The following is a 119,690-nucleotide window of genomic DNA, read 5'->3' on the forward strand; positions in this document are numbered from 1 at the left end:
ATTCATCTATGACATAATTATTTGGTGTTCTAATTAATCCACGCCCACTTGTATATTTCCTTCCCCCAACTAGGCGGGAGATGGGGGAGGGGGCGGAGTTAAATGCTAGTTCAAAATTACGCTTAACCTTCTACGACTTAAAAACTTGAAATTATGGACCTACGTGAGAAATTTCTCCTTAAATGTAACACAGGAAAAAAATTATTACCCAACTCGAGATATTCCGTTGCCTCTGACGACGCTTATTTCTTGAAAACTTTGAAACAATCAGAGGCGGATTTAGGCTTAGGTTCGTGAGACCTAAGCCTAGGGCGGCAACATTTGAGGGGGCGCTCAAAATTTATAAAGTTACTGATAATGGGGCCTAGAGTGATATCGAATCTACATCCGCCAATTAACAATGAGATGAATTCAGTTTTGGATGTTAACATTACGACTTTAAGGGTCTCCTTTAAAAATTCTTAACACAATTATGATATAAACATAATACTCGTGGATTTCTCGCCCCTGAATTTAGCGGCTCTTCAAAATCAAAATTAAATAAGTATTCGTAAGTAGAAAAACCTTAGATTTGAGTACCTAATTTTAACAAAGAAACAAAATTATTTTTAAGAGTATTATGTTTATATTTACGAGTTGCGGGGTAAAAGGTGTACAAGATGTACAAGATGTACAAGGCACCCAGAGTATCTCTGGTACAAGGCACTGTTAGAAAACAAAAAATGCTTAAAAACTAAATTTAACTACTTGCATTGGTAAATATATTATTATAATTATTATGAGACTCATAAATTCTTAAATGAGACTACTTTGTTACTTCGATTCGAAACTTGGTAAATATTTGGAAAATTTTATCACAGATTTAGAAAAAAACTTAATAAGAGTTCCAATAACAAAAAACATTCAATGAAAATCTACTAAATTTTTCATCACAAATATACAACCCTGGTTAGAATTAATATTTATATATAATTTTGGGAAGAATGGCCCGAATAAGGTATTTACCACTAGAGAAAAATTTTATTTAAATTATTTCAACGATTTTTAAGGCTTTGTTAATGGAAAATACCCTATTTGTTAAAACAAAAAGTAACAAAGTGTTTTCATGGTAAATATATGTAGGTAGTTTTTGAAACACTGTGTATTTGATTGGTTTTTTAAATACGCGGTACGATATTAAATTATAAAAATATATTATAAATATATTAAAAAATCTTTCTTAAAAAAAACAAATGTTGGTGTAGTTTTTACGGACGTTTTTCAAACGCACGTTGTTCTCATGATTTCTTCTAGTTGAGGCTGCACAAGTCCAAATAATGGCCGTTGTGCTGGATCTGCAGCCCAGCATTGTTCCATTAATCTCCAACAGGATTCATGGAAATATTGTAAATATTCTGGTCGTATTCCTAAACAAAAATACTATTTAAATGAATGGGTCTGGACTCTGGAATAACAGAGGGGGCCTTTCTCTTGTGAGGGGGTCAAAAAGTTGTATTACTGTCATTCTGTATTTGTTTACTTACCTTTTCGAACACTATTCCATAATTGTTCCTTGTTTTGGAACTGTTCAAATACATAAGGCAAACGAACATGACCAGCACAAATATACCAAAAAAGTATTCCAAAAGCATAAACATCCACACTGGAATCATAATGTCCAGATAAAAGTTCAGGAGCCATATGTACAGGTGTTCCAACAATACTTCCAGACATCATAGCTTCCGGAATACAAAATCCTAAATCAGTCAATTTGGCACGATTATCACAGTCTAACTGCAACCAAAAAAAATCGAATTAATTAAATTTATAATCTATGAATTCCTCGAGCAACTGAATCCACTGTAATTCAATTGAACGCCAAGTAAGGATTTGAACTCCTTAAGGATAGAATGGATACTTACAAGCACATTTTTTAATTTAATATCTCGATGGACTAATCCTTGCGAATGTAGATATCGAATTCCTTCCACAACATCAATGGCAATTTGTAAACGGACCTTCCATTCTAATCCAGATTTGAGTGCACAATACAAATCCCTGGTCATGCGTTCCATTAACAGCAGAACAGCCGGTGAACATCCCGCTCCATACGAGTAATCAATGATCGATCCACGTAAGCGTACAATTCGTGAATGATCGGGAATCGATCGTGTATAATAGAATTCCATTGCTAAATCATTCCAATGACGTTCATCTGGTGGAACGACAGATTTAATCGCACATGGATCGACGCCACCCCAGGGTTCACAAGCAAATACAACCCCAAATTGTCCACGTCCAATTTCTTTACCCTGTACAGGCATACCCCATCGAACCATGTCACACATGGATGTACTCTCCAAGGCGAGCCGAGCAAATCGTGGTGCATGATACTTTCGAATTGCAACACGATGTTCTTCAGTCTGTTCTAACTTCCCGGAATAATGATTTTCTAAGGAGCGCATAGCCGACTGGAACAAGTCATGGGATGCTTCAACACGTTCCTTAAACTGATTCGATATTGTTCGCGCTAAACGAACCGCTTTCAGTGAATCGATCACTTCGTACGCGACATGTTTACGCCATTGTGAGTTTAAATGGATTTGTGAATTATTATGCCATGGCAAAGAAAAACCATGGAAAATTTTTCGTACACGCTCAAAAAATGTATTGACAAATGAAAATGATGTGGAGGACTTTAAATCAACATTGTAGGCAGCATTCATAAATTGTTTGATGGCATCGCTGGCGGATAGATTTTCCTCTTGTTCTCGCCAACTTTTCTCCAAGTTTTCCAAACAACGTTGTAATGTTCCAATAAAACTCTCTTGTAGACAGTTCACGGATTTTACTAGTTTGGATGCCACAGATTCGCTCAATTTACGTAAAACTAATTGTTGAATCTCATCCGTCATTACTTTCACAGTTTGTTGCGTATTTTGAGCTGAAACTGAAAACAACCCGCATTATATTTACATAAACTCAGAATTCGGGGAGAAAAACAAATATTTATAAGAGAGCCGTCAGAATATTTCCACTTATTTCTTTGAATAGTCAGTCCTTCTTATTTGAAAAATCGGAAAATAAACAATTTAAAAGAAATTAGACAATTTTCCGCGACCTCAAGCATTTTGAAAAAAGTCATCTTTAGCATCTTCGACAATGGGAAAAACTATTTTCTAAAAGCTTTACGTGTTTTGTCCAAAACAAATATTCGAATTTAGTGGAAAAGTGTACATTTTTTAAAAGCCTATCCACAAAAACAAGAAAGTACCCTGGAAAATGTACCATTTTTATTAAAAGTATTTTCAGTTCAAACAAGTGCTCGCCTGAAAATCACGAGAATGAATGATAATACTTACGATTAGAATAATATTGATCCAAATCTTCGCCAATTTCAGCGCGTAACGTTTGAATTGCATTTTGTATAATTCCAACAATTTCCTCGTGTTTTTCATTCGCCAATGTTATTAACGATTGATAAAGTTCAGTCTCTTTTTTCTGTGCATAAATTAAGCGCCGTGGTGTTATTTGTATTTCACGTGCCATATCGAAAGCGTATAAAATAAATTTTCGTAAACAACCATTATGTAACTAGAAACAAAAAAGAAAGTAATCAACAAGCTTTCAAGTCAAAATTTTCAAACCAATCAGTGCCGGATTACACCATGTCGGAGTCGCCTACACAATGTAATTCTCCGGGGATCCTAGACAATGTAAAAATCAGACGACACCGTTGGCTTTTTTTTAAGTCTTCGTTAATCAACTTGGGGCCTCCCTTTTCATAAAAATTTCTTCTCTACTCTACCTAATGGTTAATCCGGTCCTGAATTCAATCAATAACATTTCGCTTTTTGATCGAAGGGGGCTCCGATCCTTCGGATAAAATATGAAGGTAATGAAGATGAAGAAACTAACCTTACTAAGTGTAGCTGACGCTTGAATAATATGAAATTGTAAACATTCCTTAATGTAAGTGTTTAAAATGTCTGGCGCTTGCGTACACGTAATCAGCATACTATTCGCATACTGATTAATACATGGCTTACGTACATCCAATTTATCCACTGAATGCGAATGACAAAATGTCTCATTTAATAAGCCTAAACTGGCCAATTGACGCCACAAGCCTTGCAAACGATAATCAATTTGATTCTGATTTTGATTTTGATAAATGCTGGATATGTTCGATGGATTTGTTGTGTGGAGCGATGTTTGCTGTAATTCATGTTGTTTACTTTCAGTCAGTTCAGCAGCACTGTGTGATTTAACAGTGTTGCCACTTATACGAATAAATAATATTGGCAGATCTTCATATACTTCACGATATTTCATTAATTCTAGAATATTCTAAATCAAAAACAATAACACATTATCATTAATAAAACACCCTGTTACTTTAAATACCCTGTTTAGTGATGGGACGAATGTTCTATTTTGTACATTCACGAATGCGAATTTTAACTTTCAAATGAAGCGCTAACAAATTGTAATATAGCGTCATTTTTGAGTTCATTATTTAATAATAGAATGCTACATTACTACCAAATAACATAGGCTGTATTTTATTTACAAAAAAATTAGGGTCCTGTACCAAAGATTTAAATCTATTTTTATTGTTATTAAGTTAAAATACTTTTTTTAAGATTGTTTAAACAATATAAATAACTAGCAATTCATTCACGTTAGAGCATTCAATTCCCTGACCTTCATTTAAGTTCCCTTTTGTTCACAAGCTAATGGATTTTAACTTTTAGTGTGGAACCCTAAAATACAATCCTTGTTACTTGCTGATAACATAGCATTTTATAGCTGAAAGAATTTTTAAAATCGGTTAAGTAGTGAACTCAAAAATGATGGTTTGTATATTTTGTAGCACAAACTTTCATCTCTAACTTCACCCTTTTAGGGGATGAATTTCAAAAAATCACTCCTTAAATGGCACCTACAATATAAAATTAATATTCTCTTGAAATTTCAATTTATCATTAGCCATTAAGGCTGGACGTTGATGTATCAGTCGAGACACTGCCCTTTCTCTGCGACTAGAAAGGCAAATTTCAGTTTTTTTTTTTTTTTATTTGAGGTTAGTTTGCTATAATTGCATTTGTCCAACATTCAAATTTAAAATGTGCTAATAGCGAATATTCGTCCCACTACTAGGTTAAATAGGTGGTAACTTACATCATCCGTAAGTATATCACTAGTCACAGAGTACAAGATCACAGGTAAAGTATCCAATCCCTTAACTAACATTCGTGGAATGTCATCAGAATCGTCCAAGTCTGGTGGTATCACAATTTGAACTTTATCACGTAACGCTTGATGTGGTATTTCAACTTCTAAAACTGTACTTAAATCCGGACAATCGCCATCCGATCGACATAGATCTACTTCTGGTACAACCATCCATGCTTGTTCGTGACTCTCCAAATTTTCAACTATTTCGAATTCGGATCCTATTGTTAATCGAACACGTTTGGTACGACCATATACTATTCTTACCTAAAAAAATCATAAAAATTAATTTTGGGACGAGCTAAAATCTTCTTCATCCAAATTTTACCAAATAATATGGCTAATAACTAAAGGCTAATATATTCATGTCTACTACAGTGCAACCTCTATAACTCGAACCTCGTTAAGTCGCAATCTTCAGTAAGTCGAAAAAAATGTCATTCTCGAATTATTAGATTAGGTATCTCGAATTATTTAGATCTTAAAATCCGGACAAAATCTTATTTCCTTGCGAGGTATCGATAGTACAAAAATCAGACTTCGTAAGTCGTAGTTAGTAAAATATAATCGCGTTACCGAGGTTCCACTGTAGTATAAAAGCTAGCAACTTCACGAAAAAGTTGCTTTCAAGACGGCTGGATTATCTATATTTAATTTCTGTATGAAATTAGGTTGAAATGAAGTATGTCTGGCATTTGAGAACGGTTGCAACTCTGTTTTAATTAGTACGAACTATTATCGCCAGTTGGCGGAATTTCATCCTCAATTATCTGGTAAATGGTAGATACAATGCCATCTGGTAGTCTTAATTGGAACCACTCAAAACGGGTCGACTTCCTGTTTTAAATAGTACGAATTATAATCGCCAGTAAGAAGGGTAGCACTTCCAGTTACCTGATAATTGGTAAGTACAAGTAATGCCATCTGATAGTCTTAATGGGAACTACTCAAAACGGATCATCTTTGTTTTAATTAGTACGAATTATTCTCGACAGTACTTCATCACTGCCTAATTTCAATAAAGAAAAAAATATCCGAAATTCAAACATCAAATAGAAAAATAGGGTAGTTCGATAACAAAATCACTTTTTGAAATTTCATTGGTTATCGAACCACCCTTAAGAGTTAGAATAAAAACAAATTATTTACCCAACGCCAATTGGAGCCATTTGACGGTAGAATAACTTGACCAAGAATATAATTGACTAACAACGCTTTTGCATTACAATTTTGACCCAATATCAAAATTGATGGATTCGAATCCAATACTTTACGTAATGAAATTAATAAATCCTTATTTAGAAATGCATCTTTAATATTTTCTAAAAATACAAAACAAAAATCACTATTTTGTTAGAGAAATGAATTCCTTATCATAAAAATTATTAATCGCAACAAATATTTCAAAATTTAAGGTTATGATATCCATTTTTAAGGCACCCTATAAATGTACATTATTAGTGACGGATTGGCCATGCCCTTACGTTAAGACAAAATCGCTTAAGTTCAAATTTAACTAATATTTTTTTAAATAAAAAACAAGGACTCAATACTCCAGTTTTCTTCATCTAAACGGCCAGGAGACAGTCCTCAGTCCAACTTCTAAGGTTGCCGGTTGATTTTAAGGAAGGTACAAAGAGCCTAAATCCTAAAATACTTAAACCTTTATTCCTAAATTTTAATTTGATACAATTAGCTCAAAAATTAGTTTTCAGTTCTTTAAAATTGGATTTTAAAGTCCTTTTGCTTGAGATAAAAATTATGATAAGGAATCCGTAAACTTAAAATATAAACTTACCGTCTGGAAAAAGACTAGACAATGAGATTTCTTCTAATAATCGTTGAGTTTCGGTTAGAACTTGTCGTAGATAATAACAATTTCGACCAAATTTACGAAATTCCACTGTCACTTTATTAAACATATTGAACTCAAAAAGAAAAACAACACACACACAAAACTCGAAAAAAAAAATTCACAAATATGAATCACTTTGCAAACATATTTGAAAATTCAAAATGATTTGAGATTCAAAAAATTTTCCAAAATTCACATTATTACAAACTATGAAGAAACTATAATTAAACACGCGATTTCAGATAAGCTTCAAAACATTTTTTTTTTTGTTTTGTAAAAAAAAAATTCAAAACTGAAAAGGTTAACATTTGAGTTCGACCTTTATTAAAAATAGAGATAAAATAAATGAACGAATAATCCTAACCACCTAATTCTATGGTTCAGATCAGATAAGAAGTTTCTTTTTAATTTAAATAGATAAAAAAAATAGTTTATGTCGAATTTTAAGTGTTGTGTAATATGGTCAATGGTGTCATTTCAAAAATTTTCTTATTTCAAAGACGAAAAAAAAAAAACAACAAAAACAATCTGTCAAAAATTTCACAATAACAACATATGGTCATAAAGACGATATAAGTTATCAAGTGTGATACAAATATCACAAAAACAAGGGTTCTATATCGTACATTGTACAGTGGAGTATTTATACCGAATAGGGTATTCCACTATTTTTGAAAAAGTTCTTCAAAATGTTGATTTTGCTAATAAAAAGCCACCAAAAATTTATTTCGGAAAAATACACAAACTTTCTTGCCAAAAACTTAAATTTTAAACCTTTTTTAAACTGTCAAAAACACGGGCATCCAATTTGATGACGTAATATCGGTATCATTATACGAAATAACACAAATAAGTTTGACAGATATATTCATAGACATCTGATTATAATAAATATAAATACTTATTATCTATGTATATATTATACCCAGCTGTCTACACTGAACTAACTGATAGTCTATGGCTCATACCCATATGACATCACAGCAGGGCTTACCCGCGTTTTAAGTCATGTGATATATTAATACAAACATTAAAATTAAATACTATTAAATAAAGCACAAAACATTCTGCTTTATCTCCCGATTTCCTGGAAGTTTGAGGTGGCAACTTTAAAAGAATCAACAATTTTGATTGGTAAATCTGTGTACCAGAGTTTTATTTAAAGTCACTGAAAATGATTTCTCATATAATTTGTTCGAGTTGCAAGTAATTCGAACTTAATTATAAAGGGTATCGATACGGAACCCTGATTGTATCATCACAAAAAATATATTTATGCATGCACACAAATTTTTCTTTCCAGTTTCAGATTCAAGAAGAAAATGTGTTTAAAATAAATTATTCATCAGAAATCAATCAAGGATTATGTCATACAGGAATTTAATTACGTAATGCAAAATTTACGAAAAAAAGGGGATTTTTTTTTATTCTTTTCATAAAATACAGTCAAAATTAGTTATAAGGATAATAAAGGAACCGTAAAATTATGGTCGTTATATCTGTGGGCGAGCTGGGACGGAGCAATCCGATTTTCTGGTGCTCTAGTTTTTCTTTCGACCGTTAAACTTTCATTTTTTCTGGATGATTTTCAGTGATAAGTAGTTTTAAGAGATGTCGGTATAACCAATTTTGACTATAAAAATGTACGCAATGAAAAAAATATTGTAACCAATTTTCAAGGACATTTTAGCTTATCAATTTTATTTTTAAACTTAATTGTTCTTTTTTTAATAAATAATTGCAAGAATGACTCACTGAACTCAACTCAGCTCAAGGCAATGCTTAAACTGATGCTAATTACTGTATTTAACGAATATACCATTGTCGTACTTAAGTATTTGCACTTACTGTACTTATTTTACGTAGCTGTAAGCAATCAAACTCGCAAAATAAGGAAAATATGAAAAATTATTGTACTCATACCTTAGACCATAAAGTTACATAAACTGAGCGTCAAACGATATTAAGTGTGCCAACATCTGAGGTAATTGCTTAGGTCTAATCTACCATAGCGTTGTGGAAATGTCAAAACAAAGTACTACCCAATTAAATCAATTATTGTTTTATGATAGTACCCTCTATATTCTTAAGTAACACCTCCTACGTTTAATAAGTCTGATAGGTCTGTGAATGCACATTTCTTTCCATTTTTCTCATAGTCACATTTCTCGAATTAGGCCACAGATCGAAATTTGGTAAAGAGTTTTCCCATTTGTCTCGATAAGCTTATTTTACTGGTATAATTTTCTGCAATCAACAACAGAACACCCTGTATACATGGTATATAAATGGCGAACGATCATACTCACATAAAAAGAGCCGTACGTAAACTGCACCTACAAAGGAGGTAGATATTGGAGGTAAATAAAAAACAGGAGACTTTTTTCAGGACACTTTATTTATGAAATGTTCACAAGTATAAAAGTGTTTATATTTTTAAAATTCAAGGATCCCACACCGCATCGCATCGTACACAATGTTACAATGTTCCTGTGACGTTGTGACGTGTCTCGTGAAGGATGATAATCATTTATTTAGTTAAGGTTGTTCTATAAGTAATTTTATTTAATATAATTATATATAATATATTTGTTTATTATGTATATAAACTATTATAAAATGATAACTCACCATTCAATTCGTAAAATTCGAACTTAAATTCTATTTTGAGAAAAATTCAGTACAAAAACATTTTCTTACAAACTTTTGTAAACAACTAGAAAAAACAGTACGGACCACACAAATACAATAAGTCTTACACATTCCATTTCATTTCCATTTATAAATTAATAGAAATTCCTTGTTTTAGAAATTTCTAATTAGAATTTTACGAATTAAACCGTTTTACATGATAATCAAAGAAGCTATAGAAAAACTTTCACAAATAAAAACTCTATAACAAAGTTATAATACTTGGTGCGCCATTATTTCCTCATTTGTATTTGCACTCGAATCTTGGAACACTCGAACGTCGATCGAGTGAGAAAAGTCTACTAGAAGAACTACTTTTTCGAATGAAACCACATTCGAGCCCTGCTTGCTGCATGGAAGCAAATTTCAAATACGAATAATTCCGCATCAAGTATTTTTTTTAATCAAATATTTCACATTCAAAAATTTTTTCATTGGCAAAAAAATTGGGTTGAAAATTTTTTAGTTTTTACTTTGAGATTGACCTTAAAATTTGATGAAACAGTTTCAGAATTAAATCTCAAATTATCTTCAATGAATCTGATAGCTAAGACACACCCGGAGGAGATTGGCAAAGTGACTGGGGAATGTTTGTAGGGGCCACACCGTCGCCTGATTACAAGGTGATACAAACTCACGACACAGCCATTCTTCTTCATTTCCGGTGTGGCCTTAACTTTAAACGTAAATTGAGTTAAAAGTGAAGAATTCAGTTCATTTGAGACTCATGTTTTTTGGGATCCAAATTCTAGAAAATATCGAGTCTTCCTCTTTGGTGTCCTCCTCTTTTTAAATGAAAAAAGACAAGGATACCAATAAATTCAATAAAAATTGAATTCAAATTTGCGCTAATTTGGGGTTCAGCTTCTTTTTTGACCACCGGATTAATATTTTCTTCTCAGATCAAAAATTATGGTCACCTCAAAAAAAAAACTTTGTATACTTCGTGTGAAAAAACGATTGTCATAAAGAAAACAGAAACATCACGTGGTCAGTTCTTGGCACGAATTTTACCGTTTTTCACAATACAAAAAAACGAATTTCCATGTAACAAAAAAATAAATAAAAAAACATTCTAACAAAATTTGATTTTCTTCTAACACTAAGAAAAATAATTAAAAACTTTTCATAAGTTTCCCTGAAAAACAAATAATTTTCCAACACTTGCAAGAAAATTACTGTCTCATATTATGCATTTTTTTCAGTACATTTCGCTTATACAAACTCTCCAGGAGGTTTTGTGAGGGAAAGGGGGGGTTGTTTATACATAAATATGTACTGGTGATTTGAAAACAGACCTCAAATCCAAGGTGAGCATTTTGATATGCTTACATTTAGAAAAGTTTCGAGAAATTTTCCCTCTTACTCTAATTGTAAGCACATATTTTCACAACAACCTTGCGCTGATCGATTTTTATTGAAGAAAATTGTGGATTTATAAACAGAACCGAATTTAGAAAGTGACACTTTTAGGTTAAAAGCCATGTTGACAAAATATTCCATATTTTAAATCAGAAGACCTATCTGCCCTCGGGTGATAGAATGTGCTAAAGGAGGCCACAGAAAATTTAACAAGCTAATTCAAGTGCTAAGACTCCAAATGCGCTATAGATCGAAAAATCTACGAGGGAGGTGTTTTGAAGGTCAAAACCCCATGAGACAATTCTCAATTTATGAGACAATGCGTCTCACTTTATGAGACGCATTTCCACTGACGAATCAGATAGCCATGCATATTTTGAGCTCGGTACATTTTTTGACGTCTTTGAGTCGAACTCCTCCCTTGTATAATTCTTGGGCACGGGTCTGACTCTTTAATTTGGCTTCGGATCCAGATCTGTTTATAAATATCACAATTGTACACCCAAAAAAGAATTGATCACATTTTTTAGTGAGTTTTTCTTGAGTAAAAACTTGATTTGTTGTTGTTTGTTTAATTAAACGTGATGCAAATTTGTTTAAATAAAATATTAATTAGTAATATTAATTAATTATTATGTATATCATTATAAAATATATAATATAGTTTTAATTATTATGAGCGTGCGCATTCAAAACAAAATACAGTACAAAGAAAATGATGAACAAAAAAGAAACAAAACAATTAGAAAATTCTAGGAAAATTATATATATATATAAATATATATAAATTTAAAATACGGACTGGGCCTGCTTTTTTTTAAATTAATTTGTAAACTGTTTTTTGAATTTCTGGACAATTTTTTCTTTATTGAACTTGTATTGTTGGCAAATAGAGACCACCACGTTTGCTCAACCATAACCTGAAAGTCAATGAATTCATTAAATTAGGGAACGATTTAAATCATGGTTCAATTCAAAACAGGTCAAACTTTGAAAATCTGAATATATTCGAATATACAGGTTGGGTCCTTTTATCAATGAAAAAATAATTTCAACAAAAAATGCTGAGTTTGATGGGGGACATCGTGCCTTGACATCAGATTTGACCCAGTTCTTCAGGAATCTTTAATAGCTCATTTAAATCCCAAACTACAAAACGAGCTATTAACCATTATAGATTAAAATGGCCCACTCTGGATAAAAAGTCTGAAATAGTCCATTGAAATAAATATCACGTTCAATTCATTCAATCAAAATATAGTCAAAATCAGTTACAAAGACACTGTCTTCCAGAGAAAAATATCACTAGGAACCTAAGTTGACGACTCTTCAAAAAAACAAGCTGGAACACCAAAAGGTTTATTTAGGGCGTTCTAAATGACCATACATTCGTTTTTCCTCGGATAAGGATAATTTTAGAGAAAGATTTATCAAATGCGTCGCCCCTTTTTCCTGGTAACTAATTCATACTGATGTTGAATACATCGTAGATACAAACAGACTTACATTTCGCAAAATATCGATATTTCAATGGTAACGCAATCATCGTCAGTAGCTAAATTTATTCTAAAAGCATTCTTCTACGACCTATTTTTCTTGTTACCATGTATACCAAGAATTGTCCCGTGATAAATGAGCCATGTTTTAAGGAAAATTGAAAAACTTACCCAACACCTGTTCCCAAAAGTAATGATAACATATTTGTAATAAACAGTGCGCAAAGTCCTTTTTTCGAAAATAAGCTCGTTTCACCGACTCGTGCGTATCGAATACTTAAATGTTTTGAAGTCTTGTATGGATGATTAAAATGCCAAGCTCTAAAATAAATTAAAATTATTATTACTTTGTGTGTAAAAGTGGCTATCTTTTTTTACTTTCATGACGTAAAAAAACAATATTGTCTATACAGGGGATTTCAATAATTAACTCAGTTAATTATTTGTTTTGACTTGTTTTATTGAAAAAAGGGCTGAAGAGTTGTGAATCCCCTCCAAAAGTCTACTTATTGAATTTTAACAACGTGGGACGTAACGAGTATCAAATTTGGATTTGGGAAAAACAAAACTTACTTGGGTGGAAGCTGATCGGGTCGACTACTCCAATCCCAAATCCAGTCTAAATTTTGTTCTGTACGTGGTTCTAATGTCTGCAATCAACAAAAATTTATAATAAACATAATCTCGAAAGATTTTCGAAAATTTTTTTGTGGAACTTACATCTTTTTCTGAATTCATGTAGTAAGAATTCCAATGTTCTTCACCAGTTGCAGTCTTTTCTTGGTTTGGACTGTTCGGTGGTGATTTTGGGCTACCACGCGGCGAATCTCTTCTAGAACTTGCTAGTGATACTTTTGCACTGCTACTATTCGATTCTCTTTGCGCTTCACGCAACAAACGCACATATTCATCGGCTAATGGTGGTGGTAACGGGGTTACACGTTCTGGACTGTTACTTTGCACTGATGCTAGATCAACCCATGAATCGCTACAAATATCACTCGTGTCTAATAAGCTCATCCCATTTTCTACAAACACAGAAATTTCGTTGTTTCAAAAAATTAAAAAAAAGTTAATAAATCGTACCTAGCGTTTGACTAGGTGGGAAGGGGGAACAAAACAGGCAATTTTGGCTTAAACACATACTTAGCCAACAAAGTCAATGGTAATATGGAGGCTAGAGATAAGAAGAATCATCTTAAAAAAGTGTCCATCTGTAAACAAAAAATAACAGTTCCAAAATTGACTAGAGTGGCGCTTGTGTAGCAAAAGGTGTTTGATGTAAACTTCTCTATCCTTCTCTTATAACTTGTTTAGAACTTTACCTTACTTTTATTATTTTGAGCACTTCTTTTAAAACTTACACTTTTACTACAGAAGCGCCATCCTTATTTGATGCTTTACGATGAACACCTTGTATATACAGAGATGGTCCTCCTTATTTCTACCATCCATAAATGATAAATTCAGATCAAAAGAGCTGCCCTCTCCTCAGCTTATGAGGTACTTAGACCTCAAGATGTCACTTGCAACCCTTATGATACTATTGGAGATAACGCAGATGATCCCGTTTGGAGATCCCGCAGATGATCCCATTTGGAGATCCCACAGACGATTCCGTGAGTAGGATTTGTTTGGAAAACGTCAAATGTACAATTAGGTTCGAAAGCAATTCGGGAGCAATCGCGACAGAAAAGTTTTGGGCTTTCTGCGCTGCCCCTGACCTTTACAGAATCATAAAGCCTTCATTTGCATAAAATAGCACATTCCAGCTGTTCTCAAAAGTCCCTTCTATATCTAAGTAACCACTGTATAAGCACATTGGCCAATTTTGGATCAATGTCAAATCGACACAAAAAAAAAATTTCCTAATTTATCAACCCGGGTACCTAAATAAGCGAATGAATTGTCACCCCGAATTTCAAACCGTTTTAAAAATATCAAAACTTGAAAAGATAGTTAAAACTAGAAAATCTAAAACAATTCCTAATAGGTTACAACGAAAAAAAACATTTTGTAATCGGTTAAAAAAAATTAGACGCAGAAAATCCCCCGCATAATAAAAAATAAATAATAATTAAAATATTGCGATTAAATTCTTAAAATATTCCGATCTTAAAATATTGCGATTAAATTAACGATTGTAAACAAAGTATATTTTAAAAACAAAAACAATGACGGTACACACGAGACACAATAAAATCGATACGTTTGTAAACATTCAGACATATGAAAAAAAATCAAAACAAAGCATTTACAAAAAAAAAAATAATTTCATAATTTCTAAAATAATTTTCAAAAAAATTGCATAAAAATATTTCAAGACATCTTTAAATTGCGTATTTGAATTAAAAACAATGAAATTTTTCGCAATATGACGCAAATACTTCTCGTATAAAGGCAATTAAAAACCTTGATAATATGAATTATTTTTGTCATAATCACGACGTAAAAAAAACACGATATTTTTAAAAAAAAGAAAAACATACCATCTAGAGTTTCCTCTTGAATTTTTAAATGTGCCAGATTTTCCATTTTGAGTTAATAATTTTCTTCTGCTAAGATTTTCCAACACAAAAAAACTTTTAAAAAAAATTGTTATTGAAGCAGCTCGCAGCAACAAAAACAGTAATGGATTTATTTACTACACAAAACAAAAACAAATGCGAATCGTATGCAACGCAAACAATATTTGATAATGAAAATTATGGAAAAACTATGAACACTCTCAAACTTGGACAATTGTTTTTCGTTTTGATATATATTTTTTTTTTTATTATGATATTATCCAGAATTGGATACGTGACACAGAGCTCGTTAAGCCTGCGTCACATTTGTTCCATGTTGAATCTATTTAACAAAAACAAGCTTTGTTCAAACGTCATAATATCACGTGACACGCGTTCAACCAATCGTATGGTGTGTTTTGTCTAATAACATATCATTTTGAAAAAGAATAGAACTATTTTGTTGGAGATTGGCGGGAGTGAAAACTAAACATGTAGTGCACTATGTCTGTAAATATTATGTCTCAATCTAATCTATTGACTTCTAAATATTTATCTACTAGAAACAACCATAGATAAAATATGGAAACTACTTTTACATTTTGTATGCAAACTTCAATTTTGGTGGTATTAATTTTCCCAGCCCTAAAATTTGCCACTATAGACATGGGCTTACTAATCCTACCGGTAAATCTAGCACTGAGTTTAACGTTTAAAAATTTTTGGATATCTGAAGTAATTTTCAAAATAACGAAAATTGAAAAGTTGAGAAAATTGAGAAATTCGTTTGTCTGTCTTTCTGTAAAGACGATAACTCAAAAACGAAAAATGATATCAAGCTGAAATTTTTACAGCGTGCTCAGGACATAAAAAGTGAGTTGTGAGAGAAAAAGTTGAGTTCGTAAATGGGCAACATAGGTCAAATGGGTCTTGGGTCCGTCGGACCCATTTCGTAAACCGTTAGAGATAGAACAAAAGTTTAAAAAATGTTCTTTTTAAAAAACATCGCGTCTATTTACATAACTTTCATATATCCGATTTTTTCGTATAAGAAATTCTATGAATTTAAATGATATGAATAACTTTACAATGAAGTTCAGTGACTGTTGACTAGGTTGCAGCACAGATCAATATTCATAGTTTAGTGGCAACTTGAAAAGTTCATTGCTACATACGTCGAACTTAAACGCGTCTACAGCGTCTACGATATGAAAATCCTTCTGTCTACAAGTTTCAGTGGCGTAGCGACTGGGAGGGTTTATCATGCCCCGGATCCCACTTACAAAGGGCGCCAAATAGTCTTCAAAACAAAAAAATTACTAGATAATTTTTATTGCAATTGATTTCTGGGAAATATATTTTAAATTAAGTGCCAATTTAATAAAATAAATGTTAATTCGTAATTAAAAAGGAACGCTAATAGTCTAAATCAAACTGTAATAATAGAAATGGGATATTGATATAACAATAAAAGCGCTAAAAAGGTATTGTGCCCCTGGTGCAAGTTAAGCTCGCTACGCCTATAGATAAAATATATGGCTACGCCATTGACAAGTTTACATGTCTACAAACCTCACACTCCATTTTCTAGTTGTTGTTTTTTTTTTTTGTATGTCTGTTTGGGGTTTTTACCTAACGATCGTTAACGACCGCTCACGACGTGTTGATTCATAGCTTTATCCTTAAATTCGATTCTTTTTAGATGAATTTTCATGAGTCCAGACGTTAGTACTTATTTTAATGTTCTATTGTTGGTTAATTATACAGTTAAAATCGATTATAGCGACATTTCTTATTTAACGACGAATTGATTGTTAAGACTAATTAACAACACTGCACAGTGGAGTACTTATCCCAAATTTCTGGACAGAAAGAACGTCCTAAATAAATCATTTGGTGTTCCAGCTTGTTTTTTGGAGAGTCATCAACTTAGGTTCCTAGCGACATTTTCTCTGGAAGACAGTGTCGTTGTAGCTGATTTTGACTATATTTTGAGTGAATGAATTCAACTTTGAACTTTCACAAATTAAACAATGGGTCTCCCCCTTACACCAATACCTAATTTCTAAATTGATTTATTCAAAAAATATTATTACAAAATTTATGTCAGTCAATTGAACTTTTTATACTCTGTGTATATGAAATATATACCAAGGTATACTAATTTTAGTCTCGAGTTTGTTACTAGATCTTACAAATATTGATGCTACAAAGAAAATTTTGGAATAGGTGTTCATAAAATCACCTAATTAGCCCATTTTCGGTTGTCCGTTCGTCCGTCCGTCCGTGAACACGATAACTCAAAAACAAAAAAAAGGTATCAAGCTGAAATTTTTACAGCGTACTCACGACGTAAAAAGTGAGGTAAATGAGCAACATAGGTCCATTGGGTCTTGGGTCCGTAGGACTCATCTTGTAAACCGTTAAAGATAGAACATTGTATTGGACTTTGAATTAAACCCTATTTTTAATCCGAGTTTAATATAGAACCTAGGATTATTAATAACTTGGAAAAAAGGAGGTGATATAGGATTCAGGTGAAAATTAAATGTAGCCGGAGTCGCTAAAATAATAAAGGCCATAAGTAATAAATTGTTTAAATTTATTTATTTCAATAATCAAATACATATTACATTTCTTTTTGTTTATAATAATGGTAATAGAAATATACAAAGTTTTGAGTAATTTGAGTAAGAATTCATTATTTCAAAAGCCACCACTGTTTTTAGAGAGAAAGAAACAAAGAGAGAGAGAGAGATTGAGAAAATTAAATACAACGAAGCCAAGAAAAAAAAAAACAAATAAGATAAAAATATCATTGATGATGATGGCTTATTTTTAAACAAATTGTATTTTTATCTAGACTAAAAAAAGCTGCCCTAGAATTGATATTGAGAACCGTTCCATATTTGTGCAAATCCATACAATTAAATTTCTCAAAATTACCTATTTTTGATTCAAAAATTACATGTTTCATGTTTGATTCTTCAGTAGACGAAACTCAAAATGGTCGCAAATTTGACGAATATAAAACATTTAATTTGAGGTGACAATCAAACAAGTTTACGTCTAATATTAATATTTCTTATTAAGTTTTTCATCACAATTCAACGAATCAGAATGAATAGGATTAAATTGGAAAAAATTTCCAATTTAATCCAATTCATTCTCATTAATACCAATTAAAATTTTGAATCGAAATTTAATTGAAACAAATCAGATTTAATTGGGTCATATATTCATTATAAAGATCTCTACATGATACGTTTTGCACAAAATGAACAAAAATTTCGGATCTCATTGTCAAAAAGAACACTAGAAACGAGTACGCTCGAACACAACTATTAACAAAAGTTTTTGGTTGCCATAAAAAAAAAACATCTAACTGTAGCAACCACACATATATATTTACACATAGAGGCCCAAAAAAAAAAAAAATAATAATAATAACTAAAGAAAAAAAAACATATTTTGTAAAATAATATATACACAGACGTAGTAATATCAGAATCAGAGACGTCAAGCATTATAGTACAGTAAAAATGTTTATTTTACTTGCAAAAATTACTTCACAATCAAATTAGATCATCTTGTCCTAAAAAAATAACTTAGGGTCACAAAATATATTGTTTCCTTCCACCCTCTGGGTGGAAAATGTCAACTTTCGTCCCGCTGTTCCATCTCCGCCGAGCAGAAAGATAGTATACATATAAATTTCAATGGTTGTAAAGACTACCCCTACCCTCTTTCACCACTTTCTGGATACCATTATGAGAGGTGACGCCCCTCATACGAGATTTAGAAAGCAATATATTTTGTGTGATTTTTTTTGCAAACATTTGGATGTATTTTTCGCAAGGATTACAATAATTTTTGCAAGAAAAAGGTACGTTTTAAATAATCTATTTTGACCATACTAATCAATAATAATTAATAATAATATAATCGCAAATAAAGTGCAATATCCCAGTCGAATGATTAATAAATGTTCTTTTCTGATTAAATTTTTATATACAACAAATTGCGCTGTGGTTTTTTCCCAGACTGAGAAAAATTGAGAAATAATAAATTTCACTATACAATATATTAATTAAAATACTATATATTTTCAATAACAAAACAGAATCGAGAGAAGTTTCTCGATTTTTGGCCACACAGTTTCATTTACTTATTTATTTAATTAAATTGGAAACGGACACAACAGTCGAGTCAAAAATCCATGCATTTCAAAAAAAATCTCTTTTTTTTTGTTATAAATTGTGTGTGTCGTCCAAGTACTTTGGAAATCACAGTAGTTTTCTTTATAAATTAGGCAATTCTCATAATTGTCTTCTTAGCTTTTTAATAATTCGGTTTATTCTAGGTTAATTCCATCAAAATTCTTAAGATTGTAAAGAGACGATCATTGAATATACCAACTTTTTAGATTTTCTAAAGTTATTTCGACTGAAAAGTCATGAAAATGTAGATCATTCCACTGTTAAGACAGAAATTTTCTAAACTCGACCTTCGTTTTCGGTTTTAATTAATATCTCAAAAACTATCCCTGATAAAAAAGACTGATTCAAATATCCAATTAATTCTGATTGAAATCCGATTCAATCCAATAGAACCCAATATGAAATTTCCAATTCGATCCCATTTATGAATTGGAACCAATTGGAAATTTCCGATTAGTTCTATTGGATTGAGCTTCACTCAATCCAATGAATATGGATATGACATCACTCAAACTTCTTTGAACAGAAGAAGAAATTTTCGAATCGAAAGTATAAACAAAATCGAAACTGTACAATCTTAAGAATATACCATTCTAGATAAGCTCAATTAATTTTCCGTTACTTCTTAATCTAAGAAGAAAACAAGAATTTCCTATTGTCTCAAAAAAATTTTATTTAAAGCTTTAAAAATAAGTACGATTTTCATCAGATCTAAGTAAAACATTTTTTTTTATAAACAGATCAAAAAATTTCCTTTTTTGTGTCCCAAACACAAAAAAAAAACGAAAAAAAACCAAATGCATTTTTTTGTAATAAGTTTGTACTTTTTTGCGTATTATTTATACGCATGCGTACGTATATTTTACAGCACATGCGTATAAATAATCGAAAGAAATAAAAGATATAAAAAAAAAACAAACTAATTAGTAAATGCGACCAAATAATTACTAAAATAATTAATAAATACACCGCAACATTTGAATTAAATTGTAAATAAATTGTTAAATTATACAAAAAAAAAAAAAATAATAATTGGGGAAGCCAAATTTGGGAGTAATTTGACTGGTACAATTAGAGTGCAATTATATGTACCCTAATACCTTTTACCGTCATTTTTTCCTTCAATTTTTAGTCATAAAATTTCTGGAAACATTAAACAAAATTTGAAATTGGTACGAAGCTATGGGTTATACTTTGCTCACATATCACACAAATTATTGGTGAGACAAATTGAAGTGTGTTTATTGGAGGGTAAAAAATGGCGGATAGTGGGTGATTAGTGGTACTTATAATGGCAGTAAAATAATTTAAATATTTGATAAAAAGTTTAAACACAACTAAACTTAACACCGTCATCACTGGAGTAACAATTGTGACAATGTAACTTATGGTTACGTACTCGAACATCGGTGCCCATTAAACCATCCCCTAATTGGACATGACATACACAACATTTAAAACAATCCATGTGATAAAATAAACATAAACTTTCAATGATCATTGCAGCTCCACGTCCTGAAACATAAATTTTTTATTTAAGACTAAAAAAAATGTATATGTATATCAAATATGGTGGAAGCGAAGGGAAAATCAGGACGCCACAACCTTACCATACATTGTAAGTCAAATCAATCGGGAAATGGGTCAAATTTGACTTGCAAGATTTGATTACAGACAGACAACGGGACAGGTGAAACTAAATAAAAAGTGTAATGAATTTATTTATACTTTGAAAACTGGTCACCCTTTAAGAATTGGCGCTGGGGTTTTCTTTTTTAAATCCGCCCCTGACTGAGGTAATGTATTAAATGAGTTTCTTACCTAATTCATCCCCACAATGGGAGCATTTCTTTTTACCGCTAACACTTAACATTTTATCATGTAAATCATAATCGGTTGCTTGTGGTGGTATTATTGGTGGGGGCATTGTGGATACCGGTGGTGGGGGTCGACTACGTTCATATGATATTGGTGGTGTTATGGGTGGTCCTCGAGAAATTGGTAAATCTTTTCTAAAACAAAAGAAAAAAGTTTGAAATTTGATAAAAATAAATTTTTAAGGTAGTTTTGACCCAAACAATTCAAAAATCGTGTTCATTTGACAATTGGACAAGTAATTTCGGAGAAAAACGATATCTCGTTTCGATTTTTGAGAATTTCACGCGTTTGGTGCTTGAACTACCTTAACTCTATAAAATCAGTCAAAATGATCTTTTGGATGAGTTATTAAACAATTAAAACCATAAATTGATTTCGTGGACCTCAATTGGCTACGAAAACGATTATACGGTTCGTAAGATCTAAGAAGTCAGATTAAGTTAGATTACCTATTTAGTAAATGAGTTCGTTCTCGAACAGTCGGTCGATTTTGAATACGTTGCGTTAAAGTTTGGACAACAGCATCTGGAATATGTTTCTCAGCGTTTCGATATTGATTGGCAGTGGAAAGACGACTAGATCGTTCACTTAAACGACGTTCCTCAGCCTCTTGGATCAACCAATGTTGATTATAGTTGTCACGATCTAGTGTTGAAGTCAACGTCATTGGTGACTTTTTAATTGGCTGAGATTGTATCCATGAATCCGTGTTCATTAATTTTGATTTGGGTGTTGCACTTAACGCGTGCAATGTATGCCGAGACATTGGTCCTGTTTGGCTCACATCTTGAATTGTTGACGTGGACGTTGATGTGGGTTTCACTGTATTTGGTAAAAGTATTTTACTGTAGGCAGTTGTTGCTGGCGGTGGTCTTGGTGGAGGGGATAAAGGTAAATTTGTTGATGCTTGATTTGCTGTGGGTGAAGTTTGTTGATAATAGTTTGGATAATTATTGTACACATGCTCAATGGGACGACTAGTATTGCGTAAATATACATCCGGTAAGCCAATTGAATGCTTCGATACCGAATTTAGAATATTTGCTTTACGATTTTGGTATAGTAAATCTTCTCGCTGTCTTTCTAATTCTTCTTGCTCTAATTCCAACAATTCACGCTCAACTCTGATCACATCCTAAAATCAAATATTCCAAATTAATTTTCTAAATCATGCAAGTCAAAAATTCACACTTTTCGTTGGAGAACTAACCAATCGGAATGAATAGGATTCAATTGGGAAAAATTTCCAATTTATTCCGATTCAATCCAATAGAACTAGTCGAAAATTTAAAATTAATTCTAATTCATGAATGAGATCGAAATGAAATGAAATTGAAATGAAATTCAATCAGAATATAATTGGAAATTTGAATCGGAATTGAATCGAACGAACGACTGGAGTGTTTTATGTGTGCTGTGTCCGTCAGATTATTGTTAGCTTCAAACAATAGATGCTTTATAGATACCACATAAGTATACAAGTTATAAATACGTATGACTAAAAAGGAGAAGGTGCGCACGATAGGCTGCGCACACAAACGTAATGACGTTCGATTCTAAAACTCCAAAAAACTTGATTCTTCGGCTATTTTACATAAATAAAATGAGGAAGGACCTTATAATTTAAAAATAGGAAATGATTGCTACTTTGTTGCACTCACAAGTGTACTGAGGGTCATCAGATCCAAGCACCTGGAATATTGGTGCTTGGTCCATCTTCTAATTTATTATGATTATATGAAGAACAGGATTTACTTGAACTCACCTCATCGTCCCCATATCGAGAATCATCTTTTTCATCTCCAGAATTTGAACTCTAAAAAAACGGAAACAAATCAAAATTAAAGTTCGTCCAAATTCGTTCAAAATTGACCTCATTCTTATTACTGACCTGGATTGAAAAGTGATTATTGGTATTATTATTATTATTATAAAGTGATGATCTAGAAGTCGATGTCGAATCTTTATTATTAAAGCTATTATGACGCCATTGTTCCTCCTTTTCCAAATTTTCAATAATTTCCCGTTCCTTTTTTGATATTTCATCTTCTTCGTGATTATGATTGTGGGTAATGTGCGTTGTTTTTGTATTCTCTGTAGGATCGACTTCCGATGAACTTTGAAATTGATGTTCTGATATTGAACGATTCGATTCTAGTTCGACACCCGAATCACGACTTTCGATTTCCGCATGCGTATTAATGAAATCATTATTATTAAAATTTTGTGATTGTCTATACATTTGTTTTTCCAGTTGAAGTTCCTCTTGGAGAATAGTCGCAGCATCCGGAGGTTTGGACACTGTTAATTCCAGGTCATTGATGTCTGTTAGACCTTCAATTCCAAGGAAACTTGATCGTTTATTACGTATCTCATTCTTAATACGTTTTGTTGAGTTCAATCGTTTCAATTCGTAATCAGTTGAATTCGAATATTCATCGTCACTGGGTTCATCGTCAATCGGTGGTGGTGGCGGTTTTTCTTTTGGTGGTTCCACACTTTTTGGAGGAGCTAATGGATCTGCTATTGGTTCATCAAACACAATTTTATTACGTAAATCCAGATTGTTAATTGTGCATGTGATCAATTCCTCGACAACGGATGACTCCGATTTAGTTGTGGTCGTACTTGCCACGTCAGTTATTTCTGGTGATGTGGGAGGTGTCTGATGCTGATGATGCATTGGTGGAAGCTCAATACTTGATAAATATTTCTTAAGCGGATTCTCATTCAAGTGTGTGTCAACGCACACAGTGTTAATAGCTGCCATTGTGTCTGAGTCATCATCCGGATCATCCGCTTGACTTACTGAGCAAGACACATCTGCGGTTTGTATACCACTATCTTCTCGATCCGTATCTCCACATTGGGATAACGCAAGTAATTCCGTGGATGATCCAGATGGAGGATAATTACTTCTCTCACAATAATCTAATCCATCCAAACTTTGGACATGTTCCAATGTACAACCAGATTCTTGATTCGAGTCGCTTCCACGAATATCTAAACTATCCAAGGAACAATGGAACATTCGTCCTTTATCCATGTGACACAATGAACGCGTTTGTTGTTCCATTTCCGCTTTTCTCAAAGCCTTGCCATTGTTGTCAATTAATTGACTTGTGGAAGACCAGACTGATAGAATATTGTTATTTTTTTCGACGTTAGTGTGCGAAACAAGACTGGATAATCGATCTCGAACCGTCATTATATCGCCAGCCAATAATTTGGTTGCTTTTTTAATGTTTAAAGATTCTTCTGTACATTTTTCTAAATGTTTTAAACGTTCTTTGATACTTTTCGAATGTGATAATTCGTCTGGTAAATTTGTGGACGGTTGTTGATTTGTGGACGTGATTTTACTTTTTGTCTCGAATAATTGTTTTCGTTCAGATATATCAATTTTTGGTAGGTCTGGTTTTGTGGAACTGTGATGAACATCGTTCGATGATTGCGAGTTTAACGATTGTAATGTGTACAATGAAAATCGTCGATCTTCGTTCTTCTCGTCGTCAAAATCAAAATGAAAAATCATAAAAATAAAGAAAATCAAAATAAATAAAAATCAAACCCGAAATCATTAAAATAACTTAAAATTAAAGTTAAAGTAAAATTGAAAAAAAAAATTAAAGAAGATTGTCTTAGTAAAGTCGTAAGATTGACTGCCATTTTTCTTCAATTTTGTGGAAGAAAACTGTATTCTGTAAATTTAAAATACGGTGATGACGTCATAAAGTTCAAAAAATCGATTTTATTCATAAAATATTCAAATTTTATCCGATTTGAATGGAATTTTTTTTTGAAACCTACTAATTTTGGGTTAAACTTTTCATTTTTCATGTTATTTTTTTGTTAACTTTCACCTTTCGGTGAAATATTGACACCAGGACCCCACGATAACCAATACTTTTATAGGTAGGTTAAATTTGTCCACAAATTTGAAAAGTACGACCCAAATTTAGTATAATTCCATACTTGGTTTATTAAAATTGGATAAAATTTGGATGTGATAGAGCAAAATTAAAATTTTTGGATTTTGATGACGTCATAAAGTTCAAAAAATCGATTTTATTCATAAAATATTCAAATTTTATCCGATTTCAATGGAATTTTTTTTGAAACCTACTAATTTTGGGTCAAACTTTTCATTTTTAATGTTACTTTTTAGCTAGCATTAACTTATTGGCGGAATATCGACACCAGGACCCAACTATCTTCAAAACTTTTATAGGAAGCTTAAATTTATCCACAAATTTGAAAAGTACGACCCAAATTTAGTATAATTTCATACTTCGTTGATTAAAATTGGACATCATTTGGATATGATAGAACAAAATTCAATTTTTGGATTTTGATGACGTCATAAAGTTCAAAAAATCGATTTTTTCATAATATACCCAAATTTTATCCGATTTGAATGGAATTTTTTTTGAAACCTACTAATTTTGGGTCAAACTTTTCATTTTTGATGTTATTTTTTAGCTAACATTAACTTTGTTTGTGCGAAATATCGGGACCCCACTTTCTTCAAAAGTTTTATAGCTAGCTTAAATTTGAAGTCAAATTTGAAAAGTATGACCCAAATTTAGTATAATGTGACGTCACAATAGTTTAAAAATGTACCTTAGTGCTATTTATATTGGATGTTGATTGACTCAAATGTTCGGTTTGGTAGTCGGACGTATGATGAAAACTTCGACGTTTGACTCGTGACTTGTAGCCTTGTATAGCACTTTCGTATGTATATTCTTCGGTTTGTTCTTGAGCCTTCTCATTACTATTTTCATTGGCCATTAAACCATTTGTTTTACAATCATCAATTGTATTCGAATTAGCTGTCGATTCGTTCTGGTTTTGCTCTGATGAGGGACTCATTAACATATTATCATCACTAGCTGCTGAATCAGTTCGCTACAAAATTCAATATTCATATTTTAGAAAACACTATTAAAATCAGATGAAGCTATAGGATTCTGTCAAGGCCAGATGCCAAGCAGAAATCCGACAGTTTCCTCACCGGGATCTCTCCCAGGATTGATGGATCCGATCCTAGGTTTCTCTGCAGATTTTTGCAAGTGCAAATAACATGTGTGGAGGTTTCTTCGTCCTCCAAGTAGGTCAATAAGTGGGATCGTCAGAGATCCTCATTTTATGAAAGTGCCGCCCATAGCAGTTATACAATCTGCTTGTTCGGTAAATTTAAAAATAACTTTGACATTCTGTGTCCGCGGAATCAATCTTGAAATACTTACTATATTATGTGTATCATCTGTCGTATTTGATTCTTCACTAATACTCCCCTTTCGACTTGGAGTTGAAATACCTAAATCTGCTAAGTCATTTCCATCATCTTCTGAATATAATGCCAGATTACTTAATTTTCTACGTCTACTATTCCTAAAATTTAAAGAAAAACTGTTAAGAAACAAACATCAAGAAATATGAGAAGTGTCCTTAAAAAAAGGGGTAAAAATTTCACGTACCGATCTTCCAACATTTCACTAAATGTTTTGCTACGTCGTCTCGATTTATCACTCTCTTGTTCCATATTCCTAATTTCAACGACTCGTTCGATGATATGTTCTTGACGCTTTCGTCGACTGCTTTTCCAATTATCCAAGTTCTAAAAATTACAAAATAAATAAAACTTAGTCAGAAATCTAATCACAAGACTTAGACATATTACTAATTACTAATTAGTAATTAGATAAACAACTGAAATAAATTTGACAAAAAATGGAGAAAACTAAATTTATTGTTTACTTAAGTAGATAAACAAGTCAAACAATTACAATTGTAATCAGTGGCGGATTTGAGGAAAAAATCAAAATTCATAAAAGGCACTCCCCTTGATATTCAGGCTTACACAGTTACACCTTTATTTATCACAATGGGTTCTATTGTGAAAGTGTTTCCTTCGTGGACAGCTAATATAACCTAACCTACACTTTTATTCTCGTGATGAGAAAAATTCTCACAACGACTTTAAAAAAATTTAGAATTTTCTGACACTATACTCATAGCTTAGTGGTAGAAAACAAAATACATACGGCTTGCCAATCTTCACCATCTTCTTTAAATTCCTGTTTAATTTTCTTAATAACTTCAACTTTTTTGAGTTGCTCCTGTGCCGATCGATACAAATCACATGGTCCAACTTTAACAAATTGTAATGGATTTTGTGCTGGTTTCGGTGGATTTGGTTTTGTTATCCGACATCGTGCAGGAATATATTCAGTGCCCTCCTATAAACAAACACACAAACATAAAATACAGGGTGTTCAAAATGTAAGTAAAATATACAGAATGATTCAGTTGCATACCTTGTTACCATTGATACCAGTTGTGTTGTTATTTTTACTATTCAAATCCAATGTACTTGAACGTCTCTCCATATTTTTCTCGTGGTTTTATTTACATTTTTCTGGAAAGAAAAATTTAATAATAAATAAATTTTTCCGTACAAAAAACAATGTAAAAGTATTATTTACAATCGATGTATGTGAAAATGAAACAAAGTCCCCACAAAGTTCTAACTGATATCAAATATTTATCAAGGTAACCTTGATTACACTTCGAAATTGTAAAAATTTTTTAAATTGTTGGAAAGATCAAATTTCAAAATTTTGTGTCTAATAAACAAAGAAAATTTTTGTTTTTCATGCAAATTTGTATGTATTTTGATTTATTGGTGTGTTTATCTTATCTCGTTGCTTTTATCTACCGCTACAAGTTCAATTTGGGTGGGAGGTTTTGTTAAAATTTTTTTTAATTTCCTTGTTTTTCTATGGAAAATATTTTGATGACATTCTTTAAGAGATAAAATTGATTCATGACAAAAATATTTTTGATGTTAAAAAATAATGAAAACACCATGACACAACTGTCTTAACGTCTTAAGTCAAGTTGCAGTGCGCTGCGCACTTTAGATTGCACATCAATAATTCAAAATGAACATTACTAAGAAGTCAGTCTCAGTAAGTCAGTAACAGTAACAGTAAACAGATGAATATCTTAAATACGCAAGTTATACGCGTTTTTTTATTTCAAAGGTACAATGATAGATGGCAAATTATAAAAAAAAACAAAATAATTGTAATAATATGTATGCAATACAGAACTCAGTATATACAGTATACACAGACAATTAATTGTGTTAGTTGTTTGTGTTCCTTGTTTGTTTTGAATCTCAATTACAGACAGACAGACTGACGGAACAAACAATAAACATAGGGTATGAAAAAAAAAACGAACAAAATGAGAGAAGTGAGAAGACAGCTGAGTGATGTTTTTCTTAAAACGTATCTACATGGAATTAAAAACTTGTGAGCAGCCAAGCTCCACCACTAAGGTCATATTTTCCCATGATATCTTTGTTATTATACCCTGTATATATGTAATATATATCAAGGTACAAAGTTTAGTCCCAAGTTTGTAACGCTTAAAAATATTGATGCTACGAACAAACTTATGCTATAGGTGTTCATAAAATCACCTCTGTTTATCTGTCATCACGATAACTCAAAAAAGAATAAAGATATCAAGCTGAAATTTTTATAGCGTGCTAAGAACGTAAATAGTGAGATCAAGTTCGTTCTATGAGCAACATAGCTCAATTGGGTCTTGAGTCCGTTAAAGCGTTCTTTATAAAAAATAAACAACTTTTGTTTGAAACATTTTTTCATAAACATCATTGTTTACCCTTGAGAGCGCAAATCAGATGCAAGTTATCTAATACTAGCTTGATACCCACCCGCTTCACTGGGCTTAAAAGTAAAAACCAACGCCTCTCTTGATCTCACTTATCCCCCTTACATAACACTCGAAGGGATTGTTTTACACAGTCATAATATATGCACAGTTTTATAGTTTACAATAATATCTCCGTTTTCTGTAATAGTGTCCCATTTTTGCACGCAAGGACTAAAAACTTCAAAACCCAACCAAGTCCTCTATAAGGTTATAAGAAGGAGAACGATCGCTATAGAAAATATTGTCCCCGAAATATGGATAAAATAAGTGAGGCGCTGCGACCGCTAAGTAGTATCAATAAAAGCGGGCTGTTGTGCGCTAATTTGAAATGATATATCAATTAGTACATCATGCAACTAACTTCATCTACTTGTACTCATAAACAGCTAACTTCGCAGATACTACTTCTTGATGACAGCGCGGCTGGTGGCTGAAAAATGAACTATAAATTCTACAAATTTTCAGGGACAGGCGCGCTAATGCTTTAACACGTAGCGATCGTTCTCCTTCTTTATAACCTTCATGATCCTAACCGTCACATAATGCCTAGCTATACAATTTTAAGTATTGAGTTGCGGTGTAAGTTCAGAGCACCTAATTTTAGAAGTCCGATTTTTGAACTTTGCGTCGCTGGTGTAATAGAGCCATCTCTTATCTTTATTATTACAATACATTCTCAGCCTTTTCCGTTGACCTTCGGTATAGTTTTATAAGTCTACATTTTCGTGGAAAATACGACTAAAAATAGTTGTTGTTAGTTATGGAATAGATCGGCATTATCGACATCATGACTGTGGCTGTGGCTCAGAGTGCCAGTGCCAGTGGATGTGTAAGACTGTAAGTGTAATGTAAATGTAATATTTATAAGATGAAACAAGCGCATGTCCGTGCGTCTAACATAACGGTAGAAAGGCCATCACACACATAATAATCATAATCATAATAATAGGACGCTGCTCTGCCTCTACAGTCTACGCTACACTACCTATATACTAGTCACTCGTACCTAGTCACTAGTGTACGAAATTTAACACATACCTACCAAGTGTATGCAAAAAAAAGTTGTATGCACGCCACATAACCTCTATATACATATTAAACATCTGTCAACAAAGCAAGTTGATGTATTTACCTCTTCTTGACTTTCAAGAAAGTCGCCATCTACCTGGCATATCTGAAAATGTCAGGGAATTTTAGACTTGATTCTTCACCGATATCGTTGAAGAATTTTTATTCTAATATTAAATTTGCACTACCAAAAACAATCGGGAAATGTTTTCTATAGTCCAGAAATTTTGGAGGCATAAACTTGAGAATGTCTTCTTTGCTATTGGAGTAATTATTCTCTCCAGCGAGAAATATTATTAGAAACAACTGTGGTGACTTTTTCACTAAAAGTTATCGTAGAAAGCGCATTCGTTAAGAAAGTTGATTGTCGCCCTATTAACTCATTTGGTTAAGGCGTAACCAATTCCCTCCGCGGTATGCTTTGGGTAGCGGATTCGATTCCCGCCGGCACAACAAAATTAATATAATTAATAGTTGTAATGGGCTGGTGTAGTTCATGGTATATGCATGAAGGAGGTGCACTCAGCCTCTGAAATTGAGGAGCTGATAAATGAAATTACCAGCGGAAAGGTGGTAAAACACATATATGGTATCACAAAGGTTCTCTATAGCCTAAGTGTGTCTTTCGTAGACAGCCAATATAACCTAACCTAAACTAAGAAGGTTGATTTAAAAAATTTCCACTTATTTAGATATGTTAATCAACAAAATTTCTACAAATAGGGCTTGGAAAATCTTTTAGGTTATTTAACAAATGAATTGAATCTTACTTTTTTTTTTATTTCGTGAAAAGTTCACAAATGTGTTGAAAATTATTCCATTATTCAATAATTTTTTATTTATTTATACAATGACATATCTTCAACACATATACAACGTTGCCAAACATAATATATAATTTTTATTAATTATCTCAAAAACAGAAATATTTGTCAGTATATAATATTTTTACAACCTTCGATTAATACAAAATAATCGGAATACTTCATATCTTTTGGAAGAGTAAATTGAATCACGTATTATTTATTATATAGAGGTATAAAAAGTATAGGTATGGTATATAAAAATGTTTTAAATAATTCTCCCGTCAACCGCGAATGTTTCTTTTTACTGTTTACAAAAACCATATTGGTACAGTTACATTCAAATTAATCGGTACATATTATTATTTATTTACAATAAAAATCGGTCAAATCGCGTACACATTTATTTATTATTTGTTTACTTCAAATCAATGGTTCTGTATTCAAATTATTTCAATAGAGTATTCTACTATTTTTGAAAAAGTACTTCAAAATGTTGATTTTGCTAATAAAAAGCCATCAAAAATTTATTTCTTTTTTCAACTGTCAAAAACGCGGACATCCAATTTGATGACGTAATATGGGTATCATTACACGAAATAACACAAATAACTTTGATAGATATATTCATAGACATCTGATTATAATAAATATAAATACTTATTATCTATGGATATATTATACCTAGCTGTCTACACTGAACTAACTGATGGTCTATGACTCATACCGATATGACATCACAGCAAGGCTTACCCGCGTTTTAGGTCACGTGATATACAGTTTAAAAATTACGATTTTTAATTTTAATATTTTTAAAGAAAGTGAAAAAAATTACACAAAAGTCGGAACTCAAATCAGGTTCTTCTAGAAATCCGGTCTAGGACGTGTAAACTTCGTCAATTTTGTAAACTAACAGAAGATAATCTGGTTTTTGTGTAATTTTTTCGTTTTGTTTCAATTTGTTTAACAAGGACCATTAAATAATTCAAATACTATGGAACGGAATGCTAAAAATTAAATATAATGATAAATAAAATAAGACACACCCACAAAATATAAATAGTAATTACATTGAAATCAAATTTATCAACAACAACAACAAAACACACCAAAATTTTATATGCATGGCCTTTAAAAAAATTTACACAAAAATAAAAATGATTAACTGAATTTATGTGAAAACGTGTTTGATATAAAAATTTATTTTTACTGAAAAATTTTAAATTAAAACTTAGATATCAAATTCGATTTTTACGATTATTTTTTCTCGAACAATCAATCCCATAGTTTTTAAATATCCATTATTGTTCGACTCAATTTTCACATGCAGACCTTGAATGCACGACACACAATCGTACAATTGATTTATTTTGGATTCGCTTTAATTCGGATTATATTTTTGTAGCCTGCTTAGGACGTAAAAATGAGGTTAGGAGTTCGTTAATGAGCAACATAAGTCAAGTTTTTGGATCCGTAGGACCCGTCTTGTAAACCGTTAGAGATAGAACAAAAGTTTAAGTGTAAAAAATGTTCCTTATAAAAAAATAAACAACTTTTGTAGGAAACATTTTTACGTAAATATCATTGATTACTCGTGAGGGCGCAAATTAGGAGACAGTTACATGTGTGTGGCTGTTACAAATGTAACAGCCTTTAGGATACCTTTCTTTTTTTATATGACATAAAAATAAAAACGATTGGGTCATCAACACTGTCTATACATGGTATTCCAACATTTAACTCAGTCAATTATTTGTTTTCACTTATTTATTGTCTTTTTTTTTTGTTAATATGGACTACAAGGATTGCGCTCCGCAAATTTGATTACGCACGTAGTAAAATATCAAATAAAAACAATTGTAGAATTTTAAATATGCGCTAGTACCACGTGTTCAAGTGAAGTTTTTTTTTTCATGTAAATTTGTAAGTGAGTGCGTGATTATTTTTACAATGAATATCGGATCGAGTTCTTGTATAAGCATTATGAGTTTGTACAGTTCAGTTCACTAAACAATTCACTTCGTTTTTGTTTGTAGTAGAGGTTATTCATACTAGATGTTAATCATCATATATAGATTTTTAACATGTTTTTTTGATTGACCTTCGTGCGTCGTTTGGGATTCTCTGTAAAACACCGCAACGCACTAAAGCCACATTCCATTTAATCTTATACATTATTACTTTAGCAAGTTTTATTCTGTCCTACCCTTATCTTCGTTATTTCTTTATCAAATTCCATATTGGATTGATGAAAATCAACCCAAAGACTAGAAAGGCAAATTTCATTTCTCTGCGACTAAAAAGGCAAATTTCATTTTTTTTTTTTATTCGAGGTTAGTTTGAAATTGCATTTGTCCAACAGTGAATTTAAAAGTGAAATAAAAATATGAGTAAAGTACCTTAATAGTTAAGTTTGGGCTTATTTTGCAATTTATGATACAAAATTTTGATGATTTTTTGTCAAAAACATTCGCATAGTTTTTGCGAATGCGTTAAAAAAAGTGTGAATATTCACGAATGCGTATACTCGTTCCATCACTAATAATTATGATCAACACCAGTAGTAAATAACGTATAATTTTTTTTTCAATAAAAGTACTGTTAAAAAATTCTTTAGCGAGTTAAAAATTTCACAATCGTGATTTGATTATGAAAAATATAGTGTAGCTTAGCGTACGACCATTATAATAAATAATATGATCATGTACGTACGACGTAATACGTCACCGTCACCGTCATTCAAGTTCACTTTACAATTCACTTAAGTCGTATGTCGTATGTCGCAAGTCGCACTAAAGATGCAATCATCTTTATCAATCTTTACTTTTAAACCCAGCAAAGCGGGTGGGTATCACTCTAGTATATAATAATTCTAAAATTCATTGATACAAAATCACTAAAGTTAAATAAACAAAATCATTACTTCTATGAAAGAGATTGATTTTAAGTTTAAAGTCATGCATTTTATTGATGGGAAATCAAATTGTACTTAGTTAGGAATATATAATCGTGTAAATAAATCGAATCGATGAATTAAAAGAAAATTTCTTTGTGTTTGCTTTAAATATAGGATTTGGTTATTACAAACACATACCTATCATGTCTAGTCTATATGTGATTGTGTCAACTACATGAAGATTATTGTTACTAACTTATAGAAAGTTTGAAATAAACTTATTGATCAGTTTTATAATATATAGCATATTTTTGTACATATATAAGAACCATTCATAGCGCAGTTGGACTTAAGACATTTAAATCAGTATTAGCAGGTATAAACCTTCTTTTTTTTTTACCTGCTCATGAAGTTGTGACAATCACATCACTATTATGTTATAATATTTATAAGTAATATTATAAATTTTGTAATTAATGATACAAAATGATGATGATTTTTTTGTAAATACGCGAAGATTCGTGCCATCACTAATTTGTATTAGAGAAGCTATGTAATAAAATCAATATATGAACAGCACATAATTAAATAGCATGCGTTCATACGAAGTTGATTTGCATTGCATTGCATGTACACTCAACTTCACAAATAGTGAAATTTTTTAGAAACATTATACTTTGTATGCATTTTTTAACCGCAATTAATGATATTTAACACGATTTTCCTATTTTTTACCTTGGTTTTCTTTTTTTTTCTCTTCTTATTAATTACATCAACATGTCGATATACTCATAACGAGTCATGGACATTTTAATAGATGAACTACACTGGAAAAAAAATTCTTAATATCAACTGATATGAGGTTGTCTCAATCTTGGGAATGGAGCCCTGAATGTGATATAACTACCTACAGGGTTGAGTGGTGAAGTTGACACAAACGCATGAGGTGTTTGTATGAAAGTAATATACTGTCTAACAAATGATTTTGTTTATTTAACTTCAATGATTTTGTATCAATGAATTCATATTTTAAATTCAATACTTTTCTATTGTAAATACAAACATTAAGCTGTACTTGTTTCAATCGTTAGGCAATTGTTTGAAAGTATCTTTACTTTATTTCAATATGAAACGGCCAACTTCGGGATGAGTATGTCATTATTTTATTTATTTTTTTTTTACAGTGTAGGTCCGTGTAAAAGATCTATTTAAATGCAACAAGCATGGTGGTTTTAGGCTATAGAAACTAATAAATGGACTCTAATCATCAATTTTTAACATTTCCAAACGCATTTAAGAAAAAAATAACAGCAAAAACTTCAGGCTTTTCGGTTTATTTTTTCCAAAAAATTTTCAATTCACTGAGCTAATCAATTTCTGCATAGCAAGGAATCGTAAAATAAGCTTTTAGTGACTTTTCTCTGGAAGTTTCTCCGAACTATCGAATAGAGCGACCGTAATTATAGACAACTTTACTGCCGTGTTAAACTCACTTTTGTTTGTGTCTAGAAATCGGGTTAAAAAAGTTTTGTAAGTAGTTAATTCAAAATTGGGACAGTTTAAAAGCCAGATTTATAAGCAATCAAAAACAAAAAATCAAGAGAAGGGAAGCGGGGGCGACAGGAGAAGATGAGACTGGTGGGGGGGTTGAATACGAATGTATTGTATGTAGTAATAATATGGCATCATGAATATTTGATATTACATTAATATAAGCGAACAATACAAGTGATTTCCTAGTGGACAAGTTTCCATTTATGGATTCGATCCATTAGATTTACAATAAAATTCACATAAAATTACAAAGTTAAATACCAAATTTGTAAAAAAATATTTTTTTACTTTGATTGAAAGAAAGCTAATAGTTTTCACCTCGAAAAATTGACTCTAAGATAGCCACACATTCATAACTGATATTCCCATAAAACACATAATATAAAATACATAATTTGCGCCCTCGCAGGTGAACAGTGATGTTTAGGAAAAAAAAATTCAAACAAAAGTTGTTTATTTTTTTATAAAGAACATTTTTTACATTTAAACTTTTGTTCTATCTCTAACGGTTTACAAGATGGGTCCTACGGATCCAAGACTCAATTGACCTATGTTGCTCATTTACGAACTGAGCCTCACTTTTTACGTCTTGATAAAAATTCCCGCTTGATATCTCATTTCGTTTTTGTGTTATCGTATCCACAGACAGTACTGGGACTAAATTTAATATACTATCATATATTTCATATATGCATGCTATAAAACATGAATTTACTTAATCAATTGTTGATTTAGCCTTTAAAGGTCATACCCACCTACCATGGGGCTTGTTATATATTGTTTGTGAGAGTATACGCAAAGAAAATCTAAAACGCTGTCTTGTTTTTCATAAACAGGTTCGAATCGATTCAAATTCACTTAATCGGTCGGCGGCGGCGTCGGCTTCTTGTGGCCGTCTTTCTTTCAAACAGTTTCTTTTTTTTAAACTTCTAAATTATGCCTTAAAATGGTCTTATAAATAAGAGAACCGATTCGTTATGTCATCACATCGTGTATAGCATGCTCATATTATTTGCGGCACATCATCGATTACTCGATCAGTGTCAGTTAGTCCAAGTAATCATTTTTTTTTCTACTCTGCATGTAGGAGATAAAAAAACTCGAATTTTAATTACCTTAGAACTTTTTACTTTTTAAGGGACAAGCTTTTATAGTACTAAAAAGTAGAAAATAATTTTATCACTTATACCCGACTATTTGTAAAAGCTTTAGGAGCTTAATGTCAAGCATGCATCGAAACGTTTCATCTACTCTACATGCCTAATTATTTTCGATTCATTCTTGACACCCGGTTCTTGTTTGACACCCTGTTAACACATAAATATAATGAAATTATTGATTTGAATTTTCTAACAGATTTTGTTCACCGGAAACCTGCTAATTACCAAAATAGTTTATTTATTTAAAGATGCCATACATGTTTGTATATTTTGAAGGGGGATGATTATGTCTGATACACAACACATATACAATAAATAACAAACAATAAGGGTTGTTTGCAATCCCTTAAGTAGAACACTCAACTAAAAACTTGTTTTTTTTTTTTATGTGAAACAATTCATGAACTGAATCACACAAAAATATTACTTGCGATACGGTAACGATTATAACGACTTTGAAGGGATCCACAATTTTGATCGGTAGATGGATTATATGTTTTCAAAGATTTCTCCAAGTCCGTAAAAATTTAAAAAACCATTTAAATTAAAGTTCAAATATTAAGGATGTATGAACACGGTAGTGGGAAATAATCTGGTAAAATACTGTTGAAAATAGGAGAAAAATCATACAGTTAGTTCATTCCACGTTACATATGTATATCATTCATTCTCTCGGTAAGATCTAACACAAATTGAACCAACTCTACAACAAATTAGTATTTGTAAAATTATTCTAACCTATAGCTTTATTTATTTATACTTGGAGCAGAATCTGAATAAAGAAAAAATGTTTCGATATAAAAAAAGTGTCTGAAAAAGTAGTTCATCAAAGAAGAAAAAATAGATGAAGTTTGCAAGGAACGAGTGCATTACCAAAAATGTTAATCTTTGTCATTTTTTTTTTTCATTTTCTTATCGTAACAATTTAAGGGCATGGACCAGCTACGAGGGAGGGCGAATCGCCAAAAGCCTGTTGGGTGAAGGAAACTCGCTCGGTAACAGAGCCGAGGAGATCTTGAAACTAAACACAACTGATATTAGAGTCATCGTAGAGTTCCTCACAATGCATGATAACCTGAACAAGTTCCAACATCAGATTGGAAAAAGACAATCTCCCGCGTGTGACAGATGCGGAGAAAATTCAGAAGAAACATCGATCCACTTTCTCCATTACTACCCGGCGCTCATACAGCAGCGAAGGAAATGGTTTGGTCCGGTCATAGTCGAACCAGAAGAAATTAGGAAACTCAGCGCTAGGCAAATCCTGGGTTTCAGTACATCAGTTGGTTATAATAGCCACTGAAAAGTGTAGCGGGGATAGAGTACAAGGGTCTATTTGGCTAAGTGCTCTGAACCATTGCTTTGAGGCCCGATGCTCGAGCATGGCCCGCTAACCTCCATACCCATATCGTAAAAAAAACGTCCTTACTCCCTTAAGTGGAACACAAAACACAAGTGTTTTGTGTGAAAAATTCTTGGCTAGAAAAAAATTGACGACTTTATGATGTAGTACCTAGTATTTGTCTTACAATTATAAAATTGACTACACCGATTTGCTTCTCATGAAGCCAAAACAATAAAAACAATTGTTAATATATCATTTTATACTGAGTACCATTTTTTTTTTTAGAAAATTGTACGCGAAACAAAGGAAAAATTATAAAATTGTTGACACTGTTCTCACAATTGTACAATTTAAAATACATACATGAAGTGAAGCAGAAGCAAACTCACCCACTCCCCTTCACTTCGTCTCGCCTGCCACTAATCGACTATCACCTCCATGACATATATGTTCTTAATCGTCACCAGAATGTTTAGGTATAGACAACTCAATACTCAACAGTCAACTCTCAAGCCACATTAAAAAGATATTTTTCAAAATTATTATGTAATCAACTGAATACTAAATAACTTTTGTGTGTGTAATTTTATTTTTACCAACAAAAACAATTTTTATAGGATTCTGTAGCGATTTTATTAAAAAATTAGGGTCCTTATTCTTTAACATTCAAACATGAAAAAGATTACATGAAGCGACATCAATTTTGACACAGAAATATGAGTGTACTTTTCACCAGTTAAAATTCCAATAAAATCGGATCAAATTTGCCTCTGTTATCAAAAAAATTGAATTTTTTAACTTCATGACGTCATCAAAATCCAAAAAATTTAATTTTGCTCTATCTTTCCCAAATTTTACCCAATTTTGATAAACCAAATATGGAATCCTACTAAATTTGGGTCATATTTTTCAAATTTGTTGTCAAAATTAACCTAGCTATAATAGATTTCAAGAATTTGGAGTCCTGGTCCCGAAATTAAGACCATAAATGATAGCTAGCAAAAAACTGACATCAAAGCTGAAAAGTTCGGGCCAAAATTAGTGGGTTTCAAAAAAAATTCCAATAAAATCGGATCAAATATGCGTCTGTTATCAAAAAAATTGAATTTTTTAACTTCGTGACGTCATCAAAATCCAAAAAATTTAATTTTGCTCTATCTTTCCCAAATTTTACTCAATTTTGATAAACCAAATATGGAATCCTACTAAATTTGGGTCATACTTTTCAAATTTGTGGTCAAAATTAACACCGGAAAGAAGTTTTATCTCACATGGCAGAGCAGGATTGGAGGCTGTAACCTCATTTGTCGAAACAACGAAAGATCTATCCAATTTTTCATCCTACCGTTCAGGACTATACGCAAATAAGTAAATAAGTTCTGGAGTTCTGGTAAATAAGAATAAAGACGCCTCTCTGGTTCTCTCGGCAGTATCTTGTGACGGATTATCTCAAAGAGGACACAAAGGCCTAGGTGTCAGGAACCCGATGTGGTGCTGCCCTCCATTATATATTGTTATTGGATATTTTGAATGAGAGAGAGGGTGGAAGGAGACACAACTTGTAACTTGTACTGGTAACATAAATTTGCATGGTATACAAGAATGAACATCATATCTGAATATATTTTTGACCATATTTGGGTAGATTGAAATAAATAATCATGTAACATTGGCCCACTAATAATAAAATTAAAAAACTTTTTTTTTGATGGATTTCAACATAACTGCACTGGTTCGTTACTTTATTGGTATGATGGTAACTGATACACTACAACTGGACTGCATGGGCGCTCCCAGCAATTTTTTCAAGACAAGGCAAGCAAATTGTCCCATTGTTTGTCTGTAATTAAATCTTGTAAGTCATAATTGATCCACTTCCCGGTTTCCGATTGAGTTGAAATTTTGCATGCACATTTAGTTTCGATGACAATGCCTGGTAAGGTTGAGACGTCCTGATTTTCCCATCGCTTCCACAATATTTGATATATATACATTTTTTTACTCATAATTTAAAAATTTTAATAAAAAATACCTTTTTAAGGGACAAGCTTTTATTGTACTAAAAAGTAGAAAAAAAGTTTTTTCTACGAATCACTAATACCCGGACTATTTGTAAAAGCTTGAGGCGCTTAATATCAAGAATAAATCGAAAAATAATTAGGCATGTGGAGGAGATGATTCGTTCCGATTCATTTTTGATATTTTAAATTGAGCGCTTCAAGCTTTTACAAATAGTCAGGTATGAGTGACTCATAGATAAAATTATTTTCTACTTTTTAATACAATAAAAGCTTGTCCCTAAAAAAGTATCGGCGATCGGGATTTCATTTTTCCACAGAGAAGAGTGTTTTTTATACGCAAAGAATCACAAAATTAGCTCCAAATAATATTTCTCGGCGGAGGGTAAATTACTCTGGTTGTAAAAATGAATGAACGATGTTCGCACCTCTTGTTAGTATCTTTTAGGGGGCGCCTATGCTGAACTGATATTGTATGGTGTAGTTTGTAGTATATCATAATATCAAAGAGAGTTTAACATAACTCATTTCATAAATAATTACTAAAATTACCTAAATTTCAATTTTACAATTTTACAAATTATTCAATTAAGTATTCGAGCAAAGCCAAGCCATTAATTACATTTACTATTTATACTATTTCATATATTATTTACTTATTCAGCTCATTTATATTCCAATTTCATTTCAACAGTGTTCGTTTTTGTGTTGCTTATATTTACAAAAGTTCGAATATTGAGCTTTTATTTAACCCCTCAACTCCCGTTTATGCTTTTATTTTCACACAAAATGCCCATTTTACATTCTAGATATCGTAATGCTTAACTGGTTTTTCCCGCTATGATTTTTGGCGCGTTTATCAATAACTAAAATAAATTTCGATGGAAGAATAGAAAAATAATCATGTGTAGTCGCTCACGTTATCGAAAATGATCATAAAATTGACAAATCAAAGTTAAAATTCCTAAAATCAGTACCCAATCTTAGCGAATTACACACTTACGAAAGCATCTACATTCAAAAACTGGGTAATGAAACAATAAACTTGGACAAAGGACCTATTTCCAAATTCGGATTGAATAAAAATTGCTAAATCAAGGTTGAATTTCTAGAATTGGTAATGGATTGTGAAAATAAAAGATTATTTACTTTCATGATTTATATATAGTTTGATTTTGTAATTTATTATTTTAAACGTCAAAAAATACTCGAAGCACTAGTCACCTGATTGAAACTGATTCGCTGACGTCACTGACATTATAATTTGACAGAACAGTGTAAATTGTAGGTACACGAATATACCAATGCGCAGTCCGCCACCAAATTAACAACGAGGAACATACACAATTAGAGTAATTACGATTTTCAGAATTGATTTAGATTTAGTCTAACTTCATATTAAAAAAAATCGAGCCTGTTATCCAAAATTGTCCAGGCGCTCATACATCCTTAATAATGAATTCCTATATTTAGAAATATGCAATAAATGCAGTGAATGTTTACACCGATTACATTAACATTACTTGTAATTTGAAAATGATTACATTTAAAGGAAATGATAAAATAAAAATAAGTAGTTAATGGCTCACAATCATACTCACATTTACTTTACTTACACTTACACAGTCTCAGTCACCTAAGTCAGATAAAAAACAAGTGACATTTTGATTACAAAATCGATGACTATTATCGTTTTAATTAACATACTATAATCCTAGTCTATGCGCTAAAATTTAATCGTATTCTTCAGACAAAGTCAAACATTCAAATATTTGTGAAATCTCATCTCCGAGAAAAAGAAAAAATTGAGTCAAAAAAACAGGAATCTGGGAAAAAAACACTTGAAAAAAGTAACTGACAAGAATGCATTCGATAGTAAGGATTGTTAAAATATTAATAAAAACCTTCGTCTTCAATATAAACAAAAATCTTTACTTAATTGAATGACACGGTAAATCGAGAGCAACAATAATAATAACATGCATCTGTAAGAGCAGGTAGATTGCGGTTTACAAAATGGGCGGAGTGTGAGGTTAAGATAACTCAAGTGACCTGTTTGTGATGGAATAGTTATCTAACTCAAGCCTGGGCGAGATACTTAAAGTCGAAGTCATAAATTGTTATAACTTTATTGTTTGTCATAAACTTTATTGTGTGTCTCTTTATCCAAGTCCGCATTGCTCAAAGAGGAGGAAGCAAGACGGATATACGACTCTTCTACCTATTTCAGTTTTTCTAAGTATTGAGATAGGTAGAAAAAAAATGTTGTCTCTCTGTCTTACTCGTATTTTAGGTAAGAAGTTTAGGTAAGATTTCTGTAAGTCCCGTTTGCCCATGCCTGAATTCTAATTACACCAAAAAACAACTTTCAAGGCAAAACAAAAGAGTTAATGTAATAATAATAATAATACTGGAGTTTAACCTCCGTTTCTCTGACATATACGCCTATAACAGATGCCACCCACATCATTATTTGTTAATCTTTATTTATTTAATTACAAACATATTTACAATCACATTTTGATGTGGGTGGAGTCGGTTACTTCGTTCTTATCCAAGCGACAACAATGTGATCAATTCTGCACTCTCATTAATTATAAATTGTTCACACTGCTGCTGCCTGGATTCGAACCCGCAACCTAAGTCTAAATGGATAAACAGAAAAGGCAAACGCCTTAGACTGCTCGACCATTTAGGCTCTTAAAACAAAAGTGTTACATAAATACTCCAGCGTGCAGCGCCTAGACTAAACATATGAATGCAACACAATTCAATAAAATCAACAAAAAACGACTTCTGAAACCAAATATAGCAAATAAAATGAATAAAAAATTTACAAAACAGATAATAAATATAAGAATTAATTGAAAATTCAGTTATGATTAGTTATGTTTCTCTAGTTAGTCATATTGTCTGTCTTTGTTTCAATCATACACTGATTGTATTGCGTTGAACAAGAATAGATGAAACAAGGAACAACAACCAACACTGTCTAAATGTCTAATGCAACAAAATTTATTGATTTCTCTTAAAATAGTCAATCATTTATCAAATCAAAATATGTGATTCGCAATATTCAATTCTTATTTAAAGCCTCCTATACACGATTCAATAAATTGTGCAACAACCTTGGCGGCGAAAACAGCTCTTGGAAAACTTCCCGTTGCGTTGATGTATGAGCGAATATGATCAAGTAATTTCAGGTAAACAAATTTAAAAAAACTAGGTCGACCCGTAAAGAATTACGCTCCCGTAGTTATCGTAACCTGTGGATAAGATTGGTGGTGAAAGTTTGTCTAACGTGTTTTTTCCTAAGCGGTAAATTTTTAGACCGTGAGTATATTTTTCGTCAAACCTAGACGTAATAAGCTTAAAAATAAGGTTTGAATCATGGAATTTCATACAACAAAGAAAATATGGCTAAACTGGTTCAGTGGTCGAGCGGTCTAAAGCGTTAGTTTTTGACAGTTTGGCTACTGACTAGGAGGTTGCGTGTTCGAATCCAGACAGCGGCAGTGTGAACAATTTTATAATTAATAGGAGTGCAGAATTGATCACATTGTCGTCGCTTGGATAAAAACGAAGTAACCGAATCCACCCACATCAAAATGTAATTGTAAATATGTATGTAGTTAAATAAATAATGATGTGGGTGGCCTCTGTTAAAAGGCGTAATAATATACAAGATTATTTTTTCAATTTTGAAAGTCTATTAAAAGTTTTCGTTCATTTTGATTTGTTTCAAGTTAAAATTATCAAAAATTTTCTAAATATTTTCAATTTATTTTAAACCGATTTTCAATGATTTTTTTCGTAAAAATTTGCATGGATACCTAAACTGAAATTTTAACCACATATTCTTTGAGTAAAAGTCTACCTCGAAAAAAATTTTGAGTCTTTAATTTGCTTGATGTTTGCAAATAATTGTAATCGTGTTTGGGATGCTTTATACTTGCTTACTGTTGTTTTAACATAAAGAAAACTTGTTTGAAATTTTCAATTGTTTTTATTTCAATTACGTAAATTTCTATTATTAAACAAAAATAAACCTTTTTTGATATAATCTTTTCTTATTGATCAGTTTGATTGATATCGATTATGTAATTATATTATTCGATTTTTAATCTCAAGGTTCTTGCAAAAAAAATTAAAAAAATTCATTATTTTATTTTTTTAACTCTTTTAATCACATCGTAATATTTACCGTCGTTTTTAGAAATTAATTTATTGAAATAATAGGATATTCTACTATATTTGAGAAAGTACTTCAAAATGTTGATTTTGCTAATAAAAACCCACCAAAAATTTATTTCGGAAAAATACACAAACTTTCTTGCCGAAAACTTAAATTTTAAACCTTTTTTAAACTGTCAAAACCGTGGGCATACAATTTGATGACGTAATATGGGTTTCATTATACGAAATAACACAAATAAGTTTGACAGATATATTCATAGACATCTGATTATAATAAATATAAATACTTATTATCTATGGATATATTATACCCAGCTATCTACACTGAACTAACTGATGGACTCATACCGATATGACATCACAGCAGGGCTTGCCCGCGTTTTAGGTCACGTGATATACAGTTTAAAAATTACGATTTTTAATTTTAATATATTAAAAGAAAAATGTGTTTTTATGACTCGAAATCAGAATATTTAAATATACTTTTACATAAATTTTAACAATTTTTTACAAATTTCATGATTTATTTTTGACTAACAATAATAGCCAATTCATTATTGCGTGACTTTACGGTGTAATTGAAAGGTTAAATTTTATTAATATTTACATGTAAATTGTTTTAATTTACAAACATACTTTAAAAATGGCAATAAAATTCTAATGAAATAAAACTTCCGTCGAATTCTTCTACAACTTTTTATACCATTTACGTTCATCTATCCTTAATGTTTCTATTATTTTTGTTACAACTTAAATTTCTTAGTAAAATTTTACTAAACTATTTTAGACGCATGTCCTTAGAAATACCTTCAGAACGTAACAGAGACATAACAAGGGAGGATAGACTTGAACAATGTGCGAGTTAGGGTTTAAATTCTAAATATAAATCGTTTTCAATTTACAAACATATGTTAAAAATGACAATAAAATCGTAATGGAATAGAAGCGTTTAAATGTACACACACCTAGTGATGGGACGAATGTTTGTACATTCACTATTTAGTTGAGATTGTCTTTTTCCAATCTGATGTTGGAACTTGTTCAGGTTATCATGCCTTGTGAGTAACTCTACGATGACTCTAATATCAGCTCTGTTTAGTTTCAAGATCTCCTCGACTCTGTTACCGAGCGAGTTTCCTTCACCCAACAGGCTTTTGGCGATTCGCCCTCCCTCGTAGCTGGTCCATGCCTTTAATTGTTGGTTTTTCAGATTATCTCCTAATCTGTTAAGACCTTCTTGGCATGACATCCGCGCAAGCTTTTCTTGAGTGGGAGCCACGGTGGTTCCCAGTTTGGCCAGCTTGTCTGCTCTCTCATTACCGTTCCAACCAGAGTGTTCGGGGATCCAGGTAATATTGACTTTATTGTGCCTCGCCAGGTTGTTTGGACTGTTTCTAGTCTCCTTAACAAGTCGCGATGACACTGTACAGTTTGATAGCGCTTTGAGTGCTGCTTGACTGTCTGTGCAGATACTAATCTCATCATCCTTCAAATTGGCCAATTGGAGGTGGTCAGCACATCTCATGATGGCTACCAGCTCTGCCTGGAATACAGTATTGAAACTGTCCAACTTGATGGATTTTTATTTGAGGTTAGTTTGCTATAATTACATTTGTTCAACAGTCAAATTTAAAAGTGATCGAAAAATATGAGTAAAGTACCTATTAGGCTTATTTCGAAATTTATGATGAAAAATTTTGTCAAAGACTGGCGTCGTTTTTTTGCGAATGTTAAAAAATGTGCGAATATTCGTCCCATCACTACTAAACACAGTAAATATTATTGTATTTATTTCATCCGGTGCGGTGTTTGCAGTGCAACGGACAAGACAAACAGACAGACAGACAGACAGACAGACAAAATAGAATAGTCGAATACTCTAATCGTAATAATGATATTATTACATGAACATATAACAATTTGTTTGGTAATGGTAAGGCATGATTGTATGATTGTATGATGTAGAGTTATGGACTGTAAGTAAGACTAAGTGGTAAGTGGTAAGTGGTTCTTGGTAAGGGACAAACTTAACTTACAAGTGAAAGTCAATTCTGTACAGTTCTTTCAGTTCTTTTTTTTGTTCTGTTCCATTTACATTTTACAAACATTCAATTTGCAATTACATACGTTTTTGTAACAATCATAATATGCATGTAATTGTCTTCAATGTCCTCTGTTTCATAATACAATGTCCTAAGAGGGACTCAACTTTCAAAATTACTTTTTTCATTATTTAAATGGAATATTGGCCGGAGATGGGCAAACCATTTTTCGGTATCACAACGGACCCTATGGTCTAAGTGTGTCCCACCCCAAGAAAGCGACTTTAACCTAACCTAGTTGGGTTGGGAAATGATCAAAAAAATTTTTATGTTTCAGAATTCGATAAAACTTAGTTTATAAGGTAATTTTGACCCAAAAAATTCAAAAATCGGGTTTATTTGCCGATTGAGATAGTAGTTTCTGAGAAAAACGATATTTCGGATCGGTTTTTGTCGATATCTCAAAAATTACCCGTCCAATCGTTAAATGAACCCGATTTTTGAATTTTTTGGGTCAAAATAACCTTATAAAATGAGTTTGAACCAAATCGGAAACTAACAATTTTTTTCGATTTTATCGATTTTTTTCAAAGGGGTACCCCTTAAAAAAATTGCAAAAAACCGAAAAAAATTTTCCGTTTCCGATTTGAATAAAACTCAGTTTATAAGGTAATTTTGACCCAAAAAATTCAAATATCGGGTTTATTTGGCGATATAGATAGTAGTTTCTGAGAAAAACGATATTTCGGATCGGTTTTTGTCGATATCTCAAAAATTACCCGTCCAATCGTTAAATGAACCCGATTTTTGAATTTTTTGGGTCAAAATTACCTTATATTATAAGTTTGAACCAAATCGGAAACGGAAAATTTTTTTCGATTTTTTGCAATTTTTTTAAGGGGTACCCCTTTGAAAAAAATCGATAAAATCGAAAAAAATTGTTAGTTTCCGATTTGGTTCAAACTCAAATTATAAGGTAATTTTGACCCAAAAAATTCAAAAATCGGGTTTATTTGGCGATTGAGATAGTAGTTTCTGAGAAAAACGATATTTCGGATCGATTTTGTTTATTATCTCGAAAAGTATTGGTCTAAATGTTGAATAAACCCGATTTTTGAATTTTTTGGGTCAAAATTACCTTATAAACTGAGTTTTATTCAAATCGGAAACGGAAAATTTTTTTCGGATTTTTGAAATTTTTTTAAGGGGTACCCCTTTGAAAAAAATCGATAAAATCGAAAAAAATTGTTAGTTTCCGATTTGGTTCAAACTCATATTATAAGGTAATTTTGACCCAAAAAATTCAAAAATCTTGTTCATTTAACGATTGAGAGAAGTTTCTAAGATAAAACCCAAAATTATATACGAAAAATGACATTTCAGAGCCATTTCATACAACATCTTAAAAACAATTAATCCAATCATTAAATGAACTGATTAAATTAAAAAATATTGATCAAAAAGTTGAATATGATTACTTTTTCAACAGGTTTTCAAGCAAGTATTATAATTAGTACTATTTACTATGTTTATGTATCTAAATATGGGCGGTACCTATGCGCATGTGCAATAACAATAGCAATTGTTATGTATATATATTTATTTGCTATTGTGGGTACATTCATTTTAATTTAGCAAAAATAAAAATAAATAAAAAAATTATATAAATTAAATAATTATCTCATTTAAAAAATATTTTTAAATCATGACTCGATTTTATTTACTGGGAAATTTTTTTATTGTACAGTTAAACCTCGTCCATTCGTTCCCAACGTTCACAATCACATAATTTCATCAGTTTTTGATCTATCTACCCTTTCCAGTCATACTAGAGTGATATCAGCCCACTTCGTTGGGTTTAAAAGTAAAAATTGATAAAGATTGCTATCGCTTATCCCTTTTCTTTAACACTCGAAATAATGGTAAGGATTGTTTTACACATGTTAAATATATGTATGGTTTTTTATTTTTTTAAATGTATAATAGTAATTATTCATTGAGTCTATCAGGAAAGATGGCCGTGAAATATTTTAAATTGACTATTTTTACAGAAATCTGTAATTTATGGTAATGTCAAATTAAATTAATTTTTTATATTTTTTTATTAATATATCTTTATAAATTATATCTCATGTGTTATTCTGATACATCAGCTATATTACTGTACAATTTCATTAAAAACCATTCGCTAGTTTAAGCATGAAAGCGTAACAAACAAACAAACATGCTTACTTTGGCATTTATAATATATAGAGATAGAGATATTTAACGAGGTTTTACTATAGTTTCAATCCATGCAGGATTAGTCAAAATTGTTTTGAGATCAGTCATAACATTGTTTTTAAATATACACATAAACAATGTTATTGTTCGGGCCGAGACTTTTATTTGCTTAAAAAATTCACGACACAGTTCAAATTTTTTGTTAATTGGACCGGATTTTTATCCCAATTTGTACTGTAATGAATCAGTTCTAACTTTGTACCAAGCCACTCAACAGGACTCGGTTTCCGACTGAGCTCTGAAATTTTTCATGCACATTTAGTTTCGATGACAATGCCTCGGTAAGGTTGAGACGTCCTGATTTTCCCATCGTTTCCACTATATTTGATATATATACATATTTTTTTTTAGTCATAAATTAAAAATTTTAATAAAAAATACTTTCTAAAGGACAAGCTTTTATTGTACTAAAAAGTAGAAAAAAAGTTTTAACTATGAATCACTAATACCCGACTATTGGTAAAAGCATGAGTCGCTGAATTTCAAGAATGATTCGGAAAATAATTAGGCATGTGGAACGCCTCAAGTTTTTACAAATAGCCGGGTATAAGTGACTCATAGATAAAATTATTTTCTACTTTTTAGTACAGTAAAAGTTTGTCCCTTAAAAAGTATTTTTTTTACATTTTATTGATGAAAAACTTTGGTGAAGACTCCTAGGTTATATTTACCAAATTCTAAATAAACTTTATTTGAGAATAATGGGCCTAAAACAGCCCTAAAAGCATTTCCTAATTTGGTAAAGGTACTAAATTTGTAAATCAATATTCTTGATCGGCCTTAAATTAAAAATAATGGTATCTCAAGGATGAGACGTTCCGATTCATTTTTGATATTTTAAATTAAGCACCTCAAGCTTTTACTAATAGTCGGGTATGAGTGATTCATAAATAAAACTTTTTTTCTACTTTTTAGTACAATAAAAGCTTGTCCCTTAAAAAGTATTTTTTATTAAAATTTGATTACCTTTAAACATATAAATGTGATGAATTTATTTACTTAAGTTACTCGGGAAGTTATTCGTGTGGATCTCAGGGTCGCACCAGACTCACCCCACGGCTAGTTGAGTTTGCAATGGCTAATAAACAGATCTCAAACAAATCCTCGTAGTATCTAAGTAAAAACAGTAAGTTGTCTTAAAAAACTAGTCTTGTATATTCCGGGACATAAAGGTCACATCTCAGACGCGAGTACTTGTGTAAACTTTTTAAAAATTCTAGTCATTCTTTAAAAAATTATTTCATAGAATTATTTTGAAATAAAAATTACAAAAAAAAAAAAAGAAACAGTGTATTGAGAAGTGAGTAGTGAGTTAGTGAGTGGTGAGGTCCCGTTTGTTGTTGGTACTGCTCGTTACTCGTTTCATGAAAAATAATTCCTAACTGTGTGTTTGTTGGAGAGAAAATTACTTGATAAATATTTCCGTGTATACAATTACTTAGAACATATTACACACAAAATTCAATTACAGATGATGCAGTTTGCAGTGCGACTGTGGCTGTGTAGCTGTGTAGTGTATATGATGTGCGTTGTTGCAAGAGCATTATTATTAGACCAATCATGTTAGACGAAAAAATTGTAAACGGAAGAATTTTTTGTACCTCGACCCATGGGCCCAAGTTCAGGAAGGTCTATATATCAAAATCTATATCTAACTTCGTGAGAGCCTAAACGGCCGAGCGGTCTTAGGCGTGTGTATTAGATTGTTTGTCCATTTAGACTTAGGTTGCGGGTGCGAATCCAGGCAGCGGCAGTGTAAACGTATACTTTTTTCGGGAAAATTTTCAAAATTTCGATATATTCCCTCCCTCCTGAAGTAATTTACGCCGCTAATTCAAAATAAAAATATTCTATAAATATTTAACAAAATGGATCAAAAAAGTATACTCGGAGGTTTTTGGGATCACTGATCACGATGTCGAGCGTGGCCAGTTACCCCAAGAGAGAAGGAGTATATCGAAATTGACTTCAGAATAGTGTCAGAACAGTTTTCAGCGTCCCTGAAAACCCCCGTGTGTACGTTTTTGCTGTATTAGGGTACGAAGGATGAATTATGATAGGAAGAGGGGATTATATCCACATTTTAATTACGGAATTATGATCAGCTACTCCAAAAATCCCCAAGTATACTTTTTTGGTTCAATTTTGGACCAGCGGGATAGTGACTTCGGAATAGTGATCACCCAAAAACCCCCGTGTATACGTTTCTAGCCCATTTTGTGAAATATTTTCAACTGAGAAATGGATTCTAATAATTAGCCTATTTGGTCCATAGCAATGGCGAAATATTCTAACGGCACCCAGTTGGATGTAGATTTTCATATATGGACCTTCCTGTAAACTTTTTAAAAGAAAATTGGCCAAATAGGTCGAGGTACAAAAAAATTCTTTTTGAAATGCTAAAATGATTCGTCTATGTGATGTATATAATGTGATGTGATGATAATGATATGTACCCCACTGAATCACTGTATCACTGATACAGTACGCAATAATAAGCGCTCTTTTTGATTGGCATTCAAAATAACGGTACGACTTTTCAACTCAATCGTTTTTAAATCTCCACACATAACCAACCTCCAACAAGAATTATTGTAAACTAGAATAATACAGTCTATGCTCTGCATTGAGTATGTACAAATTACTGAGAGCTGAGAGGCTTAAGATGTCCGAGCACCACGGCAATTTTGGACAAGAGGTTTGATTTTATTTAAAATATGAAATTGAACTAAGTCAACATCAATTCTGAAAATTTTAGAAAATTTTTATACATTTAGAAAATTTTTATTTAAATTCATTATTTAAATAAATAAATGACTTCAAAAGTAGGCATATTTAACTTTGGTCTTATGGGAAAACGGTAGATGGATCATATGTTTTCATTCGTAAGACCATGTCACAGTCAGTACACAGGTTCGCGTCCGATCACCGAAGTTAAGCAACATTGAGCACAGTCAGTACTTGGATGGGTGACCGTTTGCCTTTTATTAAAAATATAATTTTTTTTTTTTTTTTTTAATGAAATTTTCTTTAACGGCATTGTACACTTTTTTGTAATGGATAACAAATGTTCGTTCATGAAATTGTCATGTTTGTGTACGATAGCCCAATAAATGAATATTGTATTCTACCACATAAATGATAGTACTTTTATACTGATAATTAAAGCAATTCGTGCAAAATTATTCCCTGGCCATTCCAAAATATCAAAAATGCACAACGTTAATATTCAAGTTTTCACTTCTGCCGGCACTCCCGGAATGCAACACGTCGTTTTTTTTTTATAAGGGATTTTTTTTACTTTTAAACTTTTGTTCTATCTCTAACGGTTTACAAGATTGGTCCTACGGACCCTAGACCTTGCCCTATGTTGCTAATTTACGAACTCGACTTCACTCTTTACTATCTGAGCACGCTTAAAAAAATTTCAGCTTGATATCTCTTATTTTTTTTGAGTTATCGTGTTGACAGGCGGACGGACCGACAGCCGAAAATGAACTAATTACTTGATTTTATGATCACCTATAACAAAATTTCTTGGAACTAAACTTAATATACCCTGATATATTTCATTTATACATGGTATAACAAGTGAAAACAAACAATTGACAATTATTGACTCGAAAAATGTTACGTAATCAGGTCCGATGAGAGTCAGTGATAAATAGTCACTGTCAGATAGAGTTCTGTAGCAATCAACACATAATCAAGTCACTTATAAAACACTGGATCAACAACATATTTGTATGTAGGATTCAAGTCGAGTCGTAGCCGAGTAAGCTGCAGCCGTTGTTGTACCTACTAGAGACAGGAGAGACTGAAGACTGTAGACTGTAGACTATACGACAATAGTCAATATTTAAAAAAACAAATGTAATTATGTAATCACTTATTATATAAAAAAAACGTAATATCGACTAACTTATACTCGCTTACCCGCAAAACGTAAGCTTTTACAAATAGTCAGGTATGAGTGACTCATAGATAAAATTATTTTCTACTTTTTAGTACAATAGAAGCTTGTCCCTTAAAAAGTATTTTTTATTAAATTTTTTTTTTCATATTCATCACTTTTTCAAAAAAAATAAATAAATGAATGAAAATGATTTATTGAGGCTGTTTAGATCTAGTGCATACTTCCGTAAAAATCATCACAGAAATAAATCATTTTGTTGAGTGTCCAATGTCATCTATCCTCTATTCAAAAATATCCTAAATAGTGTACTATAAATGTCTATCAATACAATAATTCAAAAACGAAACGAGACGTCGAGCTGAAATTTGTTTAGGATATTCCACTATTTTTGAAAAAGTACTTCAAATTGTTGATTTTGCTAATAAAAATCCACCAAAAATTTATTTCGGAAAAATACACAAACTTTCTTGTCAAAAACATAAATTTTAAACCTTTTTTAAACTGTCAAAAACTCGGGCATCCAATTTGATGACGTAATATCGGTATCATTATACAAAATAACACAAATAACTTTGATAGATATATTCATAGACATCTGATTATAATAAATATAAATACTTATTATCTACGGTTATATTATAGCCAGCTGTCTATACTGAACTAATTGATGGTCTATGACTTATACCGTTATGACATCACAGCATAGCTTACTCGCGTTTTAGATTCACGTGATATACAGTTTAAAAATTACGATTTTTAATTTTAATATTTTAAAAGAAAAATGTGCTTGACTCGAAATCAGAATATTTAAGTTTAACTTTTTATGATTTATTTTTGACTAACGATAATACCCTATTGAGGACGTTACTTTTTTTAAAAAATTCGGAAGTGATTATTTCAACGTGTTTCCGTTAAATGTTTTTTTTAAACTAATTAAAATACAATTAAATATAATTCAGCAATAATTAATAAAAACATAAACACACTTATTATAATAAGGTTTCCCCCCGCAGTACCGCTTTGCATAATACGTAGGTGGACAACTTGATTGCATAAATTGTTAATTATGATTACTTTAAAAAAAAATAATAATAATAAAAATATGATGTAACATGAGATCAGGGTTGTTGATTGTAACGGGGAAGTGAAGTAAACGGCCACATTCAACAAGAACACACCATTAAGGCGGAGGGAGGGGTGGGACACGAGGGGGGGCGTACCATTTAATTTTGATTGTTATATGTGTGAGAGATGAGGTGTTTGTTGGTCGATTCAAGTGAATCTGATTAGGCGCCTAAGACATTCATTTTTTTGTTTTGTTGCAATCATAATATTTTTGTTGCTAAAACTTCACTTTCTAATTTTTTTTTTTCAACATTTTGTTTTTGTAAATATTGTTTTTTAACAATAAAGTTGACGAGACTGGTTCTGATACGTTATTTAGGGATTTTGAAAAAATTTTAATTTTATTAACCATTACATAACAACTATTCGAATGAGATAGAGAATTATTTTGTAATAGAGTCGTCACAAGTACAGTGGAGCCTCGATAAATCGACCCTCGTTAAGTCAAAACAAAAATGCTAATTCTTTTCGCTGAACTCCGAAGTACGCGATATCTCGAATAGGGTATTATCGTTAAAATTTATGTAAAAATATACTTAAATATTCTGATTTCGAGTCATAAAAGCACATTTTTCTTTTAAAATATTAAAATTAAAAATCGTAATTTTTAAACTGTATATCACGTGACCTTAAACGTGGGTAAGTCTTGCTGTGATGTCATATCGGTATGAACCATAGACCTTCAATTAGTTCAGTGTAGACAGTTGGGTATAATATATCCATAGATAATATGTATTTATATTTATTATAATCAGATGTCTATGAATATATCTGTCAAACTTATTTGTGTTATTTCGTATAATGATACCCATATTACGTCATCAAATTGAATACTAGTGTTGACAGTTTAAAAAAGGTTTAAAATTTAAGTTTTTGACAAGAAAGTTTGTGTATTTTTCTGAAAAAAATTTTTGGTGGCTTTTTATTAGCAAAATAAACATTTTGAAGTACTTTTTCAAAAATAGTAGAATACCCTAGGACAGAAAACAACTTGCTGAAGTAATAATATATAAGATGAAAAATAAATGAAGTATAAATACAGACACGAACAATTTTGTATGCGGGTTAATGATGCACATCTAACGCATATCAACTCCATCATACATCATATACCTCAATAAATGAAATTGTTTTTGAAATTAGAAGAAATTTTTAAGAGAAAATCGTTAAGTATTTTTATTTTTCAAATACCAAAACAATTCATGATATGAATTTTTATTAAGAATTATAATTATTAATTAAAAAAAAAAAAAAGAATATTTTAATAAAATTTTAAAAATGAAATTGTGTCCAATTTTAAAGTGAAATTTTTTTTTGTTCAAATAATAAATAAATAGTAATAATAATTAAAAAATATTATAAAATATACACATTTCAAATTCCTTTCTCTTATACTTGCATAGTTATCCAAATCACAAAAATACCGGTTGGTCTAAATAGTACGGAATACAATAGGTTAGGTTATATTGGCTGTCCACGAAGGACACACTTATGCTATAGAGAACCTTTGTGATACCATGTAAGTGTTTTACCACCTATCATTTATCAGCTCCTCAATTTCAGAGGCTGAGTGCACCTCCTTCATGCATATACCATGCACTACACTAGCTCATTACAACTGCGACGGCGGGAATCGAACCCGCTACCCTAAGCATACCGCGGACGGAATTGGTTACGCTTTAACCAACTAAGCTAAGTGTAATATTATATTCGAGAAATCAGATTTTCTAAAAAAAAAATCAAAAGAATCCTTTAACTGATGAAAAAGTTTCATACAAAAGTTGTAGCTGACATTTTTTATTCGACTTTCTAGCATCAAAATTGCCTCTGGGATATGCCACATTTTACGATGAATTTTTTTTTATTTTATAATAAGTTTAGTCCCAAGTTTGTAACGCTTAGAAATATTAATGATACCAACAAAATTTTGGTATAAGTGTTTATAAAATCAATCTAATTAGTCATCATTAGGTTGCCCGTCTGTCTGAAATTCTTATAGCGTGCTTAGAAGGTGAAAAATAAGGTCAAGTTCGTAAATGAGCGACATAAATCAATTGGATCTTGAGTCCGTAGGACCCATTTTGTAAACCGTTAAAGATAGAACAAAAGTTTAAATGTAAAAAATGTTCCTTATAAAAAAATAAACAACTTTTATTTGAAACATTTTTTCATAAACATCACTGTTTACCCATGAGGGCGCAAATTAGGTTAGAAACATTATTAAGTATTATTATATGGGAATATTAGTTATTTGTGTGTGACACCACATTCGTGTTAGATAGTAAGTAGTTTTGAAAGAGGGCCACCCTGTAATATACATAACAGTTTATATAAAAGTATTTAAACAGTAAGTGAGTGTAATGCAAAGTGAATTAGTATTCTGATTTGATTTAAATTTAACATAAAGAACAGATACAGAAGTGAGTGTCACTACTGATACTAATACTGATTACTGATACTGATACTGAATAATTATTACATTAAATATTATTGTTTGTAATATATGTTTATTTTTTCAATTATTTGTACCTGATGAATTTTAACAACATATCGATTTTTAATTTTTTAAGTAAGCGAAATCAAATACAAATTCTTATGTTGTAATCTAACAAAAAAATAAATAAAATATCATGATTAAAGAGAAAAAATTAATGCATCTTTGAAATTTTATTTATTAGTTGTTTATTAGTTTGTAAAAACTTTGTTAAAAGAAGTCCACTTCTCAGAAACGTACCTAACCCCCATTTTTTGAGGAGTAGTTAAAGTTTTAATCATTTTTTAACAAATTACAAAAAATTTCGGAAAAATACACACGCTTTCTTGCCAAAAACTTAAATTTTAAACCTTTTTTAAACTGTCAAAAACGTGGGCATCCAATTTGATGATGTAATATTTGTATCACTATACAAAATAACACAAATAAGTTTGACAGATATATTCATAGACATCTGATTATAATAAATATAAATACTTATTATCTATGTATATATTATATCCATTTTTCTACACTGAACTAACTTATGGTCTATGATTCATACCGCTATGACATCACAGCAGGGCTTACAATTATATTCTAAGACATGTACATAAAAAGAGTGTTCCATGTCCCGTGTCCCGGTTTCTGGGATCCAATTGACCAAATATAGTGAATTTGATTGTAGTGTTATAATTGTAATATCCTAGGTCATGGCTGTGATTTTATTTTCTGATCGTGTTTATTCAAAGTATGAATCACTTTCTCATATAAAACATTTTTGGGCACGTTGTCAAAAATGTCACCAATCTGAGTCATATACAATTAATAAATATATCATTGACTTCTGGTTCAAACATAATCAAACATTTCAATTCATTGTCCGTTCAACGTTGAACGCGTTGAACGTTGTTGCAGTTGGAGAAACTAATATTCATTTCCTTGTCCAATTTACAAGCCACGCCACACGTCTTGTCGACTGTCGTTAGCTTGGCCTAATTCTATTTAGATCAATACTTAATATTGATCCAATACAACCAGGCGACAAATTCATTTAAATAACACCGCAGTAATTTTCTTTTAAAGATTTTCAATCACTTGGGAATTGATAAAATTATTACATTAAGTAAAATTAATTTTCTTTGGAAAACATCACTAAGGACATATTTTTCCTTCATTGTTTATTGAAATGAGATTTTTCCAGGTTTTTTGCAAACATGAAATATTTTCAAAAAATGCTGGAACAGGGGTTGCAAAGTTAATATTGGCAAAAGGTATTTTCGCAAATTAATTTTCAACCTGCTTAATTAATCTGGAGAGGCAGATGATGAGGTTATAACCTTAAAACAAGTACAAAATTGGAAATTTCATAAAACAGGAACAAAGGGCTTCGATGTTAACATCATCCACAATTGTCGGGATACTAACTCAACCTACATAAGAAGAAAGACTTTAAAAATTGGAAGAAGAAAAAATTCGTAGCGCAGGAGCTGCGATAGCTAACCGAATTCCTTCAGAAATTGAAAAATAACATATTTTTCTTAAAAAAATGGTTAAGTTGGTATGCCAAAAAAAAAACAACAGCAAAATTGTTGTCAATCCTGATAAAAATGAAATTGCCAAAGGACATGGCGCCGAGCCGCGCTATGGCAGGCTAACAGCGGCTACTTAACACACAACGAGTATTGAGTACTGAGTACTGAGTACTGAGTTGTCTAAACTCAATACTCACTACACAGAACATTATTTTGTATTAATAGAAGACCATATATCAGCGCATCCGTTCATCAACAATTTCGGATTCGAAATTGTTTGCATATTTCCGTTCGAAATACATCCCGTAATAAGGTTCAAGATTTTTCAAGGTAAAAATCTGGTCCAACACGGTACATCCATCGAAGTAAGGAGTTATTTTTAGCTTTACAATACCACGCAACTACAAAAATATATAATATATTGTGTGTAAGTGTTGCTTATAAATTTGATAATATAGATATCTCTCTTCAATCATCAATACTCTTAATTATAGTCGTCTTTGTTCATAAAAAAATTGGATCTTCGATGAACTCATAATTAAATTAAAATTTATTTTTGATATCATCGACAACCTTATATTTTGATGGTAATTTTTATAAACTACAAGATTGTCTAAATATTTTAGATAGTTTTTTATCACACTCTCTAGATTTTTTGATATAGAAATATCCAATTGAAAAGGATAACCTCTATGAATCATCATTTTTTCAGCCAACTTTAAACGATAAAAAAATTAATAAAAAGCCCGATGACTTAGGAATTTTTTGTGATTTTTGAAAACTTTGTTAATCAAAAAATGTATTTATAAAGTTTTATTGAAATCCCTGGTATTATCCAATCCTTGCATATCTTCTTAAAAGAAAATTAACGTTTGCCTGACAAGCTCTTAGAACGTTTCTCGTAAAAGAATATGCAATGAAATCGAATCTGATATTTTTTCCCGTCGGATGCGCCCGTATACGCTCCTCTAACATTTTATTAGAATAACATAAACAGAGATATGAAAGAGAGTTCAACGTTCCGAGACCACCTCTTCTTACACGTTACAGTGCGATGCAGTAGCAGTGCTGAGTGCGGTAACACACTACAGACTCAAGAGTCAGAATACAAGTAACAGCTTCACTGGCCCACAGTCACAGATCATAGTATAGCGCGTTCAGTTATAATACACGAGTACCTCTAACTCTAAAAAGTTAGTGGGGACGCAAATTTAAAATCGATATTTAACAAATTAAGGCAGATATCGATAAATTGTGTTATTTTTTGTGTGTACATTCATGAAGTTATGATCAAAGTTGGAATTAAGGTACCAATAATTTCATGCACAAGTCTAAACTACCTTAATTTCAAACATCTCAGTTGAATGTATGTTTGACTTAGCATGTTTTTAATCCTGGAGCCTTCATATGTGGATTGTTGCAGGCCACGGCCACGCGCCCTTCTGCTAAACAAACAGAGATGCTTCATCAGAGAAGGTGTACAACTACGATCATCTTTTATCGATACGTCCTTTCAAGTTCATGAAACTTGCATATGTATACTTTAATTTTGAAGAATACGTTCTTTACAAAGATCTAAAGCTAGCCTCACACGGTCATGATTATTAATATTAAACAGTATATTGATATTGAAACATCACATCATCAATATAATTGAGTCAATATCGCGATTAAATTTTCCAAGTATCGTTATTATATATTATTTTGTGTGTCAACTATAGGAGTTTACTCCTTAAGTGTTGTATAGTTTGCTGTGTTCGTCAGATTATAGTCAGTTTCAAACAATAGATGCTTTATCTGTTATATGTGCTATGTAGTATAAATTATATATGATAATCCGATGTACGTTGGCTGAGTAGCTATTTAGTCATTCTGAATCGATAGGTGACAACTACACTGTGTACGTCAGGTTATTGTCAGTTTTGAATAATAGATGCTTTTTTATGTCATACGTATACACATATTATATTAAGTCCCAAGTTTGTTACGCTTAAAAATATTGATAATACAAACAAAATTTTGGTAAAGGTGTTCATAAAATCACCTAATTAGTCCATTTCCGGTTGTCTGTCTGTACGTTTGTGTACACGATAACCCAGCAACGAAAAAAAACAAGTTGAAATTTTTATAGCGTGTTCAGACAATTGGGTCTTGTGTCCGTAGGGCCTATCTTGTAAACCGTTAGCGATAGAACAAAAGTTTAAATGTAAAAAATGTTCCTTATAAAAAAATAAACAACTTTTGTTTGAAACATTTTTCATAAACATCACTATTTACCCGTGAGAGCGCAAATTAGTCTCAAATTGAACAGTATGTATTATAAGGGAATTTCAGTTATGTGTGTGACATGTATGTTTGTGTAATGTGATAGAGTAACCAGTACTGTCTATACATGGTATTTCAACAATTAACTCAGTCAATTGTTTGTTTTCACTTTTTTATTTTCAAGATGACAATAAAAACTTGATATCAGGAGGTTGTTATTAAAGATCAAAAAACCTCACATATGTTTATGTAAGTATATGAAAGTTAGTGTTAGTATGCAATAATAAAGTTGACCTAAGAATAGATGAATAAATGATTGTCTCAAATGGTGAGATATACTCATATGATGGTCCGCTAAATGCTAGAGGCTGCATCAGAATCAGAATCAGAATCCATTCCACATGTAGGTATATACGTACATAACACATTTACATTCACATACTGATACTGAATACTTGAATACTTGAATACTGAATACTGTGAATACTCATAGGCACTAGCACAGCTCAGGCCAAAGATAATAATGCAACAAACACACAAGAGCACCGCACCGCACCGCACCAACCAGTAATAATAATATAAAGCAAGGCGCACGGTCGGCCCGCATCGTTCTTAGGTCACAAATCTGACGTTTGCACATAATAAGAATGCATACCAAAAGAATATATTGAGTGATTATAAACTCACTTCACTCTAGTTCACTCACTATCTATCTAGTTTAAGGTAGTTTGAGCGTCAAAGCAAGTTTAGACTTGAGATTAGAGAAGAGATTAGAATGTAGACGATAAATAAGTATAAAATTTTTCAATATCTGATTTGGTTTTCGAAATATCGAAAGGTAAATATGGAAACAAAATTTTCAATTTTCGATATTTTGAAAATTGCTCTAGAAAAATTTTATTCTTACTTTTCGTCTTGTATTGTCAAGTACGGGACGGACAACCGGAAATGGACTAATTAGGTGATTTTATGAACACCTATACCAAACCTTATTTGTATCATCAATATTTTTAAGCGTTACAAACTTGGGACTAAACTTAGTATACCTTGCATATTACATATATGTATGGTATAAAAAGGTCAAGACTTTAATCCAAAATTGGTCTGACACTCGTACTTCCTTAAATATGTTAGGGTACGTGATATAAGCCTAGATATATTGGTGTAATAAGGTAAGAGGTTGGTCACTGATCACTGATTCGCCTGATCCGCTGATGTGATCTACAAGTGACAACTCACAGTAACAGTGTTGAATCCGTTGGAAGTTGTGGAATTTGACTTAACCCATCGACATGGTATTTGGTATTTGTAAATGATATATGTTCATATTAGTTATGGGACGAACATTCGCGTAGTTTTTAACATTTGCATTCTCAAAAAACAATGCGCATGTTTTTGACAAAAAATCATCAAAATTTATAAATTGCGAAATAACCTCAAACTTAACTATTAATGTACTTTACTCATATTTTTATTTCACTTTTAAATTCACTGTTGGACAAATGTAATTATAGCAAACTAACCTCAAATAAAAAAAAAACTGAAATTTGGCTTTCTAGTCGCAGTGAAAAGGCAGTGTGTCGACTGATACATAACGTCCAGCCTAAATGGCTGATGATAAATTGAAATTTCGAGAGAATATTTTAAGAAGTGATTTTTTGAAATTCATCCCCCAAAAAGGGTAAAGTTGGAGATGAAAGTTTGTACTACAAAATATACAAACCATCATTTTTGAGTTGACTACTTAACCGATTTAAAAAATTCTTTCAGCTATAAAATGCAACATTATCAACAAGTAACAAGGCCTGTATTTTAGGGTTCCACACTAAAAGTTAAAGTCCATTAGATAGTGAACAAAAGGGAAGTTAAATGAAGGTAAAGGAATTGAATGCTATAACGTGAATGAATTGCTAGTTATTAATATTGTTTAAACAATATTAAAAAAAGTATTTTAAGTGAATAACAATAAAAATAGATTTAAATCTTTGGTACAGGACCCTAATTTTTTTGAAAATAAAATCCACCCTATGTTATTTGCTAATAATGTAGAATTCTATTCTTCAGTAATGAACTCAAAAATGACTCAAATATAACAATTTGTGAGCGCTTCATTTGAAAGTTAACATTCGCATTCGCATTCGGGACTGTACAAAATTCGTGATTCGTCCCATCACTAGTTCATATGGTCAAAAGAATGTGATGTTTGCATGTTTGCGTGAATATTTTTGCTGTATTAGAATCGGTGGTGGGGGTTTGTGTGTGTAATGCTGAAGGCACCCTATGTGTGTATGTGTGTGTGTGTGTGTTTTTTAATGGCCATGAACTTTTTAATATAAAACCACAAGGCCATTGGATTTTTTTTTTCTGAATATTTTTGTGTCGACTACCTTAATAAGAACCCATTAATGTGTGTATCGTTATTTACTTGAGTCTTGCGGTGGTAAGGAACCAAAATTTCTTAATGAACACAAAATACAGTATTTAAGGATGTATGAGCATGGTAGTGGGGGCACAAATTTAAAAATAGATATTTTCAATTTTGATGATAAATTTATATTATTACTTGACGATATAAGACGAAAAGTAAGAATAAAATTTTTCGATATCTGCCTTAATTTTCAAAATATCGAAAATTGAAAATTTTGTTTAATTATTTAGCTTTCGATATTTCGAAAACCAAGACACATATCGAAAAATTTTATTCTTATTTTTCGTCTACATTCATGAAGTTATAACAAAATTCATCATCAAAGTTGAAAATAAGATAAAAATAATTTCAACCCTTAATCTACCCTGCTCTTACATCCCTTATATGGACGGTGACACTTAGTTTTTTTCTTTTCTAATTCATTGCTAATATGTTTACTTTCTATTTAAAAGTTGTTTTTTAATTTGTTTTCATTCATTCCAAATGAAAATTATCAAAAACTTCCAAAATATGTCGTTTTTTGAGATTCCTCCATAAGAGCCAATGTATTTTATATCGATTTTTAATGACTTTTTTCTTAAAAATTTGCACGGATACCTAAGCTGAAATTTTAACCACATATTCTTTGAGTAAAAGACTACCTACAAACAAATTTTGAGCCTTTAAATCAAACATTGTTGTCATGCTCATACATCCTTAACAAAGTCGGGTTTTTTGATTTTTTTAAATAATTTATTTTTATTTGTGTATAGACGTTTTTAAAATGTTGACGTTGATTCGTTCGGTTGTGATTTAGGAAAGTGAAATGGGAAACCTATATATACAATTGTGATTTATTCAAACAGATTGGAAGCGGATGACCGGAAATTGTAATACAATAGAATGGCTAAATCTCTCATTTCATTTGAATCAGCGTTCAGCCGTGAATATAATATTGTTTAAAATTCATGCTCCCTACGCCAAAAAACAAACATCCAATTATTTAGTGCTCAGTTACAATAAAAATACTAAATAATTTTTTTATTTGTTTTTTTTTGTGCAAAACAAATGATACAGTCAAAATCATGTATAATGACGAATTATTTTAATTTGAATTCAATCGAACATCACTAGTAATCGAATTTATGTAATTATTGAATTACTAAAAACAATAAATAATCGTCCATTGATTCTTTCCGTCTTGACGGATGAAAATTTTCGTAAATTTTTTATTATTTTTATTAAGATATTTATAAAATTCATATACAAATAAAATTAAGCCTAAATGGCTGAGCGGTCTAAGGCGTTTGTCTTTGTCCGTTTGGCCATTTAGACTGCGGTTGCGGGTTCGAATCCAGGCAGCGGCAGTGTGAACAATTAATGGGAGAACAGAATATCACATTATCGTCGCTTGGATAAGAACAGGGTAACCGAATCCACCCACATCAAAATTTAATTGTAAATATGTTTGTAATTAAATAAATAAAAATTAACAAATAATGATGTGGGTGGCCTCTGTTATAGGCCCATTATTATTTTTTTATTAAATCGACAACAAGTCACACTGAATACTTTAAAATTATAGACAGAAGAAAAACGCACAAAATGATCTTACAAACTTGAACATGTGCATAATCAATCATTCAAACCAGCAAAAAAATCAAATCAAATTTGAGTAAAAAAATAAGCGCTACAGTTATAATATACGACGGTACGATAGGAACATAGTCTCAACCGGGTGTCCCACGACACTTCTAGTTTTACGTAATGTATGAGATTTAATTTATAAAAGTAGGAAGTTTAAGAAGTTTTAGAAATCTATTGAAGGTATAAAATGTATGCGTTTAATATTTGCAACAATGTTAAAATAAATTGCCTTAATGTCCGAACACCCTTAATTAGAATGTTATGGTATGTATGTATATGTGACGGTGTGTGCGCAGGTAATTGGAAGCGATATTTAAAAATGTAAGCAAACAAACAAAAAAAAAACCTCTGATTGTAATTTTTTAGAATGCAATATATGTCCTTGATTGACGCCTATTTATATAAACAGTTAATCATACATCTCAATTGATTGTATCATTTGTTTAATGCCTCCTAGGCACCGCACCAAACTTTTTTTTTTTATATCAAAAAAATATACAAACCACCCTCTCTTTTCTCCCTGCGCCCCTCGAATGATTTCCATTGTAGAGTACAGAATGTTTAGAAAAAATATAGTGCAAAAAATTTTGGATAGTTGCTCAAGCAAATTTATGAGCGTTTGTGATTTGTGCGAAAACAATTGAATAAAAACTGACAAAAAATTCTTAATATCAACCCAATTCAAACTCACTATAAGTTAGTAACAACAATCTTCATGTAGTTGACACAATCACATATAGACTAGACATGGTAGGTATGTGTTTATAATAACCAAATCCTATATTTAAAGCAAACACAAAGAAGTTTTCTTTTAATTCATCGATTCGCTTTATTTACACGATTATATATTCCTAACTAAGTACAACTTTATTTTCAATCAATAACACGCATGACTTAAATCTAAAATCAATCTCTTTTATAGAAGTAATGCTTTTGTTTATTTAACTTCAGTGATTTTGTATCAATGAATCCATATTTTAAATTCAATACTTTTCTATTGTAAATACAAATATTAAGCTGTACTTGTTGCAATCGTTAGGCAATTGTTTGAAAGTATTTTTACTTTATTTCAACATGAAACGATCAACTTTGAGATGAGTTTCATTTCAGATGTTTCCATGGTAACTATACACTACTTTATTAATAAAAATATAAGTCTATGGTTTGAATAAAAGACATAAAATATTATTTATTCAATTTCGTCTTTAATTTACCCAAATTCGAATTGCAACAAGTTTAATTAATCGTAATTTTTCAATAGTTTTAATTTGACATTTACTATATCATTTATATGTAAACAATTGAAAAATAGTCATAATAGCTATTGTTCTCCCTACCTATTCGAAGATATTTTTATTAATTTGTAGATTTGATTATTAAATCTAAAATTGAATAATTAAAGTTGCACTATTTTTTCTAAACACTCAATTAAACATACAATTAAAAACAAAAATAGAATATAATATTTTTCTGGACTTAGAAAAAGAAAGGTATATTGTGTAGAAAGCAAGCCTAAGCCTACCTCAATACGATTTCAAACTTCTCAATTGGAAGAAGCATTCACGTCCATAACACAAATGAAAGATATTATTTTTGTTAAGAGCAGTTTATAAATAATGATTCATAAAAATTAAGTCAATGTAACTGTGTTTTTCTGAACAGGAGGACACAGCTAGCGCGAGTGAGCCAACGCAACGCAGCGCTTAGATAACGCGGTTGACAGTCGACCCCAGACAACACAAATGTATCTACTCAAAGTACTTGAAAAAAAAATTCAACCAAAAATATTTTAATTCGAAATAAGACCTTTTTTTTTTACCGTGCGTTACAAAAGTCATGAAGTTCTAAAAGATAAATCATACAAATGAATCGAGTCAGCTTCCGGAAAGGATAATTTTTAAATTAACTGCATACTGATGAAGACTACATTGTAGATCGAAATACTTGATTACACAATTCTAATTGGACTATAACCCTAAAGCGACTGGTTTTTATAGGTCGAACAATTTTTGGTATAAATTCCATGTATTTAACGTAAGGGCACATTAATTTTTATTAGTCCAGGGGCGACAAATACTTGAAGACGGCCCTGAGTTTAAATAAATTAATGAACCATTAATCTTCTATTGTGAAAGTTTTTCTGCAATTTCCTATTTTTACATTGAATAAAAAAAAAAAACATTCTAAAAAAATAAGTTCGAATTCGAAACACAAAATTTAGATCATGAATAATTTTAAAAATAAGAAATATTTCAAAAATTTAATAAGTAGTCATTCAACTTTGAAAGTAGGTTGAATTCATTTATGAAAGACCCGGTAATAATTATAATAAAATATTTCAAAATCTTTGAAGAAAATATTTCAAAATACATAAATAATAAAAAAATTTATGAATCCAAAAAGATATTGGATTTTTCTAAATATTTACATCTGATTATTTAAAGCCCCCCCGAATCTAAAATGTATGTTTACATCATATGAGAGGTGTTCTCACCTGAATCAAGAAATCAACAAACAACTCGAATTGTCAACGAGATGAAGAAATTATATGCGATTTTCACAATAAACTTTTCACTCACAACACCACTTTCACCTTTTTTCCCGTTTCGTTTCAAGACACTTAGAAATTTTATATTGGCACTTTGGGGTGAGGTATTTAAAAAAAAAAAAATTGAATGTAACAAATCTTCTTTTTTTTCCGGAATTTAAAAAAAAAAATTGTTGTACAGCCTCCTTGGAAAGTTGGGTAGCAACTGACGTAGATTATAGTGCGCCTTTGACTCTCATCTGTAATGTTGTGAGTCTATAATTATGTACGAATGGAAATTGTTCGTTTAGAATCGGTGATTATCGTATTTAATACTTACAACAATTTTTATACCATGTATATGATGAAATATATCAAGGTATATTAAGTTTAGTCCCAAGTTTGTAACTAGAGCTTATAAATATTGATACTATGAACAAAATTTTGGTACAGCACTTGTGGAAAAAATATTTGAAGAATGAATAAGAAATTCTGAAAAGTCTTAGGAACTTTGAATTTCTCAACGTTTTCGGGCTAGTCTAATTCAGAGTTATTCAGAGTTCTTAATACTTTTTTAAAGTTTCTAAGACTTTTTCAGAGTTTCCTAAGACTTATTAAGATTATTTTTTCAAATATTTTTTCCACCAGGGAGGTGTTCATAAAATCATCTAATTAGTCCATTTCCGATTATCTGTCGGTCTGTCATCTGTCGTCTGTCGTCTGTCCGTCTGTCATCACGATTACTCAAAAACAAAAAGAGATATCAAGCTGAAAATTTTATAGCGTGCTGAGGAAGTAAAAAGTGAAGTTGAGTTCGTTAATGAGCAACATAGGCCAATTGGGTCTTGGGTCCGTAGGACCCATCTTGTAAACCGTTAGAGATAGAACAAAAGTTTAAATGTAAAAAATAAACAACTTTTATTTGAAACACTTTTTCGTAAACTTCATTGTTTAGCCGTGAGGGCGTAAATTAGGCGTAAATTTTATAGTATGTATTATATGAGAATATCAGTTATTTGTATGTGTAATGTGATAGTGTAATCAACACTGTCTATACATGGTATTTCAACAATTAACTCAGTCAATTATTTGTTCTCACTTGTTTTAATTACCATTTGACATTCAACAGCAGTGAACACTGAACAGAACTCACTCCAGATAGGTAATTTTGCAATACTGTTACTTCTCTCGAGCATATTTTTACGTTTTTACGTGCTATAACTATAAGCTATAAATATAATACAGCCATACTCCGTAGCCGTCCGTCTTTCATTACTATTTATTTGAATACAATCACTATAAAATGACTTAAGTCATGTTATCACCTTCTACTTATGCAATTGAAATTACAAGAATAAAGTTACTCTTGCATATAAAGTTTAATGAATTCAAGAGTATGATTGCAATGTTTTAAGTTCGAAATCATTACATCATACTATACGTCTTTTTTCTGAAGTGTCTCGAGATGAGTCTCAGGTCTCAGACACATCCTCAACATTTATTGGTCCAACATGATTTCCAATGAAAACCTGCTGGACAGTCGAAACAACAGCATTGCCAAAGAAGCACTTGAGTGGAACCCCCAAGGAAAAAGAAGGGTGGGACGACCTCGTCACAACTGGCGAAGAACCCTGGAGCAAGAAATTACTGAAGAAGGCAAATCCTGGGGAGGCAAGTCAAGTCCATGGCACAGAATCGAGTTCGTTGGCGAGCATTTATTGAGGCCCTACGCCCCCCTCGGGATCATAGGACATAAATATATATATAATTCCCGTATTTCAATTGAAATGGTCAGGGGATGAATTTTCGAGAACGAAATGACCAGGATGAGATTTTTCGATTATGAATGGACCTTTATTTTAATGTGAGAAGGATTTAAAATGAAATTTACAAAAAAACAATTGAATATATTTTTAACATTGACTTTATTTCGAACTAATTTTGTTTTTGTTTTTTGTTTTTTTAAGGAAAGAGCACTTAATTTCTAGGGTCTAAAAAACTACATGAGATTATCTTTTATTTACAATTTTTGCATTTTTTTTTTTGTTTTTGTTTTTTTTTTTTTAGGTTTTTTGGTTTTTAAAAAAAATAAATATTTTTCTAATTTGTTTTTAACACGGATCAACAACATTTTTTTTTTTACAAAAAGAATTTTTTTTCTCTTTTTTTTAGGCACTGTTTAAATAGTAATAAAATTATGTTTGACATAATTTTGACATTCCTGATAATTTCATCTCGAATTAAGAGTAAAACGTATTAAAAACAAAATTGTGAAAAATATTCGAAAAATTAGGTTAAGAGCTCATTAATTGGCAAAAAACAGTTTACGCCTTTTTATTTAGTAAATGGTCTATAAAATTGTATCTCCCAAATATGGAAAACAATCACGAAATGTCGATCACTTCATTGATCGGAAAAATACATGTTTAATCACATTTTCTTCACGACAGTTTCCCTGGATTTCAGTAAAATATTTTTACTCATGCCATTGAAACCCATTTTATCCCAATTATTCCATGTAAAATTCCCCAAATAATCGTAGTTTTGCAAATATTTATGTATAACCTGATTCTTTCATCTCCCTTCACCAAGACAAATTTGACTATTTTCATATATTCCCAAAATTTCAGATCCGCCAGGTTTCGTCTTCTTTTCTGTGCTAATTACTTCACTCCAAAAGCCCCTGAACAGAGTAGTCTCCCATTTTTTATGGAAACCCCTGAAAAAAGCATCGAAGCATCTATTGTTTGAAACTGACAATGACCTGACGGACATAACAGACAGTGTAGTTGTTACCTACCGATACAGAATGACTACAAAGCTAATCAGCCAACGTTCATCGTATGTTTTCAGGTTTGTTCGAGTTAATACATAAATTATCCTACATAGTACGTATAATAGACAAAGCATCTATTTTTTTGAAACTGACAATAATCTGACGAACGCAGCACACTGTTTGCTCCAAATAATCAATTTGCTCCAAAAGTGAGGACATTTCACGATTGTTCTCTAAATTTAGGAATTGGTATTGAGCTTCCAAAAAGGGTTGTTTTTTGTAATCCATGAGCTCTTATTCTAAAACAGTTTAGACTCTTCTTTTTTTTTTTTTATTTGGTAAAAACATTGATTTGAGTTTTATACACAGTTAATTGGACATCTAAAATATATTTTGCAAAGAATTGATTATTTTTTGCAAAATTGAGGAGAATGTAGTTTTACTTGTTAGTCCCCGAGCTATGTAAATATTTTACTAATACTTAAGTGAAATAGTTCAAATACAAAACATACGCGTGCGTTGTTCGTTTCAAATTGAGTTACCGTGAGGCGGCTAAATAATCTATCGTTCGTTGATTTGAAATTGAAGGAGATTTATAAGATTTGTATTTGAACTTATTTCTAGGTTTACAACCATGTTTTTTACTCTTTTTTTTTTAAACAAACCCACACAAATTAAATGTAAATGAGACTTACGATCAAATTATTTAAAAGTTTGGTAAAATGAGCTTAAAAGTTCTTAAATGATTGCCTTTGAAATATTTATAGTTAAAGTTGAAATATAACTATACTATTAATTATTTCTGAAGTCCTTTTTATGATAAAAAATCTTGCAACACTGTAATATAAAATGACAACGAATGTCAAGTTGGTACCACTGCTACTGTTTATTTTATTTATATTTATATCAAATATTTTTCTCTAAATATATTAATTTTTGAATTCATTTATTTGAATGTATACTTTTAAAAGTATAAAATTGTTTAAAAATATTTTTATCTAAAAAACATATTCGACTATTTTAATAAAAATCAAATTTCGCGCTCATTTCAATGTCATGTGTCATGCGATAGACATTTTAAAAGCGGTGTTGCCGTTGTTTCTTGTATTATGTCCACTGACAACTGATTATGTCATTTTTTTAAACATTTGAAAGTCAAAATTGATCAAAATAAAAAAAACTGTAGACGAAGGCCCTTACTCCTTTAAGAACTTTGGATTCATTGAGATTTCTGATCATCATGTTACCAAATCTTGAAACAATTTAACCGAAAAGATCTTTGAAATTTAATTTGCGTGGGATACTTATTTATTTTACAATTAAAAAAATACTTTCTTTTTTTTTTTTTGGTGAAAAACAAATTTATGTGGAGTTTTTTTTTTCGTAAATAGCCATCGGAAAATAAGTGGATACTTTTTTATCTATAAATAATACTGAATATTATTTTTACATCAAAATACAATCGAAATTCTGTCTAAAAGTCCAAAATCGTAAACACAAAATTTCGACTAGGTCGAAAACAACATTCAATCCAAATTCTTTTACCAAATCTTAACTTGTCAAAACTCGTTTTGAAACTTTTTAAAATAGAAAAAGAATAAGGGTCTTAAAAACTAAAAATTTTTAAAGCTTGCATTTGGCAACGAATTTTTTTTAATACTTCATAGTAGTACGTTTACGATTTTTACAAAACTACCCCCTCCCCCCTTCTATAAAAATATTTCACTAGCCATTTTCAGATTTCTGAATGAATTCAATGTAAAGTATATCAAGGATTTGCAATTTTCCTGGATAGAGTACCCTTGAGATATCATTATTTTTAATTTTAGGCCGATCAAAAAGATTGAGTTACAAATTTAGTACCTTTACCAGATTAGGAAATGCTTTTAGGGCTGTTTTAGGCCCATCATTCTCAAATATAGTTCATTTAGAATTTGGTAAATATAAGCTAGGAGTCTGCACCAAAGTTTTTCGTAAAAAAAATACTTTTTAAGGTGCAAGCTTTTATTGTACTAAAAAGTAGAAAATAATTTTATTTATGAGTGACTCATACCCGACTATTCGTAAAAGCTTGAGGCGTTCCACATCCCTAATTTTTTTTTTCGATTCATTCTTAATATTAAGCGTCTCAAGCTTTTACAAATAGTCGGGTATGAGTGACTCATAGATAAAACTTTTTTTCTACTTTTTAGTACAATAAAAGCTTGTCCCTTAAAAAGTATTTTTTATAAAAATTCTTAATTTAGGACCAAAAAAAAAATTATATATATCAAATATGGTGGAATCGATTGGAAAATGAGGACGCCACCGTCATCCAAACTAAGCTTGCAAGCAAAATTTCAGTTCAATCGGAAACTGGGAAGTGGATCAAATTTGACTTGGAAGATTTGATTACAGATATGGAGTGTAGAGAAGAAGGAGAATCATCTCTTATGACTGTTTGACCAAAAAAGTGTCCACAAAAAGCTGTTAGATTATAGTTCCAAAACCAACTAAAAAGGCGCTGATGACCACTGATGATTCTTGGCTATCCTACTCTATTAACTTGTTTAGTTATCTATCCTACTCTTATTACTTTGAGCACATGTTTTAAAATGTACACTTTTGATACATTATTTAATGCTTTACGATGGACACTTTTTATATACAGAGATGATTCTCCTTTTACTCTACACTCCATAATTACAGACAAGACAACGGGGCATGTGAAACTAAATAAAAGCTTGTAAAAATTGGCGAGACTCCTAGATTAAACTATCGAAGATGGTCCTATGATCTTATTTTCAGATGACTATTAGATTTTTTTTTTTTTTACTAATAATTTTTCCCTTTTTTTGGCATTATTGTCGATTTTCAATTTTTTTTTTTTAATAAGGAACAATTGAAAATAATTATACTGATATTTTGATAATAATACTTTAGGCTAATTTTTTTTTTTGGTAATAGTATGAGATTATCTAGACTACAAATATTTTGTATTTCTTTGACTTTTTTTAGGCAATTATGAGAAATAAAATCTAAAAATGGGATACAAAAAAAAAATCAAAATTTTTCCTGGAAATGACTACAAAATTTTGATGAGTAAAATGTTTAGATAGAAAACTATTTGCCAGTAGCGGTTAATTCATGATCCCCTACTAAATACAGCAACTGAAAAGCGATCCCTAATAAAGATATGCCTAGTAGATCTCCCAATGATGTCAAATATGGTATCGCTGAATTATCTGGATCAATTTTTCTTGCCCACATCCAATGTATCATAATATGAGCGATATATAGCAAGGTAGCAACCTGGAACAAAGAAATTGTAATATTAATTTTTACCCGACTGAGAAACGTAAAGGAGTGGTCATGTGTGTTCTTGTATGGCACACTAGAGACCAAACGCGTGAACCGATTTTGATAATTTAGACGTCAATCGATTTTTCTTAACCTTGAGAGTGCTACTGAAGATAGAGCAGTAATGACAATTCAATATGGCGACCAACAGACGCCATATTGTGAAAAGAATGTACATGTGTTCCTATGTGGTGCAATAGAGACCAAACGCGTGGACCGATTTTGATGATTCAGACGTCAATCGATTTGTATTCACCTTGAGAATACTACTGAAGATAGAGCAGTAATGAAAATTCAATATGGCGACCAACAGACGCCATATTGTGAAAATAATGTATATGTGTTCCTATGTGGCGCAATAAAGACCAAACGCGTGGGCTGATTTTGGTGCTTTAGACGTCAATCGATTTGTCTTAACCTTGAGAGTGCTATTGAAGATAGAGCAGTAATGAAAATTCAATATGGCCACCAACAGACGCCATATTGTGAAAAAGAATGTACATGTGTTCCTATGTGGTGCAATAGAGACCAAACGCGTGGACCGATTTTGATGCTTAAGACGTCAATCGATTTATCTTAACCTTGCGAGTGCTACTGAAGATATGGCAATAATGAAAATTCAATACGGCGACCACCAGACGCCATATTGTAAAAAAGCAAACAATGAAAGAAGTCTAACCCCGACCCAAAAATTTATGATTATGTTTCCAGAAACTAATTTAATAGACTTTTCACTAAAATTATCCTTCTTCATGGTAAAAATGAATCCCTGGAAGTCAATAGAGAGGTTTGAGAACCATAGTTTTGGGTTGGAGTGTCTCAACTCGACCCTGAGAGTAAATTTTTATGTTTCTAGAAACTAATTTGATGAATTTTTCACTAAAATTATCCGTCTCTATGAAAAAAACGTCTGGTCGTCAAAAGACAATCTTTAAAACACTAAAGCCTTGGATTGAGGTGTCTCAACCCGCCTGTGATAAGTAATTATTATGTTTTTAAAAGTTCATTTGACGATTCTTTCCCTAAAATCATTATTCTCTGGGGAAAATGAAAGGCTGATTTTCAAAAGACAATCTGAATAATTCAAGGGTTCTGATTGGGGTGTCTCAAGTCTTTTTTTGCGACCAATGTTGGTATAAACTGTACTTTATACATGCATTTACATTTGGATTCAGCCAGAACCTTGTCAGTTGGTTATAATAAGCGTTTTGTCGTTATAAACGATATCTTATAAGGGTCCAATATTGGACGATGTATGAAAGAAGTTTTTGTAATAGTTTTGTTTACCTGAAGAACTGCAGCGCATAGATATACAACCACAAATAAAGCTGTTAAGGCTGCCATTCCCTGTTTGATATAATTTATGGTATAAATGAATATGATATGTCCGGGAACCACCATTGCCATTAGAACTCGAGTGGTACGCGCATGAGGACCTATAAAAAACCATAATTAGTGTAATTATTCGATAATATTTTTGGATGTGTCCAAATTCCTGACAACTCACAATTTTTATACTTACAATTAGCTAGTGGAAAAAATGAAAGCATGAAACATATATTTTCATTATTTGAGTAACAATTAAAAAGAGAAAATCAATTATTTTTATAATGTTCCATGGAACCATGACTAGTCTTAGTCCGCAGTCTTTTCATGTCATGATTTTGAACACTAGAAGTATCTACATGAAAGGGCTGGAAGAAAGTGGTGCAAAAGACACTTACATAAAAATTTCCAACCCTCTAACTCAATTTTAATGAACTCTGGATGCAAAATGTAGAAAAATATGTTTGGTATTTGAGGTTATGAAGTTGGGAAGTTGATATCATAACCATAATATTACAAATAATTGAGCATAAAATAAGAATATTTATAAAAATTTGTACCTTTGCCACAAAATCCAGCAACAGGTGTAATAAAAATAACCGTGTCAGCATCGACCCCCTCCACATCACTCGTATTTGGCAATGTACCCAATTCGGCTTCTTTATGTAACGCAGTCGATATACGACTTGCTTGCACAGCCACCAAATTACCACCGACTCCATTAATCACCGGCTGAAAGACAGCAATTCCTTCAAATCTGGATACCATAAAATCCAAAATTAAACCACCCAAAGAACTAATTAGCATGGCAGCCATAACTGGCGTCCAACCATTGTAAAGAACATCTCGCGTATGGACATTTTTTTTGGCAATCCAAATCCACAACGGTGTAACTAAGACGTAACCAGCTATAATTGACGGTGCTAACCAGTCCTGTTTGCCAATTGAATCATACAGAATCGTTGAGATCCAAGATAGTAACGTTAATGAGGTGATATCCCCTAAACTTGCGGCTATCGGTGTTGCCACATTGTCTGGATTGATATTACAATGTCTAGAGAACACGATCACCGCGGCTGTTATTAAGCCAAGTACAAAGCTAGCAACGCTCGCTGTTACTAAACTACTAGCACACAATAAATACGCATGATCCAATTGTACACTTTGTGTTTTGATCGCTCCCATAACAACAGCCACCACAGATGCCAGAAACCCAACAACAATCGCTTGGCATTGTATCAATGTTAAATTACCGACAATCATACTCCATTGTTGCTTTGGTGTGTCCATGTGCCCTAAATTCGCTTGCGTTGATAAACGTGACGCTAAGGTCATCTCTAAATTACCTTTTAATCCAAGCAATGCTGGCACTAATATCACCAATTCAGTTATGTTTTCAAAAACTGTCCAATGCTGAAAACAAATATCAAAATTTATTACCAAAATTCTGGATAATTGGGAGAGTGAAGAAATAGTGACTGACCTGTACAATATCCAAAACTAATCCAGCACCAACCATGCCTTTGCCAGCAATTAAAAATGGAATGAAAACTTGTATAGCAGTTTTTAAATAAGTTTCTTTGTTTTCGTCCAAATTATCGCACATCTGACTTTCCACAACAATGTCCGGTAATTTCTTGGCCGACGATGGGACCTCATCCTCAGATGCTAAGATGAGATCACGTTCCACGGCTGTGTTCGCTTGAGATTCAGTGTTTGTGTTGGCTAATTCTAGATTATCATTTGTAGTTTCATGTTGTTCCATTAAATTTGATAATTCCAATTCGGTTGAGGGTTCGTTTAATGATTGACGCGACATTTTTGGTGATTTTGTTCGAAGGCTTTTTATATCACCAATATCACTTAATAAATTATGTGGGGATTGAGCGTTGTCGATGCAGCTGTTGTAGTTGTCGGGAGCTTCGGGTGGCTGCAGATTACGGCTGTCCTTGGACCCACTCCCATAGGACAACCTGCTGCTAAAATCATATAAATATACATCATTTCAATTTATTTGAACCATACAAAATGTTCGATTAAACACTATTTATTTCATTCTAGATACTCTTTGGCCACTTTTTAGTCGATGTAGTGGACTTGTTTTGAGAGCCTAAATGGCCGAGCAGTCTAAGGCGTTTGTCCATTTAGACATAGGTTGTGGGTTCGAATCCAGGCAGCGGCAGTGTGAACAATTATGATTAATAGGGCGGCACCCACATCAAAATGTAATTGTAATTAAATAAATAAAGATCAACAAATAATGATGGGGGTGGCCTCTGTTATAAGCGTAGCCTCTGGGGGTGGCCTCTGTCAGAGAAACGGAGGTTAAACCCCATTATTATTATATAGTGGACTTGTTTTAAGGATTTTCTGGAGTAATTTGAACTCAAAAAAACCCGAAGTTTTCCTAAACGCAAAATTTTTTGTGATCTTGTCCTTTTTTTTGAGAGGTTGAAGAGTAAAGGATAAAATTCGAAAACATTGAACAAAATTTTTGGTCTCCAATAAGATAATTTTGATTTGATGATTTGAAAAAAATACAAAAATCGGATTCAATTGACGATTGAATGAATAATTTTTGAGATAAGGTCCTAAATCCCACACAAAGAACGATTTCTGGTAATTTCTTAGAAAATTTCAAATTATGTACGTGCAAAAAAAGCTATATTTTAGTTTTTTATTAATAGTAAATTAAAAACTTTTTAAATTTGATAAATTCAAATAATTCCCGCCATTTAAACCTAATCTACTTTTGACATGTCAAACTAAAATAACAAAACTAGTAAGATTAAAGAATTAATTTTAAAAAAACTTTACAAAACCTGTGACGTTTTCGTAACATATCGGGTAAATTATTAGGATCAGTCATTTTTCCAGCACTAAAAATTTGAAGCAAAGCGAAAAAATTTGCTGATTATCACAGTTGAGTTTTCTTTGACTGTTGAGAAGTAACAAATTTCAAATAAACTGAACCAACGGTAATTGAGTTAAAGTGAGCTGAGCTCTGGTTTGGTGATTTGGCTTAAGTTAAGCCCACCTGCGTTGTTCTGTGTGAATTTAAATAAAGATTAGAGCTAAAAAAAAAATAAATAAATATTTGTTTTGTCTACTTACAATCATAATTAATAAAAGTTTAATTAGTTTTGATAAAACTGTGGTTTCACATTCTTTCAATTTGTAATTTTGTAATTTAAGACGATTAAATAAATTCGAGATGGAATTAAATTACAAAAATGTTCCATGTGGAATTTTGAAAAACGTGATTTGTGTTAGGTTAAATAAAGGTGGTAGGGGTAGTTTGGTGAAGTTTTAATCAGCTCACTTACCGTTATATTTCGATAAATATTTTTGGTATTTATTGCAAATAATTGAATTTTCATCATATTTTCGAAATGAAGTTAATTGACTTGGGTCACTTTGGGTGCAGTAGTTTGTTAGATTTGAGCAAAGAACATAATAATTTTATTCGCCCTTCAAATGATTTCTTTCACAATGTGTGTGTGTCTTCTGCCTGCTTATTTTTTAAGGGATGATTAAAATCACCTTCACCGTACACATGTGTATTCGATTACATCTTGTAGTCAACTGTTTTCAGTTGTTACTCTCTCTTCACTTTAAGTTAAGGGTTGTAATTGTATGGGTCCGTTCGATTAGACTAGCTTATACAGGCGTCAAACTAATCCCAAGATGGCCGTCTTAAGATATACTTTGCGTTACTAATAATGACGCATATTGTTTCATTAAAAATACCCATTTTATCAAAAGCGGTTATTAAATAAACGATCGTTATAAAACTGTTAGTCATTTTTTTGAGAAATAGAATAGAACAAAAGTTGTTTATTGTTTTATAAGGAGCATTTCATGCATTTAAACTTTTGTTCTACTTGACCTTTGTTGGCCATTTACGAACTCGACCTCACTTTTTACGGCCTGAGCACGCTGTAAAAATTTCAACTTTATATCTTTTTTCATTTTTGAGTTATCCTGTACACAGACGGACAGACAGACAACCGGAAATGGACTAATGAAGTGATTTTATGAACACCTTTACCAAAATTGTGTGGGTAGCATCAATATTTTTAAGCTCTAGTTACAAACTTGGGACTAAACTTAGTATACCTTGATATATTACATATATACAGGGTATAATAATATATGACGCAAAATAAAACGTATTTTGAGTTAAATACGTAGTGTCAGTCACATATGGAATCACTCATTAGAAGTGAACATTTGAGTGTGAGTTGGATTTGATGTTGATAGCGCCTATAATACCTAGGCTTAGTTTCATCATCTCTATGAATGAATTCTTTTTATCGATTTAAAACATTTCTATGTGTATTAGTGGTGACGACGACGCGACCCCCGATTTAATTATTACGTCATTGTCAGTGGATTCTCGATTGTACTTTGTACGGAATGTATCCGAAAATTCTCGTAATTTGTTACAAAACTTTTTTTTTTGTTAATTCAAATTATTGATCTATGTACGTCTATATGTGTGTATGTAAGCGTAGGTTATGTTTTCGACCTCGAAAATTCGATGTCGAAATTTTCTCCATTTACGATAAAGGTTTCGAATTTAACGAATTTTGTGAGAATGTGATGAAAGTAAACGATTAATTAAGAGTTAATTTTTTCTATATTTAACTATTTGTTGCTCGGTTAAATACTTGTTGCTCGTTTTACCTTAACTTTGAAAAAAATTTGTCGTTAAATACATCTTTGATGGCTCAAATAACTGAATGCGTTACGAAGGATCCGATCTTGCTATTTAGCCGCTCCGGAAAAAAAATAATATTTGCCGCCCTTTACACTCATACCATATACACGGTGTTTTTTCTTAAGTTGACATATGCTTGAAACTCGATAACTAAATTTAATCGAAGAATGATCTTCAAACGAAAAATATTAGTTTCAAAGGCACACATATTATACCGGCATCGAAAATTTGAATAAATAAAAACAATAATTTTTTTAATATACATCTTTATATGGAGGTTTTGTGGAGTTGACATCAGAATGTGGAGTTTTATTTTTAGATGCTTCAAATATTTATATTTCTTATAAATAGGTTTTACTGTAACTTAATACGTATCAAATATCTTTTCATTAAGTGAAATTTTTTTGTTTCAAGGTGGTCCCATACAGGTGATTTTCATTTCAAATATGTTTTCTTTGTCGAGAACCTGAGAAAGGACCAAAACAGAAATTTATGAGCTCGAGAAGGGCAATTTTGAAACTTTTAGCCCAAAAATTTAATTTCATTTTTAAATGGGGTTATAACTTTTGGGACACAGTGTGAACAATGCTCACATTTTATTTCTGAGAAATTTGCTTGAAATATTTTATTCCAATTTTGATCTAAAAATCGTGCCAGTAATTATTTTACGATTCTTATTTTTAGTCAATACTAACTTAAGGCTAGACAAAAAGCACTAAGCACGTTTTTAACCGTTGCTCAAACAAAGCAAATTTTTATCGTAAATTAGATTTTTCGACCAAGATTCATCGAATAAATTTTATTACAATGTGTTTGAAGTTATTCTTTCAACTTACTCAGATTAACTTTGGGCCTAATAAAAATGTTTAATGAAATTTCGGAAATCTATAATGGTATTGGCTTGTAGTTTAATTATTTGGCGCTGATTACAAGTGCTTTTTTATTGCTAATCGAAGGCATAAGCATCAGAGTGAAAAAGATCTTTACCTTTATAAATTATATGCTGGAGATAGGGAAGACTGATAATCTGTTTTACTCAAAGAGCTTTCAGCGCCTCCACAAAAAGTATGCTGTGAATACACCAGCATAATTTTTTTTAAATTTAAATTTAACGGAACTACAGTGCCATCTGTAATTGTCAAATCGTAACAAAAAATCGATAGTTTGAAAATCGCTACCAAGATGACGCTACTACATAAATATTTTGGAAAATTTTGTTTTTCACATTATCCGCGTTTCTGTAGGCGTGTAACTAATCAATTTAAATTTCTTATATTAAATACTATCTGTAAACGAATTTTCATTAAAATCGTTAGAGTCGATTTCGATAGATATAAGGATAGACATATTTAACTTTAGTTTTATGGGAAAACGGTAAATCGATGATATGTTTTCATAGATTTCTCCAAAACTAGCCGGTGGAAATTAATTTAAAAAAAACCTAAATAAATTATTGAAAAAAAAAAAAACAAACAAAAAAAACCGTTAATTAAGGACTAATTAACGAGGTAGGAGCACGTCTGACTAATTAAGGAGGTAGGAGCACGGTTATTGGGACACAAATTAAAAAAAATATATTTTTTCAATTTTGATGGTGAATTATATTATAACTTAACAATATAAGACGAAAATTAATAATAAAATTTTTCGATATCTAGAGTAATTTTCCAAATATCGAAAATTGAAAATTTGGTTTAATTATTTAGCTTTCGATATTGCGAAAATCAAGACAGATTTCGAAAAATTTTATTCTTATTTTTCGTCTACATTCATGAAGTTATAACAAAATTCATAAGGTACAAATAATTTCAACAAGTCTAAACTTACTTTGACGCTTGTACTACCTTAAATAAAATATCAACAATTCAGATTTATATGTATTAATGTTGGATCAACTTTAAGGTAATAATTTGAATAATAAATAAAACCAGGTTTAACTGTAATTTTAAATTTGTTAGATATATGTATCAAGTAATGATATATGTCATTGAACAATGGACATAATAGCAAATATCCTGTCCAGTTTACGGTGTTAAACTGTTAACATAGAGTAATTGCAACTCGTGTAGGCGATTTAAAACGACCTTAATGTTTGCGCCATACTCAACAGAAAACAACTGCCCAAATTCAAACTCCTTCAAACTCCCAAAAAAAAAAAAAAACACAATAATCTTGAAATCCCCGAAAAAAATAAAAAATGATACCACTTACATTTTACTTGTCATCTGATAATTTTCACTTGAGTCAACACAATTTTCAAATTTTCCATTTTTTCATCGACATTATCCGAAACATTTTTTAATCACTACACACTTGTTCAAAAATTTTCACAACACTAAAAATCAATTTGCAAAAAATAAAAAATAAAAAATAATTCACAAAATAATAAAAAAAGTTTTTAAAAAGCCATTGTTTAAAAAAAATGTCCAAAAAAAATCGATTAATTGATGCGTTTGAATGCTAAACCCATATTGTTTGCGATTGAAGAATGATGAACGATCGCGATGTTAAGAAGGGTGAACGATTCAAATGATGCGACAAGCGATTGTTGTATGAAGTATGAGTAAAAAGTCTTTTAGCGCGACTAAAACAAAAATAAACCGATTCAATTAATTTAGCCCATGATAAGTATTCAGTATTTAGTAAGGTATGGTATGGATTCAACACTCAATATTAAATATAAATACCTAAGATGATGATTCGCGCCGATTGCGATTGTCCTAATCATAAAAATTATTGAAGGTTCCACTACCGTATTAATCTTTCCGTGTTACATTATTTCTGGAGTACTTCATATATTATTCGTTGTCCGTCATCCAATCCAATCAAACCTACACTATATTCTGTTTTAAGCTAGTTTTCAATTTTTTCTCATAGGTTTTATTTTATTTTATTCTTTTTAACCGACTTCAACAAATAGAGGAAGATTTCTCAATTCAATTGTCAAGTGAAACAATCCAAAATTTAAATTTAAAAAACATACTTTTTTCAAGTATTTAAGTTTTCATTGCGCTAAATAATAAAAAATAATTTTTTGTTTTATAATCCAAGTGGTAATAAAAGACTCTTGAGGTAATAAAAGACTCCTAAATAAGATAGTGGAAATCTGGCTGAAAGGTAAAACTAAAACTTTTTCATTGCACCCCTCGGAAAAGTAGAAAAACACCCTCAAAAATTATCATAATTTCTTCATTCTCTTCAATTATCTTCATTTGATTTTCTGGGTAACAGGTCGGTCTCGTCTTTGGGAAAGAGGTCGTTCTCAAGGAGGGTACAGATGACTCTTGGTCTACCTCTCTTTTATTTTATAATTATTAGGGCTGAACGATATCCTTTAGATTAGGCAATTGTAGATTCTTCTTTAATACTCGTTTTAAGGGAAGGAATATGATTGTTTCCAAAACAGGAAAATATATTTTGAAAGTCCTTCAAAAAGAAAGTACTCAAAAAATGTTCAATCTTCTCGAAATATTTTTTGTATAAATTCAATAGATATTTCACAAGTTTCAAAGAAAAATACATTGAAACACAATTCAATATATAAGTATTTAAACAATTAACTTTGTTATGTATATATAACATATATTTTAAAATATTTGTTGTACTTAAAAATTGGCCCATAAAATTGTACGCGGTAATGGTTATTAGCCAAATGTAATCCTTTCATCTGAGCGCCTAGACTAAAATCGATTTCAATGATAACATTATTTCAGTAAATTTGAATGTAAAGGTCATGCGATTATTGATGCATAGAAAATAACAATCAGATAATTATTTATTCAGAATGGCCCCCTGTCCTTATCACCAAATCTCTACTCCCTAAATTTAATGTTTTTTTTTTCTACTGTTGATCTTATTCTTTGGCATAAATTTTTAGGCTGTAAAATTTTGAAGTTTGTAAATTCATCTAACATAGTGTTTCCCCAAGTGGTTGACAACGCTCCCTTGTGGGTGCTAGAGGCCAATAGAGGGGCGGTAAAGCTCATTTGTATACGATAAATGTAAGTACCTGGATGGACGAGCCTTGCTCGTTATTTATTTAAAATGAAACCTAACTAGATCAATTTTTCGTCCCAAAACCCCCCTGCATACTAATCGTGTAACAACGCCATCTACTGAAACCTATCTTTAAAGTTTTAGTGTCGGTAAAGCAGTTAGTTGCTCCCAATTAAAAAAATAGTATTGCTACTCGCCAATAGATGGCAGTAAGAGTCACATTTTTCAGTTTGTTTCAGTTATTGCTGAAAACACGGATAAAACGCCATTTTCAAAAAATGAAACCAAGCTAGATTAATTTTTCACCCCCAAAAACCCCTACATACAAATTTTTATGAAAATCGTTTTAGCCGTTTTCGAGATTGATTGAATTCCAAGAATTTAATTTGCTCTGTAATTAAAATGATACCAGAAGTTAATTTGGTGAATCTTTCAATCTTCCTTGAGGAAAAATGAAAGCTACAACTCGACGCGTTTATCTTCTAGCTTGTCTTTTATGGATTTTTCTTCGGAGAAGAATGATTTTGAATTATATAGAATTATATCTGTGATCTGTTTGTAATATGTCTATGATGGTATTGAGTTGAGGGCTTGATATTTGAATGTTAGTTTAAAAATGAGACTTATTGTAAAATTGAAGCACTTAAAATTTATTCACCGTCACCGTCACCGTATTCCCACTAATCAAACTCAATTATATGAACAATATTTATGTTCAAATAGAAACCGCTTACTTAAAACCATTTACTTATTCTTATGTAAAGCCTGTTTCACATTACACTTAACATACACGTTTGTGCTTGATTCAAAAAACGAATTGTGAAACGAAAACTGTTGAAAATATGTAATTATAATATTGCTTAATTCAATGAACTTACACGCGCTAAGTATGTATGTCAAATTATTATTTATATAATGCTTTGACAGCAGTTATTTAATATATATAGACTCACATTTTTGACAATAAACTACTTCTAAATCTTTAACCACAAGGACTTTATTTCGATTTCCTCAACAAAGGAGGGGGTTGGGTTGAGTGTGGAGTTGGGTTGTCTTAATAAATTATTGAAAACAAAAGAAAAAAACCATCGTGCCTGACTAATTAAGGATGTATGAGCACGGTAGTGGAGCCACGAATTTAAAAAAAATATTTTTTCAATTTTGATGGTGAATTATTTTATAACTTGACAATTTAAGACGATAAGAAAGAATAAAATTTTTAATAAAAAAATGAAAAGAATTTAAATCGAATCGAATCGATTTTAGAATCGTTCATTATTGAACCCAACACTATTTGAAGTGTCCAATGTAATACAGGTCTTATTGTTTTGTAGTTCTTTAATACATTCAACATTGAGATACTGTAATTCTTCAATTTGCAATCAGATATTATATGTTAAGGGGTAATGTCACTTTCAAACACTAGAAATATGATTGATTTCCCAATAATTTCGAATGATTAAAATGGCGTCTATCAAATCATTCGTTTGTAGTGGTTGTAATTCTGTAAATATTTGCAGTGTGGTGATCTGTAAGGATCTTTCACGAAATCGCGAACCTCTTGTTCTTCTTAGCAAACATTTTAGTCATATTTTCGTATATAAGTGTTCGAAATACGATTTTTTCTGATTTTTCAGCTTATTTACAGGGAATTTTCACACCTACTCATGTACTTTCGTTAATTTAATATAAACCGTCCTCAGTAAATTAAAAAAACTTAATTATGTAGAGGTTATGATTTTTAAACTTAACATTTAGCGAGCGAAATATTTGACGCATGTGTAGAATGATGCTGATGCGAGTGTTGACGGTTTAAATATTTGAATTCTCGTCATTAGATAAATAATGTAAAAATGAATTGAAATAGATCAAACTATAAATTGATTAATATTTATTTGGTATAATTTAATAATTAATAATTTGATGTCAGCATTATGAGTTTTGTTTGATTTCTAAATATTCACAATAATGAATTGAAAGAATGAATATGAATATTTCATAATGTTTTTTAATAATAATTAGTAACAAAGTATTATTTATTATTCGATTTGAATAGGTGTAAAATTCTATGAAATATTATTATATGTAAAATCTTATTTAACAATTATTAATATTATTGTAAATATTTCATAAATCTACATTTTCCTATTATTTTTTTTTACTCGTCTACGTTACTCAAAGGAGTTTAAATTGTCGAGACTCAACTGTAATTATTCTAAATTGAAAATTATGCAAAACAAGGTAGTTAATTTCATTGGGGTCATGTTGACCCAAGTAACAATTTTAGTTTTGCAAAACTATATTTATTAAATACATCAAGAAAATGCGCGGACAATTTTTTTAAAAATATCTCTTAAGTTGACCAACAGATGGAATAACAAAAAATAGGATTAATAGAGTGATTAGGACTTCCCACTACTATATTTTTATCTATGATTAGGACCTGATAATTAGAACATTTCTCAATAAATAATTTTGTTAAAATAGTCACATAATTTATAAAATTTATGATTGATAGTGACCTTGTGTTAAAATTAACAACAATGACAAATTATAAGTAATTCTAATCCGGATTTAAAAAGTATCCGTTGACCGCATCAAGTAGCTTTTTTAAAATAATTAATACAAATTATGACATGTCAGAAAGCCATAATGGATAATATCTTTCAAAAGTAGATCATTCAGTTTCAGGAAAAACAAGTGGACCAAATAATTAACTGAGTTAATTATTGAAATACCATGTGTAGACGTTGATTACGCTATCGTTTGTTTTTTCACGTCACGTAAGTAAAAAGAGATAGTCAAAGATATATACATACATACAATTTTATATAATTTGCGCTCTCACGGGTAAACAGCGATGTTTTCGAAAAAATGTTTCAAACAAAAATTGTTTATTTTTTTTTAAGGAACATTTCTTACATTTAAACTTTTGTTCCATCTTTAACGGTTTACAAGATGGGTCTTACGGACCCAAGGCTCAATTGATCTATGTTGCTCATTTACGAACTCAACCTTACTGTGATATCTCTTTTCGTTTTTTGAGTTATTGTGTTGACATACAGCCGGAAATGGACTAATTGGGTGATTTTATGAACATCTATACCAAAATTTTGTTGGTAGCATCAATATTTGTGGGGTCTAGTTACGAACTTGGGCTTAAAGTTTTGATCTGTTGGCTCTTGGTCTAAATCTATAAAATGTTTAGTCTAAACTAAATAATATTAATGTTTTAAAATTAAAAATAATTAAATTTTATTATCAAAAATATTGTATTTCGATTTTAGCAATTTAGATAACAATACAGTACTTATATAGTTTTATTTTATCAATTTTATTTTATATTATTTAAAATAACAATAAAAATTATTAAATAACAAAATATATATTTATAAAATGATAACAAAAACTTGCATTCCATCTATATGTATTAGTGATGGGACGAATATTCGCATTCGCATTCGCAAAAAACGATGCGAATATTTTTGACAAAGAATCATCAAAATTTTGTATCATAAATTGGGAAGCAACCCCAAACTTAACTAAAATGTACGATTAAATGTGTAAGTTGAATAAGGATCAAAGAAATGCTTTGGGTTAGTGTGATCATCCAGTTCTTTCGAATTGTGTTAGCGTCAAAGAAGTGACTATTATGAAAGATATCTGAAAAAAAAAAGAAAAGATATTTAATTTTTATTTCGATTTTCGAGATGAAAACACACTAGCTTTGTGTTAAAAACTTAAAAATATCTTTCAAAACCCCCGCAATAAATACAAATATTAATATTAATGTTTTTTTTAACCCTGAATTCATGCGCACACTTTTTTCTATATGCATTTATCAAATTTTATATTTAGCGCGCTTTTTTTATAACAGTTTAATTCAATAATATTATGTTGATTGAAAAAAAAAATTCCTTATCAAATATTTGCATAATATTTTGCAATCAATCATTTTGTATGACTAATTATGGCATCAGTAAATGGATCTTTTTTCAAAAGAACCGGTAAACATGATAAAGAATGCATCTGTGATTCACTTGTTCTCTCTTGATAAACAAACGTCACAGTAAAGCTCACTTTACAATGCTTGTATATTATACGCAATTTACAGTTATTTGCGACACGATTGGCTTTCAGAATGAATAATATAAGCTATTTTCTATGACATTTAACCTGTTAAACATGAAAATCGCTTATAAACTTTTCTATCACGCTACGTTTTTAGGTTATGATGTGAAAATAATGTGTCAAATTAGTCACCATTATTTTCCGACCCTTTTCATTGAATTTAATTATTGTGTTAAGAAAAAAAAACGTGATATCTAGTAAAACCCGTTTAAACAGATTCTAAAATTTTAAATTGTAAGTTAATTGATATGATTTTAACTGTGATTAAACCGTTTCCTGGATGAAAAGAGATGAATTGAATGTAGCTTACAAGAAGAACGACAAAAATAAAACAGATGTATATATTGTAATCAGGACCCATATCAGCGTCTCTTATAATTCTTAGTCTAAGGAATATCCCCTTAAATACGTCATGGCTATCGTTTTAGAATGATGTGCTACAACTTAACAGTCCTATTGTAATACGGGCTTTAGGAACAAATTTTTATAATTTTTTTGAAAGTACACTATTCTTGTCTTGTCAGAAAAACTAGTTTGGTGGTGAAGATATCATTTAAACTTCAGTGTTGATTTTTTAATTTGAAAATAATGTATAATCGTGAGTATCGACCGGATTAATTGATTAATCGTAGATTAAAATGTAAATAAATAAAAAAATGTTTGCAGCTACACAAATAGCATATGGACCTAGTGAAGGTGCACCGCCTTTATCGCATCAACAACAACCGTTGATGAGTTCAATGAGCCCACCGCCGGTTCAAGCAGGTATGCCACCATATCCTGGACCTCCTGGTCCACCTGGTAATCAAATACCACCTCCAGGCTATGCACCACAAGCAAATTATCCACCAGGGCCGGGGTTTCAATACCCAATGGCAAATGCACCAGGTGCACCTCCAATGATGGGTGGACCTCCAGGACCACCAGGTCCAGTTATGGCACAACCAACCGCTGAAGCCAATTGGATGCATGCACCACAAAGACCTGTTAATTGTCCACCAGGTCTTGAATACTTAACAATGATCGATCAGCTGTTAGTACATCAAAAAGTTGAATTACTTGAAGGTAAATTTTGTTCTTATATCCGATTGCCATGTCCCCAATCCGACCCTTTAATGTTCCAGCTTGTTCCTGATCCTTTTCGCTTAAATTTGCAACCACCAAGTAAATTGGGGAAAATTTTGTATTTTTTAGTTTTCACTGGATTTGAAACACGTAATAAATTTGTAATAAAAAATTCGTTAGGACAACAAGTATACTACGCCGTAGAGGATTCTGATTGTTGTACTCGAAATTGTTGTGGTCCGATGCGACCATTTGATATGCGAATATTTGATAATTTTCGCAATGAGGTCATACATTTAAATCGTCCACTTGCTTGCGATTCATGCTGTTTCCCATGTTGTCTTCAAGTAAGTCTTTTAGCCTAAACTTAGTTCATTCAGAACCAGAGCATACTTTCTAAGATTCGATCTTGTTTACTTTTAAGAGTGTTGAAGTGTCGTCACCTCCTGGAACTGTAATCGGTACTGTCGAACAAAATTGGAGTCTATGTTATCCATCGTACTCCGTCAAAAATGAATTTGGAGCGACTGTACTAAATATTGAAGGACCATTATGTAAATTCTCATGTTTTGGAGACGTTAAATTCAAAGTGATGTCAGCTGATGGATCCACAAAAGTTGGTAAAATATCAAAACAATGGTCTGGTCTGATCCGTGAAGGTTACAGTGATTCTGATAATTTTGGTATTACGTTCCCCTTGGATTTGGACGTCAAAGTTAAAGCCACGTTATTGGGTGCTTGCATGTTGATTGTACGTATTTTATTTAGAAATTTTCACAGATTTCTCACATTTATCACGAAATTGGAATTAGAGAAAATATGACGTCTGATAAAATGAGAAAATTCTTTGTTGTCATCGCATAACTTCCATATACAAATTTATTTGTTGTTTCAGGATATGATGTTCTTTGAAAAGAGCAACAACAATTAAGTGAAGCAGCAGCGGCGCTGATTTATTCTCCAAAATGATGGCTAATGGATGGATGCACTCAAAAGCCTCAATTCCAATTTTTTTTGAAATCCCACTGTTTTTTTTTTTAATCAAATTTACTATTAGTTTTAACTATTCGTTGTTTTTGTTTGTTAGGTTTAAGATACTGATAAAACTGCGCTGAATATAGTCATTAATCAGAGTCAGGGTCAGGGTCGTGTCTTAAAAAGTGGCACAAATCTATAAAGCACGATCAAACCATTTGTACGTCACGTCACGGCACGCACAAGCGGGAAGAATGCGACATTTTTTAGTACTAGGATACGGTATTGTAAGAATTGGGTGAGGGGATGTTTGGAGGGCGTAAACGAAGGAAGGGCTCCAAAGATACAAAGTTTTACGTGACGTAATTTATAAATAACCAATTTTCATAATTAGCGATCACGAAAACTTACTTAACGAGGCCAATTTTTAATGATTTCTTTTGATTTGGACACGACCACAAAGATTTGTGCAAATTGTTTGATTGTGTACGCATGAACGCGACCCTCCTCTCCTATTATATGTAATTTTATTTGACCAAAAATTATTTTAAGCAATCTCGGAGATACTCGTTACAATTTTAATTAAAAACCGTCCAACAGAATATATTTACAAACTTTAGTTTCAACAAATTGATTTTTTTTAGATCTGTAAAACGAATTCAACTGAAACTGAGACGTAATCTCCATATTTTTTTAATAAATGTTCAAACTTACATAATGTTGACACTTCGCGTTTGTTCCTCTGCGTTTGCAAAAGGCCAGGAACCAAGATGTTTATTGAATTGTTAACCGTTTTAATAAATTTTATTTTAAAAATCGTTTCCTTCTCGATTTAGATTCATAGGCGTCGCTAGAATGAGCATATTGAAAAACACCGAAATATAAAAATTGATGACTTTTTGTAATTTTTCACAACGTAGTGACGCCTATGGTTAGGTTTACAAATGTAATTTAAGCACAAATACAATGACTGAACAAAAATTTCCAAAAGTTGTACCAGAAATATTCGATTTTTATCGAATCCAAAACAATTTACACTTAAAACAAACCCATCGTTCCAGGGAATTTTTTTGAGACTCCATGATATCGCCTCTCGACAGCTTGCCACTATCCAGACAAATACATTATTTCCGTATTTTTTGCCATAGAAATATTATTTGACCAATTCGATCGTAGCAATCCTGTTTTGTTGTAGATTCCCCAAAAATATCCGATATTGGAAGACAATAAACCATACCATGTTTTTAGAAAAAAAAAAAGGAATAATAATTGTGAATTAATGGTTTTTGGTACGACGGGACGCGACGCGACGCAACGTCCAATTAAAATGAAATACTCAAAGCACAATTAATCGTTTGTTTGTTTGTACTCAGCACTCAATTGAGCATTTCAAGTAAAAAATATTCCCGTAATTGATTAAGCCTTATTATGAATATTTGTGCCCTAATTAATACTATATTTATATACGCTTTTTAAATTTATAATTATGATATTGCAGGCCAGTCAACCAGTCTTCTTGTCAGTCTTTCAATGTTTTCAAACCAAAGACTAAAGGGCTTGGCATGAACCTTCTGGAAAAACATTTGTTGCAGAGTCCTTTTTTTAAAATGGATAAAAATATAAGCTCTTTCTTCCAAAATGAGCAATGTCATAGTTATTACTTTAAAAAGGCAAACTTATAATTAAAGAATTTATTTACTATTTACAAAAGAATTTACAGTAAAAATTTTATAATCTATATATTTTATAAAGGCCTATCTATATGTAATATATATTACGTTACGTATAACGTTACGTTACGTATAGTTTTTAAGAATTTATATGTTTTGTTTTGTGTTTTTTAACGCAGTTAATCATTCTTACCACAATCAATGGATTTGGGGACTTCATCTTTCATATTTTTATAAGTAACAACTTCTATTCTACGAGCTACAGCTATTAAAGAGTAAGAATACCGATGCAAACTGCGCATGTGTTTTAATAAGTAATACGACTTACTATCATGAAGCTTTCTCTTTCGATTGCAATCATATTTTGAAGGGACATGGTTGAGAAGCACTTGTTGAAGAACCCATGAATTTTTTCCGTCAATTTAAGTCTCAAAATTGTTCGGGAGCTAGTAATGCTGATTTACTTCAAGCTTTGTACGGACTCATGCGCAGTTCGTTTATTTGATACCCACCGCGATTCATTAGGCGGCTTTTTCAACAAAAATTGTCCTTCTCTGAGAAAAAGTGAAAACTCAGTTTACAAAGTCTATAGAATCGGGATAAGGCGCCCTTACCTGAGTCTTCATCTTTTTACCTTGGTTTTCTTGCCAACGGAGTTTGATTTTCTTTAGGAAATGATGATTTTTAGTGAAGGAGTCATTAAATTAGCTCCTGTTAGTACTATTCCTCTCAGGAGGAGTATCAGATGATGATTTCCAGTCTTTGTAGGGGTAGGATTTTGATTCGACGAAATTGTACGATTTAAGGCAAGTGTGTTAATATAGCTTAACGCTTTTCAAATGAATGTGATACGTTTTATGTCATAGTTTACGTATAGAAGCAAATTGTTTAAGAATTTCAGACGATATTTCAGAAACTAATCGCTTAATCGTTAAATGAACACAATTTTTGAAGTTTTTAGGTCATATTTTCTAAGGAAATCGAACTCACTCAACAATTGGAAGAGTAGTTTTTGAAATATTGCCTGCCTTTAATTGTTCCAAGAAATCTTTTTGTATATGTTTTAACAATTAGAGATAACGTATTCGGGTTCCTAATAAATAAACCTGTTGATAATCCATGAAAAATATCTTCTAACAATGAATCTATCCACGGCAAATGATGCGCTACAAGACCTTCTGACCTTCTTGTAGATCATGATAGATTTTTTCTCTTGCGATTCTTCTATGCCTAAACTATGTTTAAAGTTAAGTGCCATAATTTTGATTTCAAAATGTATGGTTCCAAAGAACAAGGAATGAAAATTATTTTTAAAAAAAATACTTAAACAAAAAATGTTTCAATTAACAAAAATATTTTAATTGTTACAAAAATACAAAATAAAAAAAAAACAATAATTGTTTGATTGTTTTTAACAAATTATTAAAAATACATTTTTGTAAATTTGTTTTGTTGTTTGTTTTTTTAGTTTAAATGCCTTCATTGCACATGCGAGCGCGCGCGTTAATATATATATTTTTTTTCGAACATTAAAAATTAAAATTATTTTGGTGTTATTTTGACTATGCAAGCAAATTGCAATATTCGACCGTAAGATGGTGACAAATTTGGATGCCTTATTGTTTCGCTTCTACCTCGGAGAGACGCTGAAAAGTATTTCAGTATTAACTAAAAAAGAAGGTCAAAAAGTCAGTCATGGGGACTGTTGACAGAAGTGAAAATTTAAAACTTTGGAATGACAGCTCATCAGCGATGTCAATGATTCACCAGGCAGGTTTAATTTTTAACTTTTTCCCCTCCTAAAAAATGCCAAACGCGTCTAAATTATTTTTCAATTTTGGTTAGCTCATTCTATTCGAAACTGAGATAGTTTTCAGATTTCTCCGAAGCAATAGAAAAAAATTGGGTGACTTGATTTGTCATCATCTTTCGGTGTAAATGCCCAAACTTAATATGGACGATAAATTTTTTTTACAAAATATTTTTTTCTTTATTTATATATATATATAATTTTCCTTAATTAATAAATTTTCTTTTTATATATACAAAATTTTCCTCTTAACGTTAAGTAAAAATTATGTGATGTTTATATTTGCAGTTATCCAGATAAGCTCACGTGTTAGTGGAGTACATGCAGGAGCCATCTGGAAAAATTCTCGGATTAATTTTCTTTGCTTATTCCCGTTCGAAAGACTTTAAAGGATCTAGAATTTGCTCGTCGAAAATCTAATCTATTTTTTTTTCTTTTCTAGCTTACAAACAACTTTGACATAAAAAATAAAATTGATTTAAACCAAAATTTAATCAGATTTTTGCCTGATTTTTATGAAGGGACGACTTTCGAACAGGAAAATGCAAAGAAATCGAATTTTTGGCTACAGATGCGCTTGCATGTGCTCCCCTGTGTGAAATTAGTGATCAAGAGATAGTTTTTTTAACATTTTAAAAATAATACTAGAAAAAATGGCATAGATTTGGGCGTTTATAAATACTGACACAGAGTAGAAATATTTTGGCAAAGCTGAAAAATAATATTGCACTATAAAAAATTTAGTCTTCAAGTTACATGAAAATTTGTAACGAGACTCGAATCCCCTACGATTCTAAATATAAGCAAAATAAATTTAAGAAAGACGTATTGTGAGCCTCAACGAAAAATCTTTGAAAACGTTTCGCTTATATTTAGTATCATTGTCAGCTAATTTCACACACATATTAATTAAATTAAACCAAAGCAGAGCTTTATCTTTCTCCCAATCTTTTGAAAGATAAAACAAAGCTGTTTTTTAGTACGTGTTAAAAAAAATTCTTTGCTAAAACTAAATAATTATTTGGTCCACTTTTTTTTTTAATAAATTTTTCTTTATCACATGTTAAAAATGACTCCTGAATTATTGGAAGCGATTCATGAAGACTTTCATGTTAAAAATTATTAGTTTTTTTTTGTGTGAGAGAAAATGAACAGCCCAAAATTTGTAAATAACCAGGATCTGACTCACAAAAAAATTGAAACGATTTTATTTTTGGCATCACATCGACATCGACAATACTACAATTTTTTATCCGGATCAATTTAGCTTATCTTTATCTCATCATCAGATATTTTACTCGACTCGTAATTTCTTTATCATTCTATGAAGAAAATTGAAAGCCCGACTGTCAAAAGACGGAAAAGCTACCAATCATGGAATGAATATATCACACTTCCAAAAAACACAGTTAACTATGAGATAAAATGATTGGAAATGATTGTGTATCGCACTTCAAATCCGAGCTACCAAAAAAGTTCAACAGCTGCTAACTCAACCCAAGTTCAGTCGATCCAACTAACTTGCAAAAATTTAAAACGATTGGAGCGAGTTAGAATCGTTCCAATCCAACCCTTTGATGTTCTAGTTTATCTTTTGACGATCAGACTTTCTTTTTGTGAAAAAGTCAGGGCGCAGAATATCTTTGGCCTCTGATGTGAAAAAAAAAACACTTTATACGTAAATTGAGAAAATCTAAAAAGCCAGAAGGGCGTAAGTTTTGTTTTTGATGTCTAGATGAATGAAACCAAAATAAAAAGAATCGAACCTTTTTTTAAATGCCTTTTTCAAAATTGGAATGTGACAATTACAAAATTTGAACAGAAATAATTAATACCCGTAATAATTAAGTAAAATTAATTAATAAATTCTTACAAACTAGAATTCTATGTGACTTTTAAACTTTCTTTCTACTTCTTTCAAATATTTCACCGAATTAATTAACAAAAACTAATTAAAAAAACATGATCATCACTTAAAAAACTAAAATAAAATAAAAATAAAATTTGTTTTGGTATTGTTTCATTTGGAATTAGACTTTGCTCTCTGGACCGATTGTACTTGGATGCAAAAATGATTGACATAAACGATTTATGTGAATTGCACATAAATGCCCAAAATATTTGTACCATTCTAGGGTTTTGCCCCTGAAAAAACAATAACCAAGTTATTATTTAAACATCATGAAAGTGTACGCTGTTCCATTTCTGGAACTATGAGAACTTACTTGATATCCATACGAGCTAAATATAGAATTCTGGATTTACCAGAACCACATGGCTCAATTAAGTAACGTGAGGCCAATATTAAACCTCGTACAGCACCTGTAGATAACGGAGCGTCTGGATGTTCCACAGATGTTTCCACAATCATGCACGCAGATTTTTGTAACTGTGTTTTCCAACTCCTAAAAAAAATCAATAATTTTAAAGGTTGCTTTCATCGAAATCGATCCTTTTTTTTTTGGACATTAGGTCAACCTGGAAATGTTAGGGAATTTTAATATTCTGGAACAGATAGGGAACTGTAGTATGGGTCAAAAATGGACTTGAACCAGAGATTTTCAAATTATAATCAAGAAAAAGTCAAGGAATTTCATAAAAACAATTCGAAATACAATAGAAGCGAATAGAAATCGAAATACAATACCGTATAACACAAAAATCCCGATGAAATAATGGTTTAATACCCTCAGAATCCAACACATACTGATAAACATCGGTTTCGGCATCTAATCGTTTCACGACATGCGCCGAAATACATGTTTCATCCCATAACGTGCGTTCAGTTAGAATACGTTGCAACACTTCACTGGGAGGCGCTTCCACTTCCGTACATACCCGCCATAATTCTAGAGGATGTTCGTCACCAACCTTTTTGTATGATATATCGATATGTGGTCGATACGGATTGTAAATACTGACCCAGCCCAAACTTCTAAAAAAGAAAATGGGAAACTTTACTTATTTTTTTTTAATTATCACATTTTGAAGTTTGCTTTCATTTTCTCCAGATTTTAAGTGTGAATGTGACTTTAGGGTGTACAGATGGATCACATTTTATTGCTATTGAGTTTTTTTGGATAAAATTATCCACAATTTTAATGAGTGTAAATTTCCAAAATTTAACAAAACTTACTTTTCTTTAGCAACTTTTAATAAGGCAGCCATACATAATTCTTGATATTCTTTCCAATCTTGATTTAAATTCGATCCTAAATTCGACAACGTAACTGGTACAGCGTCTTCCAAATAATTAAAATGACATTGCACAACTAAATCCACTGTTATCTGCGGAGAGAAAATACAATTTCGTTCAAAAAATTACTTGGAAAATGTTTTAAAATGGCGGTGATTGAATAAAACATACCGTAAATAGTTCAGTATTATGTACAATGAAATGCAATAAACATTCATGAGCTGCCCGATTGTCTTCCAATTCTTGTTGACTGGGTGTGCCAGTATTACCGCCAGTATTCCGAAAATGGAATAATGTTGGCACCAGACATACAGCTAAATTACTGGGAGTCATTTGATTGATGTGCGAATACAACGAAACATCATGCAGCAAATCTAACAATACTTGTAACGCTTCGGAATTCTCATCTGGCAACAATAATAATACCCATTGTACGGCTTCCGTTCGACATTCTAACGGTACATCTGAAATTCAATTAAAAAAAAATAGGACCCAAAATTCATAAAAATTCTGTTCACTGACAAGCTTTTATTGTACTAAAAAGTACAAAATAATATCTATGGGTAAGTTAATTAGACTTACATTGAAATATTAAAATAAGCGTTTCAGATAATTTATTTGTGAGAAGTACTTCTGGTAATTCACGAAAATACTGTTTAATCATGTCAGCAACATCGAATGCCTGTTGATCACTGAAATCCACATGCGTTGACATATTTTCAATAATTGTTTTTAATTTTTGTATTCGAGATTTAACGCCAGATTTCCGAAACAATCCAATTTGTTCCATTGCATTGTCACGTAAATAACTGATTGCGGCCGTTATACCATTGGGTAAAGCTTTACCATTTCTTTGTTGTAATATTGATAGCGGTACTCCAAATGCTTTCTTGTCTGAAAATCAATAATCGAATCATTACAACGAGGCTATACTACTGACAGTTACAGTGGCAGTGACTTATTTGTGGAACTTACTACACTTGGCAAGTATCAATTACGAGCAAAGGTTCCGCATTCACTCAAAATGTTAAAAGGATCAAAATGTTCTTGGTGTGTGAACTTAAAATAGTCTCTATTTACCTTTAAAATCGGATTGTTTCAATTTTTTCTTTAATTTCGGTAACTCCCAATTCCATCCAGTACGATGTGTCGGACAATATTCTTCCAAAATCGTTTTCAATTTAATATTCGCCAATTTTCGTAGCATATGTAATTGTCCGCATGATAAGCTTGCCAACGGTCGTGTCCGTGGTTTTATTTTAAATTGATGTTGCCAATTATCGGATAAATCATTAATATTGATCTTAACATTATCATGATGTGTATGATGCTCATGCGTATTATCAAAACAATATGTGGGAGGTGTATCCGTTAGCGGTGATTCTGGATAATCAACATCAAATTGAAAGTGTTCGCTTGAATCCATTGGTAAGATACATTTTAGTTTAACATCATCCTGATCAATATTGTCCTGATTCTCACGTGCTGTTATCACCAAGCCACCTAAAAATGGATAATAAAGATAACGATAACAAAGATAACAAAAGACAAGCTTAAAAAAGACTCGGCTCAATTTGATCCTTCTGATACTCGAGGCTGTCTTTTGAAAACCAGGCTTTTTTCGGAGATTTTAATGATTACGTTAAACGTTACGTTATTACGAGTTTTTCTCCATCTTTTATTTAAAAGGCACCATTCTTCAGATTACATCATAGCCGGAAGTGAACCCGACTACCGAATGGACAATACTCCTGAGGATACGTGAACGTAACGTGAGCATAGAATTAGATTCAAATCAAGGACTTGTTTGTAATTCGTGCTTTACTAACCATCTTGCACTTGAACTTTTCGCCGATGTGATTTACGACTCTCAACTTTACGTAGAAAACTTTTCGCATTATCACACAACCATTCGCTGCCAGCTCGACGTAAGCGGATAGATTGGATTACAGCATCGGATGGCGCTAGACCAACGGGTAAACTACCGTATTGTAACGGAGTCTGACCTTGATGTTGATATCTTGGTGTCAATTGTCCACTATTCTGTTGCATTCTATTTCACACTGCTTGTCATATCTAGAACACATTTGTGTGCAGATGCACTGTTATAAAGCTTCTTTCTCATCCCTCACAAGATTACGCTAACGTTTGACGCTCGTTATAGTACATATAACAGAGCACATTGAAAAATATCATGTCTCTAGGATATTCTGCCCTCTGTATTCTGATAAAGTGACATGAACCAGTGAAAGACCTGTATTGATAAAGTGACATGAACATTCTTCTTCGAAGAAAAACTAAAGCCCTGTTGTCTAAAGACACGTTGGAGCACACCCAAAGATTGAGTGACGCATGTTCTAGTCACCAAATTAGCTTCTAATAATATTTCTCTTTAGAAAATACCTATTCATGAAAATAAAGAGAATATTTATCGAATACAACGACCATAATTTTTGAATTTTAGACCCCTACGTCTACATAATGTTGCTATTACCGGTTTCGACTGTATGTGGCCAGAATATCCCGAGAACAAATACTTTTTTCAAAATTATAGAAACCTTTAATTGATATAGAAGACGATTCTGTAACTTAAACAAGATTCGGTACTTCAAAGTCGCTCGAATCATATAAATCGTTTATACCTATGAATAATAGAATTCAACAAATTTTATGAGTCTATGGACTGAAAAAATGGTTTCAAATTTCACGTAATAATTTTCTTGTCTTCGAAATTTCGATTTTCACTTGGGCCGTTCTTATTTTAGCTGTTAATTTCAGTACAAAACTAGTATCTAATCAAATGATGTAGTGATTTTAACTGATTGAGAAAATCATTTGATGAAATTATGTCACCATTTTTCAGTTTAAATTCAGCTCAAAATTTATACATAGTAATTCCAAAACACTCTGTAGCTCTAAAAATAATTAAGAGCTATTTTAAATGAGAATTTGTATAAATTTTTTTGCAAACCTCTCACAAGTACTATGTTTGTTACTTATTTCACTTTAAATCTCCCTCTCTATCACATGAATCTCTTGTCAAAATAATCTCACATGAATATTCACATTTCACACGAATCACTTTTTAAAGTTACAGAATCGATGATCCATCCAATAAAAATGTTACAATAATGAAGCACCCTTACAATTTTTGCACACTTATATAAAACAAATCGAACTGAACTAACAAACACAATTGAAAATCGTTATCGAATTGAAATACAAAATGTTATAAAAACCGTTCAAAACTGGTTAATTGTGAATTCAGTATCGGAGATGAAGAATTCAAAAAATCAAGTTAGTTGTCTTTGCCCATTTATGGGCAATAAAATACACCACAATCCACAATCAAGTGAATTTATTTAATATCAAACAGTAAACAGTAAATAAATATAAGTTGAATAGTGAACTCCCTGTACTGAGTACTGAGTACTGAGTACTCTTTAGTTAACTTAAAACAACAATTTACCTTGGACATTAAAACTAACTCTTGGGTTAGTTTTTTTTACTTGATTCAACTTAAATTTCTTCTTAATAAAATTACAGTTTCCATTAATTTTCACCACACCAATAAAATGAACGTATAATTTTAGATTGGTACGAATTTTTAATACTTGAAACACGTTTATCGATTTGAAAATTTCTGTATTGATAAGAAAAGCGTTTTTAATCAATATTCACTTGAATTGAAAATAATCACTATCAGATACAAATTCAACCATTTTTATTAAATTTATGTACATTTAAAATTTTTATTTTGAGAAGTTGTTTTTGAGTCAGTTATTGTTTTTTTTTTTTTTCAAATATATATTTTTACTTAAGTTACAACTTTGGTGTTACAATAAGGGTTTGGCAGATGTGGTCTTATAGATCATGCAGGGGTGTAGTGGGGTATATATTATGTACATATATATGTGGGTATACTATATGTCTAATATAGTCAAAATTTGTTATAGCGACATAAATTAATACAGAGGATATCGCAAATGGATCCAAGAGGCCATCTGTGTCCCCGCTTGAGAACAATTTATCAATCCAACACGTAACGTCTCCGAGTAAAAGGTTTTATTTTAAGCAGATGAAGCTATAGGATTTTGTCGGAACTAGTCCACAGCTTCTCAAATTGAATTGCTTCCAAGATTGATGACTCCAATGTTTCGGACCTAAGTATTCTATACCGGACACTCTGCAGGTTTCTGCAGGTGCAAATGCAGTATATTGAGGTTTCATTATCCTCAACACGGGTTCCTCTAAAATTTGAATCTTTTGAGATTCCCAAATAATGAAGACGGTGTTTCAATCAACAGTGTTCCGTCAAGAGTCCCATCATCGTTCTCAACTCCCGTGAGACCCATCACCCTTCTCTTTAGTAAGTTTCAACTGACTACAGTAATATATTTATTTTTAAAAATAACTAATTTTAATAATGATTTGTCGCGTTGTAAGCGATGTCGCTATAACAGATTTTGATTGTATATAAGTACACATGTGGATTGTACAATAAAACAGCTGTATATACCATTGAATATTGTCTGCCCACTATTTTAATATTATGTTATTCTAATGCCACATTCACACTCTTTAAATTCAATGACTTTACTTAAGTTAGTACTACAGCTAGTTAAACAAAATCGGCTTTACTTCCAGAGCATACACTAAAATCGTCCATCATGGTTGGGACATCAAATGGTTGAATTTAAAATTTATTGACTCTTTGTAATAGATCTGACGGGTACGAAACGTATATTAATCAATAGCTTGGTCTTTGGGAACTAAATTAAGCCGAATCGTTAATTAAGCGTCAGATATGTTTTGTATATCTTAATATTTAAAATTTAACTGACGATTCAGTGGTCAATGATATTTCAATCTCATTTGACATTGATGAGTTGACGAATAAAGGTTTAAAGTTTGGTGTATCAATTTTTAAAAAAAAGTTAATATTGTATAGGTTGTTTGCGCAAACACAGCACATTAGAGATACGTGATACAATGACACAATGTCAAAATATCTTGTGGACACCCTAGATCTTTAATAATTTTTTGGAAATGAATCTAAATCCTGAATCGTTGCACTGGTATGAAACAACCGTATAAAATAAAAATAAAAAAGTTTTGAAATCCCATATGTGTTAGTAATTTAAAACTATTCTGAAAATAAACAAATGAACAAATTCATAAAACTAAAATAATTCGCTTATCACTTGAAATAAATTCGTGGGGTCATTATTAATCCCAAAATTAAATTGACCTAAAATTCCTAATACATTTGAAACCTGCTTTATTGTGCTAAACATAATATAGAAGAGCACATATGGGTGTAATCGCCGGGAAAAAATTACCGATTCGATTTTTTTACATATTTTCATTTTTGACCGACGGAAATCTGGTCTGATTTTTATAAAATCAATTTTCTCTTTTACTGCTCAGAAATTTAAATTTTTGAACTAAGTAAATCTGTTTTAATTTCTTGTTGTTTCATTTTTACGTCGGAAAAGTCTCCTGTGATTTTTTCTTAAGTTCACCGTTTCCGAGATGTTAACAATGTAATGTTTTGAAGAACTTCAAGAAGACAGATTTGCATCTAATTTGTGCCCTCGTGGGTAAACAGTGATGTTTACAAAAAAATGTTTGAAACAAAAGTTGTTAATTTTTTTATAAGGAAGTCGCTATAAAAGCTTGATATCTCGTTTCGTTTTTGAGTGATCGTGTTGACAGACAGACAACTGTAAATGGACTAATTAGGTGATTTTATCAATACCTATACCAAAATTTTGCTGGTAACATCAATATTTTTAAGCGTTACAAACTTGGAACTAAACTTAATATACCTTGATATATTTCATATATACATGGTATAAAAAGGGACGTCTTTCGAACGGGAAATATGCAATAAAATTGAAACTGAAATTTTTTCACGACAGATGCGCCTGTATATGCTTGTCTAAATCAGCGATCTATGATTCATAACTATTACTATTCTTTTTCAATGAACCATTTGGGTTTTGCCATTTTTAGTTAAAAAAATATGAGTAATTGAAATTTATTGGAAATACCGATGGTAGGAATATTTATATTTTTATAGTTTTTATAAAATTAAAAAAGTTTTCTGCATAAAATATTCTTGATATTAACAATTTTATTTCGAGGACAAATCTCTCTAATTGATGGTCATTCCGTTGCAATTAAAATTCAATTTAACTATCATTTTATGGAATTACGTAATCATACATCTATATCATACAACTATTGCGTTGTACCTTTCTGCAGCAGGCAGCTACTGCTACAGTATAATTTTTTTAAGATGAAATTAATTATATGGAATTATGTGCAAGTAATTCGTAAATAGTTTTTATGTATTTTGATTTCATTTAAATAAAGTTGAAAACTCAAACCCTGTTTTTATTTTATTTTTCCCCATCTCTCTGTAGCTATACAATATTATTTCAGTTAAAAATAGGTGAGTATTTCGAACTTCACGATAGATAAGTATTTCAAACTTCGTTTGCCATTTTTTTTTTTGTAATAATACTACTCAAAATTTTCCAAAAATGAGTTTTACTTTTTGTTATAATTTAAGAAAATCGAAAATATGAATATAATTATTTATTAATACGAATAACAGAGCCCTAATGGTATAATGGTTAGCGTATCTGACTTCGAATAAATAGTCCCTTGGTTCGAAACTAGGTGAGGACATATATTAAAAAAAAGTTCATTAAATCTTTTAAGCAAAATCTGATTTTTATTTTCATTTTTTTTCAAATTTCCACCACAGCATGTTTGCCTAGTAAATGATGAAAAAATTAGTTTTTTTTCGTTCAAAAACTTCAATTTTTTTCACATTTCTACTAGGAGAACATCATGGGCGGACGGAATAAGTAGTACCTGATAGCAAGGTAATTGTTGTCACCTCGTAAGTCAGAAAGTTAGTGGTCTGCACACCCGTGTTTGGTGAGTGTGACCTCTAGTGGGCAGACCAATAACTTTCTGCCAAAATAAAATTTTAGACTTTCGGGGTGAAAACACTTACTCACCTTTCTCCTTATCAGGAACTACTAATTCCCACTTATGTTCTCCTAGTACAAATGTTGAAAAATTAAAAGTTTTTTCATAAAAGTTTGACAGTTAAATTTTAGTATGCTTCTTTTATAAAATTTTGTAATAGGAGAAGATGAGTGAGATAAAATATATAAAAAGTTCTCAAGCAAATTTTTTAAATTACTAGAACTACTTAAACTTTACATAAAAATTTAATTATTATCACGAAACTTTTGTTAAATAAAAATTTATTTTCGGTTCGTCCTGGATGCGAACTCGGATACCCTGTATTCAGAGTCAAGTGTGCTACTCAATGCTCTATTCGATGTCGCTTACCTGTAACTTTAAAATCGATAATGTTATATTTTCTGAAAATAGATTGTGACAAGAAGGAATATTGGAAATAGGATTAAAATCAAGTGAGTTTATTTTGAAATCAACCCCTTTATAAGCACAATTTAAAACGATAATAAGGGAGAACAGTTTAATTTTAAAATAAATTCACTTGAATATCGAATAATAAAAGCAAAAATTGATAAAAATTATGTTTTATTATAAAAATTTGTATTTACATGAAAAAATATATCAAAATGGTTATAAAAAAATCTTCGATGAGGTCATTTTTGATTTACATCTGTTTTTCAATGAAATTACAGTCAAAACCGGTTATAGTGGATAGTGGTATCGTTTATAGCGACAAATGGATAAAATTCAAACATATGTGACCATAACTATTGCTTTAATTTTTAATTTTGAGTCGAATTGACTTTATTTTGAACTTTTCAAACAAACAGTATATTATTAGGCCTTAATTACAGACTAATAACTCTTGTAAATGTCAGTTGTTCATGGTCGTCAAAAGAACGAAGAAGTTAGAACTCTAAAAGTTCCAATTTGAGCTCTAAATTTCGCTATATAAATATATTATCGAATATAACGACCGTAATTAGAGATATGAACCGGTTTTGACTGTAATATTTTAAAATATTAAATTCTATTTGTGAATTTTAACCCCCGATTGATGAGTTTTAAGAATTGATAGCCAATTAGTAAATTAATCATCATCTTATAAGAAAATTTGTCGGAGTTACAATTCGAGTTACATTCAAACACATCTTTAATAAATTTTCAAAGCAATCGTAAAGTAAAACATCGTTAAAACAACCATCCTGCATTATATGTTTCAACGAGGTTCTACTGTACTTTCAACAACCGAAGAAGACGTCCAGACTAGTCTTTTCATAAATCATTAATACAAAAATAAACGAATCACTTTTTTATTTTATTTAAATAATCAGAGAGAATCCAAAGTGGAGAGAATTGACGGGTCATAAAGTAACTCAAATGATCTGTTTGTGATGGAGTGGTTCTCTAACTACACCAAAAAACAAGTTTCAATGCAAAACTAAAGTTTTTTTTTACTTTTGTCCGGAAATTTGGTATAAATACTCCACTGTGCGGTACGGCGCTACGCGTAACATATGACCTGTTACCTTCCACTTCCACTCTGTGATTTCTCTCTGAATGGAATGTTATAAAATGATATAATAAATATTTTAGGAAAAACAAACATTAATTATTTATAAAAATATCATCTTAACTAATATATTCATAAAAATAACCGTATTTTATGGACGATTTTACCTTCCATTCCACACAAAAGATTGGGCAACTCTGTCCAATCTTTTGTGGGTACAACTTATCTATTATTTTTTCGAACAACAGTGGTCGAATATTAATCCAAATCAGAAAAAATTGATCAATAACATCAATTTTCGATTTTAAACCCATAAAATACGGCCATAATTTTTTTTTATACAGATTATATATATTTATATACAAATTACATAAATTGGAAGACTCTAGAATGATGGGAGTAATACTGTGATCAATGGCTCAATACTTGATATCTCACATGGAAAATGTACAAAGTGTTTCGAAACATTTAATAATATTTACTGAGACATCTTGTATTATGTGCCGTAATCCAGATTTATCAAGTGAAAGAATGATTTCAGTTGATTTTAACCTTTTTCTATTCGAAATCCGCTTTTCCATTTGATTTATAATGGAAGTTGGTTGAACCATTGATACTCGAAAATACAGAATGGGCAACCAAAAAGAATGCGCATCGAATTATGGCAAAAGAAACTTTTTTAAAGAATATTAATGCTCGGTGCCTTTCAAATTATAAATTCAAGAAATTGAGCCAAGGAATTTTGATTATAGAATCATGCAATACATTCAAAATCAGTTTTTATGTCGAAAACTACTGGAATACCAAGAGATTTTTTTGGTATTCCAACTTGTCTTATAACGATCGGACTTGCATTTTTCTTCGAAGAATGAATTCGAAAAATAACTAAATTAGCTCCTAATCCATAATTGTGGATCCGTATAACCGGTTTTGATTGTATTTGCAAACTTTGCAAAATTCAAATGACTCAAAATTCGAAGCATTCTCTTTTCGGTGCCCACTGTCCAAGTTTTAAAAGAAACCTGGATTTGTATGTTCAATAACGCAACGCTTACAAAACTTTTTAACAGCTCGATAGCCATCAATTGTAATTTGACAATCTTGGATGTTGAGCAACTGAAGACCCCGACAATAATACGCAATATATTGTATCCCCTTATCAGTAATCAGTTCACAATTTCGTAAACTGAGTTTCTTTAAATTTGGACATGATTCAGCCAATTGTCTTAGTCCATTATCGGTCACATCACATTTACCAATATCCAAAGCACGTAGTCGTGAACAGGAACGAGCTAGTATAGTGATTGCATCGTCTGACACCGCTTCACAACCACGACAATTTAAATAGCGTAGCTTGTAACAGCGTCGTACGATCACTTTAAGACCTGGATCACTGACTCGGTCACATTTCGCAACGGATAAGTAACGTAATGTAGCACCTAATTTAGCTAGTTCATACAAACCAAAATCTGTTAAATTTGTACAATCGCTTACGCTTAACTCACGTAGTGCTGAACAGAAACTGGGCACACACTTGATACCAGCATCTGAAAAATCAAATTCAAAATCAAATACACAACTCTAACATCGCAGCTGAAAAGTTAGTCCCGAGTTTAGCGGGTTTCAAAAGAAATTCCAATAAGATCGGATCAAATCTGCCTATGTTATCAAAAAAAATCAATTTTTTTAACTTTATGACGTCATCAGAATCAAAAAAAATTAATTTTGCTCTATCACATCCAAATTTTATTCAATTTTGATAAACCAAGTATGTAATCCTACTAAATTGGGGTCCTACTTTTCAAATTTGTGATCAAAATTAACCTAGCTCTAATAGGTTTCACGAATGTGGAATCCTGGTCCCGGAATTACGCACATAAGTGATAGCTAGCGTAAAACTGATATCGCAGCTGAAAAGAATGACCCAAAATTAATGGGTTTCAAAAAAAATTCTAATAATTGTGGAATAAATTTGCCTGTTATCAAAAAAATCAAATTTTTTAACTTTATGACGTCATCAGAATCCAAAAAATTTAATTTTTCTCTATCACATCCAAATTTTACTCAATTTTGATAAACCAAGTATGTAATCCTACTAAATTTGGGTCACTTAAAGGGTCGTAAGTAGCGAGAGTTAAAAGAGATCTTTACAATTAAATAAAATTGACTGAGTACTGACCTGTGATTTGAAGACATCGTCGTAAATACAAGTAAATAAGTTGTGGACAATGTACAACAATCGTTCGTAATCCATAATCGTCAATCGATGAACAATCCGTTAAATCCAAATATTGCAATTGAAATTTTTTAGTATTAAAAGCGGCCAATGTTAATGATGCAATCATATTATCCCCACCACTTGAATGATTACCACTACAAGCACCTCCACCTCCACTATTTGAATGATTATTATCGTTACTCGTATTATTATCGAATGTTAACGATGAACAACGATCACCAGCTGAGCTTGATTCTAAACAAGAGCTTGTTGATGTTTGTGCTTGTTGAGCTTGTGTTTGAGCTTGTTGTGCTGTACTTAACGTTGTAAATGTTGAGATTTTTGTACACCCTATAGAAAAAGAAAAAAAAACACTTTAAAATATCAAACTTTAATTTAGTAACATAAAACGGGGGGGGGGGGGGGGTAGATAGGGCATTCTAACGACCATAAAAGTTTTCATAAAAAGAAGTGACAGATGCTATGCGTCAAGGACAAGTTTTAACTTTTTTTAGGGAAAAATTTTTCCAGGAAAAATCGTATAGCTTGAAACATAGACAAACTTTGAAACAGCTGTTTCTCCGAAAATATCGGTCCTACAAAAATCGTCTTATCTCAAATTGTTGATTAACCTTCTTTCAAAAAAAAATACTATTGTTTTTGATGAAAGACCAGTCCTTGCATTTCCAAATCAGCAAAAACTGAAATAAGGTCAAAATTTTCAAGGTTTTTCTTATTTTTCGGAAAACTCGGAAAACTTGGATTTAATATTCGCAATGTAAAGATATACAGGGTGTTCTCTTATTGATAGCAGAAAATTATACCAGTAAATTAAGCTTATCAAGACAAATGGAAAAGCTATGAACCAAATTTCGATTTGAAGCCTGATTCGGGAGATATGACTATGAGGAAAATAGATAGATTTATGAATTTACAGACCTATCAAATGCATTACATCCTGTATTTTACATTGACTCTTATGGACAATTGAAAGGGATTACGAAAAATTTGTTAAATCGAGAAATTCGTTATATTGAGGTATTCTTTCACAAAATTACACTTACCAGAAATATCTAAATGTTGTAAATGTACACACTTATGAATAAAATCATATAAAATATGATTGGTAATTGACGAACATCCCTGTACTTGTAAATGTGTTAACGTGTGCGCAACACATTGTGTTAACATGTAAAGACCAGCATCTGTTAATCGAGCACCATCTAATATAAAAATACGTTCAATATGTGCTAAATCACCTGTACCAGTACCACTATTCTCCATTCTACCATTATTATTTAATAAACATCTATTATTTTTACATATATAACAACAAGATGACGATAACGATGACGATGCTGACATGGCTGACATGGCCGACATCGACGTATTCTCATAAACAATACTACTATTGCTGTTATTATTATTAAATTTAATTAATTTACATAATATATTATGTAATATATAATCAGCGTTCATGTTCGATCCTTTTATTTGTATGATTCGCCATAATGATGATGATGATGTCATCGTCATCGACATGCTATCATTCATGTCAGTAGAACTGTTGCTGTATTTAACATTACTGTTACTGTTGCTGATCTGTTGATGTGTTGACTTGTATGACGTAACATGTTTACAGATCACATACTCAAACCGTTTACAAACGTTTGTACATTCGTACAAATCGATTGTGTTTAACCATTTGAAGATTTTCAGCAGTAAGTTATCGGTCAGCATTGTTATGGTGATTGGAGCGGATCTTGAATTAGGATGGATCGCTGTACCCGTTGCTGATACTCCATCTAGAAGTGTGGTATTGTTGTAATAATTATAATAATAGCTGTTGTTTATGTGATAATGTGATTGTTGAGATTGTTGTTGTGATTGTTGATAATGGTAATGTTGTTGATATGCTGTTGAGGAAGTTGATTCTGAAACAAGATTTAATAAACAAGTCAAAACAAACAATTGACAGAGTTAATTGTTGAAATACAATGTATAGACAGTGTTGATTTCACTGCCACATTACATACAAATAACTGATATTCCCATATAATACATACTATATAATTTGCGCCCTCACGGGTAAATAGTGATGTTTACGAAAAAAAGTTTCTAAACAAAAGTTGTTTATTTTATTGTAAGGAACATTTATATTTAAACTTTTGTTCTATTTCTAACGTTTTACAAGATGGATCCCAAAACCCAAAATTCAATTGACCTATATTGCTCATTTAACGAACTTAGCCTCATACGTTTTAGGTCCTGAGCATGCTTTAACAATTTCTTGATATCTCTTTCCGTTTTATAGTTATCGTGTTGCCAAATGGACAAACAGACAGACAGGGTATAAAAATAAACAAACACTTACGTTTCTTATTATTTAATAAATACATCTGTTGCTGTTGATTGAAGCGTTGTTGTTGTTGTTGCTGTTGATGCGTGGCTGATGGTGTACTTCCAGATTGAGACACTAACAAACTAACACTTGGAGATTGAGAAATCAACGTGTGATATCCTTGATCAAAACTTGGACTGTGGCATTGTTGTTCCTGTTGCAAATACTTGTTCGTCGAATGATGGAATCGTCTACGATGACTCGATTGATTACTCGAACAATTAAACCGTTCAAACTGTGCCTGTTGATTACTTGAACAGTTAAATCGTTCAAATTGTGCCTGCTGATTACTTGAACAATTAAATCGTTCAACTTGATTGTGTTGAACTGTGGGACTCTTGAACCGTTCAAACTGTTCAACTTGCTGTTGATTGAAGTCATCGTTAAGACTGTTGTCGCACACGCCACGAGCACAACATCGATGTCGTTGATTCGGATATTCGTTGTTCGAATTCGAGGTCAACGATAACGATTTAAATATTAAATTCGATTCCTCCAATTGTTGATTCGTTGTTGAATCATTGTTATTGTTGTTTGAAGTACAGTGTGTGCTAGGAGGTGAACGTCGGCCTAATTTTGCTAATGGACAATGTTTGATTTGTGTAAATTCATTGTTGTTTAATGAATTTTTTCCACTAATCATTTTGAATGTACAGAAACAAATTCGTTTAAGCAAATTTATGCTTCATGAAACGAAGGTGTATGATTTTCTTTAGTTCGTATCTAATCTTCGACAATGTACAAATATGTTGATGTTTTGAGATGTCATCTAGAAACCGAAAAAATGATAAATTAATCAACTAACAGATCGCCGCAAGTCTCCTATTTTCTCGCTTTTACCTTGAAGAAGACTATATATCAATTTTGTCTAGAACGGGGTGAAATTTGCGAGGTTTACGCGTGGTTGGCATCAAAAAATTCGTTTTTATTTAACTTGACTTATTTGAATTATCGAAATCCTACTATATGTCCAAGTATGTTACTTGAATGTACAACTTTCAATTAATAACGGTGTGGCTATCCGCACAATACCGTCTACGGTCTAGACGGTAGACTACCGTCTATACGGTATACCGTATACCGCACAACGGTGGTATACCGCACAATACCGTCTACGATCTAGACCGTCCACAGTATACCGTATACGGTCTATTTAGACGCGGTATGAAATTATTTTTGCCCTTTTATACCGTGGGGCCCTTATACCGTGCACGGTATACTTTTTCACGGTATACTCTTTATGCCGTCGAGCCCTTATACCGCACACGATATGTTACATTTCTGTAGAATACGCTTTCCCATCTGTATAATGTATACCGTGGACGAGACTATGCCGCACACGGTATATTTCATTTGCTTCAAATAAGCCTTCCAATCTATATTGTGTATACCGTGGGCGAGACTATACCGCACACGGTAAAATAATTTCATACCGCGTCTAAATAGACCGTATACGGTATACTGTAAACGGTCTAGACCGTAGACGGTATTGTGCGGTATACCGTCTATACGGTATACCGTCTGTACGGTATATCGCCTACACGGTATACCGCCTATACGGTATACCGCCTACACGGTATACCGCCTACACGGTATACCGCCTACACGGTATACCGCCTACACGGTATACCGCCTATACGGTATACCGCCTATACGGTATACCGCCTACACGGTATACCGTCTATACGGTATACCGCCTACACGGTATACCGTCTATACGGTATACCGCCTATACGGTATACCGTGTAGGCGGTAAAAGTATACGGTATACCGTATACTTTTTCACGGTATACTCTTTATGCCGTCGAGCCCTTATACCGCACACGATATGTTACATTTCTGTAGAATACGCTTTCCCATCTGTATAATGTATACCGTGGACGAGACTATTGTGTATTGTGCGGTATACCGTCTATACGGTATACCGTCTATACAGTATACCGTCTATACGGTATATCGCCTACACGGTATACCGTCTATACGGTATACCGTGTAGGCGGTATACCGTATAGGCGGTATACCGTATAGACGGTATAGCGTATAGACGGTATACCGCACAATACCGTCTACGGTCTAGACCGTTTACAGTATACCGTATACGGTCTATTTAGACGCGGTATGAAATTATTTTACCGTGTGCGGTATAGTCTCGCCCACGGTATACACAATATAGATTGGAAGGCTTATTTGAAGCAAATGAAATATACCGTGTGCGGCATAGTCTCGTCCACGGTATACATTATACAGATGGGAAAGCGTATTCTACAGAAATGTAACATATCGTGTGCGGTATAAGGGCTCGACGGCATAAAGAGTATACCGTGAAAAAGTATACCGTGCACGGTATAAGGGCCCCACGGTATAAAAGGGCAAAAATAATTTCATACCGCGTCTAAATAGACCGTATACGGTATACTGTGGACGGTCTAGATCGTAGACGGTATTGTGCGGATAGCCACTTCGAATTAATAATCCTGTATTCAGCTAAAATTATTTCTTGCGTAAATTTTGGGACACAATAAATTTATGGTAACCATACATACCTTAATTTCTAATATTTGAAGAAATTCATACACGAATTACCATCACTTGAATGAAATTTCATATTAAATGATCGAATCAAGAAAACTTTTTTTATGGCATTGAAAAATTGTCAAAATATCACAGAAGAGGATGTTTTCGAACACGACTAGTTAAGTATACAAAAATGTACTCAAAAAAAAAAAAATAAGGCACAAAATTATTTAGTTAAATTTATGATCATGTTTCGTTTTCACTGTAATTAATAAATATTTGATATGAATCACATAATTTTATTAAACAGTCAAGTAATAGATCTGGACCAATTGATTTGTAAATAACCATTTACAAATCATCATTTACTTTTCACATGATACATCTGAATCTGAATATTGTAAATATTTTTTAATGAATTATGAATGAATTTAAATAAATGAATTATTAAAAATATATTGAATATATTAATTACGATCACATATTATTTATTTATATTAACTTATTTATTTATAAACAATTAGAATTATTTAATAATATTGACACTAGTTATTAAAAAAGTATGTCGATTGTCGTCTGTGTCTGTCTAATATTATTATGTACATTCTTACCAACCTTAAATCTCTAAACTAATAATCATTTTGTGAAATATTCAACAAGTGTGGTTTTATTACCAACATAAGGTACATCAACATCATACCTTTTATATTTTAACTGATTTTTTTCCATCACCCATCGTACAAAACTCAAAAGAGTTTCATTTTCTTCGTAAGGATTCATTTAAATAAATATCTACTACCGTTTCACCTTAATCGGCTCTGTTGTGTTTGGTCGAAATGAGCGCTCCATTACTTTGCGGAGCAATTATCAGGTTCACGTATTCCCAATAAAGAACAAAAATTTACGAATGATATGTCAGTACAGCCTGCTATTTCTTGACTGGCTTTTCAGTTTAAGTGACTCTAGTAACTATATATACCCGACTGTGGCCTTTAGCAATATTACTCTCTAGAAAATAATTATCCCGGCTGCAGAAAGTACGCATTAAAATGATATCTCATATGACGCTTGATTTGAGCGTAAATTTAGGGTTCCATCTAGGTGAAAAAAATAGAGTTATGCCCAGCGACAAATTATAAAAATGAGCGACAAAAAAGTTTATTAATATCAAAAGTGGAAATAAACAAATGGCTGATGAATGATTATCAATTATCAGTGCCAAAAAATAATTGGTAAAGCGCAAATAATAACAAATCATCGCTTTATAGTTGATGCGCAAGCCTGAAATCCTGAGAACGGGGTGAATAACGGCGTGCATGGGGTGCATAAATATTTATACAATTGAGTATGTGCAATCGAAAGCTTGTTAATTTTCTTGAGCCAATATCGATATTGGCTCAATAATAATCACCAAGTGAGGTTAGCTCAGACAAATATTGCAACCTCGCCAAAGACCGAAATAACATTTAGGAAAATTTTGGATAAATTGTGTGTGGTATTGTGGATAAAGAACGAACAATGAAAATAAAAAATGTAATTTTTAATTGATGGTTTGTAATTTTTTTTAATAATTAAAGAAACAACATCTTTATAAAAATAGAAAAAGATCTAAATCCTTATAAAAATTTTTGTTTCATACTTTATACAAAATTTTTTTCAAAGGAAATTTTCATAAAAGTGTTTAACATGTTGAATTTTCTTTCTTTTTTTTCTGGAAATGAATCGTTTTTATATTTATGTTATCAAAAATACTGGCCAATTAAAAATTATCTTAAAATTACGATTCATTTCATCGTAAAATGAAAATTATAAAATATTTTGTTTTGTAATAGGAAAAATTATGATAAAGAAAAGGTGGTAAGTGGTTTTTTTATTCATGGAAACCTTAACTTCCAAATTTCACTATGTCCAGCTGAAAGCATTCAATTACAGTTCTATAATTAACCAGAATGTGCTTGTGTAGTAAAAAGGAGTTTGATGTAAACTTCTCTTTCCTTCTCTATTAACTTGTTTAGTTCTCTATCCTACTTTTATTACTTTGAGCACTTCTTTTAAAATGTATACTTTTGCTACAGCAGCGCCATTCTTTTTGATACACTTTGAATCTTTTTGGAAGTTAATATTTGAATGATTAAAAAAAGTTCACAAAAATAAAATAGAAATAAAATAAAATAGAATATTTTGAAATATTTAGCAAAATGTCTGGAAAAAAATCATTGAATGATTTAAGAAGACAATAATTTTTATGTATTAGATGAACTTTTTAAATCAGCTGCTAACTTCTGACACTGAGACACTCGGTATAAAATACACAAGGTTTGTTTTAATTTGAAAAAAACTATGAAATAAAAATTGGAGGGATAATTATTTAAAACACAGCCCATAAATACTATTTTACAATGAATACAACAATCAGATCTCATAAAACAAATGCCAACCAAGATGAGTCTAACCCATAGACATATAAAAATAGACTGAAGAAGTGGGCGTGATCTGCCCAGGCTCGATAAAAAAAGAACGATGCTCTGACGTACATTTTGTTTCTTTTTAGTTGCGTTTGCGCATTAACAGTCTTGGAAAAGTGCTTCCTGTAAGTGGACAAGTGCGCCAGTAAGTCACGCCCTGAAAAAGGAGACAAAACGTACGTCAGAGCATCGTTATCTTTTTACCGTGTCTGGAATCTGGTCTATTCTTATATATCTATGCTGTGACCATGAGAATAGGCTACACATAAGATTGCAAAAAGAATCACAAAGATTGATACAAAGTAATTTCTTTGCTCATAAAATGTCTCAATAATCCGGACTCAATAGAAACCAAAAGGTTTTTCATCACTGGAAATGTTTAGAAAAATGCTTGTCCATAAAATTTTTATGTGATTATGCTTTCACAGACGTAGTACGGATTATCGAGACTCTACTGTAGACTCATCTTATTTGGTATTTGATGTGGTCAGATCTAAAAACAATTTGAAAATAGTTTTAAAACTAATTGCACCTAAAAAAAATAGTATAAATATTTTGAGAATGAAACCCTTAAAAAAATATGATTTCATTAAATGCATTTTAAGTAGGAAATATAAAAAAGGAAAATCTTTGATCATATATACAGGGTGTTCCGTGACTCGATGGACATATCTTAAGAGCGTATTCTTTGGACAATTTTAAATCGAAAGTGCCTCTTGTATTTTTGTTCATACTTTTTGTCTTCAATGTCTTTTATTACTTAAATTTATTAGTGTCCATAGCTCCTTAACAAAACTATATAAGGCACTTTCCACTTAAAATTGTTCAAAGAATATGTTCTTAAACTATGTCGAGTCATGGACAGCCTATATTAAATATATATATATATATATATATATATAGTACTTTTAGCTACGAATTAACTTTAATTCGTATTCGAGAATTAAGTTCTTAAGTAAACGTGTTGAAAGACGGATCTTGTTGACTTTAATCACCAATATCGTCATCACGATCACCAATTAAGTATAAAAATTCAAATGCAGCACTTAAAAATGCCATCCCTAAAAAATCAGCTATAGCAGTTAAGTACGGTATTGCAGAGTTGTCTGGATTGACTTCGTTCCGCCACATTTTATAAATCATGATATGGCAAATATACAATAAAATTGATACTTGGATTAAAGACGTTAACAGATATATAATCATGAAGATGGGCGTCGTTGATGTATGACCAGCATTTAACGATGCAACAGCGTAATTAAATATTAAATGGCCTGGAATTGTCATCGCTAATAATATTCGAGCTGTATGTGAATTCGCATCTAAAATTTAATATTTTATTTTGTTAATTTTGTTCATTTACCAGACTAAGGTTGCACATTACACATGCAAAAAAATGCGTACCTGATCCAAAAAAAACTTTTCGAATACTATAGGAGAAAGGAACATGTTCACCAAGCGTGTAATTTTTATGTAAGTACGTTGATAATTTACTGGCTTGAACAGCAACTAAATTACCTGCGACACCATTTACAATCAATTGATATACAGCAATTCCACGAAAATTTATTATTGAATATTCCATAATTAATCCACCCACACTGTTCAACACACACACAGCTTGTATTTGTTTGATTTCATTTTAAAAATACTTTAAGGGGCTCACAGACGTTCAATATTTTTATATTCCTCATCCATACTCAAATTCATTTACTTTTCTATCTCAAAAGTTACATTCAACTTCCATCAAATGAAGGCTCAGAGGAAAATAAATTGAGAGATAAAAATATTGAAGGTCTATGGACCGCTGTCACTTGAATTGAAAACAAGACACAAACCTACTGATAATCATTGCTATAACCACAGGTTGCCATCCGGTTAATAGGGATTCCCTCGCCATTACATTACGATGAGCTAATTTCCACCAAAACGGTACGATAAAAAAACATAGCGCAATCACAATCAATGAGATCCATTTAAAGTCCTCTGAAAAAATTTCCGAAAAACTTATTATTTCCAAAATTACACAGGATTCGAAAATTTGAAGTAAGTTGTTTGAAGGAATGAAGGGAGGGAGGATATATTAAAGCTTTAAACTTACTTTGAAGATCAACCAACAATGCAGTCGTATTTGCCAATATAAATACGGTTGTTAAATCACCTAAACTAGCAGCGATTGGGGTCGCTATATTATCCGGATTGATGTGACATAGTTTTGACAGGAAAAATACACAAATCATGACCGATCCAAGTACAAGACTGGTCATCGAGGCGGTGAACAAACAACTGGCAGTCAACAGTAAGGCATTATTTATATTAAATATTCCTTGGGGAATCCATCCCAAAGTATTTGCACCAGTCGCTGCCAAAAATCCAATACATATACTATGTACCTAAAAATATATCAAAACAGTGGCGGATTTAATATCAAAAACCATTATTTTGTAACATATTTCATTACAAGTTTATAACGAAATAGTCTTTATATTTAAAATTGCAATTGCCAAGCAAAGCGGGCGGGTATCTGCTAGTCTTATAATAAAATATTTAGATAATTTAAATAAATTGAATTTACCTGAACAATTCCTAAATTTGAAAGAACAAAACTAAAAAACTTGTGCGTTGATTCATGACTATGTACATTCGCTTGCGTGGACAAGCGCGCTGCTAAACACATCTCACAATTGCCCTTCAAGCCCAACAGGGCTGGTATTAAAATATAAATATTTGGTATATATTGTATGGCGGTCCAATGTTGTATTTTATCCAGAATTAAACCAGCCATTAATTGGCCAATGCCAGCCATTAAGAATGGTATCATAAATTGTACCAAAAATGCGATTGCACCTTCAGTTTCCTCTCCATCCGCTGTTCCATTCACTGGACGCGTTGTCACCTCTTGTATCGATAACTGTCGATGTCCTCCTCCTGGTCCACTTCCATCCCCATCAACACTTGTTGGTGTGTTTATCGATGACGTCATATGATAATCATGACTTGGTAATTGAGTGTATAAATTTACAGTTGGATTTTTATTATTGGCACCCTTAATAAAACAAAAATTTTGATATTGAACCCAAAACAAAATAATTAACACAAACAAGAAATTTATTATGTGTTTTTTTTCGCGAATTTTGAAATTCTCTTCGATGATTCGATATTTTGAATAACAAAAGCATCAAGAGCAGGCATGGGCGAGTTATTTTAAGTCAAACTCACCATTGTTATAAGTTCATTGTGTGTCTCTTTATCCAAGCCCGCATTGCTCATAGAGGAGGAAGCGAGACAGGTATACGACTCTTCTATCTATCTCAGTTTCTCTAATAGTAATGACATAGGTAGAAAAAAATGTTGTCTCTCTGTCTAACTTGTATTATTGGTTGGCACTGGTTAGGTTGTCACTGTCTTACTCGTATGTTAGTTACAGAAGTCTGAGTGGCTTCTCTAAGCCACGTTTGCCCATCCATGATCAAGAGAGATGCCGCAAACGTGTCCCTAGCACCTAAGCCTAAAGATCCTATGTGCCTTCCTGAATGGAAGATCAGTGGTAAAGATCTTTTAGGAAAATAATTACGAATACATGCAAACTCTGCACTAAATTCCTTGTGTGTTCCTTTTTTCAAGGTTACAATGTTTTTAGGGTTCCGTAGTATAAAACTAAAGGATCCTTTTGATTATTTAGTTATATTTACCTGTATATAAGATGAGACTAGACACATACGATCACTAAATTTTAACGATCGGTCTTTGTATTTTGTTAAATATTTCGTTAGTAAATCGTTACGATTTGGTTGTAATAATGTTGGATTTATACTAAATTCATCTTGAGACGATTCGTCTGAAGATGATTCCCCAATGGGGGCTAAACGATCACCAGTCGGTTCCCAAGATGGTGACGATGTTTGTTGATCTTCTTCCATTTTTTTATTCCAAAAATTTACAGTTTTAATCATGTCTCAGTTAATATTCTACAATGAAAATTAAGTAAGTAAGGATCGAACCCCAGACTCCTACTATCTCATAATAGATTACTTGACCAGTTATTTTAAATGGTAAGGTTATTCGGACACTAACGTGTATAACGTTAACGCTATCTTTAGCGATTTTTCTTAAAAAAAGTTTACTCCTTCAGGAGTAAAAATCTAGTGATCAAAAGATTGTTTTGGTGGGCAACCTATCTTGCTCATCTTTCACCTTTTAGTTATGCGTGTATATAACTTTTATACTTGTGTGTAGCTGTCGACAAAGCATCTATTATTTGAAACTGGTAATAACCTGACGAGTAGTTGTTACACACCGATACAGAATGACTTTATAGCTACTCAGCCAGCGTACATCTTTGGGTTTGTTCGGGTTACCAAAGATAAATTATACAACATAGTACGTATAACAGATAAAGCATCTATTGTTTGAAACTGACAATAGCGTGACATCAACACACACAATTTTTTTACGGAGATTACGAATCCGTTGATGGGGCTGATAAAAAATTGTTTTTCCTGTGGTGACGTTCAGTCAATGATCCCCGGATTGATGGTCTTTAGCACGGGAGCCAGTTAACAAGTGACTCAGGCACACACTAAACACATGATAGTGTCGGAATAACCGAACGATTCTATTTTATTAAGTCTTAAAGAATCCCTAGGTTCTCCAGGGTATATCTGTATTCGTTCATAATCTTGGGTAAATTTTAGAAATGATTTTAAAACTTTGATATGTAAAAGTAAAATATCTTTACATACCGGTTTCTTTCCATATGTTTTTTTCGAAGTTTTTCGATGTATTACAAGAAAATTAATAATTTAAAGGAGGAAATAATATGAAAATTATTACTTACATATGATTTGAAAAATGAACACATCGAAAATATAATAGATCAATGGTTCGAAATGGTAGATTATCGAAAATTTTTCCGAACATTTTTACTTAGATCATAATTAAATTAAATGTAGAAATTTTCTAAATAATTCGACAAGATTGTTAAGTATACATGTTACATGTGTAAGTATTCAAACGTTAAGTATTTTTTTAAAATTATTTCACTTGCCACTTAGAATTTCATTTAATTTTCTTCTACAATTTTTTTTTATTTAGTTTGAAATATCCACGTTGTATTTGTATTATGACAGTAGTGATAAATACTGTTCGATATTATTCATATTCGTAACATGATATTAATGACGCAAAACTTCTCGAAATTATTCAATTAAAACTTCTATTGATAAAATTTTTAAATAAAAATAATAATAATTTAGAATTAATTTAATTTCTACCCTGGAAAATTCATTTATTCTACATCTGTCCTGAAATTAATTTTTAATGGCCAATGTAACAGCTAAACTTCTATAAATTTCAATCCATATACAGTATTTGCACAATTAAGTGTGTTAGTTATTTAATCTCGTGTTTTTAACCCGAAATTTAGAGTATTAACGGCCCAAAGACAGCTGAACTTTGCTGTTCCATTATGTAGTGTTTTACCGTACAAATTTGTTTTTTCTTTTAGTCTTACCCCTCCTTTTTTTACTCTTCGTAAATCAATATCCTTCTCTTACAAATTTGTCCTTATCTGTTTCAACTTTTCTTTTTCCTAGAAGCCCATAGACAGTTCCCTGGCTCCGTCTAATGCTTAATCCACCACTGTGCTTCGAAGGCTCCGTATGTTTGAGTTAAGATTACCTTTTATATTCAAACTTCTTAGGGACATCTTACCTTGGAGACTTCCGGCATGCGTGTTTTTTTAGGGACAGATAAAAACACGACAAAAAATTGTAAATTTTCAAACAATAATTCATTTTTTATTGAATGTAAAATAACCACAAATTACAAAAAAGGAAGGAAATATTCCAGAAAAAAAAGTAATTCTTTTAAAGGAGAAAATTGGATAATGAAAAACTAATTTTTTTGATTGGCGTATGTGTTTTTTTTCTCAATTTTTCTAATGAATATCAATTTTTTTTTAAATATTTTGACTCAAATACTCGATTCACCTAATAAGCATTAGAAAAATGACTCAACCATGAGCGTAACTCCGTAAACATCTACGGGGTGTAGATGGGCACAGCCCTTATAACAAACAGCTTCAATATCAGCCAACACGAGAAACGATCGTATAATACACATTTGGCGGATTTGAAATAAAATTTTAAATTCGTCTCAGTTCTAATATCAGTTGATCTAATAATTGGGGCGGAATTGAAATTTTAGAACTAGTAAAAAAAAACAAATATTTAAGTTACGCTCATGAAAATGACTCAACGATTACTAATTTTAGTTTTGAATACTTTTTGTTAATTATTGTAATTTTTACACGATCATATTTCTTATA

The 119,690-nt window shown here is 31.5% G+C and overlaps 8 protein-coding genes across 16 annotated transcripts; 1 reads left to right on the forward strand and 7 right to left on the reverse strand.

Moving 5' to 3' along the window:
• Positions 1-239: 239 nt before the first annotated feature.
• On the reverse strand, positions 240-7,139 carry LOC123302602 (dual serine/threonine and tyrosine protein kinase-like). The gene is made up of 8 exons (XM_044885614.1): positions 7,016-7,139; positions 6,367-6,539; positions 5,164-5,484; positions 3,898-4,329; positions 3,342-3,573; positions 1,902-2,929; positions 1,524-1,773; positions 240-1,406 (listed from the first exon to the last, which is right to left on the reverse strand). The coding sequence occupies exons 1-8, from the start codon at positions 7,137-7,139 to the stop codon at positions 1,261-1,263; spliced, it is 2,706 nt and encodes a 901-aa protein (XP_044741549.1). The 3' UTR covers positions 240-1,260.
• A 4,806-nt stretch (positions 7,140-11,945) lies between these two features.
• On the reverse strand, positions 11,946-15,459 carry LOC123302664 (BCL2/adenovirus E1B 19 kDa protein-interacting protein 3). The gene is made up of 5 exons (XM_044885707.1): positions 15,111-15,459; positions 13,342-13,649; positions 13,195-13,271; positions 12,793-12,942; positions 11,946-12,045 (listed from the first exon to the last, which is right to left on the reverse strand). The coding sequence occupies exons 1-5, from the start codon at positions 15,154-15,156 to the stop codon at positions 11,991-11,993; spliced, it is 636 nt and encodes a 211-aa protein (XP_044741642.1). The 5' UTR covers positions 15,157-15,459; the 3' UTR covers positions 11,946-11,990.
• A 4,879-nt stretch (positions 15,460-20,338) lies between these two features.
• Positions 20,339-66,391, reverse strand: LOC123302595 (uncharacterized protein CG43427). The gene is made up of 11 exons (XM_044885603.1): positions 66,207-66,391; positions 27,550-27,650; positions 27,277-27,471; positions 26,710-26,849; positions 26,479-26,623; positions 25,850-26,137; positions 23,118-24,728; positions 22,992-23,042; positions 21,676-22,361; positions 21,170-21,360; positions 20,339-20,863 (listed from the first exon to the last, which is right to left on the reverse strand). The coding sequence occupies exons 2-11, from the start codon at positions 27,619-27,621 to the stop codon at positions 20,676-20,678; spliced, it is 3,567 nt and encodes a 1,188-aa protein (XP_044741538.1). The 5' UTR covers positions 27,622-27,650; positions 66,207-66,391; the 3' UTR covers positions 20,339-20,675.
• A 5,662-nt stretch (positions 66,392-72,053) lies between these two features.
• On the reverse strand, positions 72,054-80,665 carry LOC123302630 (solute carrier family 41 member 1-like). 7 transcript variants are annotated; one of them, XM_044885657.1, is made up of 6 exons: positions 80,615-80,665; positions 75,164-75,659; positions 74,241-75,093; positions 73,877-73,882; positions 73,642-73,790; positions 72,054-72,306 (listed from the first exon to the last, which is right to left on the reverse strand). In XM_044885657.1, the coding sequence occupies exons 1-6, from the start codon at positions 80,626-80,628 to the stop codon at positions 72,118-72,120; spliced, it is 1,707 nt and encodes a 568-aa protein (XP_044741592.1). In that variant the 5' UTR covers positions 80,629-80,665; the 3' UTR covers positions 72,054-72,117. The 7 variants fall into 7 exon arrangements, with proteins under 7 accessions (XP_044741592.1, XP_044741594.1, XP_044741593.1 ...); XM_044885659.1 differs by lacking the exon at positions 80,615-80,665 and adding an exon at positions 77,007-77,262 and having other exon boundaries at positions 75,164-75,656; XM_044885658.1 differs by lacking the exon at positions 80,615-80,665 and adding an exon at positions 77,007-77,262.
• Positions 80,666-87,006: 6,341 nt separating this feature from the next.
• On the forward strand, positions 87,007-88,863 carry LOC123302654 (phospholipid scramblase 2). Its single transcript, XM_044885695.1, has 5 exons — positions 87,007-87,128; positions 87,197-87,595; positions 87,725-87,942; positions 88,020-88,346; positions 88,491-88,863. Exons 1-5 carry the CDS (start codon positions 87,119-87,121, stop codon positions 88,524-88,526), a joined length of 990 nt encoding a protein of 329 aa, XP_044741630.1. The 5' UTR covers positions 87,007-87,118; the 3' UTR covers positions 88,527-88,863.
• Positions 88,864-93,879: 5,016 nt separating this feature from the next.
• On the reverse strand, positions 93,880-98,885 carry LOC123302621 (stAR-related lipid transfer protein 13). Its single transcript, XM_044885642.1, has 9 exons — positions 98,716-98,885; positions 97,076-97,322; positions 96,327-96,749; positions 95,829-96,140; positions 95,418-95,710; positions 95,187-95,338; positions 94,698-94,985; positions 94,276-94,455; positions 93,880-94,195 (listed from the first exon to the last, which is right to left on the reverse strand). The coding sequence occupies exons 2-9, from the start codon at positions 97,296-97,298 to the stop codon at positions 94,081-94,083; spliced, it is 1,986 nt and encodes a 661-aa protein (XP_044741577.1). The 5' UTR covers positions 97,299-97,322; positions 98,716-98,885; the 3' UTR covers positions 93,880-94,080.
• Positions 98,886-104,667: 5,782 nt separating this feature from the next.
• Positions 104,668-111,061, reverse strand: LOC123302607 (protein kinase 4-like). 2 transcript variants are annotated; one of them, XM_044885620.1, is made up of 5 exons: positions 110,927-111,061; positions 108,357-109,152; positions 107,047-107,916; positions 105,944-106,333; positions 104,668-105,311 (listed from the first exon to the last, which is right to left on the reverse strand). In XM_044885620.1, exons 2-5 carry the CDS (start codon positions 109,024-109,026, stop codon positions 104,776-104,778), a joined length of 2,466 nt encoding a protein of 821 aa, XP_044741555.1. In that variant the 5' UTR covers positions 109,027-109,152; positions 110,927-111,061; the 3' UTR covers positions 104,668-104,775. The 2 variants fall into 2 exon arrangements, with proteins under 2 accessions (XP_044741555.1, XP_044741556.1); XM_044885621.1 differs by lacking the exon at positions 110,927-111,061 and adding an exon at positions 109,224-109,263.
• A 3,275-nt stretch (positions 111,062-114,336) lies between these two features.
• On the reverse strand, positions 114,337-118,357 carry LOC123302631 (solute carrier family 41 member 1-like). Of its 2 annotated transcripts, none has more exons than XM_044885661.1 (7): positions 118,200-118,357; positions 117,055-117,330; positions 115,938-116,408; positions 115,464-115,755; positions 115,201-115,348; positions 114,767-114,963; positions 114,337-114,684 (listed from the first exon to the last, which is right to left on the reverse strand). In XM_044885661.1, the coding sequence occupies exons 2-7, from the start codon at positions 117,313-117,315 to the stop codon at positions 114,350-114,352; spliced, it is 1,704 nt and encodes a 567-aa protein (XP_044741596.1). In that variant the 5' UTR covers positions 117,316-117,330; positions 118,200-118,357; the 3' UTR covers positions 114,337-114,349. The 2 variants fall into 2 exon arrangements, with proteins under 2 accessions (XP_044741596.1, XP_044741597.1); XM_044885662.1 differs by lacking the exon at positions 118,200-118,357 and adding an exon at positions 118,105-118,123.
• Positions 118,358-119,690: the final 1,333 nt, after the last annotated feature.

This window comes from Chrysoperla carnea, chromosome X, assembly GCF_905475395.1.
Source record: "Chrysoperla carnea chromosome X, inChrCarn1.1, whole genome shotgun sequence".
NCBI classification, from domain to species: Eukaryota; Metazoa; Arthropoda; class Insecta; order Neuroptera; family Chrysopidae; genus Chrysoperla; species Chrysoperla carnea.

Coding starts and splice junctions, on each gene's coding strand:
- LOC123302602 (XM_044885614.1), bottom strand. CDS start 7,139: ATGTTTAATAAAGTGACAGTGGAATTTCGTAAATTTGGTCGAAATTGT. Junction 3,574..3,897: donor CGTCAGCTACACTTAGTAAG/GTTAGTTTCTTC, acceptor TTTTGTTTCTAG/TTACATAATGGTTGTTTACG. Junction 1,407..1,523: donor ATGGAATAGTGTTCGAAAAG/GTAAGTAAACAA, acceptor ATTTTTGTTTAG/GAATACGACCAGAATATTTA.
- LOC123302664 (XM_044885707.1), bottom strand. CDS start 15,156: ATGGAAAATCTGGCACATTTAAAAATTCAAGAGGAAACTCTAGATG. Junction 13,272..13,341: donor ACATGAATTCAGAAAAAGAT/GTAAGTTCCACA, acceptor TGTTGATTGCAG/ACATTAGAACCACGTACAGA. Junction 12,943..13,194: donor CCCGATCAGCTTCCACCCAA/GTAAGTTTTGTT, acceptor AATTTATTTTAG/AGCTTGGCATTTTAATCATC.
- LOC123302595 (XM_044885603.1), bottom strand. CDS start 27,621: ATGGAGAGACGTTCAAGTACATTGGATTTGAATAGTAAAAATAACAAC. Junction 26,138..26,478: donor CAGATGATACACATAATATA/GTAAGTATTTCA, acceptor TGAATTTTGTAG/CGAACTGATTCAGCAGCTAG. Junction 23,043..23,117: donor ATAATCACTTTTCAATCCAG/GTCAGTAATAAG, acceptor CCGTTTTTTTAG/AGTTCAAATTCTGGAGATGA.
- LOC123302630 (XM_044885653.1), bottom strand. CDS start 76,549: ATGACTGATCCTAATAATTTACCCGATATGTTACGAAAACGTCACAG. Junction 75,660..76,502: donor ATGTTACGAAAACGTCACAG/GTTTTGTAAAGT, acceptor ATATGATTTTAG/CAGCAGGTTGTCCTATGGGA. Junction 75,094..75,163: donor TAGTTTTGGATATTGTACAG/GTCAGTCACTAT, acceptor ATTTGTTTTCAG/CATTGGACAGTTTTTGAAAA.
- LOC123302654 (XM_044885695.1), top strand. Junction 87,943..88,019: donor GTTTCCCATGTTGTCTTCAA/GTAAGTCTTTTA, acceptor TTTACTTTTAAG/AGTGTTGAAGTGTCGTCACC. Junction 88,347..88,490: donor TGGGTGCTTGCATGTTGATT/GTACGTATTTTA, acceptor TTGTTGTTTCAG/GATATGATGTTCTTTGAAAA.
- LOC123302621 (XM_044885642.1), bottom strand. CDS start 97,298: ATGCAACAGAATAGTGGACAATTGACACCAAGATATCAACATCAAGGT. Junction 94,456..94,697: donor CGGGATTTTTGTGTTATACG/GTATTGTATTTC, acceptor GATTTTTTTTAG/GAGTTGGAAAACACAGTTAC. Junction 94,196..94,275: donor TTAGCTCGTATGGATATCAA/GTAAGTTCTCAT, acceptor TTGTTTTTTCAG/GGGCAAAACCCTAGAATGGT.
- LOC123302607 (XM_044885620.1), bottom strand. CDS start 109,026: ATGATTAGTGGAAAAAATTCATTAAACAACAATGAATTTACACAAATC. Junction 107,917..108,356: donor TTTATTAAATAATAAGAAAC/GTAAGTGTTTGT, acceptor ATCTTGTTTCAG/AATCAACTTCCTCAACAGCA. Junction 106,334..107,046: donor ACAACATTTAGATATTTCTG/GTAAGTGTAATT, acceptor CTTTTTCTATAG/GGTGTACAAAAATCTCAACA.
- LOC123302631 (XM_044885661.1), bottom strand. CDS start 117,315: ATGATTAAAACTGTAAATTTTTGGAATAAAAAAATGGAAGAAGATCAA. Junction 116,409..117,054: donor TAGTCTCATCTTATATACAG/GTAAATATAACT, acceptor TGTTTTATTAAG/GGTGCCAATAATAAAAATCC. Junction 115,756..115,937: donor CAAATTTAGGAATTGTTCAG/GTAAATTCAATT, acceptor ATATATTTTTAG/GTACATAGTATATGTATTGG.